Source organism: Pseudophryne corroboree, chromosome 10, assembly GCF_028390025.1.
Source record: "Pseudophryne corroboree isolate aPseCor3 chromosome 10, aPseCor3.hap2, whole genome shotgun sequence".
NCBI lineage: Eukaryota > Metazoa > Chordata > Amphibia > Anura > Myobatrachidae > Pseudophryne > Pseudophryne corroboree.
Window position 1 is genome coordinate 361,081,047 of NC_086453.1, and position 144,179 is coordinate 361,225,225.

At 44.0% G+C, this 144,179-nt stretch overlaps 1 protein-coding gene across 1 annotated transcript; it reads left to right on the top strand.

Annotated features, from left to right (window-relative positions):
• The first annotated feature begins 1,125 nt into the window (after positions 1-1,125).
• LOC134965374 (nicotinamide N-methyltransferase-like) lies at positions 1,126-91,388 on the top strand. The gene is made up of 6 exons (XM_063941840.1): positions 1,126-1,276; positions 33,781-33,988; positions 43,331-43,457; positions 64,666-64,821; positions 89,366-89,436; positions 90,429-91,388. Exons 1-6 carry the CDS (start codon positions 1,126-1,128, stop codon positions 90,847-90,849), a joined length of 1,134 nt encoding a protein of 377 aa, XP_063797910.1. The 3' UTR covers positions 90,850-91,388.
• The last annotated feature ends 52,791 nt before the right edge of the window (positions 91,389-144,179 follow it).

The window sequence follows — 144,179 nt, forward strand, 5'->3', positions numbered from 1 at the left end:
ATTATATGCTGGTTGGCATATACAGATAAAGTCACCTTTATTTTGGCCTTTAATAGGATTAACTGAGCCAGGTCAGTCTGACTTTGGGGATCATTCCAACCTGATCGCACGCTAGGTTTTTTTGCTGCGGTGCGATCAGGATAAAACTCGGCAAAACTGCGCATGCTATGCACTGCAATGTGCAGGCGCGTTGTACGGGTACAAAGCGGATCATTGCTGAGTGATGGATTTAACAAAGAATCCATTCACACAGCCGATCGCAAGGAGATTGACAGGAAGAAGGCATTTGTCGGTATCAACTGGCCATTTTATGGGAGTGTTTGGAAAAATGCAGGCATGTCCAAGCGTTTGCAGGGTGGGTGTCTGATGTCAATTCCGGGCACGAACAGGCTGAAGTGATTGCAGAGGCAGAGAAAATTCTGGGCAACTCAGAAACTGCACAAAACTATTTTGTACCGCTCGACTGCAAAAGCGTTCGCACACCCGCAAAGCTAAAATACACTCCCCCATAGGCGGCGACTATCTGTTCGTTGCGCTACAAAAAAGAACTAGCTAGCAATCAACTCAGAATGACCCCCTTAATCCCCTGCTGTAATGACTTAATCCCCTGATGTATTGTTCTCTCTGTATTGTATTGCAGCTGAGAAATGAAGGGCTTACACTAATAAACCATGGTGTGACTAGGTGCCGCAGAGAAGCCAAGATAGCCGTGGCTCCATCTGTATCTATTATTAGTATTCTACTTTCACTGTTCAAACTTCTTTTCTTTTTTCAAACAAATGACTATGGCTTTGAATTTTAATTCCACAATGACAGGCCCAATATCTGTATACAGTATGTGTTTGCACTAGAAATACGTTAATTAATTTGCTTAAATATTTAACAATATTTTAAATATAAATTGAAAAATAATTAGTATGATAATTTATTCTGCTTTAGGAGATGATGACACTGTCACCTGCATTCCCATGACAGCTCCTGAGGCTGATAAACCATCATGTGATAACACTGACATCCTGGTTACTGATGAGTATACATAACGATCCTGGTGAATATAAACAGAATTCCTCAGACAGTAAATTAATAGACGTGAGCATCAGACAGCCTGTGATACATCAATACAAGATGGATTCCATCACCCATAAATTCTATCCTGTACACGGCATTGATTCTAGAGAACATCTGGAAACATATTTATCTAACAAACCAGACATGGTCTTTGGAGAAGATGCAATTAAATTTCCAATGGAATGTTTACACCGTGCTTTCAGTGAGGGTATGTATATTATACTGACAGTGTGTATACTGTACTGACCAACTTACCTTAGTGTGAGTGATTGCATGTGCACAGGTGTGTGTTGGGGAATTTAGACTGTATTCTCTAATGAGACAGGGACTGATGTGCATGACAAATATATTCTCTGTACAGCGCTGTATAAAATGCTCGGACTATATAAATAAATTGTAATAATTTAACTTTATGATGGATCTAAGATAAGATTATATATTTCTATGCAGTTCTTAAAGTGAAGAATTATTTTTTAATTTGCTAAATGCAATGCCTATGAGTCTTTCTTTGATGACGGAACATGACTGTGTACAGTACATACTGATTGCCATTGAGTGTAAGGAATATGCATTACATCATTATATCTGTCCACTGACATGTCTATGTAACATACAGTACTGTACAGTAAAGTAGTTCTTGTGCTATAGTGTATTTCAATGGAGACCTCTCACATGCACAATGGTGATTCTTGCACTATAGTATTTTATTTGACACCTCATGCATGCGCAACAGTGATTTTTAAAAGCAGAATCTGGTGGATGATCACTAGTATTACACTCACCAGTAATGCCAAACGCCAAATGCCAGAGACGGATAGATGAGCGAGGCTCCATCTGTATGCATTATATCATTAGATCTGCCCACTTACATACTGTAGTTACAGTGTATTGAGTGAGGATTGAAGAACCCTGTGTAATCACACTGTCAGATGACAAGGACTAGAAAGGAAAATTGAGCACTTGAAATGGCCTCAGACAAGACCAACTAAAAAGTAGGTTGGATTGACAACGGCCAAAACTAGGATTTCTGTCACCCAGTGCAAGGCAGAAATTTGGAACCCCCCCCCCCCCCTTCTGACATAAAATTAATATCATTCCCCATCCCTACCACATCCTATAAAGGATAGAGTGCACTGCAAACAGAGTGGTCTTACATTTGGGTGGGAGAATCCCTGGCAGCCATGACAATCCAGGGTCTTACTATAGGGTCACAGGATCCCCGGCTGCACAGCAACAGACCCCAAGACATTATGCAGGATCTGCTCACCTATGTGTAGCCACCAGCCCATGTGCAAGCTACTGTAACTCACCAGCTGGATCCCTTGTTGGATGTAATTTCTGGTCACACCATCTGGGTCCCCCCTCAAAGCTTGAAGTCAGAGCAGTGGCAGAAACAGGGCCACCATGATGCTACCAGAGCAGGATGTGGGACTGTACCATCACTAGGGAGTACGGAGTAGAAGATAGTTTAAGTAAGAAAAGGAAAATCACATGAGGGTAGAGGGCCCTGCTCAAGAGAGCTTACATTCTAAATGAGAGGGGCAGATAGACAAGGGTGACACAGATGGGGTAAACAGTGAGTGTGGGAAAGAAGGTCTAGGAGGAGAGTTTGCTGGGTTTGGTAAATAAGTAAAGAAACGGGTGCAGGGTGTACAGTTTTAGCCCCCCTTAAGCTGCATGGTCCCCATAACAGGATATAAAACAATGCTCAAAAAGCTTCCTACCTAGAGTAGAGCTGAGACGGGAAGAGCTGGGAAGGTTTGGCCGTGCACCTCTAAAAAAAATGAATGAGGAACACTATGCATACACAGTCGATGGGGCATTCATCCCCCTCACCAGCTGACATAGGCCTCTGCCAGTACCCTCGGACAAGCCTGTGTCCTGGTAATTAGTTTCTAAATCTGTTTTTGAAGCGCTACAATGCAGCAGCAGCACTTTGTTTCTATGCCAAGTTCTGTTGTGCTTCACATACAGACTCATTTGCACACAGATATAAAATTGTTGCATATTATATTAATCATCACACTCTCCTGGTATGGGCTTGGTGCATTGCATTGTAATAGACCAGGGGTGGCCAACCAGTCAGAGACAAAGAGACAAAAAATCTTGTTAGGTATGTCAAAGAGCCGACATCAAGCCGAAGGCACGTGTGCAAAAATGGGGTGTGGCCTTGTGCCTGCTAGGCCACACCCCTGGTATAAAATATAATGAAAATGCCAGATCCACATTAAATACATTTTAAAGCCAGATCCAACATAAAATACATTGAAATAGACACTTCCACATAAAATAATAAAAAAATCCAGATCCATATAACATATATTGAAACAGCCATATTCACATAATACACTTCAGCTCCTCCATGTGTTACGCCAGTCAGCACCCTCCTGTGTCACTCCAGCCAGCCCATGTGTGAATGTGTCAATCCTGCTAGTACCCTCCTGTGTCACTCCAGCCAGCTCCCCCATGTGTCACTCCAGCCAGCTCCTCCATGTGTTACGCCAGTCAGCACCCTCCTGTGTCACTCCAGCCAGCCCATGTGTGAATGTGTCACTCCTGCCTCCTGTGTCACTCCAGCCAGCTTTCACATGTGTCACTCCAGCCAGCTCCCCCATGTATCACTAATGCCAGCACCCTCTTTTATCACTCCAGTCAGCTCCGCCATTATGTCTCTCCTGCCAGGATCCTTCTGTGTCCCTCAAGTCAGAACCCCCTTGTGTCACTCCAGCCCACCCTCATATGTCACTACAGCCCAGTATCTGGCTCCCTCAGTTTTCAGTCACCATAGTGCTGCTGTGTGTCTGGCTGGAGTGCACCGGTTTCCAGGATCTGATGTGGTCAGGTGACTTTGAGTGTTGGGAGACACATTTGAATAAAGAAAGAGCCGCATGAGGCTCAAGAGCCACGTGTTGGCCACAGCTGTAATAGACACTAGCAGAGGGAACTGGTAACTCCCACATGCCAGGCATCAGTGATATCTAAGTGTGCATGTTTCCTAAGAGTTTACATTATGGCACATAAGTTGCCCATAACTTTATTGTAATACACTTAAACATATATTATATATATATATATATATATATATTTATTTATACACACACACACACATACAGTATATATATATATATATATATATATATATATATATATAACTATTTATTGGATGATGGCAAAGAAAGGCGCTACCAACTCACCAGCACTAGTCAACTAGAATAAAATCAGGTAACCTAGGAGGGGACTTACTACCACCTCCTAACAACATAAACCGCATTGTGCAGGACTTACCACCCTTTAATCTAGCAAATCAATGGACGAAACTGCACAAGAACTTCCTCAGTCCACCCGCATGGGGAGGACACACTCACTGTCTTCCCAAAAGGGGGTGCCCCACAATCACCACTTATGTAAACTTTGATCGCTGGCTGGTAGCGACTTTCCGCCACAACAAGGTATAACTAAACTGCAGAACGCCATCCAAACAAAGACAACAACACACCGCAATCTAACCAGACAAAAAGCTAAAAATATTCTCCAAAAACACGCTAATGCCTGCAGGGGAAACGTGAACGCTGTCTTCCTTTTAAAAAATGGTTGGATTTATAGGCCACAGTCACACCATCTGGCAAGATAGGAGCTTATACAAAAGTGACGGCCTGCACCCATCTTCAAGGGGAACAAGAATACTAACTGAACAGTTTGGATGCTTCATCAAGAACTATTTAAACTAACAAAGGGGGGCAGTGAACCAAAGAGGAATAAAGAAATCTGCTCCCCCAACACAGAGGTATTGTTTCTGTAGGCAAAGGGAATAGGAAGCATATCCACAGCAACAGAAGATAATTCAGATCAAAACCAAATAAAAATAGGCAGAGAGAAGAACATAGCTAGGAACAGAAAAAGCACAAACAAAACTCTAAAAGCTATGTGTGCAAATGCTAGGAGCTTAGGAAATAAAATCCCAGAACTAACTGCAATAATAATAAGGGATGATCTAGACATTGTGGCAATTACAGAGTCATGGTACAATGAAAATCATGACTGGGACATAGCTATACCGGGATATACTTTATTTAGGAAGGACAGAATTGGAAAAATCGGAGGAGGGGTAGCAATGTATGTAAAAAATGCCATAAATACTACATTAATACAAAGTATTGAAGAAAAAACTGAGGCCCTTTGGGTGACCATAGAAACAGGGGAAAAGTTGATTACTCGTATTGGTGTGATATACAGGCCACCAGGTCAGGAAGAGGAACTTGACAAGAACCTATTGCAGGACATAGCTAAAATGGCATTAAAAGGAGAGGTAATAATCATGGGAAAATTTAATCTTCCTGATGTAAACTGGGAGGTGTCTGTTGCTAGTTCCACTAGAAGTAGGAACATTTTAAATTCCCTTCAGGGAGCATCCCTCCACCAATTGGTGAGGGAGCCCACTCGGAAAGACGCAATATTAGACTTAATACTTACAAATGGAGACAGATTATCGGATGTAAAAGTGGGTGAAAACCTGGGATCCAGTGATCATCAAGCAGTATGGTTCAGCATTAAGACAAAGACTGACTCGTCCCATACAAAAACAAAGGTGTTGGATTTTAGGAAGGCTGATTTTGTAGGGATAGGAAAATGTGTAAGCGATTCTTTGGCAGAGTGGAGGAACTTGGAAACAGTGCAGGAGAGGTGGGAAACATTAAAATGTGCAATATTGAAGGCAACAGACCTTTGTATCAAAACTGTTAGGAAAAACACAAGGAAAAGGAAGCCAGTGTGGTTTGCAAAAGAAGTAGCAAATATTGTGAGAGCTAAAAAGATGGCTTTTAGGAAATATAAGCAGACACAAAATAATGAAGACAAAAAGATATATCTTGTTAGACAGAAGGAGACAAAGAAGATAATCAGATGTGCAAAGGCACAAGCTGAGGAGAAAATGGCCCAGTCAGTGGGTAAAGGAGGCAAAACTTTTTTTTAGGTATATAAGCGAAAGGAGAAAAACAAAAGGCGGAATTATAAAACTAAAGACGGACACTGGGAGTCTTGTTGAAGGAGACAATTTAATAGCAGATCATCTTAATGATTATTTTTGCTCAGTATTTACTACTGAAAGAGAGGGGAAGGGGCCTCAGTTAAGTTGCAGGGATATTCAGGAAAATGAAACAAGTACATTTACAGAGGAGAAGGTCCTAACAGAACTCTCAAAGCTGAAAGTGGACAAATCTATGGGGCCAGATGGGATACATCCAAGGATACTAAAAGAACTTAAAGAGGTGCTGGTAGCACCATTGACAGAATTATTCAACCAGTCATTAGCTACAGGAGTAATTCCAGAGGACTGGAAAAGAGCAAACGTAGTCCCACTGCACAAAAGTGGAAGCAATGAAGAGGCAAACAACTACAGACCAGTGAGTTTTACATCAGTAGTAGGGAAATTGATGGAAACACTCTTAAAAGAAAGAGTTGTAGATTATCTCAAATCCGTCAATTTACTGGATCCCAAACAGCATGGATTCACTGGGGGGAGATCATGTCAAACAAATCTTATTGACTTTTTTGATTGTGTGACTAAAGTGATGGACAAAGGTGGAGCCATGGATATAGCTTATCTAGACTTTAGTAAGGCTTTTGACACAGTTCCACATCGCAGACTGCTAAATAAACTTGAAAGTTTGGGATTGGATATTAGGATTATTGAATGGATAAGATCTTGGTTGAAGGATAGAAAACAGAGAGTTGTGGTAAATGGAGTGCATTCACAGGAGGGAAATGTTACCAGTGGAGTACCCCAGGGATCTGTACTTGGACCAGTGCTTTTTAATATCTTTATTGGTGACATTGCAAATGGCATTAAAGGGAAAGTATGCCTTTTTGCAGATGACACAAAGGTATGCAACAGGGTAGGCACACCAGGTGGGGTAAAACAAATGATTGAGGATCTAGGTAGATTAGAGGAATGGTCAAGAGTCTGGCAATTACAGTTTAATGCCAAAAAATGCAAAATCATGCACTTGGGTCTCAAAAATCCTAAAGCTAAATATAGTATTAATGGCACTATACTGGAAACTACTGAGGAGGAAAGGGATCTAGGAGTCACTATTTCAGATGACTTAAAGGCAGGTAAGCAATGTAACAAGGCAATGAGGAAGGCTAGTCAGATGCTTGGCTGCATTGGGAGAGGAATCAGCAGCAGAAAGAAAGAAGTAATAATGCCACTGTATAGGTCATTGGTACGGCCTCATCTAGAATACTGTATTCAGTTCTGGAGGCCATATCTTCAAAAGGATATTAATACATTAGAAACTGTACAAAGGAGGGCAACTAAAATGGTGCATGGCCTACATCACAAAACATACCCAGAAAGACTAAGAAATCTCAATATGTATAGTTTGGAGCAGAGAAGGGAAAGGGGGGACATGATAGAAACTTTCAAATATATCAAGGGTTTTAACAAAGTCCAGGAGGGAAACATTCTCCAAATGAAGAGAAGCAATAGGACACGAGGACATGCACTGAGACTGGAGGGGGGGAGGTTCAGGGGAAATTTGCGGGAAAATTATTTCACAGAAAGGGTAGTGGACAAGTGGAATTGCCTCCCATCAGAGGTGGTAGAGGCTAAGACAGTAGAGCAATTTAAACATGCATGGGATAGACATAAGGATATCCTTACAAAGAAATAAGGATCAAATAAGGTTAGAGATAAAAATAATATATAAAAAAAAAAGGGGCAGACTAGATGGGCCAAGTGGTTCTTATCTGCCGACAAATTCTATGTTTCTATGTTTCTATGTAAAAAAGTGTGAGTTAGAAGTGCCAGCAGCAGATGCAGAGTGATCACACCTCCCATGACTTACACATGCACCGACACGGCAGAATTCACCCTCATACGAGCTTTTTCTATGGCAGAAAAATGAACAGCACCCCGCAAGTGAAATCAAGGCACGGTTTCTGACCACACCCCTTCACTAGAGGCCAAGAGGCTTGCAAAGCCACTAAATCCATCTTGACACTTAGGATGAGGTCGATGCCCTTAACTCGACCTATGTCATTGCCACCAAGGTGAATGATGATCCAGTCGGGCCGGCTCAACCTACGTTCATGACGGAAAAGAAGCCGAGGCAAATCAACCCAACGTAAACTCCTAACACCTAACCATCTTACTACCCTGTCACCAAAAAAGTCAGCTGTTTGTCCCAGCATAGGATGCCTCTCTGCTCAAAAAATGTAAGAATGGTCAACTAGTCAAATCTGTTCTGAGGTATCCAAAGCAGCTGAAAAAGAAAAAAATAACATCAGCAACAATTCAAACACAGTCAAATACAACCATAACAGTAAGGAAAATCAAGTGAAGGAGAAAACTCCAAAAACCTCCAGTGGACCGTGAGTGTGCCAATTGTAATTCAGCCTCCTTGGAGGATAATATAAAAATTCACTTCACACTCTCAATTCCTGAATGCTAGCCATTCAAAAACCGATGGGTAAACAATTTTTTGGGGTTAGCGCAACAGGCGCAACCAATGTCACCACATAAAGGATCTTGAACCATTGAACCTCCAATGCTAGGCTCTGCACAGCCTCCGCTGTAAGTCTCGAAGCCACAGCCCGAGCAGCTGTCCCTATCCGCAAGGACAGGACCCACTCACCGCAGAACCACCAGACAAAAATGTAGAGTCCCAACCTGGGACATGCTAACATCCTGTAATAAATAATAACAAGATGCAAGGCCCCCCACAGAGGGAGACCGCACACCAAAGTGAAAAGACAGAGAGAGCAAAAGGCCGCTGGCAATGGCAGAGACCATAGCGGTCTGCAGACGTACTTACCAACATGTGCACTATAAGCAACAAAATTGGACCCGCACTTCACCCAGGAAATGACTCAATGAGCCACAGGAAGGGCGGGCACGGCAAACCAAACTTTGCAGCATCAGGAACTAGCTCCCAAAACCACACAAATTCAAAATAGGAAAGCGAGTCCACTATCCTATTATCGACACCTGGGACATGTTTAGCTGTGAAATGAATAGTGTGCTGGAGGCATTTGAGCACCATATGCCACAACAAGTGCAAGGCCTGAGGAGAGGAGGAGCGCTGATTATAGACCACATGCGCTACACCCAAGTTATTACAGCAAAAAAACAATGGACCAGTTGGATAAACTAGAGGACCACAACTTGACCGCCACAATTAACGGGAACAGTTCCAGAAGCAGCAAGTTCTTGGTAAAACTGCGCAAAACCAATGAAACAGGGCAGGGAGCAGAACACCACTCGTTCCTAAAAAAAGGCACCAAAATCCGTACCACCAGCAGCGTCTGTAAAAAGTTTCAGGGAACTATTAAAACAGTATCTGGCGGGCCATAACTCCTCGCGATTAAAAGAAACCAGGAAAGTAGACCAGACCCGCAAATCATCTTTGATCTCGTGAGACAAGTGTACTGCATGATGGGGCAGAGAAACACCAGACCAGACCCACAAATCATCTTTGATCTCGTGAGACAAGTGTACTGCATGATGGGGCATAGAAACACTAGTAGTGGACCTCTCAAGCTTACGGCAAAACCCCCGCCCCATGGGGATGATCCCTTAAGCAAAGTTGAAAGAACCAAGCAACAATTGTACCTGTCTGAGCCTAACCTTACGTTTGCTGAGACATTCGGCTATAAGGCCCAGGAGCTTATGAATCTTACTGGCAGGAAGCCGGCAACATCCAGAAGCTGTGTTGATTTCAATCCCTAAATAACTCAAACAACATGTGGGGTCCTCCATCTTATCGGGTGCCACAGGGACTCCAAGGAGACTGAAGAAACGCTGCGTGAGGCCTAACACATCCCCGCAAACCAAACTATTCCCTGGACCTACAAAGAGAAAATCATCCAAGTAATGAATACACCAATGTAAAAAAGAGCTGAATTTCTCAAAGTAGGCACAAGAAACAGAACACCCCATAGGCAAGCACCGATTGATGGAGAAACTACCCCCTAAACGAAAACCCATTAACGGCAGAAAATTGGGATAGATAGCCATCAGAGCACCAGGGCCTGCCCCTGTAACTAACTGAAGAGCCTTGTCAAAAGAGTGGTACCAAATGTGGCAGGCTTCCGCAGGTATAGCGTTGTTAACTGAACCCCCGTGGAGGTGGGACAAGTGCTGGATGAGGCAGAACTGACCCTGGGCTTCTTGGGAACTACCCCTAAGGGAGAAACACAGAACAGGCAACCGGAAAGGCCACACATGCTCCCCAAATGTACCTCTGACTCAACCTTCCGGGAGACCACCTTGGGTAAATCATGAGCAGACTTCAAATTGCGGCGAGTGAATACAAGGAGGGAATCCAAAATAGGAAGACAAAAACCGTCAAACAAAAACTGACCGGAAAAGGTATACAGGTAAGAACTGTTCATTTCCATTATTTTAAATAAACATTTACATGCAAGCATTAATATATACTGTGGACGCAGGGTGCATCTTATTACCGTATACAATAATAGTGCGCTGAACGTCGCAGCACTATATCCATTAAGAGAAAGCAAGTACTCACACACATGGTATACTGAGGTCCAACACTCAGAGTTATATATATATATATATATATATATATATATATATAATCTATGTATTTGATATTAAAAGGTTATGCATACAAAAAAACATGTACAGTATATCATTCAGTATAACATGTATAAGCCTAGGTAAGTGGTACAGAATTACAGTTACAAAAGAAACAGATACAGCCAGTATACATCACCCTATCCCATAGAACATTCCTCCATGTCTTCCTCACAGCAAGCAACTAACTAACTATGCCTTAGAAACTGCATATATCAAACAGTGGGAGTTAACAGGTTGTTGGTTTCTGTCTCCTTTCCATTGGCCCAGGAGAGGGAGGTTTCTCATTCATTGTGTGTTATTGGTCAATTCATGTGTAAGCAATGTCCAGTTTGAAGATGCAGATACAGGGGTTAACCACTGTGATTCTGCCCACATGCTTTCTCAGGAAGTCCTTTGTTCTCATACATTTGTTCATAACTAATCGTCGCAATGTGTTACAATTTACCCATAGCTATCAAATTAATCCACACATCCTCCTGACTATTTTGACACTAAGCATGATATAATTAGCTTGTTCCATTCCAATAATACATATATATCTGGTTTTACATTTTTTTATATAAATACAATATAATACAAGTCTGGTGCTGTACTTGTTTTGTCTATGTGTAATTTATGTGTTGTATGAATATATGTCTGTGTGCATCTTTATGGCATTTCTCAGTGATTGTGCCTTTTACCGTATATACACCCACCACGCTGCAACACGCATGCTGTGCGACTCTATGCATGATGTACGGTAAAGAAACATGGTGCATTCATATACGCCAATTGGGTCCTTACGCTACCACCGAGAAGCACAAATCTGTGTGTGGTTTGTATTGTCTTCTTTTTCCGACTTGGACAGTCCACCCTTTGATAGTCAACAAAAATATCATAACTGTCACACTAAACATAATTAAAATATTTAAAACAATAATTTGTGACCCAGACACACGTATGTATTCATTTCGCAAATCAGACATGGACTATAGTTGGGGAAGACAGGGAAGAGGACGAGACATTCTCTATATGTACTCAGCGGTCGTGAGACCATTGGTTGGATGTGGGACGACCTTCAACCTATAGAGCATGGGACAGTACTATAGCCCATATCTGATCTGAATGATCGTTGCATACATACATGTACCTACATTTTTGTAGACTGATGTACTGATTCTATAGAGATTTTGCTGGGTAGAGGGAGAAAACACAAACAAGTCGTGAAAGAGACATATAAAAATTTCATGGTATATATTCCTATCACCTCCTGAACATTGTTTCCATTTCTGGATCGTATACCAAATTGGTTTCATCATTGAACAAGGGTTATTTCAGGTAGTATCCTTCATAGATAACATAAACCTTCGGAGTTAGTGGATAGCCACTCATATACTTTTCTTCAACATATAACAAACTTTTGTACAGTCATGGTATTAATTAGCTCTTTATCTGCTATGTGTAAATAGGCCATTGTCTGATTGTTCCTGATTACCTCCCAATTTCCTGGTTTCCTGAAATTGGTGAGATTTAAACATCGCAGGGATTTATCTATGGTACTAGTGGATCTTAAGACTAGGGGGTCTAGTTATATTATATTCCTTGTTCACCGCCACCACCCCCTCTGTGTCATTCAAGTACCTCAGCTAACTCTAAAGAATATGGCATTAATTCTGCATTATTTTGTCTTAGAGGTACCTGTGAGCACATCCTACATTCCATTTAATTTAAAACCTTACCTACTAATAAATGGTAATCACTCAAGGGATGTCTGTCAAATGTTGCGGTATTGCTAGATTGAAATCTTCAGATGCACTCATCTTCAATTATATTGTCTATTCCTCAGACAATAGCCTATAACATTGCCTACGAACTCATTAACTACTAGACCCTTGATTTACTCTGGCTTTAAACAAATTGATGGGCTGATCCTGGGATCCTATAAAGACATCACTCCTTTCTCCAGAACCAGTTCCAGTCCCACACTCGACACCTCAGAAACCCTCACAAAAATAGAATGTACTGAAAAAAATGTTTGTCAACAGAAATAAAAGAAAGAACAAAAACAATCTTGCTTATAGCAAATCCATCTTACAACGACTGGTATTTTTGTAATCCTTTAGTAAGCTCAGGTAGTGTTCAACTGTGCTGCCTCTCAGTCTTCACGGAACAGATTCTCGAGTGATATTTCTGTGATTTCACTCCCTTTACGAGTTCCTTCCGGACTAATGACTTTCTTCCAATGGGAACCGTGGACCCAAGTCTCTTGGCTACTTTCACTGGAATCGTGCTGCCAACAAAACTTGGTACGGTCCTTCCCACCTGTCTGTTAGGCAACCTGAGCATAAGAATAATCATACAGTCTCTTGGTTCACAATCAAGACAGTTAGTAGTTGGCATATCAGGAATCAACAGTTTCAAGTTCTTTTGCTAAGTTCTGAAATGCTGACTCATCTTGGTAAGGTACTGTACCTCATTAATGTATTTCAGATCATGGTGCGGATCGATCATGACATAAGGTTGTCTTCCAAAATAATAAATACATACATTTCAAAGAATGAGATTAGTTAAGTGGAGATCTGGGAGTGGTTCCAATGCTACATAACACTAGTGGCAGTGTCTATGACCACAATAGTACAGTTTCAGCTATCACTTTGTTTCTAATCCTAGGGATACCATATCTACACACAAATTCCTGAACAATTTTCTTTGCGGTAAACACAGCAGTATTTGTAGTAGCAGGGAATGCCTCTACCCAGTTTGAAAAAACATCAGTGCACATCAATACATAGTTCAAATTCCTACAGGGTGTTAACTGTACAAAGTCGATTTGATTTACCTAAAAAAGGTCGGTCTGCAGGATGAATATGGGATGGCTCTGTTGGTACTACCTTACCAAATGTTCTTCCTCATGCAAGTAAGGCAGGACATTGCTTTCCTGTGTGCCTGAGAAGAGAACCCTGGTACACACCAGTAAGCTCTTACCAATTTGCACATACCTTCCTTACCCTAGGTGAGTCAGACCGTGTGCCACCTCAGCTTGGCTTGGGAGATACGCCCTGGGGGCTACTGTCTTACCTTGTCCATCTCTCCAGAGTCCTGTGGACTCCTGACCATATCCCTTCACCTTTCAGACCTCCTTTTCCTGTAGGGAACACAAATTTGCATCTCAATTTAATCGTTGTGTGTTTGCAATGTAGAGTACCATGAGCATCACTCCAAAAACATCTCTAGAGTTGGTATATATATTGGCTGATGTATCTTCTGCCAACTTGCATGTCCTGGTCTACAACAGCATATCCGGTGTATAAGTCTCCTGAGTCTGTCTGTGGTAACTACCGCCAGTCTAGAAAAAAAATCAGGTCTGCGTTCACTAATGGGCTGTCACTTATGTCTGGTCTCGTAGTAAAAGTCTGATGCAGATATTCCATACAATCATGCTCATCGGTGTCCATACAAAATTTTCCTTCACCAGTATTCTCATCCTCCACCCTTTGTGCATTACAAGGCACATGCAGTAATATACTGGTGTCATCAGTGACAGCTCCCTCGTGCTGATGAGACATACCGGGTTTGGGCAGAATTTTGAAAGACCGATACGGCATGTGGTTCATGAACTATCAAATTATGTACCAGTACTATGTCCTAAGTATTTGACCCTTGTCATACACAGCTGCACTTTATCCTTTGAGACCTTGGGGGAGATTCAAATGTTTGAAAAGTTAGTTGGCAGTCTGGTTTTTCCTATCTAATAGACTAGAAAAAACAGACACCAAACTGACTTTTCAAACATATGAATCTCCCCCTTTGTGTCCTGTCTGGAAGAGATGAAACAAAAGTTTTTAGTATCCGCCAGTGAAGACACAAATGTATCAGAGCACAGTAATCAATTCCTATCAATACTGATCTCTTATTGGGCTGAAAGGGTAGTAAGCAGCTATGCAAGGCCTGGGAGAAAATACTAAGGCTGTCAATGAAACCTTGGGAGAGTCGTGTCCATGTATTGTACCCCCTTTGTGAATGCAATGATGAAGAAGAAACAGTGAAGAAAACAGAATAGGGGTTGGTGACAGTAAAGTTTGTAGAGGTGGAGAGGATTTTATTAAAATTACAGCTGAACTGGGCACTACGGGGAATTGATTCTTAACTACTTGGATTTACCCCCCTTTGTGCTTGCTGTGTCACTACTGGGACTACCTCAGCCATCGATCCAGTGTCCTGTCCATCCTAAGTTCATAGGGAACCCGGTATCTGCAAGATAATTTCCTCTACCTGTGATGGACATGAATCTAGAACAGTGGAATGCAACATTAGTCTTTGAGGAGTATCTAACATACCTTGTACTTCCTGAGCGGGATTACAATATATGTATTACACATTTCAATTTACACAACAAAATCTCTGTCGATTAAGTTAGTCAGGGGCCACTGCTGCTAGGAGAATAGAAAAGGGTTTAGCATCATAGAGGCCCAGTCGTAACTTCAGCAGTTTTTATCAAAGGGTAATGTTGCACTTCTCTCGTTACTCCCATTTGCCGAATTATTGTTTACCTGTGATCTTCAATCCTAACAGAGAATTTTCTAGTAGTACAAAAAAATGCTTCTAGATCATGCAAAGTATTCATTTAATCCTTTTCATCCCGTATTAAGGGTCTGTACATGTTCCAACAAACATTTACCAAGCTTATCTAGGAAAGAGCCTTCCTAGCTGCCCTCATCTCGATTACCTATTTCCTAGAAATTAATACTTCTTAGGGGATAGTTAAAAAGAAGTACCGTGGGGGTTACCCCTTCTCTGTCCACTTTCCTACTGGGAAATACTAATGTGCGGACAGGATATTCTCCATTTGTGTTATTACTTTCCTGTTTCTTTTTTTTTTTTTTTGGGGGGGGGTCTTATTATCTATGTACTTGAATGGCACCATACTTACCAGTTCCACTGGTCTCAGCCACTTCTCCTGCAGGCCATAGCTCCTCTTTTGCCTGTTGGATATTACTCCTCTGAGTGCATGAGAAATGGCTGAAACCAGAGTCGGGTCACCGTCTCCTCTTGAATAAAATTTTTGACATTCATTAGTACATATTATAGGTTACATTCATTTCATATTTTTATTTTCTATAATTTGTATACTGGCTGTAACTGCTTCCACATCCACATATGGCGGTGGTGATGTACTTGCTTTCTCTTTTTGCTTACTTCTCCCCATTGTTGCTACTAGTTCAATCAGTTATTATGTTTTCGTTCTTATCTTATATGACTTTGGTTAAACATATTTGTTTCCATACTACCTGCAATACCTCAGCATCAAAACCACCAAACACTGGAAATTGACATTCACCCATTCATAGTCATTTCAACCAATCATTACTAAAAGCCTCCGTGTAAGCAACCATGCTTCCTGTTAATGTTACTTAGGATTTTGTTCCACTAGAATTCCAGGTGAGAAACAATTTATCGATCACCCTATCTAGCAGACTTCCTCCGGAACTTACTTCCTACACATAATATAAACAGCGGACCCTTTCGGCCCATGAACTTAATATAACCAGTGGATCCTTTCAGACCCTGCTCCTCAGCCTGAACCCTGGCTCCTGAGCGCCTCTCGCGTTCACACTTAGCTCCCATTGTGGACTTTTTAAACACAAGCACTAAGTGGCCAACGCAAGACGACGGTGAAAAGTCCTCTGAGCGCTTTTCACCCACTCCATCTCCTCTGGACAGTACCACGGTCCAATCCTGTAGCTCGTACCCAGTGAGGACCCTACCAGACCCCTCAGCACTGGAAGTATGAAGTATAAACAGCAATAAATTAATACCCCATCTTTTTCAGTGGAGGTTAAAAGCCTGATCTTTTTGGCTTCTTTCCACAGGAATTCCACTTGGAAAACATCAGCAAGCCTTCCTATGGATTTTCACTAGGAATATTTCCTGAGAGAGTCAGCACAAATTCCTTCTCTTTACACAAATCATGTCTGCATATGCTAACACAGAGCATATGATGCAGCAATTGCGCAAAATTACGTAAATGGTATCACGTTGCGCCATGTATCACATACCCACACATGCGGCCCAATCGAATGGCTTATAGATACTTGTTGTTATCTATAAGCCCTACTATCAAGGGAGTCGAATTCACTAACTGCGCTCCACAGCTGGAGCGTAACACCAAAAATCACGCTCCTGCGCACGTCTTACCTTTAAACCACACACAATACATGCCTCAATATCAATAAATACGTGAGGTCGCTGACCTCCACACCACCAAGACTCTGCTTACTCAGTGTCCCACCGACGGGATCCCGCTTTTTGGGGTTCAATCCACTCACACTTACTTTCAATCCACACAAATTCACAATATGTTCTGTACAGAAAAAAGAATAATTTACCAGTGAGTAATAATATTCCCCTAGAAGTATTACACTTCAATTCAATATGGTAGTAATAATAATAATAATAATAATAATAATAATAATATTATTATAACATATATATATATATATATATATATATATATATATATACACACACACACACACACACACACACTAATTTATTACTCTATAAAACCCTAACACAGCATATATATTTATACACATATACTGAATGTAGTTTCCGCAGTAGCCTAGTTTGTATCTTAACAGATGTTTACACACTCTACTCCTGTTCCAGAATAGTTGAACAAGCTAATTAACATTTCAAATGTCTAGGTCAAAGGGCTCATCTTACACACTCAGTATCTTCCAGTTCTAAGACAAATCATGCTTACTTTCTCATCTGAATGTATTTTTCTTACATCAAGCTAAATATTAATCTCACTATTAATCTCACTAGGGCTAAATGAAACACTATTTATAATTGACTATGACATGGGTTAGATAAATTCATTGGTAGCTTTTAAATTGATGGACTTGTACATATATATTGTTTACTTGTGACAAAGGCTACAGGTTGTTTAACAGTGCCTTTCAGGAACAGCTGAAAGTCAGCTATTAGCTAGTTGGGTAGGGGGTGACTTTAAATTATGTTGGTTTTGATAAGACCAATGCAGGTTGTGCAGCCGTAACTACATTAGACCTAAAATGGCCACTTCTCCTCCACCCTCCAAGCCATGTGCTTGGACACGAAATGGAGTCCAAGCCATACGGCTAGTTCCACAAACACTAGCTCTATCTTTTGTCACAAGTAAATCCCAAATTATACAAGCACCGGAAGTTGCCCTGATGGACATTTCCCACTGCATGGTAACAAAGTTTCCACACGGTGCATCTTTTGCAGCGCAAAGGAAGCTTTGTTACTTCAGGACTGTGTTAGCACTATGCGAATAAGATGCAGTATGGTAACCAAGCTATATCCGTACAATGTGAATTAGATGCATGCACCAACTTTTAAACGCTCTTTAAATTTCAAAAACAAATAAACAATCCAATCTGAATCAAACACAATATGACTTATTGAACCTCGTTAGCAACAATATAGAGCACACTGTAACATTTCTAGTATTGTGCGTTTTTGTCACACTCACAGGCAATAAAGAAATCTATTGTCCCTTGATTCATATCAGCGCCTTACTGATAGCGCCAAAAACAGATGTGGTTCATCGGCATTAGATGCGACCATCCTTCGCCTGTAGCCCATAACACATCTGTATTGCTCATCATTAAGTACGTGATATCTTGGCTGCGAGCCCCCAACTGTTAATTTCCATTATTTTAAATAAACATTTACATACCAGCATTACTATATACTGCGGACACAAGGTGCATCTTATTACCATATACGATAATAGTGCACTGAACGTCACATCACTATGTCCCTTAAGAGAAAGCAAGTACTCACACACATGGTATACTGAGGTCCAACGCTCAGATATATATATGTATGTATTTTATATTAAAAGGTTTTGCATACAAAATAACATATGTACAGTATATCATTCAGTATAACATGTATAAGCATAGGTAAGTTTTACAGAATTACAGTTACTGGCTGTAAGAAAAAGATACAGCCAGTATACATCACCCTATCCCATAGAACATTCCTCCATGTCTTCCTCACAGCAAGCAACTAACTAACTATGCCTTAGAAACTGCATATATCAAACAGTGGGAGTTAACAGGTTGTTGGTTTTAGTCTCCTTCCATTGGCCCAGGAGAGGGAGGTTTCTCATTCATTGTGTGTTATTGGTCAGTTAATATGTAAGCAATGTCCAGTTTGAAGATGCAGATACAGGGCTTAACCACTGGGATTCTGACCACATGCTTTCTCAGGAAGTCCTTTGTTCTCATACATTTGTTCATAACTAATTGTCGCAATGTGTTACAATTTACCCATAGCTATCAAATTAATCCACACATCCTCCTGACCATTTTGACACTAAGCATGATATAATTAGCTTGTTCCGTCCCAATAATACATATATATCTAGTTTTACATTCTATTGTATAAATACAATATAATACAAGTCTGGTGCTGTACATGTTTTGTCTATGTGTAATTTATGTGTTGTATGAATATATGCACATATAGTGGCAAGCTGCTCAATCAGATTGTGATGTCACTCAGGTGCTAAAAGGGAGGGGTAATTCTGTGTAAGAAAAAACTATTTGTGTTCCCTAATGCACACTGAGTGAAAAATAATACTACATAGTGGGGGTCATTCCGAGTTGTTCACTCGTTGCCAATTTTTCGCAACGGAGCAATTAATGTGAAAATGTGCATGCGCATGGTACGCAGTGCGCATGCACTAAGTATTTTAGCTCAAAACTTAGTAGATTTACGAATCTCCATAGTTGAAGTGATCGGAGTGTGATTGACAGGAAGTGGGTTTTTCTGGGCGGAAACTCTGCATTTTCACGGCATTTGCGGAAAAACGCAGGCGTGCCAGGGAAAAACGCGGGAGTGGCTGGCCGAACTCAGGGCGTATTTGTGACGTCAAACCAGGAACGAAACAGACTGAACTGATCGCTAATCATGAGTAGGTCCGAAGCTACTCAGAAACTGCTAAGAATTATTTATTCACAATTCTGCTAAACTTTCGTTCGCAATTCTGCTAAGCGAAGATACACTCCCAGAGGGCGGCGGCCTAGCGTGTGCAATGCTGCTAAAAGCAGCTAGCGAGCGAACAACTCGGAATCACCTCCAATAATAAGATAATACAGAGATCTTAGTTGCGTAGGTATGGGTCTGGGGTGTAGGACCTGTGTGCTGACCTGGGGTAGTCGATCTGTGCTGACGTGATAGGGTCCTGCACCCCGGACCCATACCTAGTATTAGGGACCCCCAGTGACGGAGACACCTTGCCGATCGGCCTGGGGCTTAACCCTATATCTGCAGATATACGCAACTAAGATCTCTGTATTATCTGATTACTATGTAGTATTATTTTTCACTCAGTGTGCATTAGGGAACACAAATAGTTTTTTTCTTACACAGAATTACCCCTCCCTTTTAGCACCTGAGTTACATCACAATCTGAATGAGCAGCTTGCCACTACAGTGGGGATTGAAAGTTTGGGCACCCCAGACAAAAATTCATTTTAATGTGCAAAAAGAAGCCAAGGAAAGATGGAAAAATCTCCAAAAGGCATCAAATTACAGATTAGACATTCTTATAACATGTCAAAAAAAGTTTGATTTTATTTCCATCATTTACACTTTCAAAAGAACAGAAAACAAAAAATGGCGTCTGCAAAGGTTTGGGCACCCTGTACTGCCCCCTTTGGCAAGTATCACAGCTTGTAAACGCTTTTTGTAGCCAGCCAAGAGTCTTTCAATTCTTGTTTGAGGTATCTTCGCCCATTCTTCCTTACAAAAGTCTTCCAGTTCTTTGAGATTCCTGGGCTGTCTGTGACGCACTGCTCTTTTCAGGTCTATTCATAGATTTTCAATTATGTTGAGGTCAGGAGATTGTGAAGGCCATGGCAAAACATCAGGTTATGCCTCTTGATGTAATCCACCGTGGATTTTGATGTGTGTTTAGGATCATTATCCATTTGTAGAAGCTAGCCTCTCTTTAACTTCAGCTTTTTCACAGATGGCATCAAGGTAGCGTCCAAAATTTGCTGGAATATTATTGAATCCATTTTTCCTTCTACTCGTGAAATGTTCCCTGTGCCACTGGCTGCAATACAAACCCAAGGCATGATTGATCCACCCCCATGCTTAACAGTTGGACAGAGGTTCTTTTCATTAAATTCTGTGCCCTTCCTTCTCCAAACGTACCTTTGCTCATTCCGGCCAAAAAGTTCGATTTTAACCTCATCGGTCCACAGAACTTTATTCCAAAATGCATCAGGCTTGTCTATATGTTCGTGTATGGGGTGAGCAAACAGCGCCAAAAAAATATATGCAGTGGACACAAGTTTTTCACAGTATGTCAGCTTAAAAATAACCCCAAAAAACAGTCTCTACATGCCACTCCCTAAAAACATAAAGGGCGTCTGCTACCTCTTAAATGGGTTCTGCACTAGTACGAGTGCAGGATAAGGATTAAAGTTGGAAGTGATGGATAAGATCTGAGCGACCAATGGTGGCAGAAGAATAAAAAGGACTGCTGATATTAATTAAAAGAAGGGGGTTTATTTATGAACAGAAAGATGTTTTATATATATAAAAAGACTTATAAAAACACATAACTGGGTGAATCATATTTGTACAAGTATCTCTTTATAGTGGAATAGTGTACCACAACTCCAGTGTCTGCCAGATCTTCCTGGTGGGATCGTGCAGTCAAACGTGGATTTTGACTTGCTTTTCCCACAATCCTGCGAGCTGTTCGGTCTGATATTTTTCTTGGTCTTCCAGATCTTGCTTTAACTTCCACTGTTCCTGATGACTGCCATTTCTTAATTACATTCTGAACAGAGGATATGGGCATCTGATAACGCTTTGCTATCTTCTTATAGCCTTTCCCTGCTTTGTGAGCGTCAACTATTCTCAGTTTCAGTGTTCTACACAACTGCTTAGAGGAACCCATGGTGCTGATAGTTGGAGCAAGGTCAGATGAGTCTGGGCTTTTAAAGCCTTTGAGATTGACATCACCTGGTCTTTCCAGACGATGATTGAGAACAATCCATGACACTGCCATGTCTCAGCTGTCCAAAGGGGGCAGTACACGGTATTAACTCTGCAGGGTACCCAAACTTTTGCAGACGCCATTTTTTGTTTTCTATTCTTTTGATAGTGTAAATGATGGAAATAAAATCAAACTTTTTTTGACATGTTATAAGAATGTCTAATCTGTAATTTGATGCCTTTTGGAGATTTTTCCATCTTTCCTTGGCTTCTTTTTGCACATTAAAATGAATTTTTGCTTGGGGTGCCCAAACTTTCGATCCCCACTGTATATGTGTATTGAATTTAGAAAGGCATGGATGGGTCAGCATTAGGGGGGGGGGGTTGTTGACTTCAGAGTGCCATTAAAGAAGTTAGGGGTGTCTCCAGGTAAGCTGGTTCTCAGATGCTGTAGGAGCCAATATCATGTGACCTTACACTGGGAATACAGACCCAGACATATGTGTAATTATTTACGGGGTGGGTGTGGGGTGCGGTGGCCCCTATGTCGGTATGGCTGGGTGGCTTCAGGTCGGCACACTCTAACACTTTATTAACATTTATGATTTTTCCTATCACTTTGCATATGTTTTTGTATTATTTTAAACACACTTCACTTACATAGCACTTATGTGCTTCTTATTAACCCTTATTAATTTTTTACCTGTGTGCTGACCTGGGGTAGCCGACCTGTTGCGATGTGATGGGGTCCTGCACCCCGGACCCATACCTAGTATTATGGACCCCCTAGTGAGGGATACGCCTTGCCGATCAGCCTGGGGGCTTAACCCTGTATCTGCAGATATATGCAACCAAGATCTCCGTATTATCTTATTATTATGTAGTATTATTACTCACTCAGTGTGCATTAGGGAACACAAATTGTTTTTCTTGTATGAATATATGTCTGTGTGCATCTTTATGGCATTTCTCAGTGATTGTGCCTTTTACCATATATACATCCACCACGCTGCAACATGCATGCTGTGCGACTCTATGCATGATGTACGGTAAAGAAACATGGTGCATCCATATACGCCAATTGCATCCTTACACTACCACTGAGAAGTGCCAATCTGTGTGTGGTTTGTATTGTCTTCTTTTTCCGACTTCAACGGAACCCACCCATTTGACAAGTTTGTCAACCTTAACCGGGGAAAATGCCTTACTTACCACCTCCGGGTGTATCGGCAGCCACGGAGACCTGGGCACCGGAAGAGCAGTCTTTGGCCAGATGACTCCCCAACACCCACTTTACAGGAGTGGTGAAAAATACAACTGGTATAGCTGACACACTTGCCCTCATTATAGGCAAAACACTTGCCCTTAGCCACAGCAACCGGACTCAGGCAGATGCCCGGGGGCGGCTTACTGCCCTGAAAGTCAACAGGAGGCTTACTGTGTTGAGTAACCTCTATACAGACCTCCACATCCTTTAAACCCATGGGCAAGGTTGGGTTGCCATCCTGATTACGACTAAACTTCTCATCGTAATCATGCCAAGCGTAACCCTTGAAGTTTAAGTACATTTCGTGGTCTAGGAACAATTATTTGACCACATTAGGATATTCTGTTAGCCTGGTATCAGCGTAGCAAGCTGAAAAGACCAAGAAACCCCGTAGCCACTGATAAAACTTATGAAAAGCATTTTCACCAGTGCCCCCTACCTTCTTTGCCTTATCAAATGCTTTCTGAATGTTGTCTGTAAAAGGTGAACATGTCAACATACTTGCTCCTCCTAATCTTGTCCCTCATATGTATACGCAGACCCCTAGTAACCGCCGTGATCGCACAATGGACCATCTCTGTAAACAAAGGAGGGTCAGCTGCAACGGCAGCATCCTTCCCCTTTACTTTCCTATCCTTCTTGTGAATGCGATGTGCAATGAGCCTAGCCAATTTACACTGGTGCCTAGGGGACCCAGGAGAACCTGTGTCAGAAGAACTCGTAGAAAAACTGGAGGAAGAAGAATTAGTAACAACAAGCTCACTGGTTCCTAACGGATCTTCGGCACCTTCAGCTACAGCGGCAGGGCCTGTCAACTCCTCTTCAGGGACCGTGGATCCCCCAGCTTCATCTGTTCCAGAAGACTCTCTCATCTGCGTAGATGAACTCCCTCTCACGGAAGTGGAAGCAGGATCAGCAGCAGACTCGGAGGACACCACAAGAGGGGAAACGCCAGTCATGTCACCGACACCTAATGGGGAGACAGAAGGAGGGGGCAGGGGGCAAACCCCGTTAATGCCGGCGGGGGCAAGAAGGCAGTGGGGGGAATGGGAAGGGAAAGCAGGGAGGGAGGAGTAGGTGCGGCCACCTGAGCCCTACTTGGTAAGCTAATAGATGAACTGGAGGCGGGCGGCCATGGCAGTTGGGCAACCAAACCCGGAGGCAGTGCATAAGGAGCAGTCGCGAATTGTGAAGTCTAATATGGAGGCTGCTTAAAAGCAGTGTGGGAAAAACCCACAGTGTATTACCCTGGAAAAGGATCGGGGACCGACCCAGGAGCCCCCGTGGCCAACCAGGAACCACATGCAATAGAAAGGGCTGGCCAGCAGGTGGTGCACCAACAACAGGAGACAAGCCCATGGAATGAGGCAGTATTATCTGGGAATCTGAAAGCAACCCCGGAAGAACCCCTAAGAAGTGCTGGTCAGTAAAAACGGATTGCGCCAGTGTGGGAAAACAGTATGCTGGACACACACCTAGTACCAAGTGGCAGCCCAGCAACTGAATCCTGTGCTACACCCTGACCCAGAGAGGGGAATGAAAGAGTCCCACCTAAACCCCAGTCATCCGCAGGGGAGCCCACCAACCTGCACATGGGAGGGACTACATCGCCCGCGGCACCACGCAATGCGTCGGCCAGGCATGCGGTGGGAGATATAGCCAAGGGCAGCGCCAGATCCAGTGGAGCCCCATCCACGGCGTGCGAGGCCGCTCAGCCACGCCCACCACCAGCCGCCACTAGACGAGAGCGGACGCCAGCTGCAGGCCGCGGCCAAGACCCAGCAGGCGCATTAAGCAAGGCAGGAGTGGAGGGGACCACCCAGACATGAGGCCAACAATATCCGGCAGCGATAAGTGTGCAGCCTCAGCCAGGTGGTGGGGGTGCGCAGACATACGAGGACGGGGCATTGTAGGTAGGAGGCAAATGAGGGAAGCACACAATGAAAGGGGAACAAGCAGGAAGAGAGAGTAATGGGAAAAATTATATGCACTAAATATTAGAGACGAGCGCCTGAAATTTTTCGGGTTTTGTGTTTTGGTTTTGGGTTCGGTTCCGCGGCCGTGTTTTGGGTTCGAACGCGTTTTGGCAAAACCTCACCGAATTATTTTTGTCGGATTCGGGTGTGTTTTGGATTCGGGTGTTTTTTTCCAAAAACACTAAAAAACAGCTTAAATCATAGAATTTGGGGGTCATTTTGATCCCAAAGTATTATTAACCTCAAAAACCATAATTTACACTCATTTTCAGTCTATTCTGAATACCTCACACCTCACAATATTATTTTTAGTCCTAAAATTTGCACCGAGGTCGCTGTGTGAGTAAGATAAGCGACCCTAGTGGCCGACACAAACACCGGGCCCATCTAGGAGTGGCACTGCAGTGTCACGCAGGATGTCCCTTCCAAAAAACCCTCCCCAAACAGCACATGACGCAAAGAAAAAAAGAGGCGCAATGAGGTAGCTGTGTGAGTAAGATTAGCGACCCTAGTGGCCGACACAAACACCGGGCCCATCTAGGAGTGGCACTGCAGTGTCACGCAGGATGGCCCTTCCAAAAAACCCTCCCCAAACAGCACATGACGCAAAGAAAAAAAGAGGCGCAATGAGGTAGCTGACTGTGTGAGTAAGATTAGCGACCCTAGTGGCCGACACAAACACCGGGCACATCTAGGAGTGGCACTGCAGTGTCACGCAGGATGTCCCTTCCAAAAAACCCTCCCCAAACAGCACATGACGCAAAGAAAAAAAGAGGCGCAATGAGGTAGCTGTGTGAGTAAGATTAGCGACCCTAGTGGCCGACACAAACACCGGGCCCATCTAGGAGTGGCACTGCAGTGTCACGCAGGATGTCCCTTCCAAAAAACCCTCCCCAATCAGCACATGATGCAAAGAAAAAGAAAAGAAAAAAGAGGTGCAAGATGGAATTATCCTTGGGCCCTCCCACCCACCCTTATGTTGTATAAACAAAACAGGACATGCACACTTTAACCAACCCATCATTTCAGTGACAGGGTCTGCCACACGACTGTGACTGATATGACGGGTTGGTTTGGACCCCCCCCAAAAAAGAAGCAATTAATCTCTCCTTGCACAAACTGGCTCTACAGAGGCAAGATGTCCACCTCATCTTCACCCTCCGATATATCACCGTGTACATCCCCCTCCTCACAGATTATCAATTCGTCCCCACTGGAATCCACCATCTCAGCTCCCTGTGTACTTTGTGGAGGCAATTGCTGCTGGTCAATGTCTCCGCGGAGGAATTGATTATAATTCATTTTAATGAACATCATCTTCTCCACATTTTCTGGATGTAACCTCGTACGCCGATTGCTGACAAGGTGAGCGGCGGCACTAAACACTCTTTCGGAGTACACACTTGTGGGAGGGCAACTTAGGTAGAATAAAGCCAGTTTGTGCAAGGGCCTCCAAATTGCCTCTTTTTCCTGCCAGTATAAGTACGGACTGTGTGACGTGCCTACTTGGATGCGGTCACTCATATAATCCTCCACCATTCTATCAATGTTGAGAGAATCATATGCAGTGACAGTAGACGACATGTCCGTAATCGTTGTCAGGTCCTTCAGTCCGGACCAGATGTCAGCATCAGCAGTCGCTCCAGACTGCCCTGCATCACCGCCAGCGGGTGGGCTCGGAATTCTGAGCCTTTTCCTCGCACCCCCAGTTGCGGGAGAATGTGAAGGAGGAGATGTTGACAGGTCGCGTTCCGCTTGACTTGACAATTTTGTCACCAGCAGGTCTTTCAACCCCAGCAGACCTGTGTCTGCCGGAAAGAGAGATCCAAGGTAGGATTTAAATCTAGGATCGAGCACGGTGGCCAAAATGTAGTGCTCTGATTTCAACAGATTGACCACCCGTGAATCCTTGTTAAGCGAATTAAGGGCTGCATCCACAAGTCCCACATGCCTAGCGGAATCGCTCCGTGTTAGCTCCTTCTTCATTGCCTCCAGCTTCTTCTGCAAAAGCCTGATGAGGGGAATGACCTGACTCAGGCTGGCAGTGTCTGAACTGACTTCACGTGTGGCAAGTTCAAAGGGCATCAGAACCTTGCACAACGTTGAAATCATTCTCCACTGCACTTGAGACAGGTGCATTCCATCTCCTATATCGTGCTCAATTGTATAGGCTTGAATGGCCTTTTGCTGCTCCTCCAACCTCTGAAGCATATAGAGGGTTGAATTCCACCTCGTTACCACTTCTTGCTTCAGATGATGGCAGGGCAGGTTCAGTAGTTTTTGGTGGTGCTCCAGTCTTCTGTACGTGGTGCCTGTACGCCGAAAGTGTCCCGCAATTTTTCTGGCCACCGACAGCATCTCTTGCACGCCCCTGTCGTTTTTTAAAAAATTCTGCACCACCAAATTCAAGGTATGTGCAAAACATGGGACGTGCTGGAATTTGCCCATATTTAATGCACACACAATATTGCTGGCGTTGTCCGATGCCACAAATCCACAGGAGAGTCCAATTGGGGTAAGCCATTCCGCGATGATCTTCCTCAGTTGCCGTAAGAGGTTTTCAGCTGTGTGCGTATTCTGGAAAGCGGTGATACAAAGCGTAGCCTGCCTAGGAAAGAGTTGGCGTTTGCGAGATGCTGCTACTGGTGCCGCCGCTGCTGTTCTTGCGGCGGGAGTCCATACATCTACCCAGTGGGCTGTCACAGTCATATAGTCCTGACCCTGCCCTGCTCCACTTGTCCACATGTCCGTGGTTAAGTGGACATTGGGTACAACTGCATTTTTTAGGACACTGGTGAGTCTTTTTCTGACGTCCGTGTACATTCTCGGTATCGCCTGCCTAGAGAAGTGGAACCTAGATGGTATTTGGTAACGGGGGCACACTGCCTCAATAAATTGTCTAGTTCCCTGTGAACTAACGGCGGATACCGGACGCACGTCTAACACCAACATAGTTGTCAAGGACTCAGTTATCCGCTTTGCAGTAGGATGACTGCTGTGATATTTCATCTTCCTCGCAAAGGACTGTTGAACAGTCAATTGCTTACTGGAAGTAGTACAAGTGGGCTTACGACTTCCCCTCTGGGATGACCATCGACTCCCAGCGGCAACAACAGCAGCGCCAGCAGCAGTAGGCGTTACACGCAAGGATGCATCGGAGGAATCCCAGGCAGGAGAGGACTCGTCAGACTTGCCAGTGACATGGCCTGCAGGACTATTGGCATTCCTGGGGAAGGAGGAAATTGACACTGAGGGAGTTGGTGGGGTGGTTTGCGTGAGCTTGGTTACAAGAGGAAGGGATTTACTGGTCAGTGGACTGCTTCCGCTGTCACCCAAAGTTTTTGAACTTGTCACTGACTTATTATGAATGCGCTGCAGGTGACGTATAAGGGAGGATGTTCCGAGGTGGTTAACGTCCTTACCCCTACTTATTACAGCTTGACAAAGGGAACACACGGCTTGACACCTGTTGTCCGCATTTCTGGTGAAATACCTCCACACCGAAGAGCTGATTTTTTTGGTATTTTCACCTGGCATGTCAACGGCCATATTCCTCCCACGGACAACAGGTGTCTCCCCGGGTGCCTGACTTAAACAAACCACCTCACCATCAGAATCCTTCTGGTCAATTTCCTCCCCAGCGCCAGCAACACCCATATCCTCCTCATCCTGGTGTACTTCAACACTGACATCTTCAATCTGACTATCAGGAACTGGACTGCGGGTGCTCCTTCCAGCACTTGCAGGGGGCATGCAAATAGTGGAAGGCGCATGCTCTTCACGTCCAGTGTTGGGAAGGTCAGGCATCGCAAACGACACAATTGGACTCTCCTTGTGGATTTGGGATTTCAAAGAACGCACAGTTCTTTGCGGTGCTTTTGCCAGCTTGAGTCTTTTCAGTTTTCTAGCGAGAGGCTGAGTGCTTCCATCCTCATGTGAAGCTGAACCACTAGCCATGAACATAGGCCAGGGCCTCAGCCGTTCCTTGCCACTCCGTGTGGTAAATGGCATATTGGCAAGTTTACGCTTCTCCTCCGACAATTTTATTTTAGGTTTTGGAGTCCTTTTTTTTCTGATATTTGGTGTTTTGGATTTGACATGCTCTGTACTATGACATTGGGCATCGGCCTTGGCAGACGACGTTGCTGGCATTTCATCGTCTCGGCCATGACTAGTGGCAGCAGCTTCAGCACGAGGTGGAAGTGGATCTTGATCTTTCCCTAATTTTGGAACCTCAACTTTTTTGTTCTCCATATTTTATAGGCAGAACTAAAAGGCACCTCAGGTAAACAATGGAGATGGATGGATTGGATACTAGTATACAATTATGGACGGACTGCCACGGTTAGGTGGTATAAAAAAACCACGGTTAGGTGGTATATATTGTAATACAATTATGGATGGACGGACTGCCTGCCGAGTGCCGACACAGAGGTAGCCACAGCCGTGAACTACCGCACTGTACACTGGTTGATAAAGAGATAGTAGTATACTCGTAACAACTAGTATGACTGACTATGACGGTATAAAGAATGAAAAAAAAACCACGGTTAGGTGGTATATATTGTAATACAATTATGGATGGACGGACTGCCTGCCGAGTTCCGACACAGAGGTAGCCACAGCCGTGAACTACCGCACTGTACACTGGTTGATAAAGAGATAGTAGTATACTCGTAACAACTAGTATGACTGACTATGACGGTATAAAGAATGAAAAAAAAACCACGGTTAGGTGGTATATATTATAATACAATTATGGATGGACGGACTGCCTGCCGACTGCCGACACAGAGGTAGCCACAGCCGTGAACTACCGCACTGTACACTGGTTGATAAAGAGATAGTAGTATACTCGTAACAACTAGTATGACACTATGACGGTATAAAGAATGAAAAAAAAAACACGGTTAGGTGGTATATATTATAATAATACAATTATGGATGGACGGACTGCCTGCCGAGTTCCGACACAGAGGTAGCCACAGCCGTGAACTACCGCACTGTACACTGGTTGATAAAGAGATAGTAGTATACTCGTAACAACTAGTATGACTGACTATGACGGTATAAAGAATGAAAAAAAAACCACGGTTAGGTGGTATATATTGTAATACAATTATGGATGGACGGACTGCCTGCCGAGTTCCGACACAGAGGTAGCCACAGCTGTGAACTACCGCACTGTACACTGGTTGATAAAGAGATAGTAGTATACTCGTAACAACTAGTATGACTGACTATGACGGTATAAAGAATGAAAAAAAAACCACGGTTAGGTGGTATATATTATAATACAATTATGGATGGACGGACTGCCTGCCGACTGCCGACACAGAGGTAGCCACAGCCGTGAACTACCGCACTGTACACTGGTTGATAAAGAGATAGTAGTATACTCGTAACAACTAGTATGACACTATGACGGTATAAAGAATGAAAAAAAAACCACGGTTAGGTGGTATATATTATAATAATACAATTATGGATGGACGGACTGCCTGCCGAGTTCCGACACAGAGGTAGCCACAGCCGTGAACTACCGCACTGTACACTGGTTGATAAAGAGATAGTAGTATACTCGTAACAACTAGTATGACTGACTATGACGGTATAAAGAATGAAAAAAAAAACACGGTTAGGTGGTATATATTGTAATACAATTATGGATGGACGGACTGCCTGCCGAGTTCCGACACAGAGGTAGCCACAGCCGTGAACTACCGCACTGTACACTGGTTGATAAAGAGATAGTAGTATACTCGTAACAACTAGTATGACTGACTATGACGGTATAAAGAATGAAAAAAAAACCACGGTTAGGTGGTATATATTGTAATACAATTATGGATGGACGGACTGCCTGCCGAGTTCCGACACAGAGGTAGCCACAGCCGTGAACTACCGCACTGTACACTGGTTGATAAAGAGATAGTAGTATACTCGTAACAACTAGTATGACTGACTATGACGGTATAAAGAATGAAAAAAAAACCACGGTTAGGTGGTATATATTATAATACAATTATGGATGGACGGACTGCCTGCCGACTGCCGACACAGAGGTAGCCACAGCCGTGAACTACCGCACTGTACACTGGTTGATAAAGAGATAGTAGTATACTCGTAACAACTAGTATGACACTATGACGGTATAAAGAATGAAAAAAAAACCACGGTTAGGTGGTATATATTATAATACAATTATGGATGGACGGACTGCCTGCCGACTGCCGACACAGAGGTAGCCACAGCCGTGAACTACCGCACTGTACACTGGTTGATAAAGAGATAGTAGTATACTCGTAACAACTAGTATGACACTATGACGGTATAAAGAATGAAAAAAAAACCACGGTTAGGTGGTATATATTATAATACAATTATGGATGGACGGACTGCCTGCCGAGTGCCGACACAGAGGTAGCCACAGCCGTGAACTACCGCACTGTACACTGGTTGATAAAGAGATAGTCGTATACTCGTAACAACTAGTATGACTGACTATGACGGTATAAAGAATGAAAAAAAAACCACGGTTAGGTGGTATATATTATAATACAATTATGGATGGACGGACTGCCTGCCGACTGCCGACACAGAGGTAGCCACAGCCGTGAACTACCGCACTGTACACTGGTTGATAAAGAGATAGTAGTATACTCGTAACAACTAGTATGACACTATGACGGTATAAAGAATGAAAAAAAAACCACGGTTAGGTGGTATATATTATAATACAATTATGGATGGACGGACTGCCTGCCGACTGCCGACACAGAGGTAGCCACAGCCGTGAACTACCGCACTGTACACTGGTTGATAAAGAGATAGTAGTATACTCGTAACAACTAGTATGACACTATGACGGTATAAAGAATGAAAAAAAAAACCATGGTTAGGTGGTATATATTATAATAATACAATTATGGATGGACGGACTGCCTGCCGACTGCCGACACAGAGGTAGCCACAGCCGTGAACTACCGCACTGTACACTGGTTGATAAAGAGATAGTAGTATACTCGTAACAACTAGTATGACTATGACGACGGTATAAAGAAAGAAAAAAAAATACCACGGTTAGGTGGTATATAATTATACAATTATGGATGGACGGACTGCCTGCCGAGTGCCGACTGCCGACACAGAGGTAGCCACAGCCGTGAACTACCGCACTGTACTGTGTCTGCTGCTAATATAGACTGGTTGATAAAGAGATAGTATACAACAATATACTACTATACTGGTGGTCAGGCACTGGTCACCACTAGTCACACTGGCAGTGGCACTCCTGCAGCAAAAGTGTGCACTGTTTAATTTTAAATTAATATAATATTATGTACTCCTGGCTCCTGCTATAACAACCTGCAGTGCTCCCCAGTCTCCCCCACAATTATTATAAGCTTTTATACATTGATGTGCAGCACACTGGGCTGAGCTGAGTGCACACAGACTGAGTCACACTGTGTGACTGCTGTGTATCGTTTTTTTCAGGCAGAGAACGGATATAACAGAGAACGGATATATTAAATAAAAGTTAACTTAACAACAACTGCACTGGTCACTGTGGTAAACTCTGTCTGCACAATCTCTCTCTCTCTCTCTCTCTTCTAATCTATTCTAATGGAGAGGACGCCAGCCACGTCCTCTCCCTATCAATCTCAATGCACGTGTGAAAATGGCGGCGACGCGCGGCTCCTTATATAGAATCCGAGTCTCGCGAGAATCCGACAGCGTCATGATGACGTTCGGGCGCGCTCGGGTTAACCGAGCAAGGCGGGAAGATCCGAGTCGCTCGGACCCGTGAAAAAAAAAGTGAAGTTCGTGCGGGTTCGGATTCAAAGAAACCGAACCCGCTCATCTCTACAATATGCAACACAGTGAAGGCACATATACTCACTGCTTCCAAATGACAGAGAAAGATGGCCCCCAGACCTACCTATAAGTACTAATCTAACAACTCCTCCTACAAGTTCACTAATAGGCAGACAAAGGCACATGACCTAAAAATGACATCACTAATGCTAGCCCTGTCCTGTCCTTAACAATAGTCACAAAAACCAGGGCACTTATGTGGCTTCTAGCTTATGCAGCACTCAGCCTGCTTTATGACACTTCTCAGGTCTGTAATACCCCTTTTACACTCACAGGCTCTGGTCATTCCTGGGAATGTGTCCCAGATATTTCCCGGGAATTACCCTTTTACATTAACGGCCCGACCCGGCATATTACTGGGTCGGTGACGTCACCGGTGACTCTCCCGGAGGCGGTGCTTGGAGATAATCTTCTCCAAGCACCACCTCCTCCTATGCAGAGAATGGGTGCCGGGTCACCTTTTCCCGGTATACCCGTTTACACTGCACAGCTTCCCGGGATGATCCCAGATTCAACCCAGATCGAGACCTGGGTTGAGATCCTGGGATGCTTGTCCCGGGAAATTGAAAGTGTACCCTCTTACACTGACAAAAATGCGCGTTCACGTGCAAAATCCCAGGATAAAATTGTCAGTGTAAAAGAGGTATAAATGTCTGTGTGTTTATGCTGGAAAAGTGGCCCCAGTTACTGGAAATGCTGATCAAAGAAGAACTTACATACCTCATACATTACCCTGAAGGAGCAACGGGTGTGTTGTGAGGAAGTGGCTTACCTGTATCTAGGGATGTGCGGGTTCTCACTTCTTTTGGATAACCAACAAGATAAATCTGGATAAATCCAAACTTGAAATACATTTTGTGAAAAAATAAAAATAAATAGTAAATTCGAATCCGCACATCTTTACCTGGAACAGGACATTACAGAATGATGCATAGTAGAGTACTGTAGATGCTGCATATTATATTTCACTCTGTAATCACTGGGATCTTTCATTGCAGGTCACATTAAGGGAGACATTTTGATTGACATCAGTTTTGGATCCTACATTCATCATCTATATACAGCCAGTGGATATTTCAAACAGATCCTTGTGCTGAAGTGCTCTGAGCCTTGTATTATGGAGCTGAACAAATGGATTAACACACGTACCGGAGCATTTGATTGGTCTCACATAATGCCATATATTAAATGTCTAGAAGGAAACAGGTAAGAAAACATATTTTCCAAAACATCTATCAAGTGTAACCCCAGTGTCAGTACTCAGTAAACTTTTCCAAATGCTTTACACTGGGCCTCATTTAGCCTGGGATGAAAGAAATATCTGTTGTACGGCTCATGCCATTGGGGGTATTTCAGATCTGATCGCTGCTGTGCGTTTTTTGCACAGCGGGCGATCAGATCCTAACTGCAATGCGCATGCACGTCGGACAACAATAACGGGGATCGTCGGACAGAGACAAGAAGTTGCAAAAAATCCATTCACATGGGCGTTCGCAAGGTAATTGACAGGAGAAAACAGTTTGTGGGTGGTAACTGACCGTTTACTCGGAGTGTTCTAGATAACACAGGCATTCCCAATCATTTTCAGTGAGAGTTTCTGACGTCAGCTCTGGCCCCAATCGCACTGGAAGAGTAAGTCCTGGGCTGCGCAGAATCTGCACACACAGAATTTTAGCAGCTCGGCGTACACAAAGGGGTAAATTTACTAAGATGGGAGTTCTATTTAAGATGGGTGTTGCCCATAGCAACCAATCAGATTCTACTTCTCATTTATCGAACACCTTCTAGAATATAATACCTGGAATATGATTGGTTGCTGTGGGCAACATCCCATCTTAAATAGAACTCCCATATTAGTAAATTTACCCCATAGTTTCACACTCTTGCACAGCAAAAATACACTCCCCCTGTAGGTGGCGACAATCTGATCGCAAGACAGCAAAAAACGCAGCCCATCGATCAGATCTGAATGACCTCCATGGTCTCCTGTTATATGTATTTCAACAGACTTAGCCAATATTACTAATCCCATTACGGTTTAACTTTTTCATTTGAAATAAACAACTTGCCCAATTCCCTGGGTTTCAATTTCATTCATCGCCTAAATCCATATGGATTTTTCTTCTCTTCTCTCCTGAAGGAGAGCGATAGGTAAAAATAAAAACCCTTTACTGAGGGACATGAAGTTGCTCTTTGCAGACTATAGACATGAATTAATCAAAAGGAGCCTTATAGCACATACTCGTCATGAGTCTGGCTGCAGTATCGGAAAACATTCTGTTGGGTGTTCGTTATTGACCTCTTGTGGTCAATGAATGAGCATATTATTAAGTCAGATTAATTAAAGTACTGGCATCTACTTTTATAGGTTAAATGCAGCCAGTGGTGGGCTGGCATGGGGGGCATGGTGCCATCTGCTCTGCTTGCACATGACCAGCTGTGTGAGGCAGGAAGGTAGAGCGGATACTCACTGCCTGGCCGCTCTGCACTATAACACAAAAAGAGAAGATAGCTAGGCAGCTCTACTTCCCCTGAGCTCCTCCCTCACTGACAGTCAGCTGTGACTAAGCATGTGCATCGGGCTGCTGCGTGCCACTGCTGGGGAGGTTGCCATCATCAGACAAGAAGAGCTGAGGAGCTACAGGAGACTAGGCAAAGTAGAGCAGGTAAGTTTGTGCTGCTGAGGGGTGGTTATTGGAGGAGCCAGGGAGATTGCTGTGGACTGAGTGGGGGAGAGAGAGAGTGCTGTGGGGTGGACACTTAGGTGTTCTGAGTAGGGGGTTGATATGTGGAGGTTGTTGAAAGGGGAAAGTTCATTGAAGGGAGATGCTGTGATGTGGACATTGGAAGGGTTAGGAAGTGATGTGAGATGGACATTTTAGGGGGGTGCTGTGTTGGGTGGATAGTGAGGGGGGAGTTCTATGATAGCTGGACAGAAAAATGGGGATGGGTACTTTGACATGGGCATGGAAGGAGGGCGAGTGCTTGGTGGTGTGCATTGGAGGGGCAGGGGGGCTGTAATGTAGTTATTAAAAGAGGGGAGTGCTTGGGAAGGAAAGTAAAGGCTTCGGTGGGAGTGCTGTGAGTGGATATTGGGGGTCATTCCGAGTTGTTCGTTATTTTTTTTGTTCGCACAAGGTATACGCAATATTGCGAAAACATTGCACAATAGTGAATATACGCCCCCAACGTATTTTTGCTATTTCGTATGTAGTATTACACAAAGTAGGCGTATGCCAAATGACATCGCAATAATGCAATCCCATCGCATTACCACAAATCTCATCGTATAAATCCAAACTTCTCGTAGATTTACATTCTTCTTAAAATTGCACACGCTTTTGCTAAAAAACGCTCAGCAATGTGTTTTTTTTCAAGTTAAATTACACCTTTCAATTCAAACTCCACAAGCCTTCCTCAATTACGATTCCAATTAGTGTAATGAATGATTATGGTCATGACCAATTAAGTCTTCAAAGAATACCTGCAGAACACTTTGTAGGCATAATTGATCATTACCATGTTGTTGTTTTTTTTAAATAAGTGAAATAGATGTGTAAACTGTGCCTGGCCTAATGTTAATTTGCAGCTTTTTGTGTGGAGGTGTAGTGTGTGAATAAATGTGTTCACATGTTTTACTAAACAATAAGCTCCTAACTGTCATTTTTTTTTTTTTTACATTTTTTTTATAAAATTACTAGTCTTAAGTTTGATGTGTGATTTTTTAAGGTAACCAATTTCTGCTAGGCAATATGCTGTTCATTTATTGCATTAATTAACACAACAACCGCTTAACTGTAAACAAAATTTTTATTGGTGAACATAAAAATTTTTGTTGTTTTTTGTTAACAAACATAAAAAATGTAAACTTAAAAAAAAATTGTTGAAGGCGCTCAACATCGGCCAGCATGGCCTGCAAGTTCCCCTTTAAGCTGGCCAGGATGCCAGGCAGGCTTGTGGGATCTCCAACTGCACCATCTGAAATGAAGAGCAATAAAAAAAAAAAATTACTAACTTACTCACATTACCTATTACACAAGCAAGCCACAAAGCACACTTTATTGGCAAAGTCACTACATCATGGTTCTTGTAATGAAAAAATAGTAGCAGACCAACACACAAGCATGCTCAGCAACGTATTTTTAAATTATAAAACATGCTCAAAGTGTACCACACCATGCTGGGATTCATTCACATCTGGAGTGACCCAGACTTGTATTTTTTGGGGTTGGCCCTGCATCATCACACTGCATATCAACATCTTCAGAAGGACAACATATCCTAGCATGCCCACACTCCCTGAAATCCTGCCAAACAGCTTTGTTGTTTGATTTTTTTGAATAATCAACATTTTTACCATGTCACTTTAACAACACATGTCCCCAGACTTGAACTGTCACACAGGGATACAGGGGAAAGCACCAGTGGATCAAATTTCAAGCATGTGCAGCCTAAGGATCCAGTTACAGACTGTGTTCTTGCCTGTTGCATTTTGCTGGGCCTAAACATTGTTGATCCACACCCCTTACATGTGACACTGTATATTTTATGTTTGCTTTTGCAACACACTATTGTTGGGCAGTCATTTTCTATTTAGCTTTGGCTGGACGTCAGCCTCTGTAGGTGACATGTGCTAATTCCAAATGTCACAAGATCAACATGTTATGTATGGATACATTACATTTTTTTTCCCCTTCATGCGGCACGTGTACTCCAATTGCAATGGGAAATGGTTCCGATGTAAGCGGAAGTGTATCAACTCACTGTGTCCTAAGCCTGGTTGACTGTTCAAATATTGGAATACCCAGGCACAAGTAAAAAAGTCCAAAAACATACCAAACGCCACTCGGGTCTAACTGTTTTGCTGATAAGCTAGTTCATATAAACCCTGTTGTCCAGGCAACCCTGTTGACCTAATGAGTGTCGACCTAGAGTGGGCAGCCTAAACATTGCAGATGTAGACACTGTACATCTAATGATCCTCACACAAATGTAAATGCAACATCCATACCATGATGAAGCTGACAAACATTTGACCTTGGGCCAAGATTGGGACCAGTACAACACTGCATTTATTTGATTATTAATTTAAAGTAGGTAACAAATTATATGTAAATGTGTGTAAACTTACTCTCCTTAGCCACATGTGATCCTCCCTGAAATTACTCCGGGGCCTCTGCTGCCCATTCTGTGGGTGGGGAAGGAGGCTGGATGGGGGAAGGAGGCTGGATGGGGGAAGGAGGCTGGATGGGGGAGCTGCTTCCAGAGGGTAGGTCTGCTTGAGAGGGGGAGGGGGCGGAGATGTGGGTTGGGTCACAGAGGGGGAGGGGGCAGAGAGGTGGGTTGGACCACAGAGGGGGAGGTGGTCAAAAAGGGGGTTTGTGTCAGAGAGGGGGAGGGGGGTGGAGAGGGGGTTTGTGCAACAGAGGGGGAGGGGGGCAGAGAGGTGGGTTGGGCCACAGAGGGGGAGTGGGTCGAAGAGGGGGTTTGTGTCAGAGAGGGGGAGGGGGGTGGAGAGGGGCTTTGTGCCACAGATGGGGAGGGGGGCGAAGGGGGGTTTGTGTCAGAGAGGGTTTCGGAAAGAGAGGGGGAGGGGTTTGGAGAGGGGGAGGTTGTGGTTGAGGAAGGAGATATATTTTGTAGGGGTTCGGGGACTTGAGGGGGGAAGGAGATTGGGCTGGTGGGGGTATTGTTTGGCTTCCAGCCGCAGCTTGCCGTTGTGCTTGCCCTAGAATGACATATGTTAAAATTAGGATTTTTGTCAATAAAATTCCCATCAGCATTTCAAAATTACATTGTTCTGTTCCATTTTTAATACACAGAGCAAGTTATTTATGTGTTCATCCTACAGCCTGTGTAGCGACTCAGTACAACAAAATTATTATTTTTTCACAAGCACTTTGCTACCCAGTCAGTACTGCAAGCCCTAACCACACACAATCTTGAAACTGGTTAAGTGTGGTATGTTGGTGCTACAATAGTTTAATTACACAGTCTGCTAATAATCTCACTGTAGCACTTCTTAGAGAAAATGTGCAGTCTTTACATTTAATGTTTCTGCTACTAATCTCAGCTTAATACACATGTTTACACATTGTAATGCGCTTAACTTACTGCGTCGGCGGCGTCAGCAGATTTGTTGGCGCAGCTCTGCCAACAGCTCCGTCTGGCGACGCACAGGTCACACCACCGCCGCTCCAACTGTGTTATACTGCGCCGTGTCCGGGTCCACGTTCGCAGTATGCGGCGGACCTCTGCGTAGGCCTCGTGCTAACCCGATTGGTGATAAAGGGCCCTGCGCGGCCTACGCAGCAGTCAAACACCGCAATCAGCACGCTCAGCTCCCTATGTGTGAAAGCGGCTGCGCGCATGGTGCCAATGGCGTTTTCCATACATGGGCAGATATTTATAGTGTGTGGTTGCATTTGATTGGTTGTATTCTTATGGTGTCATCTTTATTAAACTTTATTAATAGGTGTACATTATTGTGCAGGACAGTGCGTATTAATTTAGTTCACATCAGCGGATATTCGCACACGCGCACACACACACACACACACACACACACACACACACACGGGTTCACTATGATATGCTGGCGGTCGGGCTCCCGGCGACCAGCATACCGGCGCTGGGAGCCCGACCATCGGCTTACCGACAGTGTGGCGAGTGCCAATGAGCCACTTGTGGGCTCGCTACGCGCGCCACACTATTTTATTCTCCCTCCAGGGGGGTCGTGGACCCCCATGAGGGAGAATAAGTGTCGGTATGCCGGCTGTCGGGCTCCCGGCGCCGGTATGCTGGTCGCCGGGAGCCCGACCGCCGTCATACTGAAGACCACCCCACACACACACACACACACACACTTATTATCCACAGTTTTTTTAAATAAAATCCTGCATCTAAATTAATAGCATTGTAGGTTTGTAGGATAAAAGCAAAATGAACTAAACTTGACAATGTTTATATATATCTCCCTAGATAGTTATATAGATACATTCACACACACATATACCATTAATATATTTCAAAAATGTTTAAACATATAAGTCTACATATATATATATATATATATATAGTTAGATAGATAGATAGATAGATAGATAGACAGAGAGAGAGAGAAAATGAAAGACCGATATATACACACACATATATAGATAGTTTTTTTATGGGATCAGAAAATACACAAATAAGTTATTTCTTCAGTTTACTCACCACATTTTGCTGGAACAATCATCTACACAATGTCACAAAGTTGTTTTTTGTAGGAACAGATGTTGTGGCATTTGTATGGTAAACAGATGCACAAGCCAAACATGCAAAAACAAAAGAAAAAAGGCTGCTGTTATTGTTGTTTAATAACACAATTACACACAAAAAAATAAGAATTAAACAGTAATACCATTGTATAAAACAATATTACACAACAAACGTGATAAGGAGAACATTAAAGATAAATTCTGTACTCAGACACTATAAAATACTCACAAAACACTAGCAATACACTCAGAACTATACCAAGCCAGCTAAATGCCATCAGACCAAAAAAAAAAAAAAACACGTACAGACAGATTGGGGAAAAAAAACATAACATAAACATACCTGAAATAATGCCGCACAATTTGAGCCCTTACGGCATGACCACGCTGGTTAGCACCCCCCCCCCCACACACGGAAGGCCCGTCCAACCCCTGGCTCCTCATTCGGCAATTCCTCTGTGTGGGGAAGCACTACGCGACTTCTTACAGCGATGTTATGGAGAATAGCGCACAGGACCAAAATTTTACTCACCATCTCCGGCGAATACATGATGTCGCCACCAGTGCGGTGGAGCACATGAAAACGCCCTTTAAGAACCCCAATTGAGCGCTCCACCAGCTGCCTAGTGGCAGTACGCACGGAGTTAAATGCCGACTGTGGTCCTGGCCTGTGTTTGCTGTAAGGAGTCATGAGCCAGGGGGTGCAAGGATATCCACGATCTCCTGTTTTCGAATATGAGAAGAGAAAAAGGAGATAAGCACAATTAAAACCTAAAAAAAAAAAAAAACTTGCATGATCAAAAACACCTACAACAACACTGACCCAATAGCCACATGTCTTGGCCTTACATCATTCTAAATATTTGACATATCCCCGATTGTCGAATGACATGTTCATCATGGGAGTTCCTGGGGAACTTAGCATTCAGGGACAGGATCTGGAGGGATGGCCACAAACAAACATCACATTCAGAGAGTGGAACAGTTTCCTGTTCCTATAGATTTCTTCATTATGTCTTGGTGCAACTATGGCAACATGTGTCCCATCCACAACCCCAATAACGTGTGGGAAGCGACTACCCCCTTCCTGAAATTGTCGCTTCACCACAGCCAGGGCACCAGCATCCAAAGGCATTGATATAAATTGCTTTACTCGTCAGATAAATGCTTGGCTGACACGCCACAGGACCTTACTGAACTGGCCCTGCGACATACCAACCAGGTCACCAACTACATGCTGGTATGATCCTGTGGCCAAAAAATGTAACACAGCAAGGAACTGTGTCAATGCTGGTATTGCTGTAGGATACCTAATGGATTGTTCTAGATCACTCTCTATTATGGAGAGTGTGTCTAGGATTAGATGAGGTGGCAGCCTGTATCTGCGCAATACTACATCATCAAGCATCCCAAAAAGGGTGACACGGGTTCTGAAAATTGGTGGCCTTGCACGCCTCCGTTGTCTTGAAGGATGAGGAGCCGGTTGGGGTGGGAGGGCTTCCGCCTGTTGGGGCGGGATTGCTTCCGCACCAACATATACGGACATCACCAACTTCAAATGAAGGTAGGAAACATTAAAACACACCATCCATTAACAGCACACATTGGTAAATAAACAATTATGTACATGGCAGGTCAAACACTTACTGCAGGAGTGTACTCCATATCTTCCTGATGAAAATCCGGAACAAACAAACAAAAAAAAAGCATGAAACCACATTTACCTACGTACCTACAACATTGATGGAAAACAATCTAAAATAAATTAAAGAAAGACAACCAACAAACCCAGAATATTTAAAAGAATAAAAAACAAACAAACAATGGGAACGACATGCAACTTACTGTACAAACAAAAAATAAAAAACCTGCAAAGGAATAACACAACAAACTGTATACTTTGCACACTAACTTTTGACATTAAGAAAAAAAAAAAAAAACTACAAAATAACACTAATAGGAGCAAACACACTGTCACCCCTAGAACACCATCATGCCCACGGACAAACCACTTACCTGCTCTTAAAAGGGAAAAAAAAACTTCAAGAAAGGAAAAATAATGGCAACTTTGCCTCAGAAATCCCAAATAACTAACAAAATCAGAAATTGGCAACCTACAAGAGAGAGGAGAGGACAATGAGAATAGGAGCAAACACACTGTCACCCCTAGAACGGTAACACTGCATATTACATGTTACACAACTATTAGATACTACATATATACACAGAGGATAACTTAAAAAAAAAAAAAAAAACAACAGTACTACCTCCTAGATACCCTTTGCTGATATATACTGACTAACTTACAAAAATTCTTAAAGTTGATTAAAACTTGTCCGCAAAGCAACAAATTAAAATTTGTAAATTAGAAAACGCACATTAGTATGCAATATACTGCTAAATAACTCACTCGTAAATATTCTTTCCAACACGTCCGCCTTGTCTGTATTGTGTCATACCATACACCCACGCACACGGGCTGCCTGCAAGGCCTTTAAATAGTACTGCAATTACTGGAAAAATTAGCATAATTGGCGCACCTGTGCGAATTACCGCACTGGAAAAACACGCAGCTATACATCGCCAGACAGCTGCGCCAACACACATGCCTCCAGCAACATTGCTACACCAGAGGAAATAGCTGTAGAGTTGGAGATGCTGCAGCAGCAGATAACAGCATTGACATCTCGCAGATTAGCGCTACGGAGTCAGATGCTACAAGCTGCCAGTGGTGCTGTTGAAAGAGCAGGACCCAGTACTGGGGCAACCCCATCTTCTGATACACAGGAGTATGCTGTGAGTCCCCTGCCAGACACAGATACTGGGGAAACGGAGGTAGATTCTGGAGTACGATCACAAACCCAAAAGACACTACCAGCAAGTGAAGAGGAAGATGGTGAGGAGGTACAGGACAATACCTCACAGGCTACAGCCAAAAAACGAAAAAGACCGCCCGCATTTTCTAAGAGGGAGGTTAGAGTTCTGGTCACACAAGCCATGGACAAAATACATTGAGGCAGCAAAAACATGGGTGCTGCAACCAAAGATCGCATCTGGAGGGACATTAAAGATTCTGTAAATGAAGTTGGCTCATTTGTCCGCACCCCACAGGAAGTTAGAAGACGGTAAGTGTATATTGGCACACAATTTCATGCCCAATTTCTTAAAAAAAACTTACCTATATGTGTTGTTGCCTATAGCAACCAAATACATAACATGTGTACAAGCAAACAAAACAGGTATTCATAACTTTTATATCCATAACCCCTAATTCTAATCACATATGCAGATGGGCCGACTTCAAGTCCCGCCTCAAGGGCAAGAGGTCTGCGGAGTGGAATGCCTCGAGGGCAACAGGGGGAGATCCCGCTGCCACTGTGGAATACACAGATCTTGAGGAGCTGGTGATATACTGTGTGAGCTACTAGGAGGCGGGTGGGGTGTCTCATATGGACACGGACCTGCCTGAAATTGTTAATCTACATGACTTGCCAGGTAAATTAACACACTTTTTTTTTTACAAAAAAAAATAATAATCAATAAGTTCTGACTTTTTCATGTTATTTGTGTCATTTTTTCTCTCATTCTTCTATTTGCTTTTAACATAACACAGCACAGGAAGGTGAGCAGGTAGAGTCAGAGGAGGGTTATCTGGCTGAGGCTGAGGTGGGGGGACCTAGTGAGTCCACCAGTGTGGGTCACCAGATTCCACCGGTCCAGATTCCAGCTGGCCCCCTCACCCAACCCTCTGCTATCCCGGCCATTCTGTCTGAAATTGCCAGTTATGGTGAGAAACTGACACAATTTCAGGACAGGATGATACGGGAGGTAAGCCAGATACCTGTCCGGCTCACTGAACACACAACCTGTGTTGGGCAAGGTGTAGCTCAACTCTGCCAAAGTCTGGCAGAGCTCAGGCAGGGACAAGCTGAAGTCGCCTCCTCGTTCCAACAACTCGCCAGCTCTGTTGTGCAACCTTGCCCACAGTGGCAGGGAGCAAGCCACATCTGCTTCCTCCCCTCCCCCTGCCCAGGAAGATGATCCCACTGGGCAGAGCCCTCGAAGGTCACTTTGCAGACCTAGCAGTGACCAACAACATCAGGCGGGGCAAAAGAAGAGATAGTAATGTCTCTCCAGATGCCCAGCACCCATGTTTGACATGTTGCCTTTATGTATTTTGTTTTTGGCTTGTGTGGCCAGAATGGACAACTCCCTCATGATGAAAGGGGGTTGTTGTATTGTTTTTTGTTTTGTAGCCTGTGAGATATTTTCCTGTAGACTTGATCCATCTTCCTCTTCCTAGCGTGCTGTGTATGTTTGGGTTTGTGTATTGTGTCCAGAATCTACCTCAGTTTTCAAAAAAGTATCATCTGGCTGGGGGTTCACAACATATTTTTTGTTATGATTACAAATTGAATTTTTTCCAGTAGATGGGGGCACCACAGTACTGGGTTCTGTTATGTAAAAATCACCACTGGCAGCTGTTTGTTGCTATGACTATTTTTTTATGCTAATTTCTAGCCATGTTGGCTTTTTCAATTGCTATAATTTCTTCAGTAAAGCAAAATTTACAAAAAAATGCTTGTGTGTTTTTTTTTTAAGGTTATGCACTATTGAAAAATGTGAACAGTAAATTGCATATTGACATTTGTGGTACAAGGGAACAAACAGAATATTCTTAAAAACATTGTAAACTCAAATTTACTAAATTTAGGCCTTTCACAACACTTAACTGTGCCAAGAAATAAAAACAACATTTGAAATCAACTGGTGTTACTAGGGGCAACATGCCATAGTATTACAAAGGGTCACATGTTCCAAAACTAAAATAAGTGTGTGTTATTAAGTAACATTAAGTGTAGGCTGCATTATGTGGCTTATGTTGTTTGGTATGTACAAAGGAAGATGACAATGCAGAAAACATGGCATGTTGCCATTTAGCTGATGTAGTTTATTAGTTGGTTTATTCACACTTGATGAAGGGTAAAACTTTTAAAAACATGCTGGTAACATCAAAGTATTTGCAACAACAATAAAAAAAGTACATTATTTGCGAGTGTGTCAGATTTAGACTAGTGATGAGCGGGTTCGATTCCTCGGAAACCGAACCCCCCCGAACTTCACCCATTTTACACGGGTCCGAGGCATACTCGGATTCTCCCGTATGGCTCGGATAATCCGAGCGCGCCAGAACGTCATCATCCCGCTGTCGGTTCCTCGCGAGATTCGGATTCTATATAATCAGCCGCGCGTCGCCAACATATTCACTCGTGCATTGGAAATGTTAGGGAGAGGACGTGACTGGCGTCCTCTCCGTTTATTAAGCTTGAATTCTTGATGCAAAAATATTTGTGCTTATTGCTTAATTGTGGGGACTGGGGAGCAGCTGTATTATATAGGAGGAGTACAGTGCAGAGTTTTGCTGACCAATGACCACCAGTATACGTTGTCTGCCTGAAAAACACTCCATATCTGTGCTCAGTGTGCTGCATATATCTGTGCTCACACTGCTTAATTGTGGGGACTGGGGAGCAGCTGTATTATATAGGAGGAGTACAGTGCAGAGTTTTGCTGACCAGTGACCACCAGTATACGTTGTCTGCCTGAAAAACACTCCATATCTGTGCTCAGTGTGCTGCATATATCTGTGCTCACACTGCTTTATTGTGGGGACTGGGGACCACCAGTATATTATATAGGAGGAGTACAGTGCAGAGTTTTGCTGACCAGTGACCACCAGTATATATAGCAGTACGGTACCGAAGGCCACTGCTCTACCTACCTCTGTGTTGTCAAGTATACTATCCATCCATACCTGTGGTGCATTTCAGTTGTGCGCAGTATATATAGTAGTAGGCCATTGCTATTGATACTGGCATATAATTCCACACATTAAAAAATGGAGAACAAAAATGTGGAGGTTAAAATAGGGAAAGATCAAGATCCACTTCCACCTCGTGCTGAAGCTGCTGCCACTAGTCATGGCCGAGACGATAAAATGCCATCAACGTCGTCTGCCAAGGCGAATGGCCAATGTCACAGTAGAGAGCATGTAAAATCCAAAAAACAAAAGTTCAGTAAAATGACCCAAAAATCAAAATTGAAAGCGTCTGATGAGAAGCGTAAACTTGCCAATATGCCATTTACGACACGGAGTGGCAATGAACGGCTGAGGTCCTGGCCTACGTTCATGGCTAGTGGTTCAGCTTCACATGAGGATGGAAGCACTCATCCTCTCGCTAGAAAAATGAAAAGACTTAAGCTGGCAAAAGCATAGCAAAGAACTGTGCGTTCTTCTAAATCACAAATCCCCAAGGAGAGTCCAATTGTGTCGGTTGCGATGCCTGACCTTCCCAACACTGGACGGGAAGAGCTTGCGCCTTCCACCATTTGCACGCCCCCTGCAAGTGCTGGAAGGAGCATCCGCAGTCCAGTTCCTGATAGTCAAATTGAAGATGTCACTGTTGAAGTACACCAGGATGAGGATATGGGTGTTGCTGGCGCTGGGGAGGAAATTGACAAGGAGGATTCTGATGGTGAGGTGGTTTGTTTAAGTCAGGCACCTGGGGAGACACCTTTTGTCCGTGGGACGAATATGGCCATTGACGTGCCTGGTCAAAATACAAAAAAAAATTACCTCTTCGGTGTGGAATTATTTCAACACAAATGCAGACAACAGGTGTCAAGCCGTTTGTTAAACAACAAATAACAAGTGGCGCTTGACAATCAGATAAATTAAAAAAACATTTATTGGTATACAGTGTATAAAAGTTACAACAAACTCCCGGGAGAATAAAATAATGATACAAATTCCACAACAATAAAATTATTCACTGTTTTAGAGCTTAATGATCAACCTGCCTTTCGAAAAAGACGCCCTGCTGGCGTTGAAACGCGTTAAGGACACAGGCTTTTCTCCCTGCAAAGATCCACACTGTCATCAGCTGCTGCTACAACTTCTCATCCGTGCAAAGGAGCCCGTTAATTCAGCACCGCTATCAGGAGCACTTGAATTGCAGCTCCAGTCCCCGTGGCCAGAGCCGACAACGCAATCCGGGGAAGCGTATACAGCGGGTGCCGTTCCCTCTCAGCCCGGCGCAGACCGGTAAACTCCGGAAAACCAGCTCAACAGCCTCCTGTCTGCAAGTGCGGAGGTACCGGAGGCATTATTAACCATCTGGAACGGCTCGTTGGGGCTCCCTGCACGGTGCAGCATCAATCGTACCCGCTGAGGCTCTGGTGTGTGTCTCTGACAAACCAGTGAGACGACACCAGGGAGCAAGGATAGAACAGGCTCCTGCCCAGCGGAGGTAATTCTTCTATTCACCTTTAAACCATTAATCTACTGCAATGGATTTGTGATGTATGCAGTACCTTCTGACATACTAAGCCGTGAGTGACTCATGTTTAAATACCCTATTTATTAGCAACATACATCTTTTCATCATAACTTTGTGTGTATTAAGTTAATTCAATCCGGTTGAAAATCACCCAGGTGCAGCTACTTAATAAGCATATGCATATAAGTTCATCTATTATTAATGGTTTTCTGAGGAATTGATCATTAAGCTCTAAAACAGTGAATAATTTTATTGTTGTGGAATTTGTATCATTATTTTATTCTCCCGGGAGTTTGTTGTAACTTTTATACACTGTATACCAATAAATGTTTTTTTAATTTATCTGATTGTCAAGCGCCACTTGTTATTTGTTGTTTAGTTTCTGTTTCAAGGGACTGGCAATTCCCTTTATCAGGAGGCTGCTGACAATCAAAGTGCAGTGCTTCTCACCTAAGCGCTTAGTTTTTTCCTTTTCTATAATCGTCAAGCCGTTTGTTGCCTTTGTCAAGCTGTAATAAGTAGGGGTAAGGACGTTAACCACCTAGGAACATCCTCCCTTATACGTCACCTGGTCTGCATTCATCAGAAGTCAGTGACAAGTTCAAAAACTTTAGATGACAGTGGAAGCAGTCCACTGACCACTAAATCCTTTCCTCTTGTAACCAAGCTCCTGCAAACCACACCACCAACTCCCTCAGTGTCAATTTCCACCTTACACAGGAAAGCCAATAGTCCTGCAGGTCATGTCGACGAGTCCTCTCCTGCCTGGGATTCCTCCAATGCATCCTTGAGTGTAACGCCTACTGCTGCTGTCGCTGCTGTTGTTGCTGCTGGGAGTCGATCGGCATCCCAGAGGGGAAGTCGGAAGACCACTTGTAGTACTTCCAGTAAGCAATTGACTGTCCAACAGTCCTTTGCTAGGAAGATGAAATATCACAGCAGTCATCCTGCTGCAAAGCGTATAACTCAGGTCTTGTCAGCATGGGTGGTGAGAAACGTGGTTCCGGTATCCACCGTTAATTCAGAGGCAACTAGAGACTTGTTTGAGGTACTGTGTCCCCTGTACCAAATACCATCTAGGTTCCATTTCTCTAGGCAGGCGATACCAAAAATGTACACAGACGTCAGAAAAAGAGTCACCAGTGTCCTAAAAAAAGCAGTTGTACCCAATGTCCACTTAACCACGGACATGTGGACAAGTGGAGCAGGGCAGACTCAGGACTATATGACTGTGACAGCCCACTGGGTAGATGTATTGCCTCCCGCAGCAAGAATAGCAGCGGCGGCACCAGTAGGAGCATCTCGCAAACGCCAACTCGTTCCTAGGCAGGCTACGCTTTGTATCACTGCTTTCCATTAGAGGCACACAGCTGACAACCTCTTACGGAAACTGAGGAACATCATCGCAGAATGGCTTACCCCAATTGGACTCTCCTGGGGATTTGTGACATCAGACAACGCCAGCAATATTGTGCATGCATTACATCTGGGCAAATTCCAGCACGTCCCATGTTTTGCACATACATTGAATTTGGTGGTGCAGAATTATTTAAAAAACGACAGGGGCATGCAAGAGATGCTGTCGGTGGCCCGAAGAATTGCGGGCCACTTTCGGCATTCAGCCACCGCGTGCCGAAGACTGGAGCACCAACAAACAGTCCTGAACCTGCCCTGCCATCATCTGAAGCAAGAGGTGGTAACGAGGTGGAATTCAACCCTCTATATGCTTCAGAGGATGGAGGAGCAGCAAAAGGCCATTCAAGCCTATACATCTGCCCACGATATAGGCAAAAGAGGGGGAATGCACCTGACTCAAGTGCAGTGGAGAATGATTTCAACGTTGTGCAAGGTTCTGCAACCCTTTGAACTTGCCACACGTGAAGTCAGTTCAGACACTGCCAGCCTGAGTCAGGTCATTCCCCTCATCAGGCTTTTGCAGAAGAAGATAGAGACATTGAAGGAGAAGCTAAAACAGAGCGATTCCGCTAGGCATGTGGGACTTGTGGATGGAGCCCTTAATTCGCTTAACCAGGATTCACGGGTGGTCAATCTGTTGAAATCAGAGCACTACATTTTGGCCACCGTGCTCGATCCTAGATTTAAAACCTACGTTGTATCTCTCTTTCCGGCAGACACAAGTCTGCAGAGGTTCAAAGACCTGCTGGTGAGAAAATTGTCAAATCAAGCGGAACGTGACCCGTCAACAGCTCCTCCTTCACATTCTCCCGCAACTGGGGGTGCAAGGAAAAGGCTAAGAATTCGGAGCCCACCCGCTGGCGGTGATGCAGGGCAGTCTGGAGCGAGTGCTGACATCTGGTCCGGACTGAAGGACCTGGCAACGATTACTGACATGTCGTCTACTGTCACTACATATGATTCTGTCACGATTGAAAGAATGGTGGAGGATTATATGGATGACCGCATCCAAGTAGGCACGTCAGACAGTCCGTACGTATACTGGCAGGAAAAAGAGGCAATTTGGAGGCCCTTGCAAAAAACTGACTTTATTCTACCTAAGTTGCCCTCCCTCCAGTGTGTACTCCGAAAGAGTGTTTAGTGCAGCTGCTCACCTTGTCAGCAATCGGCGTACGAGGTTACTTCCAGAAAATGTGGAGAAGATGATGTTCATCAAAATGAATTATAATTAATTCCTCCGTGGAGACATTCACCAGCAATTGCCTCCAGAAAGTACACAGGGATCTGAGATGGTGGATTCTGGTGGGGACGAATTAATAATCTGTGAGGAGGGGGATGTACACAGTGAAAGGGGTGAGAAATCGGAGGATGATGATGAGGTGGACATCTTGCCTCTGTAGAGCCAGTTTGTGCAAGGAGAGATTGATTGCTTTGTTTTTGGTGGGGGCCCAAACCAACCAGTCATTTCAGTCACAGTCGTGTGGCAGACCCTGTCGCTGAAATAATGGGTTCGTTAAAGTGTGCATGTCCTGTTTATACAACATAAGGGTGGGTGGGAGGGCCCAAGGACAATTCCATCTTGCACCTCTTTTTTCTTTCATTTTTCTTTGCATCATGTGCTGTTTGGGGACAATTTTTTTGAAGTGCCATCCTGCCTGACACTGCAGTGCCACTCCTAGATGGGCCAGGTGTTTGTGTCGGCCACTTGTGTCGCTTAGCTTAGTCACACAGCGACCTTGGTGTGCCTCTTGTTTTCTTTGCATCATGTGCTGTTTGGGGACTATTTTTTTGAAGTGCCATCCTGCCTGACACTGCAGTGCCACTCCTAGGTGGGCCAGGTGTTTGTGTCTGCTACTTGTGTCGCTTAGCTTAGCCATCCAGCGACCTCGGTGCAAATTTTAGGACTAAAAATAATATTGTGAGGTGTGAGGTGTTCAGAATAGACTGAAAATGAGTGTAAATTATGGTTATTGAGGTTAATAATACTATGGGATCAAAATGACCCCCAAATTCTATGATTTAAGCTGTTTTTGAGGGTCTTTTGTAAAAAAAAACACCCGAATCCAAAACACACCCGAATCCGACAAAAAATTTTCAGGGAGGTTTTGCCAAAACGCGCCCGAATCCAAAACACGGCCGCGGAACCGAATCCAAAACCAAAACACAAAACCCGAAAAATTTCCGGTGCACATCAGTAATTTAGACATGGTAAATGTTAAATTGGGATGTGTAAAACAATTGCCGACAACAGTCATTTGTAACTGCAGTGTTTGGCAAGTAATTGCTCAACAGGTGACTTAACTTTCCAAATAATTGCTAAATTGGGCAGACACACTTGTAGCTGTAGTTCACAAGGGCTGAGTAGCTGCAGACTTACTCCTCGGCTGCGTTCAACTAGCGAACATTTGTTGTGTACTTATAACCATCTGCTATGCAATTTTGCACAAAACACGCCTACTGCCGTTTGCATACTCCCACACTAGCCGCCTACTTTCACGCCCATTTCGTTAGATTGCGAAGCCAAGCCTCCGCACCACCTCCGTCACACCCTCTTTTCGGTAGAGTAGTACATACTGAAAGTCAGTTTGTATTTTTGCACAAGCGTCATAATGCTGCCTTTGCGCACGCGCAATGTAGAACCCGCGCATGCGCAGTTTGCAAATTTTTGCCAATTGCGATGCAATGAACTGCTGCGAACAACTCGGAATGAGGGCCATTGAGGGGTCGGGGTGCTGTGGGGTGGTTGTTAGAAGGGGCTGGGGAAGGGGGGTGCTGTAAAGTGTATAGCAGAGGAAGGGGGGGGGGCTGTGAGGTGAACTATGAAAGGGACAAGGGTGACACATGGTAGACAGTGAAGGAGAAAGTGAATGCTGTAAGGGGACAGTGAGAGTGTCTCTGAGGTGGACAGTAAGTGCTGTTGTTGGTACAGTGAGGCCAGTGTGTGCTGTGCGGTAAGTGAGTGGACTGTGGGGGAGGGGGTCAGTGGGTGAGCTGTAAGGGCAGTGAGTGCTGCAAGGGGCTCAGTGTTATATGGAAGGAACTGACTGAGAACGAGAGCTATAGAGGGGGGTAATAAGAGGCAGCTTTGGAGGGGAAAATTGAGGATATGTGCAGGGAGGACTAAGGGGCCTATTTATCACCATCTGCATCCTTGGGTGTGGATGTCATGTGATAAAATCACACAAACTCACACTGCAATAACTGATTACATTGCAGAGATCTATCAATTATCGCATGTAGGGACAAAGCTTGCGAGTAAGCTCTGTCCCTGCGCTGACACTCCGCAGCAACATCAGGGACAGAGAAAGCTGGGCAAATTACTGCCTGTCACAGCACCCCACCTTCCCCAGCCCCTTCTAACAACCGCCTCACAGCACCCCGGCCCCTCAATATACAGGAGAGGTGGTACAACAACCACCACACATCACACCTGCACAGCTTAGTGGAGGAGAGAGACAGTGATCTATCACCTATTACGTTATAAAGCTATCTTAGCACTAGTACTATTGCCGACAATATTCTCAGATAATACCTGGGCTGTAGTAATGTGATACACTATCTCCAGTTCACAATAACAGCACAGAGACAGTAACGGCAGTAAGATTACAGAAGAAGTAATTACCAGACTACTGGCTGTAATAGACTTACAGTATTGTCTGCAAATTCCCAAACTATTTCCTCAGCAGCCAGCACTAACAGATGTGATTCTCATCTGTCATTTACCCCCAGCTTCTTCTTCCATCTGCTTATTTATCTAAAGAGTAATTCAGGATTATAAAGTTGCTGATAATAGGCACTGACCTCTTAATAAACCATTCATCTTCAAATACTCCTGTGAGGAGCAGCACTTACCGGTGTTAGTCAGGAGACCGCTACTTTACTGTTCCCTTTTCTACCCTCTCAGTGAACGGGCAGAGATAGAGCAGGGTTATATTGATACATCTGCTATTATTGCTAGAATGTATTAACCCCTTCAATCCCTGTGGATTTATACAAGTAAAGAGAGATTGGGGAAGCCTAGTTAGTGTTGTTTAACCCTCTGGAGCCTTGTAACCGGGAACTGTTTCAGAGGAAAACAAGATTAATTTAATAGAGACATAACCTCCAAAGGATTCTTCACATGTGCACAAACAAGGGAGAAGAGGTTCCCCGATGGACTGTGATATTGGTATTGTACTGTGAACTTGATGAATTATTATATAGTCAGCTAAGTCAGTGTTAACTGTTGTGGTGACCAAAGCAAGCATTGTATGATAAATACGGTTGAGGGTATGGTAATGTGTTAATCTAAAAGATATTGCACAAACCCTTTATGCCTGATATACTCTAGCACTTAGGTCTGTAAACTGGGTCCTCATTACCCCACACAGTGCATGTTTTGCAGGTAACCCAGCAAGTGCACAGGTGTATTCATTATTTACTGACACATTTTAAAAGGTCCACAGGTGGAGCAAATTATTTCACTTGCGATTCTGTGAGGAGACCTGCAAAACATGCACTGTGTGGGGTCCTGAGGACCGAGTTTGAGAACCTGTGCTCTAATGCACAGGTTCTCAAACTCGGTCCTCAGGACCCCACACGGTGCATGTTTTGCAGGTCTCCTCACAGAATCAAAAGTGAAATAATTAGCTCCACCTGTGGACCTTTTAAAATGTGTCAATGAGTAATAAATACACCTGTGCACCTGCTGGGTTACCTGCAAAACATGCACTGTGTGGGGTCCTGAGACAGAGTTTGAGAACCCCTGCTCTAATAGAACCAGGTAAAAGAAGACACAGTGACAAAGAGTTCCGGAACAATAAATCTCATTTATTGATTTTGGGTGTGCAAACTTTACTGCATTGGTGTAATGTAATTCTGTTTAAATGACATATTGCTATTGCAAGTTCTTTAGGTTGTGGAGTCCTTGGTTGAGGATGTCAGTTAATAAATACACTGCGTAGCAAAATCTTCCTAGAAGTCCTTATTGTGGAAACCATCCTTGCCCCTCTGGGAAGAATGGAGTCTTAAAGAGATCTGTAGAGTCAAGAAGAGACAAGGGGCAATATTTACTAATATTCTTGTTTGAGTCGGTTTGTGTAGTGATTAAACTCGTTTTGTATCGGGTGCATTTTCATGCAACTTTTTGAATCCATTTACGCAAAGTTACGAAGCAGTCGACTTTATGGTTGTTGTGTTTTCCGATGTCGATGCCAGTCAGGTTTTTTTGGCACATTTACGGCCGTCATTGTCGTTTGCGTACGTGTTTTTGTTGTATTTGCTGTTTTTTTCCCTAAGTTAAACGCGGCAGGGTTATTTTTTTCCTGCAGCCGCATTTTTACTTTCAGTTTCAATTTTCATCCCCGTTCGTGATTGGTTGTGTTTCAGATGGTAGGAGTGTCTGTGCGCAATCATATAAATACGCCCCAAACCGTCCGCACCTCATGGGTTTAGTTAGTGGTGAGGAGGAGGGAGGTTGTGCTGTGGAGGTAGGTGAATTTGTGGTTTGGTGAGGAGTGTTGGTAGCGATTTCTGAGTGTGGTATTGTGTTTGAAAGTCGTCTTGTCATTCTTGTAGTCTTGTATTTTGTGGGGTTTTTTTTGTATTTTGTATTTTCATTTTTAGTCCAAGTTATTTTTCTTTATAGTCCCTTGTCAGTGTTTGTGTGTGTGTGTGTGTGTGTGTGTGTGTGTGTGTGTGTGTGTGTGTGTGTGTGTGTGTGTGGTGTGTGTGTGTGAGTTGTGTAGTGGTAGTGGAGGAGTGTGTTGTTTGTCTTTTTTTTTTCCTGTGTTAAGTGTTTAGACACACAATTATGTGTGACTCAGAGGTGGTTGAGGTGGAGGGTGTGAGTGAGGGGGAGGAGGTTGGTCAGGTGGAGGAGGTGAGTGTTAATGAGGTTAGTGAGGTGGAGGATGTGGGTGAGGTTGCTGCAGCAGCCTCAAGTGATAGTGACAGTGAGAGTGCTCCGCAGCCACGCACCACTACTAAGACTGGGCGGAATGTAAAGTTTAGTTTTGCTGAAAATGTGGCATTGGTGCGTGAGCTGATGAAGTATCAGAGGCAGCTATTTGGCCCTGAGTCCGCCAAGGTGCCAACACGGAGGAAGACGGTGTTGTGGGCGAAAGTTGTTGCTGCTGTCAATAGTGAGGGGGTGGTCAAGCGGACGGAGGACACGTGCCGCAAACGGTACTATGACATAAAGCGACGTGTCAAGTCCAAAATGGCCAAGGAGGCCAAGTCGGCTCGGAAAACCGGTGGTGGGCAGCCCTATATTGCAAGTTATCTGGAGTATGAGGAGCCCATGCGGAGTGTAATCCCTCCAGAAGTTGTCTCTGCAACCCATGTCCGGGATTCAGATAGGCCCAGGAAGAATGGTGAGCATGTGTATTTGCATTTACATTCTATGTTTTTGTTTTTTTTAAATGTGTGTCATGTGACATTGCATATTACTCCCATCTTCAAGTGTGTGTCAGCAAATACATTGTTTTGGTTAATGTTTTATACAAAAGCCAATGTAACATCTTACTTTATTGTATGTCATGTGTTTTTCAAACAGATATTTTGCATGTGTAGATTGGACTTGGTGTGTCTCTGAATTGTTCTGCAATAATGTTTTCCTTTTGGCTGTTTTTTCATTTAAAATTGTGACTATGTTTTATATTTAAGTGATCCATGTGCAATGTTTAAAAAACAGTGGTTGTCATGTTAGAGGCTGGAGTACTGGAAAGTGGTTTGGAAACCACTTACATGTGTTATGTCATTTTTAGATAATGTTAATTATTTAATTTAAAAAACAATTTATTTATTTTTGCTTGTATTTTTACAATGACACCACACTGCAGTGTAATTTTTATATAAATTGCTGCATTTTGTTTTTGCTCATATAGTGGTAATGTGTCTTTGGAGTGCCACATCACAGAGCAATTTATATATTGCATCTGTAATATTTTTCCTTTCAATACAAAATGAAGTTGTGTGTGTTTTTCTTTTTGTTTTTTTTTCTTTAACTTGTGGCCTATGTCAGTGTCCTGTACATGTTTTCCTGTGTTGATGTTGCCATAGTGCATATGTGTTTTGGTCAATGTTTTTTTTAATTTTTTTTTATTTCTGGTCCTTATGTTTGTTTTAAATAAAAACCAAGCATTTCTGAAAGAATAAATGTTTATAAGCATAATGGGTGGATGTATACACAATAGCATGATTTGTTTTTTGTTTTTTATTTTATACAGTGTTAGAAAAAAGCAGTACTACTCGTCGGCCAGTAACTCCTATCACATCTGATGATGATGACGCTGCAGAAGCAGGTAAAGTGTCCATTGGAGTTTAGGATATGCTTGTAAAGGCATGGCCATAACAAAATTGCACTTTCATTAAAAGGTCCATCAAAAGATGTATGGAGCAGCAGAAGTGGCACTTCTGTAAGACATCACCACAAAAAACCTGTGGCCGAAAAGAAAGCAAGGTCGTATATCCCGGCACAAACACAGCAGGCTACCCCACCACGAAGATTATCGTCCGTATGTTCTGTACCCCCACTCCAAATTTTGGACACACCTCCAAGACGTCATCCACACTCCCCTCATCTTGATTGTGAGTATCAAACTGAAAAAAATGTGTAAAATGTCAGACCGTAATCAAAATCTTTCATAACCGCATTAAGTCAAAACACATCAAAAACTGAAATACTTACCGCAGTAAATAAAAGCTGAAATGGAATCCAAGCTAATGGCCTTGTCCTCTTCAAGTATAGATATGTATGTCCACTTGAGCCATACAGTATGACATTGTGTGTAAGATGCTGCAACAAAAAAGCATGTTGTTTTTTTTGCAAAAAGTAAGGTTGTTTTTCCAAATTTCACATGTGTGCTTGAGGTAACATTGCAAAATACATATAAAAACATTACTATGTTTGTTTGAACAAAGCTACAAGGTAACACATTATGTATTCCAATGTGTTTTTATGGGGGAGTATGTGTGAGTTACAATAAAACTAAAGTGTTTGCTTTCACAATTAAGTAACCAGACACATTTGCCACAAACAGGCATATGTATGTATTTAAGCTATGAGTGATGATGTTGCTAGCCAGAAAAGTTGAAAGCAACAGTGAATGACATGTGTTCCATGTGTAGTGATTTGTTTACATTTCTCAAACATATGGATAGCTAACGGAGATTTGTTTAACATTTCAGCTTCGAGTCCTGGGAACAGCATCCCTCCGCAACAACAGCAACACAGTGACATGGAGGAGACAGACATCTTAGAAATGTAGCCATTAATGCAAGGAATGAGCCCCCCAGCACCGGTGAGTACATCACCACAGCAAAGCACACCACCACCACAACACAGCCCAACAACACCAGGAACACAAGGCCCTGTTCAGGTGTTTTGGACTATTTGGGCTAGACAGCAGGCCACTAATGAAGATTGCCTGCGTAAGCAGACACAAATGTTTGCAAGCCTACCATCTCACCTCAGAAGAATATCAAGAAATCTAAGTAAACAAAATGAACAAACAACCAGAATAGGCAATACCATGGAACTCATGCGTACAGACATTACACAGGTCATGGGCAACTTACAGCGCATAATGGAAGAACAGCACAGACAACAGGAAAGTTATATGAGCATTTTTCAAAACAATCAAAAGATTAATGAAAGTTTATTCCGAATAGTAGACAATCAAAATGCTGCTACACGTGAACTCAATGCCACCCTCACTAACCTGAATGAAACACTCAGATGCATGCACCAACAGCAAACAAGCAGCAGTTCTGGTACGACTACTCCACATATCACGCCAGTCTCATCACCACCAAGACGCTCCACCAGAGCATGACAACATGACAGTGCTAAAGGCAGGACAAGCAGCCACCCAAAAAAACGTGAAAAAAATACAAGTTAGACATTTGTGATAAGTAACTCAAAATAGTTAGCAAGTGTATTTTTTGCAAAAAAAATATAACACTTAGCTCCTTAACACTTTTTTCTACATCATTAATTATAAGTGGTACAAACAAAAACATAAAATTTGTACGCACATTTATTCTTTACCATATTTTTTTTTGTATTGGAGAAGGGAAATGTTGATGGAGCCACACATACATGTTAGCAGGAAGTAAACTGACCACTTGATTTTTTTCTAATCATTACTCTTTCTAGATTCCAATCATTCTCTTTTCCTGCAGATACAATAATTGCCAGCCAGGCAGAATGTCTTTAGCAGGAAGTAAACTGACCACTTGATATTTTTCTAATCATTACTCTTTCTAGATTCCAATCATTCTCTTTTCCTGCAGACAATCCAAATTACAATGTTATTGATACATATTTTAGCTTTCTTATCTATGCAACATTACAAGAAGAACACAATTGAGTTGCGTAAAAAGCTTGTAATATGTTGGCTTTGTTTTGTTTTAAAAACATTGTCAAAATGAATGTCAGTATTGTTGGGACATGTTTGTGTGTGTTAAAAATTAGTAAGAATGTTTTTACACATGATGCTGAAACAAACAAATATGTACTTTTACAACAAAAATAAAAAAAATGTGTATAATAATGTACTGTATATGTGTGGCAAACTGTGTATTTACTTACACATCATCAAGTTTACAGCATCAAACATTAGGAAATAAATTATTCGTGATTACAGTAAGTTTGTGTGTCTTAAATATGATGGTGCATCACACATAGGGACACATGTATTCCTCAAGGCTAACATATTATATGTTGAGGAGTGTATTTTGGGAACCCACACAGTGCATGTTTTGCAGGTCTCCTCACAAAATCACAAGTGACATAATTAGCTCCACCTGTGAACCTTTTAACATATATCTGTGAGCAATTCATACACCTGTGCTTCTACTGGGTTACGTGAAAAACATGCACTGTGTGTGGTCCTGAGGGCCGAGTTTGTGAACTTGTGCATTAGGACATTACACACAATGATAAAGTGAAATACTAAATGGATGATGTGGGCTTGTAAGAAATTAGCACTGCAAGTTTACGATCACTTAGCCAGACTTAATGCATGCCACTCATAATCTATTGTTTTGAGAATAAAAATACACACAATACACATGCGACATTTGTTTTTCATATAGCGAGGGTATGTTTGTATGTGTCAAGGAGACAGACACATTCTGAGTAATGGTTTGGGAAAAAAAGGCAAAACATCTATTTATGATTACACAACAAATGAAATAAGCAAACCAAACTTACCTTAGAAATAGCGATTGATGATCTCTTGCCTAACCTGCCTCCCTACATCAGTACTCCAAGTATCACCAGATGTCTCTAATTCCTCTGCTTGCTGGCTGCTTTCTTCCTCCTCCTCCTCCTCAACATGTGGCAGATGTTGTTGCAAACACATGTTATGAAGAAAGCAGCAGCAGAACACAATTTGAGTCACCTTGGAGGGACTATACAACAAAAGGCCACCAGACTTATCCAGACACCGAAACCTAGATTTCAGCACACCAAAACATCTTTCTATCACATTCCGCGTGGACTTGTGTGCATGATTGTAATTGTGTTCAGCAGGGGTATCAGGTCGGGACAATGGAGTTAGAAGCCAAGAGAAACAGCCATATCCTCCATCACCTAAAAGACAGATATAGTAACGTGATTCATGTTAAGATACAGAAACACATAAGTAACACACTGTGGGGCAGATGTATTAACCTGTAGAAGGCATAAGGAAGTGAAAAACCAGTGATATGTGCAAGGTAATAAAGGCAGCAGACAATCTGTTCCTAAATGTTCATTTACATATTGGAGCTGATTGGCTGGTGCCTTTATCACCTTGCACAGATCACTGGTTTCTCACTTCCTTATGCCTTCTACAGGTTAATACATCTCCCCCTGTATTTGGACAAAGTATACGCAGGCCTACACATATCAAATTACATACCCAGCAGTCATCCATCTGGCATTTGTCCGTCCTCAAACTTATCAAAATGGGATGACTGACTGAGGATGAAGGAGTCATGGCAGCCCCCAGAGTAACCAGCAACAACACTCATTATTTTGAGATTTGCATCACAAACCACCTGCACATTTGTGAAGTGTTCAAAATGGCGGTTTGTATATATGTGCTGCCTGCCCCTAGGTGGTCTCAGCTGAATGTGTGTGCAATATATGGCTCCAAGCACATTGGGCATGCCAGCCAGCTCATAGAAATCTACCCTGATGGCATGCCACTGAGACTCCTGGGTAGGGAAGCAGATTGAGGCCTCGATGTGGGGCTGCAAAACAGCCAACACCTGTGTGTATGTTTTAAAGAACAATAAACATGAGATTTTAGGACAGAACTAGCCACCGAGAAATTAAAACAAACACAAAACAGAAGAGGTAGTAAGCTATACATCACCTGTGTTAATATTCTGGAAAATGAGGGCTGTGAGATTCCTATGACATCCCCAGACACAGCCTGAAAGCTGCCAGTAGCCATAAAGTGCTACACAGCCAGGAGTTTGTGCAGGCCTGAGACAGAGCGAGAGCATGCTGTCTCATGGTCTAGGCCCAGTTTGACAAGGTCATACAGACGAAAAATGTTGTTACGATTTAGACGGAACATCTGTATGACCTTATCATCGGACAATGCGTTCAAGTTAAACGCCCCCTAAAAAAACGAGGTCTGCGCAGCCTCCGCGGAACCTGTACAACCTGCTGACCATGTTCAGTTTCTTGGCCCTGGTTTCTTACAGGCTGATGTCTGAGTCTGAGGAATCCCACAGCACACAAAAGATCACTGGCCCACAGTCCTGCTGCCATTTCTGAGTGTAGGTGTATTGAAATGGGCCTAACATCCTTTTATAGGCATCCTAATTCAGGTGTGAGTGATTTTTTATTTGCAACACATGTAAACACGACTGAAAAAAGCAGGTCTATTTTTTTGCCGCTTTTTTTTACGAATCGCAAAAAAATACGACCGCATTTGAGCACTCAGAGACTAACACCCAAATACGAATGAATAGTGAATTCCCGTATTATATGTAATAACAGCCGCTTTTGACTGATTGTCTATTCATTCGTATTTGTGAACGTTGTCATTCAAACCATTACGAATAGTCAAAACACTGCCGAGATTTGTGTTTAGTGAATTCCCGGATTGGGACTTAGAAAAAAACACACAAATCGGACAAACTCGGAATCTTAGTTAATACTGGCCAAGGTACTTCTATAGAGACTGAGTACTTACCTGCAACTTATAAAAGCATACTTACCTTCCAACAGCTACCTCTAGTACCTACCTGAGTGTGATAATTCAAATTTGGCGTCACAAGCAACAGGATCCAGTAACTAGTGTTAAGAACATTTAATATCAGACATGTCACAGGACCAGCAGCTGGCAGGAGGTGCATCTAACCTTAGTTCTACCTCTGGGGATTCAGCTAACAGTTAAAGACAAGACATTCCCTTGATGCCTCAACTGAATCCTATAATGCTACTCTATTACTTTGGGGCCCTATGGCTCCCAATCTACACAGGAGATGATCTAGATTCTGACGGCAACTCTCTGAGTTCAAGAACAAGTTGAAAAGTATTGTCACAACTTAGGGCCTGTGATGGTATCTGGAAGCCTCAGTTGTAGGGGCTGATGGATACCGGAATTTGGGAGGTGTGAGTAAACTCCTAGACATGCACTAGACAGTAGCAATGAATGCCCGAAGGTGTGACCATGACAACTGGAAATGTCTTTCACGGGTTTTATTAAATAAAAAGTCATATAAGGTGCAAAGCAACAAAAAAATCACATGAGGTAATATAGAGAACGACTGGTTAAGTGGCTGCTGAGAAGCCGGAGCATGTAATTTAGTTAATGCTGGGTGCAGGAACAATGGAGGCAGGTTGCACCGAAGGACATAAACACAGGAGACTGGAATAGCACCACAGAGGGAAACCACCAGGGAGTCAGGCTAATGCAGAAAGAGTCCACAAGACAATCCACAGAGGACTGCACAATGGAAATGCTGGAGACAATTGAAGCACTGACAACCCCCTAGGTGCTGAGACAGGATATTTATACCTGCGGGTGAGTAGGGATTGGTGGACAATTAGGCTCTGATTCTGTCAGCACTGTGAATAGGTGAAATGATAACATGTGTTCCAAATCTATCATGGCTGCGCCCATAGACTAAATGCAGAAGTGGAAATAGGAACTTTGGGGGTCATTCCGAGTTGTTCGCTCAGTATTTTTCTTTGCATCGCAACGATTTTCCGCTAACTGCGCATGCGCAATGTTCGCACTGCGACTGCGCCAAGTAAATTTGCTATGCAGTTAGGTATTTTACTCACGGCATTACAAGGTTTTTTCTTCGTTCTGGTGATCGTAGTGTGATTGACAGGAAGTGGGTGTTTCTGGGCGGAAACAGGCCGTTTTATGGGAGTGGAGGACTGCACAATGGAAATGCTGGAGACAATTGAAGCACTGACAACCCCCTAGGTGCTGAGACAGGATATTTATACCTGCGGGTGAGTAGGGATTGGTGGACAATTAGGCTCTGGTTCTGTCAGCACTGTGAATAGGTGAAATGATAACATGTGTTCCAAATCTATCATGGCTGCGCCCATAGATGAAATGCAGAAGGGGAAATAGGAACTTAGAACCCATGTGTGAGACAATAATGGCGGCGGAGGCCCCAACAGCAGAAGTCCACGCGCCCAGCAGCCACAGGGATGGAAGCGATGGCCGGAGCACACGGAGGACGCACATCCAGCCAGAGACCACAGGCGCGGCAGTGACAGCCACGACAGGACTGAGAGCGCCGCACAACCGCAAGTGCAAACACTGAGGAGGCCTGCTAAAACCAGCGCTGCAGGCAAAACATAACTACAGCCTGGCTCCGGCTCACTGAGCCAACCTCAGGAGGCACCTAACCGGTAAGAAATGGCATCTAGTTACCCGGATCGTGACATCACCCCCCTTTAAGAGCGGCCCCTGGACACTTCTTTGTTTTTCGTGGGAATCTGGAATGGAATTCCTGGATCAATTTGGGAGCATGGACATCAGAAGATTTGGTCCAGGAACCCTTTTCAGGATCATAGCCCTTCCAATATATTAGATACTGGAGATGGCCATATCCACTACAGGAATCCAGGATCTTGGCGACTTCATACTCAACTCCGCGTTGAGTCTGGACTTTGGGAGCAGAGAAAAGCGCTAAATGAAAGCAACTCAGAATTACTGGCTTGAGAAGGTAAACATGGAATGTCTTAGGAACTTTCAAGAACGGAGGTAACTGCAGTTTGTAGACCACTGGGTTGACGACTTGCTCAATCAGGAAAGTTCCGATATAACGGGGAGTGAATTTCATACTTGGAACCCTCAGTCATAGATTTTTCGTAGACAGCCAGACACGGTCACCAACTTTAAGGGCAAGGATCGCCCTACGCTTCCTATCCACGAATCTCTTGTACCTGGATGACGATTTTTAAAGGGCTGCACAAACATTCTTCCAGTTATTTGAAAACTGATTGTGATGTCAGCTGCAGGCACCGATGTTGCTGGAACTCAGGTACTTACGGGTGGAACCCATCATTGGTGAAGAATGGCGTGGATGAATATGAAGAATGATACTGATTATTATGGCAGAATTCGGCCCATGGAAGGAGTTGAGCCCAATCGTCCTGGGAAGAGGATACATAAAGACGGAGGAAGGCCTCCAAGTCCTGATTCACCCTCTCAGTTTGCCCATTGGTCTGAGGGTGATAGGCTGTAGAGAATTTCAGCTTGACTTGGAGTGCTTGACAAAGACTTCGCCAGAACTTGGCCACAAACTGAACACCTCTATCAGAGATTATCTCCACAGGGAGACCATGTAACCTGAATATCTCTTGAATGAAAACTTGTGCCAACTTGGGAGCTGACGGAAGACCGGTGAGAGGAATGAAATGAGCCATCTTGGTAAACCGGTCAACTACCACCAAGATGGTGTTAAATTTGTTACTCACAGGAAGATCCATGATGAAATCCATCGAGAGATGAGTCCACGGACGACGAGGAACAGACAAAGGAACCAGTTGCCCAGCGGGTGACTGGCGGGGTACTTTGTGCTGGGCACATTTTGGGCAGGAGGCCACAAATTCAGCAATGTCCTTTTTTAGGGACGGCCACCAGTATGATCTGGAAATTAATTCTAAGGTCTTGCGTATGCCAGTGTGTCTGGCAAAGCGAGAGGAATGTGCCCAATGCAAGAGCTTCCTTCTGAGGACCGATTTCACTAAACTTTTCCCTGGCGGGGGCATAGAGTCCATCCTCACGGCGGAGAAAGCCACTGGATTAATAATATAATTCTTGTCAGTAGACTCAGATTCATTTTCTTGCTCCCAGGAGCGGTAAAGGGCATCAGCCTTGAAATTCTGTGACCCTGGACAAAACTGCAACTTGAAGTCAAATCTAGAAAAGAAAAGTTCCCACCTGGCTTGGCAGTGGTTAAGTCACTGAGCGCCATTAAGATATAGGAGGTTCTTGTGATCCGTCATAATGGTGATGGTATGAGAAGCTCCCTCTAATAAGTACCTCTATTCTTCCAAAGCGAGCTTGATCGCCAAAAGTTCTTGGTCGCCAATGGCGTAGTTACGCTCAGAAGGAGAGAACTTTCGTGAAAAGAAGAAACAAGGGTGTAGATGACTATCGTTAGCTCTTTGAGACAATACTGCGCCCACTCCAACAGAAGAGTCGTCCACCTCAAGGATGAAGGGCAAGCTGGTATCAGGCTGTTTCAAAACCAGAGCAGAGATTAATCTTCTTTTCAACAAAAGAAAGGCTTGGACGGCTTCTTCTGGCCATTTGGAAGGATTGACACCTTTTTTGGTTAGAGCTGTAATAGGCGCTACAACGGTGGAAAAGTCTTGAATACATTTCCTGTAGTAATTGGCAACCCCTAGGAATCTCTGGATGCCCTTGAGAGTTACAGGAATCGGCAACTCTTGGATCGCTTGAAGCTTCTCGGGGTCCATCTCCAGGCCGGAACCAGATACGATATACCCCAAGAACGGACTGGATTTAACTTCAAAGATGCACTTTTCCAGTTTGCAATACAGGTAATTGGTTCGGAGACGGGACAAGACCTCTTTCACCCAGAACCGATGTTCCTCTAAATCATTTGCAAAGATAAGGATATCATCGAGATAAACCACAACATGACGATAAAGGATGTCTCTGAAGATTTCATTCACAAAGTGTTGAAATACTGCTGGAGCATTGCTGAGTCTGAAAGGCATGATGAGGTACTCATAATGTCCGTCACGGGTGTTAAAAGCGGTCTTCCACTCGTCACCCTTTCGGATTCAGATGAGATTATAAGCACCCCTCAGATCTAACTTAGTGAAGATAGTGGCTCCACTAACACGGTCAAACAGGTCAGTGATGAGTGGCAGAGGGTACCGATTTTTCACTGTGATGTCATTCAGACCCCGGTAGTCAATACAAGACCACAGGCTGCCATCGTTCTTCTTTACGAAGAAGAAGCCTGCACTGGCTGGAGAGGATGAGGGCCGAATGAATCCTTTAGCCAGATTTCCCTTGATATACTCCTCCATGGAGTGGGTCTCAGGCAACGACAAAGGATATGTGCATCCACGAGGAGGAGTTTTCCCTGGAATGAGATCGATAGGACAGTCCCATTCTCTATGAGGAGGAAAGATATCCACTGAAGATTTGCTAAAAACATCGGTAAAGTCCTGATATGGAGAAGGTGGAACATCAGGAGACTTAGAGGAGGACTTGCAAACTGGAAGCACTTTTTGTTGACATGTCTTGGAACAGGAAGGACCCTATGCTAGAATATGGGTCGTCTTCCAATCGACTTGAGGATTATGCAGGTGAAGCCATGGGAGGCCTAGAACCACAGGATGAGTGGCCCTTGGGATTACCAAGAGGGAAATCAACTCTGTGTGCAGAACCCTTACCTTCAGACAGATAGGTGTGGTCTTGGAGGTAATCACCGCATCAGGAATCCTACTGCAATCCACGGCAGTTAAAGAGATAGTAGATAATAGTCCAACAGTGGGTACAGACCTCTGCCTAATGAACTTCTCAGTAATAAAGTTTCCGGCTGCTCCAGAATCCAATAAGGCAATGAGATTCTTTGTACACTGAGCCAGCTGAAGAGAAACTGAGAGGTTGCAGTCACTAGAAGACAGAGAGGAATACATTAATCCTAGCCAGCCCTCTCCCTGGCGGGCAAGAATTTGGAGTTTCCTGAACGCTCAGGACAGGCGTTAATGAGATGGAAAGGTGCAACACAGTATAAGCAAAGGCGGTTGGATAAACGTCTTCTGTGCTCTGCTGGAGACAGTCGTGAATGACCTATCTGCATAGGTTCGTCACTAGACAGAGATGGCTGACGAGGAGGAGGAGCAGAACGAGTCTTATTAACTGTTGACCTGCCTTGCTCCATCGCCCTTTCATTGAACCGTAGGTCATCTTTAGTGCAGAGCGATATGAGCTCATTTAATTTTGAGGGTAAGTCTCTTGTGGTGAGCTCATCTTTGATACGTTCGGACAGGCCTTGGCAGAACACTGCATAGAGGGCTTCCTCATTCCAGGAGACTTCAGACGCCAACGCCTGGAATTGTACTAAATATTGGCCGACAGTTCGTGTCCCCTGACGCAGCCGAAGGATCTCAGAAGAAGCTGAAGACACTCGACCTGGCTCTTCAAACATTTGTCTAAAAGTTGCCACGAAGTCAGAGTAGGATGACAGCAGGGTATCTGATCTTTCCCATAGGGGTGATGCCCAGTCGAGAGTGGGGCCACTGAGTAGGGAAATGATGTATGCAACTTTAGTGCGGTCTGTAGGAAAACTGCTGGGTTGCAACTCAAAGTGGATCTCGCACTGGTTTAGGAAACCCCTGCAGGCTTTTGGGGATCCATCATATTTGGCAGGTGTTGGCAAGTGGAGACGTGGAGGAGAAATGGGTATGGTGGGTGGGGATACCACCGGAGGTACTACTGTCAGCATACTGGATGCCCCTGACCCAAGGAGGGTAGCTTGAATCTCATCCAGTCGGGAGGAGAGATCCTGGAGACATCGGATCACATGGTCTTCTGAAGCCTCCTGATGTTCGAGACGGGCTGCCAGTTCTTGCATCGGCCTAGTCCCTTGGACTTGATCTCCGACCGGATCCATTAGGTCAGTGCTTACTGTCACAACTGAGGGCCTGTGACGGTATCTGGAAGCCTCAATTGTAGGGGCTGACGGATACTGGAATTTGGGAGGTGTGAGTAAACTCCTAGACATGCACTAGTCAGTAGCAATGAATGCCCAAAGGTGTGACCACGACAACTGGAAATGTCTTTCATGGGTTTTACTAAATAAAAAGTCATATAAGGTGCATATCAACAAAAAGTCACAAAACTAATATAGAGAACGACTGGTAAAAACCAGAATCCAGACTGTAAATAAAAAGTACAGTATAATGCCTGGGAGCCCAAGTGAGGTATAATGTGCTGTTGGGAATAATGAGTGAAGTTGTAAGTGAAGCTGGGGATCGCAGGTGAAACTGAAAATTATAATAAGGGTCGGGGATAACTGTAGATGAAGCTGGGGTTCGCTGGAAAACGGTAGATGAAGCTGGGGTTCGCTGGAAACTGTAGGTGAAGCTGGGGTTCGTAGGAACACTGTAAACTACTGGGAAGTGGCTGCTGGGAAGCCGGAGCATGTAATTTAGTTAATGCTGGGTGCAGGAACAATGGAGGCAGGTTGCACCGAAGGACATAAACACAGGAGACTGGAATAGCACCGCAGAGGGAAACCACCAGAGAGTCAGGCTAATGCAGAAAGAGTCTACAAGAGAATCCACAGAGGACTGCACAATGGAAACGCTGGAGACAATTGAAGCACTGACAACCCTCTAGGTGCTGAGACAGGATATTTATACCTGCAGGTGAGTAGGGATTGGTGGACAATTAGGCTCTGGGTCTGTCAGCACTGTGAATAGGTGAAATGATAACATGTGTTCCAAATCTATCATGGCTGCGCCCATAGACTAAATGCAGAAGGGGAAATAGGAACTTTAGGGGTCATTCCGAGTTGTTCGCTCAGTATTTTTCTTTGCATCGCAACGATTTTCCGCTAACTGCGCATGCGCAATGTTCGCACTGCGACTGCGCCAAGTAAATTTGCTATGCAGTTAGGTATTTTACTCACGGCATTACGAGGTTTTTTCTTCGTTCTGGTGATCGTAGTGTGATTGACAGGAAGTGGGTGTTTCTGGGCGGAAACTGGCCGTTTTATGGGAGTGTGTGAAAAAACGCCTCCGTTTCTGGGAAAAACGCGGGAGTGGCTGGAGAAACGGAGGAGTGTCTGGGCGAACGCTGGGTGTGTTTATGACATCAAACCAGGAACGACAAGCACTGAACTGATCGCAGATGCCGAGTAAGTTTGAAGATACTCAGAAACTGCTAAGAAGTGTCTTTTCGCAATTTTGCTAATCTTTCGTTCGCAATTTTGATAAGCTAAGATTCACTCCCAGTAGGCGGCGGCTTAGCGTGTGCAAAGCTGCTAAAAGCAGCTTGCGAGCGAACAACTCGGAATGACCACCTTAGAACTCATGTGTGAGACAATAATGGCGGCGGAGGCTGCAACAGCAGAAGTCCACGCGCCCAGCAGCCACAGGGATGGAAGCGGTGGCCGGAGCACACGGAGGACACACATCCAGCCAGAGAACACAGGCGCGGCAGTGACAGCCGCGACAGGACTGAGGGCGCCGCACCACCACAAGTGCAAACACTGAGGAAGCCCGCTAAAACCAGCGCTGCAGGCAAAACATAACTACAGCCCGGCCCTGGCTAAATGAGCCAACCTCAGAAGGCACCTAACCGGTAAGAAACGGCGTCTAGTTACCCGGATCGTGACAAGTATGTTTCATCTCTACCCCTTAATGGGTGGTCAGCAAGTGATGATTCTAATTGGACAACTAAAGGGATCTGCATTACGAGAAGTTAATTCATGGCCACAAGAAGAACAATAGATTATCGATCAAATTCTGCAGAGATTAGCAGATACCTTCGATAGTAGTACAATTTCTGTTGTAAAAATGAAATTTGATGTGAGGAAACAACAAGCAGGGGAATCTCTACATGGCTATGCTCAGGTCTACAAGATACATTATGGAAGATACAAGTGGTGGAAAATCCCGAAGTAAAAAATGTTGATGAAACCTTGATTAATAAAGTCATAGAAGTTGCGGATAGTGAACATTTTTAAACTCAGTTATGTTTGTTAAGACTAGGAATGAGCGGGTTCGGCTCTCCGAGATCCAAACCCCCCAGACTTCTGGATCAGAGCCCGGATCTGAGTCCAGCTTGGGACTTCCCGCTACACTTGGATACCAGAACAAGGCAAAATGTCATCATCCCTCTTTTGGATTCTCATGGGTTTTGGATTCCATATAAGGAGCCGCATGTCGCTGCTATTTTTACTTTGGACTTGGAGAGTGAGGGAGGCAGACGTCTGTCTGTGGGTGGTGGTGTACAGAGGTCCTGCTGTCCTGTGCTCTTCTGGGGTGGTGTCCTGTGCTGGTGTACTGTGTTGTTAGAGGTGCTGCTGTCCTGTGCTGTTCTGGTGTGGTGTTCTGTGCTGCTATACTGTGCTGTTAGTTTTGCTGCTGTCCTGTGCTGTACAGGGTTGCTGTTCTGGTGTGTCCTGTGCTGTTTGGGATGCTGTAAAGGGGTGTTGCAGTCCTGTGCTCTACAGGGAATATGTTCTGTGTGCTGTAAAAATAAAGGGGCATTGTGGCCCTGTCGAGTACCATAAATATACAGGGGTGCTGTGTCCCTGTTCTGTATGCTGTAAAAATATAGGGGTGCTGTGGCCCTGTCTTGTATGCTGTAACAATACAGGGGTGCTGTAAAAATACAGGGGTTCTGTGGCCCTGTCCTATATGCTGTAAAAATACAGGAGTGCTGCAAAAATTCTGGGGTGCTCAGGCTCTTTCCTGTATGATGTAAAAATACAGGGGTGCTGTAAAAATAAAGGAACACTGCGGCCCTGTCCTGTATGCTGTAAAAATATAGGGGTGCTATAGATATAAAGGAACACCATGGCCCTGTCCTGTATTCTGTAAAAATATAGCGGTGCAGTAAAAATAAAGGAATGCTGTCTCCCTGTTGAGTGCTGTAAAAATAAAGGAATGCTGTGTTCCTGTCGTGCACTGTAAACATAAAGTAACGCTGTGTCCCTGTCCTGTATGTTGTAAAAATATAGGGGGGCTGCAAAAATAATAGATTACCGTAGCCCAGTCCTGTATGCTGTAAAAATATAGGTGTGCTGGCTATCTGCTGTATAAGTCCTGAGGCACTGCCGAATAATTCCAGGGGTTCTGCTGTACTTGATCCTAGGTTTAAAGTTTAAATAAAAGCCTAGTACAGAATATGAAACAAGCTTCAACATCACAACCAGATTTGTGAAAATATATAGCCGCAAAGGTAGAAATGGAAATTCCAAGTTTGACAAAGTGTTTTCCAATAAAGTGGGAAGAGACCACATTTGTGGCCAAAGTCAGCCAGACTCAAGACTCAGAAGAGACAGAATCATAATCCAGTGGAACGTGACATGGCAACATATCCTACAACTGCCAGAGAAAATTAGATTTTCCAAACACATCTATGTATATATGTCTGCCATATAATTCCAGGGGTGCCCTGTCTGAACCTGCTCATCTCTAGTAGATATATATTCTAGTGTGCACTGTGTACCCAGCATTAGAGAGAGGTTCTTCTCAATTATTTCATATTATGGACTCAAATTAAAGGCTCCAATTAGTCAACCTTAATTTTGATCTATTAATTTTCCACATTTTGGGATTATTTACAAGATGCACATTTGTTGTACAGATTTATTTTCCTTTATTTTGTAAATGTTGTCTCCTTAATTATTGTATAATGTAAGGGCTGAGTAGGATTATCACAAGACCTTGCAGTGTTAGAAGAACAGAATTTCAATGATCTTGCATTGCATCAGCTTTCCATTGCACTGAAGCACCAGATGGGCCAGGAGCTCCTGTGAGGCGCAAAAAGTTACTGAATAAGGGTGTGTCTGTGAGTTGTGTGTGTTGGGGGGGATGAAGTGTGTGTATGGGGGTGTGGGGTGTGTGTTTGTATGGGGGTGTGAGGTGTATGTTTGTATGAGGGTGTGAGGTGTATGGGGTGAATGTGATAATGGGAATTGGGATGTAGAAATTGTTGGGTTACTGAGTGCTAGGTGGGGGGAAGTTAATGGGGACTGTGAGCATAGTATGGGTGCTGTGTAGTATGGGTGCTCTGTAGTATGGGAGCCACTGTGTGTGCATAGTTTGGGTGCTGTGTAGTATGTGTGCCGCTGTGTGAGCATAGTGTGGGTGCCGATATGCGAGTGTAGTAGGGGTGCCACTGTGCGAGAGTAGTATGGGTGCTGCTGTGTGAGAGTAGTATGTGTGCCACTGTGCGAGAGTAGTATGGGTGCTGCTGTGTGAGAGTAGTATGTGTGCCACTGTGTGAGAGTAGTATGGGTGCTGCTGTGTAAGCGTAGTATGGGTGCTGTGTAAGAGTAGTATGGGTGCTGTGTAAGAGTAGTATGGGTGCCGCTGTGTGAGCATAGTATGGGAGCGTAGTATGGGTGCTGTGTAAGTGTAGTATGGGTGCCGCTGTGTGAGCGTAGTATGGGTGCCACTGTGTAAGAGTAGTATGGGTGCCGCTGGGTAAGAGAAGTATGGGTGCTGCAGTGTAAAAGTAGTATGGTTGCTGCTGTGTGAGAGTAGTATGGGTGCAGCCATGTGAGCATAGTATGGGTGCCGCTGTGTGAGTGTAGTATTGGTGCTGTGTAAGAGTAGTATAGGTACCGCTGTGTTAGCATAGAATGGGTGCTGCCGTGTGAGAGGAGTATGGGTGCTGCTGTGTAAGAGTAGTATGGGTGCCGCTGTGTGAGCATAGTATGGGTTGCCGATATGCGAGTGTAGTAGGGTTGCCACTGTGCGAGAGTAGTATGGGTGCTGCTGTGTGAGAGTAGTATGTGTGCCACTGTGTGAGAGTAGTATGGGTGCTGCTGTGTAAGCGTAGTATGGGTGCTGTGTAAGAGTAGTATGGGTGCCGCTGTGTGAGCATAGTATGGGAGCGTAGTATGGGTGCTGTGTAAGTGTAGTATGGGTGCCGCTGTGTGAGCGTAGTATGGGTGCCACTGTGTGAGAGTAGTATGGGTGCCGCTGGGTAAGAGAAGTATGGGTGCTGCAGTGTAAAAGTAGTATGGTTGCTGCTGTGTGAGAGTAGTATGGGTGCAGCCATGTGAGCATAGTATGGGTGCCGCTGTGTGAGTGTAGTATGGGTGCTGTGTAAGAGTAGTATAGGTACCGCTGTGTTAGCATAGAATGGGTGCTGCCGTGTGAGAGGAGTATGGGTGCTGCTGTGTAAGAGTAGTATGGGTGCCGCTGTGTGAGCAAAGTATGGGTGCCGCTGTGTGACCATAGGATGATTGCTGCTGTGTGACTTAGTATGGGTGCCACTGTGTGAGAGTAGTATGGGTGCTGCTGTGTGAGCACAGTATGGGTGCCACTGTATGAGAGTAGTATGGGTGCTGCTGTGTGAGTGTAGTATTGGTGCTGCTCTGTGAGCATAGTATGGGTGCCACTGTATGAGAGTAGTATGGGTGCTGCTGTGTAAGAGTAGTATAGGTGCCGGTATGTGAGCATATTATGGGTGCTGCTGTGTGGACATAGTATGGGTGCTGCTGTGTGAGTGTAGTATAGGTGCCGGTATGTGAGCATATTATGGGTGCTGCTGTGTGGACATAGTATGGGTGCTGCTGTGAGAGAGTAGGATGGGTGCCGCTGTGTGATGTTTTATGGGTGCCGCTGTGTGAGCACAGTATGTGTGCCACTGTGTGAGTGTAGTATTAGTGCCACCGTGTGAGAGTAGTATGGGTGCCACTGTGTGAGCCTAGTGTGGGTGCCGCTGTGTGAGCGTAGTGTGGGTGCCACTGTGTGGGCGTAGTGTGGGTGCAACTTGGTGAGAGTAGTATGGGTGCTGCTGTGCGAGTGTAGTATGGGTGCCACTGTGTTAAGTAGTATGGGTGCTGCTGTGTGAGCGTAGTGTGGGTACCGCTGTGTGAGCATAGTATGGGTGCTGCTGTGTGAGTGTAGTATGGGTGCCACTGTGTGAAGTAGTATGGGTGCCTCTGTGTAAGAGTAGTATGGGTGCTGTGTGATGTAGTATGGGTGCTGCTGTGTGAGAGCAGTATGGGTGCAGCCATGTGAGCATAGTATGGGTGCTGCTGTGTGAGTGTAGTATGGGTGCTGTGTAAGAGTAGTATAGATACCGCTGTGTAAGCATAGTATGGGTGCTGCCGTGTGAGAGGAGTATGGGTGCTGCTGTGTAAGAGTAGTATGGGTGCCGCTGTGTGAGCAAAGTATGGGTGGCGCTGTGTGACCATAGTATGGTTGCTGCTGTGTGACTTAGGGCCATATTCAATTAGCAGTGATAACGGACTTTTCACGTGAAAAGTCCGGTTTTCGGGTGAAAAAACGGACTTTTCACGTGAAATGCAATTACAGCCTATTCAATTATCCTGGAAAATTTATCGGGGATCATGTTTTCACTAATTTCACTTCACCTTCTCTGAAGCAGGTGAAAAGATGGGAAAAGTCACTATTTTAAGGTAAAAATGTTTGGATTTGGTACAGAACTCCTGGGACACCCCCCTTTATGACTAATTAGGCACGTTGAAGTTTTTAATTATTTTTAATTGGCCAATAATGACATGTCATTTTTGGGGTGAAAAATTAAAAAGTGATGGAAATTGGGGTTCAAGGTATGGGACAGGTATATTGGGGTGCTTTATGAGTGGGACAGGTGTTTTTTAGGCTTGCAGATGGGAGTAATCGGTCTGTTTCCACTTTTTTTTAAAGTACCCTAAAATGACCCAAATATATACTTATACCCATTTTCATGTACCCCAAATTTAATGAGAGCATTTATTTTGCTCAAAAAAGCTTGCTTTCTATCATTTTTTTGCATTTTTAAAAAAATGCATATAACCGCCATTTCACACAATTTAAGTCCCCAAAAACTCTCTAATGTGATCTCTAACACACTTCTCTTCTGTTTTCCTATGTTAGTTAAGCATTTTTTGGGGTACAGGCTGATTTCCCCATTTTCACCTGCACTTTTCACTGCAAGAATTTTCACGTGAAACCCGGTCGGAATTGAATAGGTCGAAAAATGGAGCGTTTTCGCGGCAATTTTCGGCCGATTGCCGCAAAAAAATTTCGGGCTAAAAATTGCCGCGAATTTGCGGAAAATTGAAAAACGGAGCGTTTTCGCGGGCAATTTTCGGCCGATTGCCGCGAAAAATTTTCGGCCGAAAAATTGCAGCGAATTTGCGGATAATTGAATACCCTAGTTAGTATGGGTGCCACTGTGTAAGAGTAGTATGGGTGCTGCTGTGTGAGCATATTATGGGTGCCACTGTATGAGAGTAGTATGGGTGCTGCTGTGTGAGCATATTATGGGTGCCACTGTATGAGAGTAGTATGGGTGCTGCTGTGTGAGTGTAGTATAGGTGCCGGTATGTGAGCATATTATGGGTGCTGCTGTGTGGATATAGTATGGTTGCTGCTGTGTGAGCATAGTATGGGTGCTGCTGTGAGAGAGTAGGATGGGTGCCGCTGTGTGATGTTTTATGGGTGCCACTGTGTGAGCAAAGTATGAATGCCGCTGTGTCAGCGTAGTATTAGTGCCACTGTCTGAGAGTAGTATGGGTGTCGCTATGTGATGTTGTATGGATGCTGCTGCTTGAGAATAGTATGGGTGCAGCTGTGTGAGCGTAGTATGGGTGCAGCTGTGTGAGCATAGTGTGGGTGCTGCTGTGTGGGCGTAGTGTGGGTGCAACTGTGTGAGAGTAGTATGCGTTCAGCTGTGTGAGAATAGTATGGGTGCCACTGTGTGAAGTAGTATGGATGCCGCTCTGTGAGTGTAGTATGGGTGGTGTGTGACATAGTATGGGTGCTGCTGTGTGAGTGTAGTATGGGTGCCACTGTGTTAAGTAGTATTGGTGCTGCTGTGTGAGAATAGTATGGGTGCCACTGTGTGAAATAGTATGGGTGCCTCTGTGTAAGCATAATGTGGGTGCTGCTGTGTGAGTGTAGTATGGGTTCTGCTGTGTGAAATAGTATGGGTGCTGCTGTGTGCGAGTAGTATGGGTGCCACTATGTGAGTGTATTATGGGTGCTGCTGTGTGAGTGTAGTATGGGTGCCAATGTGTGAAGTAGTATGGGTGCCGCTGTGTGAGAGTAGTATGGGTGCTGCTGTGTGAGTGAATTATGGGTGCTGCTGTGTGAAGTAGTATAGGTGCTGCTGTGTGAGAGTATTATGGGTGCTGCTGTGTGAGTGTAGTATGGGTGACGCTATGTGAGCATAGTATGGGTGCCGTTGTGTGAGCGTAGTATGGGTGCCGCTGTGTGATGTAGTATGAGTGCTGCTGTTTGAGAGTTTTATGGGTGCTACTGTGTGAATGTAGTATGGGTGCCACTGTGTTAAGTAGTATTGGTGCAGCTGTGTGAGAATAGTATGGGTGCCACTGTGTGAAGTAGTATGGGTGCCACTGTGTGAGCGTAGTATGGGTGGTGTGTGATGTAGTATGGGTGCCTGTGTGTGATCGTAGTATGGGTGCTGCTGTGTGAAGTGCTATGGGTGCTGCTGTGTGAGAGTAGTATGGGTGCTGCTGTGTGAAGTAGTATGGGTGCTGCTGTGTGAAGTAGTATGGGTGCTGCTGTGTGAGAGTAGTATGGGTGCTGCTGTGTGAGCATAGTATGGGTGCAGCTGTGTGAGCGTAGTATGGGTGTTGCTGTGTGAGTATTGTATGGGTGCTGCTGTGTGAGTGTAGTGTGGGTGCCGCTGTGTGAGCGTAGTATGGGTGCCGCTGTGTGAGCATAGTATGGGTGCCACCGTGTGATGTAGTATGGGTGCTGCTGTTTGAGAGTTTTATGGGTGCTGCTGTGTGAGCATAGTATGGGTGCCGCTGTGTGAGCATAGTATGGGTGCCGATGTGTAAGAGTATTATGGGTGCTGTGTGAGTGTAGTATGGGTGCTGCTGTGTGAGAGTAGTATGGGTACTGCAGTTTTAGAGTGTTATGGGTGCTGCTGTGTGAAAGTAGTATGGGTACCACTGTGAGGTTAGCTTGGGTGCCACTGTGTGAGCATAATATGGGTGCTGCTGTGTGAGCGTAGTACGTGTCTCGCTGTGTGATCCTATTATGGGTGCTGTGTGACGTAGTATGGGTACTGCTGTTTGATAGTATTAGGGGTGCTGCTTTGAGGGTAGCTTGGGAACCACTGTGTGAGCGTAGTATGGGTGCTGCTGTGTGAGCATAGTATGGGTGCCGCTGTGTGACATAGTATTGGTGCTGCTGTGTGAGAGTAGTATGGGTGCTGCTGTGAGAGTAGTATGGGTGCTTCTGTGTGAGTGTAGTATGGGTGCTTCTGTGTGAGTGTAGTATAGGTGATGCTCTGTGAGCGTAGTGTGGTTGCCGCTTTGTGAGCGTAGTGTGGGTGCCAGTGTGTGAGAGTAGTATGGGTGCTGCTATGTGCGCTTAGTGTGAGTGCCACTTTGTGAAATAGTATGGGTGCCGCTGTGTGAGTGTAGTATGGGTGCCGCTGTGTGACATAGTATTGGTGCTGCTGTGTGAGAGTTGTATGGGTGCTGCTGTGAGAGTAGTATGGGTGCTTCTGTGTGAGTGTGGTATGGGTGCTTCTGTGTAAGTGTAGTTTAGATGATGCTCTGTGAGCGTAGTGTGGATGCCGCTGTGTGAGTGTAGTGTGGTTGCCGCTTTGTGAGTGTAGTGTGGGTGCCACTGTGTGAAATAGTATGGGTGCCGCTGTGTGAGTGTAGTATGGGTGGTGTGTGACAAAGTATGGGTGCTGCTGTGTAAGTGTAGTATGGGTGGTGTGTGACATAGTATGGGTACTGCTGTGTGAGTGTAGTATGGGTGCACTGTGTTAAGTAGTATGGGTTCCGATGTGTGACTGCAGTATGGGTGCCACTGTGTTAAGTAGTATGGGTTCCAATGTGTAAGCGTAATATGGGTGCTATGAGACGTAGTATAGGCGCCACTGTGTGAGCGTAGTATGTGTTCTGCTTTGTGAGCATAGCATAGGCGCCGCTGTGTGACATATTATTGGTGCTGCTGTTTGAGAGTAGTACGGGTGCTTCTGTGTGAGTGCAGTATGCGCGCCGCTGTTTGAGAGTAGTATGGGTGATGCTCTGTGAGCGTTGTGTGATTGCCGCTGTGTGAGCATAGCGTGGCATAGCGTGGGTGCCACTGTGTGAGCGTAGTGTGGGTGCCACTCTGTGAGAGTAGTATGGGTGCCTCTGTGTGAGCGTAGTGTGGGTGCCACTCTGTGAGAGTAGTATGGGTGCCGCTGTGTGAGTGTAGTATGGGTGCCGCTGTGTGACATAGTATTGGTGCTGCTGTGTGAGAGTAGTATGGGTGCTGCTGTGAGAGTAGTATGGGTGCTTCTGTGTGAGTGTAGTATGGGTGCTTCTGTGTGAGTGTAGTATAGGTGATGCCCTGTGAGCGTAGTGTGGACGCCGCTGTGTGAGCGTAGTGTGGTTGCCGCTTTGTGAGCGTAGTGTGGGTGCCAGTGTGTGATAGTAGTATGGGTGCTGCTTTGTGCGCTTAGTGTGAGTGCCACTGTGTGAAATAGTATGGGTGCCGCTGTGTGAGTGTAGTATGGGTGCCGCTGTGTGACATAGTATTGGTGCTGCTGTGTGAGAGTAGTATGGGTGCTGCTTTGAGAGTAGTATGGGTGCTTCTGTGTGAGTGTGGTATGGGTGCTTCTGTGTGAGTGTAGTATAGATGATGCTCTTTGAGTGTAGTGTGGATGCCGCTGTGTGAGTGTAGTGTGGTTGCCGCTTTGTGAGTGTAGTGTGGGTGCCACTGTGTGAAATAGTATGGGTGCCGCTGTGTGAGTGTAGTATGGGTGGTGTGTGACAAAGTTTGGGTGCTGCTGTGTAAGTGTAGTATGGGTGGTGTGTGACATAGTATGGGTACTGCTGTGTGAGTGTAGTATGGGTGCACTGTGTTAAGTAGTATGGGTTCCGATGTGTGACTGCAGTATGGGTGCCACTGTGTTAAGTAGTATGGGTTCCAATGTGTAAGCGTAATATGGGTGCTATAAGACGTAGTATAGGCGCCACTGTGTGAGCGTAGTATGTGTTCTGCTTTGTGAGCATAGTATAGGCGCCGCTGTGTGACATATTATTGGTGCTGCTGTTTGAGAGTAGTACGGGTGCTTCTGTGTGAGTGTAGTATGCGCGCCGCTGTTTGAGAGTAGTATGGGTGATGCTCTGTGAGCGTAGTGTGATTGCCGCTGTGTGAGCATAGCGTGGCATAGCGTGGGTGCCGCTGTGTGAACGTAGTGTGGGTGCCACTCTGTGAGAGTAGTATGGGTGCCGCTGTGTGAGCGTAGTGTGGGTGCCACTCTGTGAGAGTAGTATGGGTGCTGCTGTGTGAGCGTAGTATGGGTGCTGATGTGTGAGTGTAGTATGGTTGCCACTGTGTTAAGTAGTATGGGTGCCGATGTGTGAGTGCAGTATGGGTGGTGTGTGACGTAGTATGGGTGCTGCTGTGTAAATGTTTTATGGGTGCTATATGAGCAGAGTATGGGTGCTGTGAGAGTAGTATGAGTGCTGCTGTATGAGTGTAGTATGGTTGATGTGTGACATAGTATGGGTGCAGCTGTTTGAGAGTAGTATGGGTGATGCTGTGTGAGCATAGTGTGGGTGCTGTGTGACATAGTAAGGGTTCCGCTGTGTGAGTGTAGTATGGGTGATGCTGTGTGAGTGTAGTATAGGTGATGCTCTGTGAGCGTAGTGTGGTTGCCGCTTTGTGAGCGTAGTGTGGGTGCCAGTGTGTGATAGTAGTATGGGTGCTGCTTTGTGCGCTTAGTGTGAGTGCCACTGTGTGAAATAGTATGGGTGCCGCTGTGTGAGTGTAGTATGGGTGCCGCTGTGTGACATAGTATTGGTGCTGCTGTGTGAGAGTAGTATGGGTGCTGCTTTAAAAGTAGTATGGGTGCTTCTGTGTGAGTGTGGTATGGGTGCTTCTGTGTGAGTGTAGTATAGATGATGCTCTTTGAGTGTAGTGTGGATGCCGCTGTGTGAGTGTAGTGTGGTTGCCGCTTTGTGAGTGTAGTGTGGGTGCCACTGTGTGAAATAGTATGGGTGCCGCTGTGTGAGTGTAGTATGGGTGGTGTGTTTTATGGGTGCTATATGAGCAGAGTATGGGTGCTGTGAGAGTAGTATGAGTGCTGCTGTATGAGTGTAGTATGGTTGATGTGTGACATAGTATGGGTGCAGCTGTTTGAGAGTTGTAAGGGTGAAGCTGTGTGAGAGTAGTATGGGTGATGCTGTGTGAGCATAGTGTGGGTGCTGTGTGACATAGTAAGGGTTCCGCTGTGTGAGTGTAGTATGGGTGATGCTGTGTGAGAGTAGTATGAGTGATGCTGTGTGAGAGTAGTATGGGTGAAGCTGTGTGAGAGTAGTATGGGTGAAGCTGTGTGAGTGTAGTATGGGTGCCGCTGTGTGAGTGTAGTATGGGTGATGCTGTGTGAGCATAGTGTGGGTGCTGTGTGACATAGTAAGGGTTCCGCTGTGTGAGAGTAGTATGGGTGCAGTTTGAATGTAGTTTGGGTAGTACTGTGTGAGGGGAGCTTTGTGGGAGCTTATATGGTGGGTGGATGAATGTGCTAATGGGTGTTTGATTATGAATTGAGGAAAGATGGGGTAATGGATTCATGTTACCAGATGACACCACCAAGATACCACATGACAAAGTGGTGACATGTAGTTTTGTACATAGTGGCTTTAAAAAAAAAAAAAAAATTCTCACTATCGGTTCTAGCTCTAGTATCGTCTTTGTGTAGCTATTAATAAGGTTAGGGCTCTCTTTTTTATATACAGTGCTGTATATAGAGATGTCACATTCATGATATTGCTTCTACCCCTTTCAGACCACCAGCTATGAACACGGTTATTGGCACATCAGCGCGCGTAACCCGTGTTCATGTGTGGTCTGAAAGGGAAAAATACAGATGGTATTGCCGGTACTGGTAGTGAGCAGGGTTGACCTCATGTTCAACCCGGCTCACTGTGCGGTGTGAATGGGAGCCGGGTTGATGCGACCCGGTTTCCCATTTAATGTGTGTGTTTGTACGGGAGGTGCTTGGAAATCATGTGATCTCCATGTGCCTCCCCCACCGCGTCACCGCTGACATCACAAACCCAGCAATATGCCGGATGGCAAACAGCAGCAGCGGGGTGCCTGAGGCAGGGCATAACCTGGGAGCTCCCATGTCAGGATCATAGGTGCGACCCATCTCAAGTGGTGTGAAAGGGGTATTAGTGACCCATATGATCTTTAGTAGAGAGGTTTCAAATTCATATAATCACTAAGCACCATTTTTACTTTTTTTGTCAGGTTAACAAGTATGTTTGTTTGTTTGTAGACTTTCATATTACACTGTTGATACAGATGTAGCCACGCTCATCCATCCTGCAGCTCGGCCACATGGGCACACATGCCATGCTGAGCTGCGGCTTAGTACACTGTTCATGTATTCCTATGGGTGCTTGTACTTAGAAGCTCACATGCGTCCTAGTCGTGGGAACACTTGATTGCTGCAAATATGCTGAGCTGCAGGATGGATGACGATGGCTACATCTGTATAAGTAAAGTGTGTAGGGGGTGGGGCAATTGAAGGTAGGGTCTAGATACAAACCATGAAGCAGGCCACACCCCCACACCACTGGTCATGCCCCCACATCACTAGCCACATCCGCTGCGGCAGCACACATTAGGCCTGTCATAAATTTCAGCTGCAGGCCCATGTGAACCTTAATCTGGCATTGACTGTCCACTAGCATTTAAGCAGAATTTATCTAAACAATAGAGACAGGCACTAAGTGAAAGGAAAAATATAAATTCGCTGGTCATCAAACCAGCTGATAAGGGAGTGGGGGGAATCATTATACAAGATCGCATGAACTATATTGTAGTAGTAGAAAGGCAGCTACATAACAGTGCTCACTATGTACAGTTATCCAGTGATCCTACCTTCCCTTATCAAATTGAATATAATGGCTTACTATTTTAGCCCAGAGCAGAGGATGCAATAGCAGAGGAAGAAGTACATTTTTTAGTGTGTCCCCATCCTATCACTCCCATTTTATTATCATTTGTCTAAAATTCACAAATAACTTAGTGCACCGCCTGGGCATCCAATTATTTCTGGAATTGGGTTCCTCACTTCTAAATTATCACAATTTGTAGATGCCCACTTGCAGAGCCACATCACCAATCTAAAGTCTCACATTAAAAACACCAAGCATATTCTGCAGAAAGTCTCTGAAATTTGTTTGATGGAGGGTTGGGCATATTTTACACTCGACATCCAAGCCCTATCTACAAATATTCCACATGAAGTAGGAATTAAGATGATAAAATATTATTTAAATGGTGCATGAATATAACAAGAGAGAGACGTGACATTGTAAATGATGCAATATTATGTATATTAACACATAATTATTTTTTGTTTAATGACACATTATTTACAGACACTGGGGACGGCCATGGGAACCAGATTTGCACCAAGTTTTGCAAATCTCTGTATGGGCCACTTCGAGGAACAATTTATATGGAGTGGTCCATATAGAGATGATCTGTCCCTCTATGGCCATTTTATAGATGGTTTCTTTATAATTTGGAATGGGGGTCAACACAGGGCACTGGAATTTGTTAATTATTTAAACACTAATGATTTTAATTTGCAATTTACTCACACATTTTGTTTTGACACTGTAGTCTTTCTGGATGTTGCTTTCTCTGCCAGGGATGGTATAAATTTTCTATAGATTATATGATGCCCATGTGTGCCTCTACCTATCTACATTATACTAGCAGTCATCATAGACCATGGATAAGGAATATTCCAAAAAATAAATAGTGCACCTAAGGCGAAATTGTGCTTATGATGAGGACTTTTTTCCCAAATAGGGATAATGCTGGTACATTTCGAGGGTAGAGGATATCTGGATAAACTCCTTAATAATGTGAGAGATTATGCTAGGAAATTATGTAGAAATAACAGCTAATACTACAGTGGAAGGAGAGAGCTTGAGAAACATGAAGACGGGGAATTTATCTGTTGACATGAAGTAGCCAATAATAAATAGGTTGGTATCTGAAAATATTATATTTTCATCTAAATATAACATCAAATTATGGAAAATCAGAAAGATTGTTGGTGATAACTTCACATTATTGGATTAGGATCCTATATTGAAGAATGTTATTTTAGACCCAAGTATGTTGAAAACTCAGATTGGTATAGAGGAAGGAGGTCCAGGTAATTTGCTAGCACATAAATTTTTATGTAGCTATCAATGCAATAATTCTGCTTAACCTACGAATTTATGGTAAATAAATCAACTAGTATAAATCCAGTGTGACTGGGGAAACATTTAAATTTAAACAATTTATGAAATGTGAATATAGTTACTGTGTGTATGTTCTCCAGGGTCCCTGCTCCTACAATATGTAGGGAAAACCACTGGAACTATTAAGAGCAGGTTCAGAGAATTCTGGCAGTAGAAAAATATAACACAAAAAGGAGAGGTAATAAGTTTAGACAGCTCTGTATAGGTGAATCATCTTAGATTTTTAAACTAGAGACTCTCACTCCTAAAGGCCTCAATGAGGCATTGGATTATACATGGTTAGATGGTTAATTAAGGGGGTCATTCCGAGTTGTTCGCTCTGTAATTTTCTTCGCATTGCAGCGTTTTTCCGCTAACTGCGCATGCGCAATGTTCGCACTGCGACTGCGCCAAGTAAATTTGCTATGCAGTTAGGTATTTTACTCACGGCATTACAAGGTTTTTTCTTGGTTCTGGTGATCGTAATGTGATTGACAGGAAGTGGGTGTTTCTGGGCGGAAACTGGCCGTTTTATGGGAGTGTGTGAAAAAACGCTACCGTTTCTGGGAAAAACGCAGGAGTGGCTGGAGAAACGGAGGAGTGTCTGGCCGAACGCTGGGTGTATTTGTGACGTCAAACCAGGAACGACAAGCACTGAACTGATCGCACTGGCAGAGTAAGTCTCGAGCTACTCAGAAACTGCACAGAGAAGTCTTTTCGCAATATTGCGAATCTTTCGTTCGCAATTTTGAGAAGCTAAGATTCACACCCAGTAGGCGGTGGCTTAGCGTGTGCAAAGCTGCTAAAAGCAGCTTGAAAGCGAAAAACTTGGAATGACCCCCTAAGTACGTGCCATCTCCTATGAGACCCAATGTAACTTATTATGTTTGATATGGATATAGGATGAAGACGATATTGGAAAAGGTACAGGTTGTTCTATACTTTTATCCCACTAAACCATAATAATAGGTTAAATATACAAACTGGGGATTTATTTGAGGGTGGGGAAAACTAAGGAGGGGGAAAATCATGTGAAATAGTTGAAAATATCCTTTGAAAAAACTAGTAGTTTTTTCTGTGGATGTAAAACCCAATCTGGCAGATTGTTACTTACAAGGGTTATTTATGTGGAAAATTATCATTCTAAATGGAGGACTTTAATTATTACACATATATGTAGGTATGTGTTCTTATATTTATAATGTTAAATTCCAAAGAGATTTTTCATATATGTGTGTTAATATAGGATGTATATAGACTAGCATATATTATATTGGGACCTTGAATAAAGAGCTCTTGGAAATCACAGAGGAAATAACACTGTTTGTGAATATAAATTGAAAGGTGCTAGCAAGCAATTAATGAGGTCATTTGTTATAGTTGGGAGACTTTTACTTAAGTAGATATATTTTTTTATTATATTGGTATAGTATTTCCATGAGTATTTTATATGAATGTTTTATTAGTCTTATTAGTTTTGAAATCCATTAATGTGGATAACATACGTATGGAGACTCATCAGTTGATACTGCTGGAATTAAGTAATGAGGAACCACAGGTTTAGAAGAGTAAAGGTCCAAGGAGTCTGCAGTCTTGAGACAGTACCAGTGCATTGTGCGATGAAACACGTTGACACTATCACTCACTGGCTTACCTCTACTGCATCACCAGCACAGGGAGATACGCTGCTGTAAGTGACTGAAACTAACCCAGCACTGTGGTCTGCACTGGCAGCGACAAACATCCTGCAGCTAAACAAATAGAACTAAATGCTTACCAGTACTGTTACCTGCCTGGGGCGGTGATAGCCTCACCACCGGGAGAAGAGAAACGGGGACTTGATCACAGTGGAAGGATCACTACAAGTGTGCAGGGATAACTATTAAAGCATCCATGCTACGGTAATCAGTGTTCTGTGTCTGAACTTAGCCGGGACGCCGGCATCCACCATTGACTAAGCGGAACATTGTCACCATTAAAAGCCTGTGAGTTCAGTGAGGTAATTAATTTATTTGTAAATTCTAGTGCAACAAAAATGTAACTTAGTTGCAAAAGGAGATTTATGGTAGACTTACCATTGTTAATTTCTTTCTGCAAGGTACACTGGTTTCCACAAGGAATAACATTGGGGTGTAGAGTTGGATCTTTATCCGAGGCACAAACAGGCTAAAGCTTTGACTGTTCCCAGGATGCATTGCACCACCTTCTCTATAGCCCCGCCTTCAGGCATTGGATCTTAGTTTCGTTAACCAGTCCAATGTAGTAGCAGGTAAGAAAGATGGTAGATGTTAGTTACATAGAACCACATTCTCATGACAGGAGAAGGGACTAGTTGCTAATGCCAAACAAACCCAAAGAAGCTAAGTGCATCTGGGTGGGCTCCCTGTGGAAACCAGTGTAACTCGCAGAAAGAGATTTAACAATGGTAAGTCTACCATAAATCTCATTTTCTGCAGCGGGGTACACTGGTATTCCACAGGAAATTACATCGGGGATGTCCTAAAGCAGTTCCTCATGGGAGGGGATGCACTGTAGCGGGTACATGAACCCAACGTCCAAAGGAAGCATCATGGGAGGTGGAAGTATCAAAGGCATAATACCTGAGGAATATGTAGCCACCTTGCACAATTGTTCATCGGACGCACCATGGCGGGCCACCCAAGAGGGTCCAACAGACCGAGTAGAGTGAGTTTTGATAGCAGCAGGAACTGGATGACCAGTCTGCGCACAGGCTTGTGCAATCACCATTCTAATCCATCTGGCCAATGTTTGCTTATCCGCAGGCCAACCACGTTTGTGGAAACCAAACAATACAAACAGGGTATCTGACCTCCTGATAGAGGCAGTCCTGTCCATGTATGTAAGAAAGCCCGTACCACATCCAAAGATTTTTCCTTGGATAACATTCCAGAAGAGTTGAAGGCCGGAACCACAATCTCTTGATTAAGGTGAAAAGAAGACACCACCTTAGGTGAATAACTTGGGCAAATCCTCAGAACTGCATGGTCACAATGAAATATCATGAAGGATGACAGGACAAAGCTCCTAAGTCTGACACCCATCTAGCAGAGGCAATAGCCAACAAAAACAGGACCTTAGCAGTTAGCCATTTAAGGTCCACCGACTCAAGAAGCTCAAATGGAGGCTCTTGTAGGGCGTTAAGGACCACAGATTAATCCCATGGAGCCATCGGATGGACAAGGGAGGCTGAATCCTTAAGACACCCTGAGTGAATGTATGAAGGTCAGGTAGGGATGTAATTTTTCTCTGAAACTATACCGACATGGCAGATATGTGAACCTTGAGGGAGGACAGACGAACTCCAAGATCCAGAGCTTGATGTAAAAAAGCCAGAAGCCTAGAAGTACTAAACTTATAAGCATCATAATTCTTAGCAGCACACCAGATGAAGTAAGAATTCCAGACCCTATAATAAATCCTTGCAGAAGCCGGTTTACGGTCCTTTAGCATAGTTTGGATAACCGCCTCATAAAATTGTTTGGCTTTCAGGGGGGAAGCTTCAAGAGCCTTGCCGTCAAAGCCATTCTGGTCAGGTGTGGGTAGACACAAGGGCCCTGAATGAGGAGGTCTGGGCATTGAGAAAGTAAAAGAGGACACTCTATCGATAGACCTTGCAGGTCTGAGAACCAATGCTCTCTGGGCCACTCAGGTGCTACTAGAAGAAGCATTCCTCCTTCTTGTTTGAACTTCCGTAGTACCCTGGGCAGGAGTGACTCTGGAGGGAACACGTAGGACAGCCTAAAGTTCCATGAAATTGCCAGTGCGTGCATGAACGCTGCTTGAGGATCCCTTGTCCTTGATCCGAAGACCCGAACCTTGTGATTGTGTCGAGACGCCATGAGGACTACATCTGGTAGACTCCACTTGTCCACTAGGAGTTGAAAGACTTCCTGATGAAGACTCCACTCTCCGGCGTGTATGTCCTGACAACTGAGGAAATCCACTTCCCAGTTGAGGAATCCCAGAATAAACACTGCCGATATTGCTTGCAGATGGCGTTCTGCCCATTTAAGTATTTTTGACACTTCCATCATTGCCATGCGACTACGAGTTCTGCCTTGATGATTTATGTATGCCACGGTGGTGGCATTGTTTGATAATACTTGAACAGGCCAGTTCTGAATCAGAGGCAGGGCAAGTTTCAACGTATTGTACACTGCCCGCAATTCCAGAATGTTTATCTGGAGGAGAGATTCCTCCCTGGTCCACAGATCCTGTAGAGAATTTGGCTCCAACATCGCACCCCAACCTCTCAGTCTGGCGTCTGTTGTCAGGAGGACCCAGTTGGAGATCCAGAAAGGACGGCCCCTGCTCAACTGTTGGTCCTGTAGCCACCAGCTCATTGACCGATGAACTTCTGGAGTTAAGGAGATCATGTGAGACCTGATCCAGTGAGGCAGGCCATCTCACTTGCAAAGAGTTAACATCTGCAGAGGGTGGGAATGAAATTGAGCGTACTCCACCATGTCGAAAGCCGACACCATGAGGCCTAGTACTTGCATCCCAGAGTGTATCGACACCCTTTGGCAAGATAGGAAGTATCTGATCCTGTCATTAAGTTTCAGGACTTTTTCTGTAGACAGAAACCGTCTCTGACTGTGTTTGTCCAACAGTGCCCCCAGGTGCACCATGCTCCGAGCAGGTAACAGTGAGGACTTCTTCCAGTTGATGGGCCACCTGTGAGCTTGTTGGAATTTGACCGTCAGATCCAGATGGCCGAGGAGGACATCTTGGGAGTTCGCCAGGATCAACAAGTCATCCAGATACGGCAGTATACTGATTCCCTGACAGCAGAGAAGGGCCATCATTACGGCCATAACCTTGGTGAGAATCCGAGGGGCTGAAGCCAGTCAAAATGGCAGGGCCTGGAATTGATAATGTAGGTTGCCAATAGCAAACCGCAGATACTGCTGATGCAATATGGGAATAGGAATGTGCAGATAAGCATCCTGTATGTCCAGGGATACAATACAATCCTCGGGTTCCATGGCCAGTATTATGGAGCTCAGAGTTTTCATACAGAATTTGGACAGTCTCACAAACTTGTTCTTAAATTTGAGGTTGAGTACAGGCCAGAAAGACCCATTTGGTTTCGAAACTAGAAACAGGGTTGAATAGTATCCCCTGCCTTTCTGTGGCAGGGGTACCGGCACCACCACTCCTGTGTCCAGGAGGGATTGCACAACCAAGTGTAGAGTTTGTGCTTTTAATGGGTCTGAAGGAATAACCATTGAGCTTAACTGGCAAGGGAGACTATTCTTGAAAGAAACTGTGTAACCGTGAGAGACCACTTCCTGCACCCAAGTAGTCTTTAACTAGGCTTGAGTGAACTGTAGAAAACAGCCTCCCATGCGGGGTTCCCCAGGGAGAGGCCCATCCCATCATGCAGCAGGCTTGTCTTGTTTGGAAGCAGGCTGACAGGCGGCCCAGGATTATTTACGTTTGTGCTTAGTGGTTTTGGCAGCACAAGCCTGTTTGGGGTACACCTGACCTTTGCTTTTCCTGGAGGTGTAAAGGAATGAAAAGTGGTACAGAAGGGTTAGTACTTTGGGAGGAAAGCAGTTTTAGCTGAATCTTGTTCAAATCCTCCCCAAAAAGGATATCACCCTTAAAAGGGAGCACCTCCTGGGTCTTCTTTGAGTCCAGGTCCACCTTTCAGGACCTTAACCACAAGATTTGGCGTGCCAGTATAGACGTAGTAGATGCTTTGGCCGCCATTACACCTGCCTCAGAGGCCACCTCCTGTATATAGTGTGAGGCTGAGATGACATAAGTCAGATATTGTCTATCAGTATCAGGAAAATTTTGAGGAAGCTTATCCTCAATTGCCTGCATCCATGCTTCAATTCCTTTTGCAGCCCATGACATTGCTATAGTGGGTCTATGTATAGCACCTGTAAGGGAGTAAATAGACTTCAGGCATACCTCCACACACTTATCTGTTGGTTCCTTCAGTGAGGTGACAGTAGTGACTGGCAGAGTAGATGACACCACAAGGCGGGTGACATGAGAGTCCACCGGCAGTTGAGTTTACCACTTGTTATTAAACTCCGAAAGGGATAGGATAAACAGCTAACATCTTTTTGGATAGGGAAAATGTATTTCCTGGTGATGTCCACGATTCCTGACGTATTTCAACTAAATGGTCAGAATCTGGGAATACTACTTTAGCAACCTTCTGACATTGGACTTATCAGGTTCTTAGATGTAGTAGTGGGTTCAATCTCATCATCCATTTGGAGGATCAGCTTAATAGCTTCCACTAAGCTTAATAGCTTCCACTAGGTCAGGAACATCAACCTGGGTTGTAAATTCCTCAGAAGCAACTTTATCAGTGTCTGACAGATCAGTATATTCCCCAACCTCTTCGAAAGAATCATCTGTAATATTAGAAGATTGCGAGGAGAAAATTGCCCACTTATTAGATGACCCCTTATTATTAGAGGCTCGTGGGGTAGACTTCTGTGTAACCAGTGCATGATTTGATAGCTGTAACTGGGTAGAATGAGTATCCGCCCTAGGCGGATTAACTACAGGGACAATTTGTGGCTGTAATGGCACAGGAGGTCCCACAGGGACCTAAGCTGCGTCAGCAGGAGGCTTTGAGTATTTCTACTAACAAGCAGATATTGCAATCACTCACAATTTCTGCTTGTTGAAGGAGGCGGGGAGGGGAGGGGAGGGGGGGGGGGCGGCTCCGGTCAGAATGCTAGGAAAAGGATAGCAAATTCTGCTGATTATTAGAATTTGCTATCCTTACTGAATTAGGCTCTATATCATGTATTTTATGATATTCTAGTTATTCTCCATTCACTAGGACAGTATCCAGAAATGATATTCTTCCTGAATCAAATCTATAACACAGAATGAAATAAATAGGATTTATGCATTTCCCAAGTAGATATTAGGCAGAATTAGTAACCCCCCATTATGTGGGAAATGCCGCCTGGAGCTGTTACGGTTACCTCAAAAAGAGAGGCAATTGCAAAACCACCTGTCAGGATCCCAGTGATTACAATGCCGACACCGGAATCCCAACAGGCAGTGAATTGATGGTGCCGGAATACCAGAGCAACAGGCTTTTTTCCCCTTTCCTCCCCTTCCCTCTGGCACAGCCAATTATGCAAACTCTGCCCCACAGGAAATACAAGAATGAGGAGCTGAATGAGCAGCAAGAACCAGGCAAGTAAGGGAACCTTTAATGGGTGCTTGGTGTGTTATTGAGGTTAATGGGTGCTGTGAGAAGGGGAGTTGATGAGTGCTGGGGGTGAATGGATTAATAAGTGCTAGGTGACAGGGTTAATGGGTGTTGAGCGTGAAAGGATAAATAGGTGACGGGAAGGGTAGGGGGTAATTTTTGCTGTGAGGGGGGTTAATGAGTGCTTGGAGTGTAATGATTAATATGTGCTGGGAGGGTGTGGGGTAAGAGGTAATTTGTGCTGTGAAAGGGCTTAATGAGTTCTCAGGGAGATTGGATAAGTGGGTACTGGGTAGCAGAGGATATGGGGTGCTGACAGTGTGGACAAATGTTTTAATGGGTACTGTGAGGGTGAGTTGATAAATGGAAGTGCAAAATGACTGTGTCCAAATTGTCATAGACCAAGTGTGGTTTTATGGAAATGTTTTGAAGGGGTGTATTGGGAAATTAGGGCAGTGATTAAAATTTTTGCCTAGGGTGCCTAGAACCCCCACACCAGCCCACATGCCAATCATAATTGTACATGTCACTAAATGCTTCCACTAACCCAAAAGTGGCACAAATGCTCTAAGATCGACATACCCTAATTATATTGTATGAGGATAAGCAAAAAAGAAATCTGATAATCTGATCATCTTCAGTCTTATTCTCTGCTTTATGATTTATTTTAGCTGTGTTTTAAGCAGAGAATAAAGCAGGTAGGAGCTGTGTGTTCCGGATAGAGGTATCCAATGGCCACCTGTTTCCCACCACTACCATATAAAATGTTACTGAAAGATTAAAGGGGTGTCTGATTGAAAATGTAGAATAATGACCAATCTCTACCATTTTCGAGGAAAACTTCTAGAAAACAAACAATGCCTTCCAAAATTCTACCTTCCCACCCATTGAGTCTCCATATAAAACTATATCCTATTTCTCATGTGGTGGCATGGCTAGTCCTAGATCCCAGTGAACTTTATTGTGTTTGTATATTTCAGTGACCAGTGTCAGGACAAAGATATGACATTGAAGACAGCAATAACAAAGATCATGAAATGTGACATTGACAATGAGAATCTCACAGACCCGGAGGTGCTCCCACCAGCAGACTCTGTCTTCAGTGCAGCTTTCTTGGATTTCATCAGCAAAGACCAAGATGATTATATAAATAATTTCAGAAAAGTTGTGAAGCTACTAAAACCTGAAGGACACCTGATATTGTTTGGGATTTTAAATACAACTTATATGATGGTTGGGCAGGACAAGATACATGTGTTCAGATATGATGAGAAATTTGCAAGAAAAGTTCTCACTGATGAAGGATTTGTTATTGATCATTGTGCAGTCCATAAAAAAACAGCAGATAGTGACCTTATGGACTATGAGGCATTTATGTTTATTACAGCTCATAGAGAGTAATAAGGGCCTGATTCTGAGTCACATGCTGTGTTGGGTGCAGTTGAGCATTTTCTTTATACTGCGCATGTGTCTAAATTGCACTGTGCATACATCCTGATTGTGTTTGCACACAGATGAAGTAGCTTTGAAACACGCATGTAGAAGTGTAATGAAAATGTATTAGGTGTTACCATGTGTGGTTTCAGAGAGGAGGGGGCCCATATACAGGTTCTGTATGGGCCAACGCCTCTCCGGTGGTGCAGTAGACTCTGGCTTCGTGCCACAGTTTACTCTGCATGCACAGGTCTCTGAGAACTTGGCACCTGCACCTTGTTCCAGGGAAATCTCTACTGCAGATGCGTAAATCACAAGGATAATGGCCACGGAGGACACTTTCCCTGTGACTTTTTGCAGCTCTGCAGCCAATGCAGGGACAGCGGAGTGATAAGTATAATTATATGGGTGCAGGGTGTGTGGTGTGTGGGTTTGAAAACAGGGGGCATGGTTCACAATCATACCTGTGAAGCCATGCCCCCTTTTGCCAAGTCCATGTCCCCTTTTTGGGCGCAGGAGTCCCTACTTCACCATGGAGAATATTGGTTGGTATGTATGTGAGTGTCATGGAAGTGCTGCAGGTACAGATGTGTCCACTTACACCTTTTCTGTACATACCACGGCTAAACTTTTTCTAAGTGCAGCGAGTGGATGGATTTAATAAAAATTGTTTCCCATAATAGAATATGTATAAAGTAGCATAATAAAGCATGGCTAAATCTCTGACTCTATGGCATGCAAACCGTGCCATACATGGCAGGATATAGGAAAGGTGTATGAGGACAAATCTGTATGTCATGAAGTGGCTGTGTATAGAGATGTTTAGATGCTCACGCCTAGCATGGGGCTGGGGTAAGTGCCTATGATGTGACTGATGGTGACATGTAATGATGTACTGAGCGGTGTTACTGTGTCTACAGATGCTGGAGGTCAGCGTCTCAGTCCTGGCACAGTCAGACGCAGTTTGTACACCAGGGGAATGGCTTCTACCCGCATTAGCATATAGTCACAGACACAACTACACCAACAGAAGCGGCCGCAGCGTGTGACTCAGATCAGCCCCTACTGTAAGTCTGAGATACAAATAGACATAAATACACCAGATCTTCCTGTCAATGTGCAAATTATAAACCTTAATAATAAATAATCACATATATTACTGTACATTTATATTGAGCTGATGTTAAAACCTGATCAACAGATAAAGTAATTGATTATCTCTTGCTGTTTACTGTGTTATTAAAGCGTCTGAGATTTATGTATGATCATTGAGTGGTTCTGTCACCCACCAGGGATCATTGTTGTCATAAGCTCAGCAAACTCGTAGTTACTACAATAACCCACATATCATAAACTCCTTAACAGCTGAGGGCCGTACAGTTAAACTTAACAGTGACAACAATTATACTTAACATCTAAAATAAAGACTCAGGGGGTCATTCTGAGTTGATCTCTCGCTAGCTACTTTTTGCAGCGCTGCGATCAGATAGTCGCCGCCTATGGGGGAGTGTATTTTAGCTTTCCAAGTGTGTGAACGCTTGTGCAGCCGAGCACTACAAAAAAGTTTTGTGCAGTTTCTGAGTAGGTTTGAACTTACTCAGCCGCTGCGATTACTTCAGCCTGTTCGTGTCCGGAATTGACGTCAGATACCCACCCTGTAAACGCTTGGACAAGCCTGCGTTTTTCCAAACACTACCAGAAAATGGTCAGTTGACACCCACAAATGCCCTCTTCCTGTCAATCTCTTTGCGATCGGCTTTGCAAATGGATTTTTTGTTAAAACCATCGCTCAGCAATGACCAGCTTTGTACCCGTACGATGCACCTTGCCGAGTTTTGACCTGATCGCTCCACAGCAAAAAATCCTAGCATGCGATCAGGTTGGAATGACCCCTCCAGAGACTTGAATTTGGCATAAAAACTTGACGGCTATTTATTTATAAGTATTAAACTAAATATATCTAATAAAGGAGGGTAAAGAAATTAAGAGTATGGTGGCAAGAAAGAATAGCAGTAACAGTCCACACCAAATGCTCATTACAAACCCAGCCAAGTAACAACACTAAAACACCAAACAAAGGTATCCACTCATCCTTCACTTGACTACCCACCCGTGTGGGTGGTGAGGCTTCCCCCCTTAAGGTGATCCAGCAGATGTTATAACAGTCATCGAAGGTGAGTGCACCCAAAATAATTATCAAACTCAACCAACAACAGGTAATAATCCATTCTTTCCCAACAACAATCGAGGTTCTGACAACAGAAACCACGCACCGCCACCATACCCCTAAACCAAACCGACAACCATCAAAAAGAGATCCTCAACGAAGATAAACAAGCCTACCTCAGTAAGATGCACCCCATCCCTCCTAAACAGGTAAAAATACCTAAACCTGATCCTGGAATGCCTAGCCACAAACCCACCATTGGCTGTCACCACCTTGGACACTGCTGAATTCAGCTTCTTTCTAGCCTCATCTAAAGCCCTGCAATCTACCACTCCACATCAAAACAATCGTGGCACGATCTCAGTCCAAATCACCGTACAGGATGGCCAAACCTTCATAATGTGCAGTATGTCATGTATGATGTCAAAGCACAGCTATAAAAAGGACACCTTCCCTAAATCATTACCACCAAGATGAATCCCCAAAGTCCTAGGTAACCCAAAAAGCCAGACCTGATTAAGCAGCTTGGGCTTCAAATCCTGCCACAGCATACCCCGCACACCAATCCAATGGACACCTGCATGACCAACCAAAGACGGAGCCCTGTCTGAAAGCATAAATTCAGCTGCCCAATACACAAAGGAGTGTCCAACCACCCAGACCTCCAAAACATCAATTACCACACCTATAATTGAGGGGGAAAAAAAAATTGTGCTACAAATAGAAGTCAGAGCTTAGGCGATGGAAAGGCATGCAAAAACATTAATAGAGGATCTGCCAAAAGATAAATAGTGAGATGGAAATTTCCATAAAAAACAAGCTTCAGACCAATAGAAGCGACAAAAAGAAACAGGAGGAAGAGCAATGACAAAATAAAAAATAGGGGGGGGGGGATGGGAAGACACAGGAGAACTCAGCTGTAGGTGAAACTTTTAAACCTGCTGAGGAACTTATAATTAAAAAGCCAATTAGCTGAAATAAAATTGAGTAGACCAGATTCAGTCCGTCAGAACAAGTAAAAAATTGTTAAAGAACTACAGACCCCCACTGCCAACAGTGGCGAGTAGCTAATCCCCGAATAGGGAGGACAGGGGGAGACTAACAAGACGTAAACACCACAGATGAAAAAGGGTAAAAAAAAGTAACAGAACATTAACCAGAATGAACATAAAACAGCACAACTACTGAGGGAGTGGCTGAATGTAATGCTTATAACTAGTGATGTGCACCGGAAATTTTTCGGGTTTTGTGTTTTGGTTTTGGATTCGGTTCCGCGGCCGTGTTTTGGATTCGGACGCGTTTTGGTAAAATCTCCCTGAAATGTTTTTGTCGGATTCGGGTGTGTTTTGGATTTGGGTGTTTTTTTACAAAAACCCCTCAAAAACAGCTTAAATCATAGAATTTGGGGGTCATTTTGATCCCATAGTATTATTAACCTCAATAACCATAATTTACACCCATTTCCAGTCTATTATGAACACCTCACACCTCATAATATTATTTTTAGTCCTAAAATTTGCACCGAGGTCGCTGGATGACTAAGCTAAGTGACCCAAGTGGCCGACACAAACACCTGGCCCATCTAGGAGTGGCACTGCAGTGTCAGACAGGATGGCAGATTTAAAAAATAGTCCCCAAACAGCACATGATGCAAAGAAAAAAAAAGGTGCACCAAGGTCGCTGGATGGCTAAGATAAGCGACCCAAGTGGCCGACACAAACACCTGGCACATCTAGGAGTGGAACTGCAGTGTCAGACAGGATGGCACTTAAAAAAATAGTCCCCAAACAGCACATGATGCAAAGAAAAAAAGAGGTGCACCAAGGTCGCTGGATGGCTAAGCTAAGTGACCCAAGTGGCCGACACAAACACCTGGCCCATCTAGGAGTGGCACTGCAGTGTCAGACAGGATGGTACTTCAAAAAATAGTCCCCAAACAGCACATTATGCAAAGATAAGAAAAAAGAGGTGCCAGATGGAATTGTCCTTGGGCCCTTCCACCCACCCTTATGTTGTATAAACAGGCCATGCACACTTTAACAAACCCATAATTTCAGCGACAGGGTCTGCCACACGACTGTGGCTGAAATGACTGGTTGGTTTGGGCCCCCACCAAAAAAGAAGCAATCAATCTCTCCTTGCGCAAACTGTCTCTACAGAGGCAAGATGTCCACCTCCTCCTCATCGTCCGATTCCTCACCCCTTTCACTGTGTACAACCCATTCCTCACACATTATTAATTCGTCCCCACTGGAATCCACCATCTCAGGTCCCTGTGTACTTTCTGGAGGCAATTGCTGTCTCCACGGAGGAATTGATTATAATTAATTTTGATGAACATCATCTTCTCCACATTTTCTGGAAGTAACCTCGTACGCCAATTGCTGACAAGGTGAGCGGCTGCACTAAACACTCTTTCGGAGTACACACTGGAGTGGGGGCAACTTAGGTAAAATAAAGCCAGTTTGTGCAAGGGCCTCCAAATTGCCTCTTTTTCCAGCCAGTATACGTACGGATTGTCTGACGTGCCTACTTGGATGCGGTCACTCATATAATCCTCCACCATTCTTTCAATGGTGACAGAATAATATGCAGTGACAGTAGACTACATGTCAGTAATCGTTGGCAGGTCCTTCAGTCCGGACCAGATGTCAGCACTCGCTCCAGACTGCCCTGCATCACCGCCAGTGGGTGGGCTCGGAATTATTAGCCTTTTCCTCGCAGCCCCAGTTGCGGGAGAATGTGAAGGAGAAGCTGTTGACGGGTCGCGTTCCACTTGACTTGACAATTTTCTCAGCAGCAGGTCTTTGAACCTCTGCAGACTTGTGTCTGCCAGAAAGAGAGATACAACGTAGGTTTTAAATCTAGGATCGAGCACGGTGGCCAAAATGTAGTGCTCTGATTTCAACAGATTGACCACCCGTGAATCCTGGTTAAGCGAATTAAGGGCTCCATCCACAAGTCCCACATGCCCAGAGGAATCGCTCTGTTTTAGCTCCTCCTTCAATGTCTCCAGCTTCTTCTGCAAAAGCCTGATAAAGGGAATGACCTGACTCAGGCTGGCAGTGTCTGAACTGACTTCATGTGTGGCAAGTTCAAAGGGTTGCAGAACCTTGCACAATGTTGAAATCATTCTCCACTGCGCTTGAGTCAGGTGCATTCCCCCTCCTTTGCCTATATCGTAGGTAGCTGTATAGGCTTGAATGGCCTTTTGCTGCTCCTACATCCTCTGAAGCATATAGAGGGTTGAATTCCACCTCATTACCACCTCTTGCTTCAGATGATGGCGGGGCAGGTTCAGGAGTGTTTGCTGGTGCTCCAGTCTTCGGCACGTGGTGGCTGAATGCCGAAAGTAGCCCGCAATTCTTCGGGACACCGACAGCATCTCTTGCACGCCCCTGTCGTTTTTTTAATAATTCTGCACCACCAAATTCAATGTATGTGCAAAACATGGGACGTGCTGGAATTTGCCCACATGTAATGCACGCACAATATTGGTGGCGTTGTATGATGTCACAAATCCCCAGGAGAGTCCAATTGGGGTAAGCCATTCTGCGATGATGTTCCTCAGTTTCCGTAAGAGGTTGTCAGCTGTGTGTCTCTTATGGAAAGTGGTGATACAAAGCGTAGCCTGCCTAGGAACGAGTTGGCGTTTGTGAGATGCTGCTACTGGTGCTGCCGCTGCTGTTCTTGCTGCGGGAGGCAATACATCTACCCAGTGGGATGTCACAGTCATATAGTCCTGATTCTGCCCTGCTCCACTTGTTCACATGTCCGTGGTTAAGTGGACATTGGGTACAACTGCATTTTTTAGGACACTGGTGACTCTTTTTCTGAGGTCTGTGTACATTCTCGGTATCGCCTGCCTAGAGAATTGGAACCTAGATAGTATTTGGTACCGGGGACACACTAACTCAATAAATTCTCTAATTCCCTGTGAATTAACGGTGGATACCGGACACACATTTAACACCACCACAGCTGCCAAGTCCCGAGTTATCTGCTTTGCAGCAGGATGACTGCTTTAATATTTCATCTTCCTCGCAAAGGACTGTTGGACAGTCAATTGCTTACTGGAAGTAGTACAAGTGGTCTTCCGACTTCCCCTCTGGGATGACGATCGACTCCCAGCAGCAACAACAGCAGCGCCAGCAGCAGTAGGAGTTACACTCAAGGATGCATCAGAGGAATCCCAGGCAGGAGAGGACTCGACAGACTTGCCAGTGACATGGCCTGCAGGACTATTGGATTTCCTGTCTAAGGAGGAAATTGACACTGAGGGAGTTGGTGGTGTGGTTTGCAGGAGCTTGGTTACAAGAGGAAGGGATTTAGTTGTCAGTGGACTGCTTCCACTGTCACCCAAAGTTTTTGAACTTGTCAATGACTTCTGATGAATGCGCTCCAGGTGACGTATAAGGGAGGATGTTCCGAGGTGGTTAACGTCCTTACCCCTACTTATTACAGATTGACAAAGGCAACACACGGCTTGACACCTATTTTCCGCATTTCTTTTAAAATAATTCCACACCGAAGAGGTGATTTTTTTTGTAATTTGACCAGGCATGTCAATGGCCATATTCGTCCCACGGACAACAGGTGTCTCCCCGGGTGCATGACTTAAACAAACCACCTCACCATCAGAATCCTCCTTGTCAATTTCCTCCTCAGCGCCAGCAACACCCATATCCTCATCCTGGTATACTTCAACAGTGACATCTTAAATTTGACTATCAGGAACTGGACTGAGGGTGCTCCTTCCAGCACTTGTAGGGGGCGTGCAAATGGTGGAAGGCACCACCTCTTCCCGTCCAGTGTTGGGAAGGTCAGGCATCGCAACCGACACTATTGGACTCTCCTTGGGGATTTGTGATTTAGAAGAACGCACAGTGCTTTGCTGTGCTTTTGCCAGCTTAAGTCTTTTCATTTTTCTAGCGAGAGGATGAGTGCTTCCATCCTCATGTGAATCTGAACCACTAGCCATGAACATAGGACAGGGCCTCAGCTGTTCCTTGCCAATCCGTGTCGTAAATGGCATATTGGCAAGTTTACGCTTCTCATCAGACGCTTTTAATTTTGATTTTTGGGTCATTTTACTGAACTTTTGTTTTTTGAATTTTACATACTCTCTACTATGACATTGTGCATCGGCCTTGGCAGACAACGTTGATGGCATTTCATCGTCTCGGCCATGACTAGTGGCAGCAGCTTCAGCACGAGGTGGAAGTGGATTTTGATCTTTCCCTATTTTACCCTCCACATTTTTGTTCTCCATTTTTTAATGTGTGGAATTATATGCCAGTAATATATATCAATAGCAATGGCCTACTGTACCGTACTGCTATATATATACTGGTGGTCAGCAAAATTCTGCACTGTCCTCCTACTATATATATACTGTGCACAACTAAAATGCAGCACAGCACAGGTATGGATGGATAGTATACTTGACAACACAGAGGTAGGTAGAGCAGTGGAATACTGTACCATACTGCTATATATATACTGGTGGTCAGCAAAATTCTGCACTGTCCTCCTACTATATATATACTGCGCACAACTAAAATGCAGCACAGGTATGGATGGATAGTATACTTGACGACACAGAGGTAGGAAGAGCAGTGGACTACTGTACCGTACTGCTATATATATACTGGTGGTCAGCAAAATTCTGCACTGTCCTCCTACTATATATATACTGCACACAACTAAAATGCAGCACAGGTATGGATGGATAGTATACTTGACGACACAGAGGTAGGTAGAGCAGTGGACTACTGTACCGTACTGCTATATATATATATATATATATATATATATATATATACTGGTGGTCAGCAAAATTCTGCACTGTCCTCCTACTATATACTACAATGCAGCACAGATATGGAGCGTTTTTCAGGCAGAGAACGTAGATATTTTCAGCACACTGAGCACAGATATTTGCAGCACACTGAATACAGAAACTGAGAGAACGCTGCACGTCCTCTCACTATCATCTCCAATGCACGAGTGAAAATGGTGGCGATGCGCGGCTCCTTATATAGAATATGAATCTCGCGAGAATCCGACAGCGGGATGATGACGTTCGGGGGCGTTCTGGTTAACCGAGCAAGGCGGGAAGATCCGAGGCTGCCTCGGAACCGTGCAAAATGGGTGATGTTCGGGGGGGTTCGGATCCCGAGGAACCGAACCCGCTCATCACTACATATAACTGGCCGCCATCATCCCAAAGCCTTAATTTTATCCACAGAGTGGCCCGCAAACGCAGCAGAGGTGTCAGCCCCAATACTAAAACGAGTATGTGCTGTAGTCCCTGGGAGAAAACCCCAAACGAGCCAGACAGCGCCGGAGCATCCAGCCAAACTGATATTTGGTCAGTGGCAAAACATTCACATGTAGAAGCCATGACCCCCATAGGATGGCTGCACTTCCACATACATGTTGGCCAAAGCTACCAGACATACCTGGTCATTACCTGAGGGCACCATTGTAGCCCAACGACCCTGACCCAATTGGTCCATATTGGACCGGTGCAGTCTGCATAGCAAGGGCCTCTTCCTTGTGACAGCATCCACATGCAACATGGTCGCATTAGTTCATTTGGATGAAGCCACCAATTCCAAAACCCGAAACGTTCCATGATATGCCATGGAAAAAGCCAATCAATATAAAAGGGCCTCAAAGCTGGACACTGCCATATCCGCAACCGCTCCCAATATGGAAGATAGCAAGGAGCTATCAATTGGAGGCCTTTTATCAGGAGGAACGGGTGCCAGCCGCTCCCAACCCCGAATGCCTTAGTTAAAAGGAAACCCTTAGTGTAGTCCGGAATACCTCACAATTTGGAGAAAAATTAAATCCTGCAAGGTAATGACAAACCTTTGCTCTTGATCGACCCTCTACAAAGAGTTTCCAAACAAATGACAGCAAAAGCAAAACAACCGGTCTTACCTCAAGGCCCTTGTCACGGGAAAACTCTTCCCACTCTGCCCAGGCCCGTTGGTACTTCTGTAAAGTGGCCGTGGCAAGCGAATTTTCAGCTAAACCTTCTAATCCAGCATGATAACCTGCCAAACAGAAGAGGGGCAGGGCAAACCAAAAGGATCAGCCTCCAGAGCCAACCTATGAAACTGATCCCATTGACCCCTAGATAAGGCGTCGGCAATTGCGTTATCTACACAGGGAAAATGCCGGGCCTGAAACAACACATTGCGCTACATGCAAATCAGCACCACTTGCGCAAGTTCCTGCAGCACTGGCAATGCCTTAGCTCGCTGATTATTAATGGCATGCACCACTCCCAGTTTGTCACTAATACAGGGAACAACTCAAGCAGCAAGAGGACCTTCGTGAGACCTCTCCACTGCCACCTTGTAGGCCAAGGTGCAGCACACAAGGAACTGTTCAGGCAACATACAAAACCCGAAGATCCTGTGGCATTGGTGAAAAGCTGCAGCTCGTAGTTGTCGACGGACCGGACCAACCAAATCCTAACACTATTAAAATCCGCTAAAAATGAAACCCAAACAGACAGGTCTCTCCGTATCTCAGAAGAAAGGTGGACAAAATGATGCTCCATGGAAACCCCGGCAGTGGCTCGCTCCAGCTTGTGACAAAATACCCTTCCCATGGGAATAACGTGACAGGCAAAATTCAACAGGCCCAACAGGGATTGGGCCTGCCGAAGGTGCACCTGCAACCTACCGAAGCACAGAGCAATCACCTCGCAAATCTTCACCACATTGACAAGCCACAAATGACAAGCTCCTGCAACAGTATCGATTTCGATACCAAAAAATGACAGGCACATATGCGGCCCTTCAGTCTTGTCATCCGCCACTGGTACCTCGAAATGACAGAAGAGAGCACGCAAGGAAAACAACAGTCTGCAGACACGTATAGAACCTGCGGGTCCCACACAAAGAAAATCATTGAGATAGTGAACTAACCCCGATACCCACAGGAAAACTCTACACACCAGTGCAAAAAAGTGCTGAAATTCTCAAAAAACCTGCAGGAAACTGAGCATCCCATTGGCAGGCTTTGTCCACAAAATACTCCCGGACCACTCAGAAACCAAGGTACTGAAATTAATCCAGGTGTAAACAGAGCAAGCGGAAAGCAGACTCCACATCTTTCTTAGCCATGAAGGCTTTGAGGCCAAGCTCCCGTACCAAGCAAAGTGCCTCATCAAATGACTGATACCCCACCGAGCATTGCTTGGGAGGTATTGCATCATTAACAGAGGACCCGAACGGGTAAGACAGTTGCTGAATCAGCCTAAACTTGCCTGGAGCTTTCTTGGGAACAACCCCCATGGGGGAGACAATCAAGTTCTCCAAAGGAGCTCATGAAAAAGGAGCACGCCATCCTCCCTAGCATAACCTCCCGCTCAACTTTATCCTAAAGAACCTTAGGAAAAACTTGAGCCGACAGCAAATTTTTGGGGCAACTAACAACTACCTTCCTTTCAACTGGCAGGCGAAAACAAAAACAAAAACCTTAAAACAAGAAATCGGCATCAACCCAGTTCGGATACCACTCCAACCATTTGGCCATGGCTGCCAAACGGACAGGGTTGGGAGCCCTATTTAGGGACAATGCTGCCTGCCTGCTTGGGCATTGCGCTACTACTGGGCTTGGAACCCCACTTACCCGAGCGGAAGCAATTGGAAGCGGGATGTACCCTGTTACAATGCAAGCAGAGCTGTCGAAAATGACACCCCTATCCCAGGGTGCAAGAGGCGCCACGCTGGCAGATTGTCTGATAACAAGCGCGATGCGCCCGAGGATGCCGCTTGCACTTCAGATTCCACTGACGGCGCCTCCTGACTTCCCTGCACCGACCTTGTAATATGTAACCAGAATTCAACATCCTTGCAGCCGAAGTCCATCACCTTCAAGCAATCCTGCTTATGCCTGAACTCCTCGTCATAGACCCTCCATTCAGTACCTTTGTACTTGTGCTGCATCTCATGTACTAAATGAATATATCTAATGATATTCAAATATTCGTCTGGCCGATCCTCCAAATAGCAAGGTGCAAACACGCAGAAACCTGCTAGCCAATTATCATACGACCGGTAGGCTTCAACCCCAATACCACCCTTCGCCTTAGCCGCGCGAAAAGCCTTCTTAGCCTCATCGGTGAGGGTGAACATGTCTACATACTCACTCCTGCGTTTCCACTTCCAACAGCTATCATAAAGTAATACCAATATATATACCTGGCGCTGTCACTTACAAAGTGATCTCAGCGATCATAAAGACCCTGCAGCACCTTCGTGTAATTGCAACGTATGACATCTGGCAAGTTGCGCCACTTGCTAGCCTGACACGCTACAGGACAAACATTGCCTCTTGCCATATCTCCTGTTGGCTTCACGCCATGTGTAGTGCACTGCCCGCTACTTGGGCCTAGTCATGGTACTGCCGGATGCTAGCGACAAAGATGACAACACCATAGACGAAGATCCACTGGAAGAACGACTGGACATTGATGAACCCCACGACTAGTCACAGAAACTGCACCAGACTAACCATCTGACCGGGGGTATCACCCTGCGTCGATCCAGACTCTGACAAAGGAGCTCATCTTCCTCAGTGCCCCTGCTGGCATTGCTCGAACCACCTGCAACAAAGAAGAAAAACACCAGAGCTGAAGCACCGCTCGCAGAAAATAAGGGATTAGATAAAGCAGCAGGACCCGCAACAACTGGAACAGCCGAGTATGCCCCAGAGCCAATCATCATCGCAGAAGCACCAGGCCGAGAGGTCAATCTATTGGAGTTGGTTGAAGCAGATGGACCAACCTGAGCCATGGCCTCCGCTAATGGTGACAGAGCAGAGGCCATTGCCTGCCATGGCTGATGCCAACACTGAGGGGGTCAACGTCAGGGACCGGCGGAACCGCAGTGGCTCCCAGCACAACGCTCTCAGAGTCGGCAGCCACATCAGCCCTGTAGCTTCCATGTCTGCATCGCCCACCTACGAGCCCAGCAGCAGCCCGGCCGCTAGGGTGACTCTCAGCAGGCCTGCGTCTAGCATCTCCCCTCACCACTAAGGAGCAGGAGGGCCCAGTCTTCTCAGCCCCAGCAGCCTGGACAGAGCAAGTAGCAGGACCTCTCCCTGCTAAATGCCGCCTGCACCCCCATGGGACCCCCTTGTGGTTACCATGCAGTCACCGGAACCCTCCTCCTGTGCTCCCACCGCCGAAAGTTGAGTGCCGCTACCTGCAACAATGGCAGCAGCACATGCTACCTGGTTACCACTGCCAGAATGCTCCAGCCGGCCAGGAGCTGCATCCTGCACTGGCTGGTGTGCTGTCGGAAGCCTCAAGCGAGCGGCCGTCTGGCCGCACGCTCCCACCGCTGGAGAGGACTGAGAATGAACGGGCAGTGCATCTGCTGCACCAGACCCATGCTGACCACCCTTGCCACCGTGCAATGTCCAAACGGGGAGCGGGGCCGCCCGCAGCAGCAAAGGAGAAGAAGCGGTGGTAAGACGCTGAGGAGCGCGTCCCTGCCGCTGCCATCAGTAGGAGGGCCGCTGAATAAATTTATAAATAATTGTAACAGCTGCAGGCACCAAAGCTCTGGCCTCCTCAGTGAGGTAACAGGCTGGGGTCCTGGGGGAATGCAGCGGGCAGGGCATGCTAGGTAATGTAGGAGGGACTGAATGTATTGAATGTGTAGTAAGTGTATGTATATGCCTAATATAAACTGAAACAATGAACCAAGAGCTCAATTACAAACAGCCCTAAGTAACTGCACAGAGTACAGCTCCTACCTGACCAAAAGCTTCTAGAAAATAGGCTGACCTAACTGCCCGCACCCATAGGCCATTAAAACCTGATGTTTTCCCTGGTCCGCCCCCAGCCTAAGGGGTTTAACCCTCTCCTGTCCTATTTCGTCCTTTTGCTCTCCTTTATTACCCCACTGATATCTGACATAGAGATAAGGAATAGATAAGGATTCATGTTATAGAGAAAAAGAGACTTCGATTTACTTTAATGTAACCTTATAACATTTTCGATTGAAATATACTATTCAATTACTGTAGAACTTTGATTCTTCTAAGTAACTCCCCAATTCTTCCAGCCAACATACATTTACAGCAAGACCCCTCGTCTTTCTAATAGGACCCGCCCTGCTAGGCAGCTGGAATTAGAACTGTCCCAAGTGACATGGAACTGTAATTTACCACATGTATGTCAGCCATCAGCAAATTTACTGGCACAGTTTAAGTGGAGAATTCAATTGTGTCCATTAATTATCGACACAAAAAAAAATGGGCTTTAACCACAATTTTTGCCCATTGGTCTGTATTGGGCAACTCAATTTAAGAACTGTTTTTATCATATGAAAACTGACACATTTTCTTACAAAAACAAATGTATCAGGGATAAGTTGCTAAATCTATATGTATTTTCATGGGGTCGATTGGGAAAATGGGTCAGTTCTCAAGGTTTTTCTCAGGTCATTTCTCAGGGTTTTTCCAGTCAGATGAAAAAAATCCTCGATAGCGCTGGCTTTAGGGGCTACTTGGATAACCCTCGAGGGATGCATTAGCCATGGTAAGTTACCGCAGTTAATTGAATTTTCCTGTCATTTTTTTTTAAACTAAGCTCCTTGGGCCTAATTCAGCAAGGATCGCAAAGCAGCAAAAATCACAGAAAATGAGGAAAATCGCAAAATCTACACCATATACCACAAAAACTGTGAAAAAAATGCAACTTCTGAGACGAAGCAAAAACTGCATATGCACTACGAAACGTAGGCGTGTAGGGGGCGTACTAAAGGTCTGGACTCGCAAAAACTACGATCAGGGGCATGTTGTAGGGCGTGTTGTGGGCGTATGCTGATGATCGGTGGGCGGTGCATTCGCAATTTTTTTACAACTAATCGCACATGTATGGTGTGCAGTTTCTGAGTGACTACAGGTCTACCTTAAAAACTGCACAAGCTGACCACAGTTGTAGAATGTTCGATGTACAGTATACTGCAATCATTGCTTCATTACAACAAGCTGAAGAAGCTCACATCTCAGACCACAGCACACTTCATTCAGCTGTATTGCAACTTCTAAACATGTAAGGGAGCTTTAAACTCTGTAACATAAGTTTCTTTATAAAATATAGGTTAGTAACCTAATTGTTTTTACACTTACTAACAATCGAGGTTTGGCAACCACGCAATTTTTTAAAAGCAAACGTTAATTAACATTTCCAAGCATTTTGTTTTGTAGGATCTGCTTAATGTCTTTTAGCTTCATAACAGTTTTTATTTTAATGCTTTTTAAGCAACCAACAGTTTTTTTGTTTACAAAACATACCAACATACATTTGGTTATTTTTTATTTTTTTTATATCGCTACACACACACAAACATATGTTCAAAAACAGAATCACCATTTTTATTTTTTTGGGGCCGGAAAGTAGGCAGTGCAATATTTGAGGTTAAAACACATTTGTTTGCAAAAATTGCAACATCAGAAACATGGAAGCAAAAAATGCGTAAAATTGTAAATTTATACGCAAATAATGCATATTTATTTTAGGTCTTCGCAATATTTGCACATTTCACAAGCCCGCCTTCTTTTTGTAACATTAACTTAGTGTTGCAGTTTTTCTGTTTGGGTGTGCTTTCGCAATTTTATGATTGCTCGCAATTCTTGCAAATTTGTAATTTTTACAATCCTTACTGAATTGGCCCCCTAATCATTTACATGGTCTGTACCATGTTACTGATGGTGATATAGAATCCCTAGGAATGGTGAAGTGAGTGCATTCAGGTTACACAGGGAGAAATAACCACCCTTTATTCCAAGACAGTGTATAAAAATCTATGGTAGCCTGTCTGAGCGAGGTCATCTGGTCACACCTTCCAAGAAAGAAAGAACCTATGTTTTTCACTGAAATCAAGCAGTGAATGCAATCCCTAGGCCGCAGTGCAGAATACCTTGTGCAGGGTTCAAACAATGGGGGTCATTCCGAGTTGTTCGCTCGTTAGTTTTTTTCGCTACGGAGCAATCAGTCGCAAACTGCGCATGCGCAATGTTCGCAGTGTGCCTGCGCCAAGTAAATTAGCACAAAAGTTTGGTATTTTACTCACGGCCTAACGAAGATTTTTCATCGTTCTGGTGATCGGAGTGTGATTGACAGGAAGTGGGTGTTTCTGGGCGGAAACTTGCCATTTTATGGGAGTGTGCGGAAAAACTTTGGCGTTTCTGGGAAAAACGCGGGAGTGTCTGAAGAAACGGGGAAGTGTCTGGGCGAACGCTGGGAGTGTTTGTGACGTCAAACTAGGAACGAAACTGACTGAACTGATCGCAGTGTAGGAGTAAGTCTGGAGCTACTCAGAAACTGCTAAGAAATTTCTATTCGCAATTCTGCTAATCTTTCGTTCGCAATTCTGCTAAGCTAAGATATACTCCCAGAGGGCGGTGGCTTAGCGTGTGCAATGCTGCTAAAAGCAGCTAGCGAGCGAACAACTCGGAATGAGGGCCCATATGCACATATAAACATACATGTGTAGTTGTATATAATATATGTGCTGGCATATGTCCGGGATTGGCAAGTGGCGCTGTATACCACAGCCACCAAGCAGAAGCCTAGGACTCGCAATTAGGCTTTCCTTTCTTAAGCCAGCCCACAGACTCTCATTAGCTAGATCGGTTCCGGTATGAATGGTCGACCATGTTATGGTCGACAGTCATTAGGTCGACCACTATTGGTCGACATTGACATGGACACCTGGTCGACACATGAAAATGGTCGACACATGAAATGTCGACATATGAAAAGGTCGACATGAGTTTTTTTACTTTTTTTTGGTGTTGTTTTTTGCGTAAAGTGACTGGGAACCCCAATTAGTGCACCGCGTCCCCTCGCATGTCTCGCTTCGCTCACCATGCTTCGGGCATGGTGCTTTCGCTCCGCTACCGCTTCGCTCGGCACACTTTACCGTTCCAAACGTAGTCCATGTGGATCGTAAAGTATGGAAAAGTTCCCCAAAAGAAAAAAAAGTTAAAAAACTCATGTCGACCTTTTCATGTGTTGACCTTCCATGTGTCGACCATTTTCATGTGTCGACCATGTGTCCATGTCGACCATGTCAATGTCGACCAATAGTGGTCGACCTAATGACTGTCGACCATAACATGGTCGACCATGTGAACGGATACCAGCTAGATCACAGGAGTCTGGAGGCAGGCCACTCCCCCAGCAAACCTCATCTAGTGGTGAATAGTTTGGGGGGTAATGCTATGGCCGCAGGGACCAACATAAATGTGTTCCCCAGCTGTGGCATTATGTCCCTGCTAGTGGTGTGTGGTGCTGGTTTCAAAACTATGGGGGATCCCTACTTCTTTTGTCCCCATATTTTTGGAATAAGGACTGGCCCAAGACCCCTGTGCCTCTTGTATAAATACTGGGGAACCGTACGCAAGTTTTTCCAGGTACTTTAACAACCAGTACCGGCTCAAGGAGCCCGAGGTTGGTTATGCTTAGGAGGGTGGACCCTATTGCAATTTGATTTTTGTTTTATAACTCTTTCAGACACTTTTACACAGAGAAGCATGAACATATCTCACTGATACGTGCATTACTATCAGAACACGCCAGCAAAAAGCAGTTCTATTTGAAAGCAAATTTTCTGTATGAATTCAATGCTTTCCCGGCAGTGTTTGGCTATAGTCGGCATTGATTGAGAATATGAATTCTTAGTAAATTCCCATGTTGTATAAAATGTTTGACCAATGATTTGTATTTGTATGGTTGGCAGTGTATCTCAATATGAATAACCCCAACACTGCTGAGATTTGTGTTTAGTAAATTCCCGAGATGACACTTAAAAAAAAAAGCAAACTCGAATGGATTGGTGACCTTAGTAAATTTTCACCTTTGTAGGTAAGTGTTCTATCCCTAATCTATAACCTCCCTAACACTTCTTTTCAGCAGCCTGACCCTAACCCTGCCCTGCAGACTAATATTGACCATCCCCGGTGGTGTGTAACCACAATCCCCCACCCCAAAGCCTAACACTAACACTCCACCCTGCAGACTAACACTAACCCTCTGCTACATCCTAAACCTAAACCTCATCCCCTGCGGCTCACCTGTCCACAGTCATGACAGACATTCTTTTGGTGCCAGGATTGTATTCCATGTCAGGATTCCGGCATCAGTATTTTGACTGCCGGGATCCCATGTGCCGGGATACTGACCGTACCGTGAGTTATCATATCTTTCCTGCAATAAACACATTCTTATAATTGCTATCAGATGGCTTCAGTCTTAGTAGTGAACTCATTAGCAAAGGTCACACCACAGGAGAACCTGACAGCATTTTTCATGACCTAACATACCTAACATCAGCTGGGAGAGTGAGTTCAACTCAAATTGAATTTACAAAATACCGCAAGAGTCAGGACCGAACCTAAGATTTTTGTCACCTGAGGCAAGGCTGTAATTCAGTGCCCTTACCACGATGTCTCTGCAGTAGCCTGTGCCCTCTGTTGTATCTACAGCAGTCTATGTTCCCCCTTCCCATATCACTGCAGCAGCCTGTGTCTCTCCCCCCATATCTCTGCAGCAGCCTGTGTCTCCCCCCCCATATCTCTGCAGCAGCAGCCTGTGTCTCTCCCCCCATATCTCTGCAGCAGCCTGTGTTTCTCCCTCCCTATCTCTGCAGCAGCCTGTATCTCTCCCCCCATATCTCTGCAGCAGCCTGTGTTTCTCCCTCCATATCTCTGCAGCAGCCTGTGTCTCTCCCCCATATCTCTGCAGCAGTCTGTGTTTCTCCCCCCATATCACTGCAGCAGCCTGTGTCTCTCCCCCCATATCTCTGCAGCAGCCTGTGTTTCTCCCTCCATATCTCTGCAGCAGCCTGTGTCTCTCCCCCATATCTCTGCAGCAGCCTGTGTTTCTCCCTCCATATCTCTGTAGCAGCCTGTGTCTCTCCCCCCATATCTCTGCAGCAGCAGCCTGTGTCTCTCCCCCATATCACTGCAGCAGCCTGTGTTTCTCCCCCATATCTCTGCAGCAGCAGCCTGTGTTTGTGCTACCCCTCCTCCAACCACCACTTACTGTACCTGGATCTTCTCAATGCTCCTCTTTGAGGCAGTGACAGCAGCATACTCCTTACACACTGTTCTTCAGTGCATGTGACATAATGACACCATGTGCATAGCGCAGATAAAAATCATTTTTTTTTATTGTGCCAGGTGATCCCAGTCCCTTTATGCCTGCGCTCTGATGAATAGTCCAGAGGTGAAGGTATGGAGCCTGGTCACAACAGACATCAGACCATACATTAGCTGTAAATAGGTCGGGGGTGCTCCAGTAAGTGGGCCCCCAGACAGGGCCGTAACTACGTGTGTGCCAAGGGGGCTTGGCACACAGCGCAGTTGCCCTGGGGGCGCAACGGCCAGCGGAATGTAATGAGTCAAATTGACTCATTACATGCCGCCTCTGAACTGCGCCGTGCGCCGCGCTGGAGGAGAGAAGACAGTCACAGGAGCGCCGGGCAGCGGAGGAGGAGGGAGGGGGAGCAGAGAGCCGCAGCAGCGCTATTTGATTGGTAGTAAGCGCTGCTGCAGCATCCCCCTCTCCTTCTGTATTGGCTGCCTGGCGCTGCTGTGGATGCATCCCAGCATCCACAGCAGCGCCGGGCAGCCAATACAGAAGGAGAGGGGGATGCTGCAGCAGCGCTTACTACCAATCAAATAGCGCTGCTGCGGCTCTCTGCTCCCCCTCCCTCCTCCTCCTTCTCAACTAACTTCACACTGCACCGAGAGGGAGATGCAGGAGGAGCCTGTCAGCGGGGAGAAGGTAAGTATGTCTCTCTCTCTCTCTCTCTCTCTCTCTCTCTCTCCTGCAATGTGTAAAAAGGGGTCCCTTCTGCTGCAATGTGTAAAAAGGGGTCCCATCTGCCGCAATGTGTAAAAAGGGGTCCCATCTGCCGCAATGTGTAAAAAGGGGTCCCATCTGCCGCAATGTGTAAAAAGGGGTCCCATCTGCCGCAATGTGTAAAAAGGGGGACTGGCTGCCGCAATGCGTAAAAAGGGGTCCCGGCTGCCGCAATGCGTAAAAAGGGGTCCCATCTGCCGCAATGTGTAAAAAGGGGTCCCGTCTGCCGCAATGTGTAAAAAGGGGTCCCTTCTGCTGCAATGTGTAAAAAGGGGGACTGGCTGCCGCAATGTGTAAAAAGGGGGACTGGCTGCCGCAATGTGTAAAAAGGGGGCCTGGCTGCCGCAATGTGTAAAAAGGGGGACTGGCTGCCGCAATGTGTAAAAAGGGGGACTGGCTGCCGCAATGTGTAAAGAGGGGGACTGGCTGCCGCAATGTGTAAAAAGGGGGACACTGTCTGCTGTAATGTATAAAAGGGGCTCTACCTGGTGTAGTGGCGCTACTGTGCAGCGTAATTTGAATAATGGAGACTACTGTGCACCGTAGTATGAATTGCTATTATTTTGTTGCCACGCCCCTTCCCGTGAAGCCACGCCCCTATATATTTTTCACGCGCCTACGGCGCCTATCTTGTACGGGGGGGGGCGCCAATGTCAGTTCTTGCACACAGCGCTAAAATGCCTAGTTACGGCACTGCCCCCAGAGATAGGGAGGCCTGGGAGCACTGATCTCCAGTGTACCCACTTAATCCAGCCCTGTCCTATCCTTTAAAGCATACCCTCACCACCATGGCATTTTTATGACTGAAGGTTTTCCACCTTTTTTCTCCGACCATCTCAGCAGCCCCCAACCCCAATTACAGCCCTGCAAGGATAGTGTTTGTTTTGGGTTTAAAATCTGCATAGTAATGGACTAATAATAATGCACACCCCCCAACATCCAAAGGTCTGCAGGAGGAATACCTCACGTGGTGAATCCATACTCTGCTGAAAATGGGGTGTAGCCTGTTAGAAAGGGGACATGGCTTTGTGAGAATGACACACTCACAAGCCACACCTCACATTTATGTCTCAGTGGGGGCACAGCCAGTGCTCTTTGAGCTGCTGTCCATGCTCCCAGAACCTCTGGCTCACTGGAATAAATGTTGTGCGCATGCACACAGCGTCTATTCAGCACTGCTCTGCTCTGAACTTAGCAAGAGCAGCAAATGATAGGGAACCTCCCAAACTGCCCTTCTCCCCACCCACTGTGGGACACTGTGACCCATGGGAAGAACAGCAGGACAGATCCAAAAAAGGGACTGTCCTGAAAAAATCTGTACAGTTGGTTGGTATAATTATGTAACTATGTATGTTCAAATGTATAGAGATACCCTGAAGAGAACACTGGTATTTAATGACAATTGAGAGCTATTTTAAACAAGAAAATTGATTTAGGGATCTGAGATATCAAGTTTTTCCTGTTTTCCAATTAGTCAGAACCAGTTTACAAACAGAATGAGGAACATGTTCACAAGACATAAAGTCAGTGTTGGTGAAACACATTCTATTGGTCCAAGATGAATGTAAAAAGTAGAGATGTGCACCGGAAATTTTTCGGGTTTTGTGTTTTGGTTTTGGATTCGGTTCCGCGGCAGTGTTTTGGATTCGGACGCGTTTTGCCAAAACCTCCCTGAAATTTTTTTGTCGGATTCGGGTGTGTTTTGGATTCGGGTGCTTTTTTTACAAAAAACCCTCAAAAACAGCTTAAATCATAGAATTTGGGGGTCATTTTGATCCCATAGTATTATTAACCTCAATAACCATAATTTACACTCATTTTCAGTCTATTCTGAACACCTCACACCTCACAATATTATTTTTAGTCCTAAAATTTGCACCGAGGTCGCTGGATGGCTAAGCTAAGCAACACAAGTGGCCGACACAAACACCTGGCCCATCTAGGAGTGGCACTGCAGTGTCAGACAGGATGGCCCTTCAAAAAAATAGTCCCCAAACAGCACATGATGCAAAGAAAAAAAGAGGTGCACCAAGGTCACTGGATGGCTAAGCTAAGCGACACAAGTCACTGCAGTGTCAGGCAGGATGGCACTTCAAAAAAATAGTCCCCAAACAGCACACGATGCAAAGAAAAAAAGAGGCGCAATGAGGTAGCTGTGTGACTAAGCTAAGCGACCCAAGTGGCCGACACAAACACCTGGCCCATCTAGGAGTGGCACTGTAGTATCAGGCAGAATGGCACTTCAAAAAAATAGTCCCCAAACAGCACATGATGCAAAGAAAAAAAGAGGCGCAATGAGGTAGCTGTGTGACTAAGCTAAGCGACCCAAGTGGCCGACACAAACACCTGGCCCATCTAGGAGTGGCACTGCAATGTCAGACAGGATGGCACTTCAAAAAAATAGTCCCCAAACAGCACATGATGCAAAAAAAAAAGAGGTACACCAAGGTCGCTGGATGGCTAAGCTAAGCGACACAAGTCACTGCAGTGTCAGGCAGGATAGCACTTCAAAAAAATAGTCCCCAAACAGCACATGATGCAAAGAAAAAAAGAGGTGCAATGAGGTAGCTGTGTGACTAAGCTAAGTGACCCAAGTGGCCGACACAAACACCTGGCCCATCTAGGAGTGGCACTGCAGTGTCAGGCAGGATGGCACTTCAAATAAATAGTCCCCAAACAGCACATGATGCAAAGAAAAAAAGAGGCGCAATGAGGTAGCTGTGTGACTAAGCTAAGCGACCCAAGTGGCCGACACAATCACCTGGCCCATCTAGGAGTGGCACTGCAGTGTCAGACAGGATGGCACTTCAAAAAAATAGTCCCCAAACAGCACATGATGCAAAGAAAAAAAGAGGTGCACTAAGGTCGCTGGATGGCTAAGCTAAGCGACACAAGTCACTGCAGTGTCAGGCAGGATGGCACTTCAAAAAAATAGTCCCCAAATTGCACATGATGCAAAGAAAAAAAGAGGCACAATGAGGTAGCTGTGTGGCTAAGCTAAGCAACCCAAGTGGCCGACACAAACACCTGGCCCATCTAGGAGTGGCACTGCAGTGTCAGGCAGGATGGCACTTCAAATAAATAGTCCCCAAACAGCACATGATGCAAAGAAAAAAAGAGGCGCAATGAGGTAGCTGTGTGACTAAGCTAAGCGACCAAAGTGGCCGACACAAACACGGCCCATCTAGGAGTGGCACTGCAGTGTCAGACAGGATGGCAATTAAAAAAAATAGTCCCCAAACAGCACATGACGCAAAGAAAAAAAGAGGTGCACCAAGGTCGCTGGATGGCTAAGCTAAGCGACACAAGTCACTGCAGTGTCAGGCAGGATGGCACTTCAAAAAAATAGTCCCCAAAAAGCACATGATGCAAAGAAAAAAAGAGGCGCAATGAGGTAGCTGTGTGACTAAGCTAAGCGACCCAAGTGGCCGACACAAACAACTGTCCCATCTAGGAGTGGCACTGCAGTGTCAGGCAGGATGGCACTTCAAATAAATAGTCCCCAAACAGCACATGATGCAAAGAAAAAAAGAGGCGCAATGAGGTAGCTGTGTGACTAAGCTAAGCGACCCAAGTGGCCGACACAAACACCTGGCCCATCTAGGAGTGGCACTGCAGTGTCAGACAGGATGGCACTTCAAAAAAATAGTCCCCAAACAGCACATGATGCAAAGAAAAAAAGAGGTGCACCAAGGTCGCTGGATGGCTAAGCTAAGCGACACAAGTCACTGCAGTGTCAGGCAGGATGGCACTTCAAATACATAGTCCCCAAACAGCACATGATGCAAAGAAAAAAAGAGGCGCAATGAGGTAGCTGTGTGACTAAGCTAAGCGACCCAAGTGGCCGACACAAACACCTGGCCCTTCTAGGAGTGGCACTGCAGTGTCAGACAGGATGGCACTTCAAAAAAATAGTCCCCAAACAGCACATGATGCAAAGAAAAAAAGAGGTGCACCAAGGTCGCTGGATGGCTAAGCTAAGCGACACAAGTGGCCGACACAAACACCTGGCCCATCTAGGAGTGGCACTGCAGTGTCAGGCAGGATGGCACTTCAAAAAAATAGTCCCCAAACAGCACATGATGCAAAGAAAAAAAGAGGCGCAATGAGGTAGCTGTGTGGCTAAGCTAAGCAACCCAAGTGGCCGACACAAACACCTGGCCCATCTAGGAGTGGCACTGCAGTGTCAGGCAGGATGGCACTTCAAAAAAATAGTCGCCACACAGCACATGATGCAAAGAAAAAAAGAGGCGCAATGAGGTAGCTGTGTGACTAAGCTAAGCGACCCAAGTGGCCGACACAAACACCTGGCCCATCTAGGAGTGGCACTGCAGTGTCAGACAGGATGGCAATTAAAAAAAATAGTCCCCAAACAGCACATGATGCAAAGAAAAAAAGAGGTGCACCACCTTCGCTGGATGGCTAATCTAAGCGACACAAGTCACTGCAGTGTCAGGCAGGATGGCACTTCAAAAAAATAGTCCCCAAACAGCTCATGATGCAAAGAAAAAAAGAGGCGCAATGAGGTAGCTGTGTGACTAAGCTAAGCGACCCAAGTGGCCGACACAAACACCTGGTCCATCTAGGAGTGGCACTGCAGTGTCAGACAGGATGGCACTTCAAAAAAATAGTCCCCAAACAGCACATGATGCAAAGAAAAAAAGAGGCGCAATGAGGTCGCTGGATGGCTAAGCTAAGCGACACAAGTGGCTGACACAAACACCTGGCCCATCTAGGAGTGTCACTGCAGTGTCAGACAGGATGGCACTTCAAAAAAATAGTCCCCAAACAGCACATTATGCAAAGAAAAAAAAGAGGTGCACCAAGGTCGCTGGATGGCTAAGCTAAGCGACACAAGTGGCTGACACAAACACCTGGCCCATCTAGGAGTGTCACTGCAGTGTCAGACAGGATGGCACTTCAAAAAAATAGTCCCCAAACAGCACATTATGCAAAGAAAAAAAAGAGGTGCACCAAGGTCGCTGGATGGCTAAGCTAAGCGACACAAGTGGCCGGCACAAACACCTGGCCCATCTAGGAGTGACACTGCAGTTTTCTAGCGAAAGGATGAGTGCTTCCATCCTCATGTGAAGCTAAACCACTAGCCATGAACATAGGCCAGGGCCTCAGCCATTCCTTGCCACTCCGTGTCGTAAATGGCATATTGGCAAGTTTACGCTTCTCCTCAGACGCTTTTAATTTTGATTTTTGGGTCATTTTACTGAACTTTTGTGTTTTGGATTTTACATGCTCTCTACTATGACATTGGGCCTTGGCAGACGACGATGATGGCATTTCATCGTCTCGGCCATGACTAGTGGCAGCAGCTTCAGCACGAGGTGGAAGTGGATCTTGATCTTTCCCTATTTTACCCTCCACATTTTTGTTCTCCATTTTTTAATGTGTGGAATTATATGCCAGTATCAATAGCAATGGCCTACTACTATATATACTGCACACATCTGAAATGCACCACAGGTATGGATGTATAGTATACTTGACGACACAGAGGTAGGTAGAGCAGTGGCCTACTGTATCGTACTGCTATATATTATATACTGGTGGTCAGCAAACTATGCAAAACTGAAATGCACCACAGATATGGATGGATAGTATACTTGACGACACAGAGGTAGGTAGAGCAGTGGCCTTCCGTACCGTACTGCTATATATACTGGTGGTCACTGTCAGCAAACTGCAAAACTGAAATGCACCACAGGTATATAATCTAGATGGATAGTTTACTTGACGACACAGAGGTAGGTAGAGCAGTGGCCTTTCCGTACCGTACTGCTATATATACTGGTGGTCACTCTCAGCAAAACTCTGCACTGTACTCCTCCTATATAATACTGCTGGTCCCCAGTCCCCACAATAAAGCAGTGTGAGCACAAATATATGCAGCACACTGAGCACAGATATGGAGCGTTTTTCAGGCAGACAATGTATAATACTGGTGGTCACTGGTCAGCAAAACTCTGCACTGTACTCCTCCTATATAATACAGCTGCTCCCCAGTCCCCACAATTAAGCAGTGTGAGCACAGATATATGCAGCACATTGAGCACAGATATGGAGCGTTTTTCAGGCAGACAACGTATAGTACTGGTGGTCACTGATCAGCAAAACTCTGCACTGTACTCCTCCTATATTATACAGCTGCTCCCTAGTCCCCACAATTAAGCAATAAGCACAAATATTTGCAGCAACATTAATAAACGGAGAGGACGCCAGCCACGTCCTCTCCCTAACATCTCCAATGCACGAGCGAAAATGGCGGCGGCCCACGGCTCCTTATATAGAATCCGAATCTCGCGAGAATCCGACAGCGGGATGATGACGTTCGGGCGCGCTCGGATTAACCGAGCCATACGGGAGAATCCGAGTATGCCTCGGACCCGTGTAAAATGGGTGAAGTTCGGGGGGGTTCGGTTTCCGAGGAACCGAACCCGCTCATCACTAGTAAAAAGGAGATTGAATTACTGGGCAAATAAATAGAAGTATTGCAGAAAGACCAAGGTTTTCAGAAGTGTTTTGCAAAAGCTAATTCAGGTTTACAAGAATATTAACAGATGATCATTTAGAGGAAAAGGCAGAAATTTGCTAGAAACAAATGAAACTTCATGAGTAGAAAGATTTTCAGATAGAGTTACAAATTCAACAGTGAAGCCCCAATACCCTGCAACAGTCAGTACTTGTCTAATCTAATGCAGAGGAAACAACAAAATCCACCTCTATCACCTCAGGTCTATCTTCTTTAGAGATTCCCCAGGGATCCAAAGGAAGGTATCTAATATTCAGAGGCTGTGCATTAGGGGATCCAGTCAGGATTCTGACGATCGGGATCCCTGCCATCAGAATACTGATGCCGGAATCCCGACATTACTTGGAATACCAAAACCGGAATCCTGAATAGATTCACCAGCCCGCCAGCAGAATCTCAACTGCTGGGATCCCGAATGAGCATCCACTGATCGCTGGAGAGGTAAGCCATGGGGGGGAAAGTGTGGGAGGGGCAGAGTTAGGTTTAGGAAGTGGGGGGGTGTTAGGGTTAGTTTGTGGCCCAGTAAGGCTAGGTTTAGGCTGTGAAGATGAGTGTTTAGGTTTAGGCACTCCCAGGGAGGGTTAGGCTGTGGCTTCAGGGGGAGGATTAGGTTTAGGCTACAGGGAGGGGGATTAGGTTTAGGCACCACCAGGGAGGGTTAGGGTTAGACTGCTGTGGTGGGAGGGTTTAGTTTATGCTGCTGGAAGGGTGGGTTAGGTTCAGTGCGTCAGAGGGGGAAGGTAAGTATACACACCTTCCGCTGTCAGGAATCTGATCATCGGGATGCAGTGTTCAGTATTATGACCACTGGTATCCCAACCGCTGGCATTTCAATCCCAACCCATGCATGGTATCCGTTCACATGGTCGACCATGTTATGGTCGACAGTCATTAGGTCGACCACTATTGGTCGACATTGACATGGTCGACATGGACACATGGTCGACACATGAAAATGGTCGACACATAAAAGGTCGACATATGAAAAGGTCGACATGAGTTTTTTAACTTTTTTTCTTTTGGGGAACTTTTCCATACTTTACGATCCACATGGGCTACGATTGGAACGGTAAAGTGTGCCGAGCAAAGCGGTAGCGGAGCGAAGGCACCATGCCCGAAGTATAGCGAGCGAAGCGAGCCATGCGAGGGGACGCGGTGCACTAATTGGGGTTCCCAGTCACTTTACGCAAAAAACTACACAAAAAAAGTAAAAAAACTCATGTCGACCTTTTCATATGTTGACCTTTCATGTGTCGACCATTTCATGTGTCGACCATGTGTCCATGTCGACCATGTCAATGTCGACAAATAGTGGTCGACCTAATGACTGTCGACCATAACATGGTCGACCATTCATACCGGAACCCCCATGCATAAGGAGGGGATGGAAGAACAAGTGAAGAAAGGCTATGGGACACACCAATTCCCCAGCACCAATCACAAGGGACCAACAGAGGACCAACAGGAGAAAATAGGTGACAAATATTATTTACAGGTGACCAATCTTACTAGGATTGTGTTTACTCCTGACCACATATCAGTCTTCCAAAAGGGACAAAATTTTTATGCCACTAATATATTTCATAATTTTAAAAGGGAAAAGGACCTACACCTGTTTGGAAGGAAATGCCTGCTTACTAAATTCTTTGTGAATCATAAGAATTAATTTACAACCTCAGCACCTATGAACACTGACCCTCTCAAGGAGGCAGACAGATCTGTGAAGCATCTGGGGACTATGGGGCAGATGTATTAAACCTGGAGAAATGATAAAGCAGTGATAAAGAAGTGATACGTGGAAGGTTATAACGCACCAGCCAATCATTATGGGTTTGAAAAATGACAGTTAAAAGCTGATTGGCTGTTGCATTCTCACCTTCAACTTATTATTATTATTATTATTATTATTATTATTAGTAGTAGTAGTAGTAGTAGTAGTAGTAGTAGCAGTAGTAGTAGTAGTAGTAGTAGTAGTAGTAGGAGTAGTATTAGTAGTATTAGTACAGGTTGAGTATCCCTTATCAAAAATTCTAAATCACACATTTTTGGTTCCCCACCTGAGATAATGACACATATATATGTATATTATATTATATTATAAATCTATATAATATATTTATATATACACATAAAATATAATATATTTGTCATTATCTCAGTAGGAAACCCAAAAATTTGGGATTTTGAATTTTGGATAAGGGATACTCAACCTTTTGTAGTATTATCCTTTATTTATATGGCACCACATGGGATTCACAGTGCAAAGTTACACAGTACAAAAACAAATAGGCAAAACAAGAAAACAGTGACTTACAGTTCAAGACAATATCGGACAAATAGAGGGTATATAAACATAGCTGCATCAACAGACTACACTGAAATAAATATCAGGGCGTCATAAAACTAGGGGATGTGGTGCCATCCAAGGGAGTATTGAAAAGAAGATAGGTTAAGTCAAAGATGGAAAAGCTGTAAGGAAAGAGTGCCATGCTCATGAAAGCTTACATTCTACCAGGGAGCAGCAGACATATAGAGGTGCCACAGATTGGTACGAAAGAGAATGTGGGACAGAGGGCTTAGGATGAGAGACAGCTGGGTTTAGTGATGAAGTACTGTAGGTTTTGAGAGACTGTTGGAAGTTTTGTAGAGAGGTGGAGAGTCTGAGGGGGAGAGGTAGAGAATGCCAGAAAAAGCGAGCAGCACATGAAAAATTTTGGCGCTAGTGGTGCATTAACAGAATGAAGAGGATGGGCAGAAGTATAAAGGGAGATAAAGTAAGAGATGTATATGAGGGAGTCAGTGAGGGCTTTGTAGGTGAATGCAAAAAAGCTTGAAATGGAATCTGAAGGGGAAGGGAAGCAAGTGAAGGGCTTGAAAGACAGGTAAGGTGCATACAGTATGTTTGGTGAGGAAGATGAGCCAGGCAGCAGCATTGAGGATAGATTGAATGGAGAGAGGTATTTGTCAGGGATGCCAGATATGAGAAGATTACAGTAGTCCAGTATGAAGATGAACAGTGAGTGTATAAGGGTTTTAGAGGTATCCTGGGTGAGAAATGGTCTGATCCTAGAAATATTTTTGAGATAAAAATGACAGGTTTGAGAGAGGTGCTAAATGTGTGGTTGGAAGGAGAGTGAAGAGTGAAGGAGGAGTCAAGGATCACTTCAAAAAACATTCTTAGGTGCAAGAGAAGATGTTGTGCCATCAATAGATAATGAAATTGTGGGAGGCGAGACAGTGTGAGAGGGTGGAAAGATGATCAGCTCAGTCTTAGATATGTTAAGTTTTAGAAAGTGCTGGGGCATCCAGATAGAGATATCAGAGAGACAATTGGATACGTGAGTGATAAGAGCAGGGTAGAGGTCATGGGAGTTAAGTTAGATTTCAGTATTATCAGCATAGAGATGATATGGGATGTCAAAAGAGGTAATGAGCTCACCTAAAGAGTACATACAGAAAAAGAAAAGGTGCATGTCAAGAATAGATCCATGAGGTACTCCTTCAGATAGTGGAAGTGGTGGGAAGGTGAAGTCATGAGAGGAGACATAGAGAGAGTACGGTCAGAGAGGAAGGAAGACAGCCAGGAGAGGCCACTATAATGCTAAACAAGAGAGTGAAGGACTTGCAGAAGGAGCGGGTGGCCCACAGTGTCAAAAGCAGAGGAGGTCAAGGAGAATAAGCAGAGAGTAGTAACCCTTGGATTTACAGTAGCAGAAAGAAGGACATTTCAGACTTTCATGAGGGCAGTTTCAGTGGAGTGGAAAGGATGGAAGCCAAACTGGAATGGGTCAAGCAATGAGTGGGTAGAAAGAAAGGCAGTAAGGCGGTTGTAGACAATATGTTCAAGGAGTTTGGAGGCCAAGGACTTGGCTAATATATTATGCAAGAGGGAGTACCGTAATATACTAATAAAAAAAGAAAAAAAATACATGGTTGCCAAAACAGCAAGGAACTCACTTATTTTAACTCATATAAAAGACTGGTGAGAAACAAAGTTAAGGTTTATTGGTAACTACTGTAACAAGTTGCAAGATTTGAAGGACTATAATTATCATCACTGTGATCTATTATGTTTTATTTTTATTATGTTATTTGAATATGCACTTACTCTGTTTTCTTTCTTTTCTATTTCTTCTTTCTTTTTTTCATCTTACTTCTCTTTTTCCCTTTTTCTTCTTCTTGTATTCCCCACCTGCTTCCACTCTCTCACAATGATATTCTACTTTCACTATTCACACTTTAATTATTTTTCAAACAAATGACTATGGCTTTGAATTTTGAGTCCACAATGACAGGCCCAATATATGTATACATTATGTGTTTGCACTAGAAATATTTAAATTAAATTGCTTAAATATTTTACAATATTTAAATATAAATCAGAAAAATAATTAGTATGATGATTTATTTATTTAGATAGGTGACCTGGAAAACATGAACTGTTGGGGTACTTGAGGACAGAGGTTGAGAACCACTGATCTAAAGCATAATTAAGCCATGTCTGTTTGAGGTGAAGAAGAAAATCAGTGGCTTGTCGTAGATATGCGGGGAAGCACCAACATGTAGAAAAACTTGTGGGGCAGTGCTTGCTGAATATGTAGAGATATGGGGGCATGTAAGTGATCTTAGAAGCATGAAGTATAGAAGTAAAGAGATAGTCAATACGGCAGTGAGACGATTGAGGGTGAGAGTAGTAAGACTAGTCTTTTTGAGTAGGGTTTAATATGTGACAAGGGTCAAGCAAATCAAGTTGTGAGCCAAAAGAGAACAAAAGGTGACAGAGAGGAGCAGCAGTGCAAGTACTCACCTGAGATCTATCCATGGATGGGTGAACCACAAAGTTAAAGTCTCTGTGAACAATCAGGTTCTGACCTCCTCAAGAGGGAAGTATCATCAAAACAGCTGCAAAAAAAGAGTCAGAAGAAATGTTGGGAGTGTACAGGTTAAGAAGGGTATAAACAGTAATGTCAATAAATACAGTACTTCAAGTAAAATAAATCTGCCATCAGGATCTAAAAGCTTACTGCGAATATAAAATTGTTAATTGGTGTGAAAGAGAATAGCCACCCCTCTAGATTTAGTGTGGTGTGGTTCTGAGATACACTCACCAATGGGATACGGTTGTTAGGTCGACAGTCATTAGGTCGACAGTCATTAGGTTGACCACTATTGGTCGATATGCAGTAGGTTGACAGAGTTTCTAGGTTGACATGGTCTATAGGTCGAAATGTGCTAGGTTGACATAAAAAAAAGGTTGACATGACATTTTCACAATTTGTTAAAAAATGTCCAACTTTTTCATACTTTATGATCTACGTGGACTACAATTGGGAATGGTAACCTGTGTTGAGCACAGCGGTAGTGATGCGAGGCTCTTTACCCAAAGCATGGCGAGTGAAGCAAGTCATGTGAGGGGACACAGTACACTAATTGGGGTTTCGGTCACTCTTTGAAGAAATCGACACCAATTTTTTTTTAAAAAGAAACCTCATGTTGACCTATTTTAATGTCGACCTAGCACATTGAACTATAGACCATGTCGACCTAACAACCCTTTAGACCTACTGCATGTTGACTAATAGTGATTGACCTAATGACTGTTGACCTATGTGTGGTTGACCCAATGACCCATACCCCTCACCAATCCAGGGGGTATGTAGTGTATGTATTGGGTCATCCAACCAATGTGTTTCTTGAAGAAATTTAATATGGGGGGGCAAACGTTTTAAATGAGAAACCACATTCCTACACTTAACCAAGTGGTTAAGCCCTTTCACATTCCAGGATACAATTCTTAATAGACTATCATGAGAATCTCCATCTATATGAGATTGTGGGGAGGTATGATATGTTATACTAACCTACTCCCACAACAGGAAAAAGTGGTGAGAGTGAAATTAGGATGAAATATGGTAATTCCCCGTACTAGCAAGCTTGAAGAAGTCAACCCAAGTGAAGTAGGGGGCTCCATCCTAGGCAGACATAATATGAAACATTTTAAAACAGCAACAAGAACATCAAATAAGTCAAACATACAGAAACCAAACTAGAAGTGTACATATATCATATACACAATACTTTAAAGGTGAAACCCAAACTCAGAAATTAGATAATAATAACGAGCAAGCTTTAAGAGACATGTTACAGTCAAGTATCAGGTCGGGAGAAGTGCAACTTTACTGCATCAGGGTTATCATAGAAGAGTGGCTTTCCATCTGCAAAGACACATAGGCGAGCTGGGTAGAGTAATGAAAACTTAACATTGGTATCAAAAAGATGCTTGCAGATGTGGGCAAACTATTTGTGTTTAGTAGCCATGAGAGTGAAGAAGTCCTGAAAGATGAGAAGGCGATCTCCTTTAGGCTGGCGGTTTTGCAATAATGATCAAGGAGTTTTATTTTATCTGCATAGTTCAGGATTCTCATGATGACAGGGCTGGGGTGACCAGTAGAGCTTTTTCAGTCCGGACCAATTCTATGTGCACTCTCAAAGATAAGTGGAGCTCCTTTTAAATCCATGGCTAACTGTTCTGGGATTACTGTTGAAAGAAGATCCATAGGCTGATATCCCTTGACAGACTTTGGTATGCCTATGACTCACAGATTGTTAAAATTGCTATGATTCTCCAAATTATCGATTTTGTCAGATACAGTATTCTTGAGATCTCTAGTTGCTTAGCCTGTATGGTTTGCTGAGATGTAAACAGGTCACTGTCACAAACCGATCACTCACCTCTGCGGGTTCTGGGGTCCATCTGTTGCCGGCGCGGTTGCTCGCAGTGCTGTGCGGCTTTGTGAGGATGCAGCGTGGTCAGCAGCAGAGGTGATGCAGGTTCTGGGAGCCGGGAGTGTAGGGACCAAATGACCAAAGGCACCGCTGTGTGTCTGCAGTATAGGAGGCGGCCATGTTGGAGACCAAATGAGCACCTGAGAGCACTTGTGTAACACCTGTGGGTACGTGTTAGCCAATCCCGTGCTTGTGCTGCCTTTAAATAGGCTGGGATTATGTTTCTCTGTGCCAGTGCTTTGTTGTATCTACTCTATGCCCTAGCTCTGTGCTCTCTCTGTGGATTTCCGTGTGATTCCAGTGGTCAGGATATCACCTCCACTTCCAGAGGTCTGCCTCCAGCCTTCACTGCAAAAGATCCACCAGCTCTCTGCTGTGTTGTCAGTCAATCGCTCTCCCAGTGGCAACAAGTTAATTTCCAGAGTCTTGTGAGAGGCTACCCTGTCTGCCTGCTTCAATCACATAGCCTTTGGAAGATTCTACTAAACTCAGGTGCTCGTTTAATCAGCTCTCAGCTTAACTCATTCATTATCATTATCATCTGCTGCAGTTTCACAGTGCTGTGTTATCTTCACAACTCGCAAGTATTCCATTTAGTATTGTATTTTCATTGTTGCTGCAATCAAGGGCAATTCTTCACAGCCCTCCAGTTTAATCTTTAAGCTTCAGTACAAGTCTCTACAGTTATTCATTTATGTCTGCAATATTCAGTTAACACTCCTTACAGTTTGGCACCAATCATTGCTTCATTTGAACAATTCGTCATTCATTCACATGCCTGTTTAAAAACTCAGTTATATAAACATTTCTTCAATGCATCTTTAAGACTGTTCCTGCTTATCATTATACCATTCATTGCAATACGTCAGTATATATATGATGATTAATCATTTGTCATTTAACTCCTTACTGGAATTGTTGCCTTTAATAAATATATGAAACGGAACTTTCTTCGTCCTCCCTGCTTTCATCATACCCCAGCACCTACACCTTTGGTTGGTCCAGGGTTAACAGATTCACAAAAACACTCTGCCCTGACAGTAAGCACTGGCCACATGGATTTAGCAGAAATGAGGACATTGCAGACTTTCATGAGGGCAGTTTCAGTGGAGTGGAGAGGATGGAAGCCAGACTGGAATGGGTCAAGCAGTGAGTGGGTAGAAAGAAAGGCAGTAAGGCGGTTATGGACACTACGTTCAAGTAGTTTGGAGGCCAAGGACTTGGCTAATATATTATGCAAGAGGGGGTACCGTAATAAACTAATCAAAAAAGCCCAATATATGGTTGCCTAAAAAGAAAGGGACTCACTTATCTTCACTCATAAAAAAGATTGCTGAGGAACAAAATTAAGGTTTATTGATAACTACTGTAACAAGTGGCAAGATTTGAAGGACTATAATTATCATCACTGTGATCTATTATGTTTTATTTTTATTATGTTATTTGAATATGCACTTACCCTTTTTTTCTATCTATTCGATTTCTACTTTCTTTTTTCATCTTCCTTCTCTTTCCCATTTTCTTCTTCTTGTATTCCCCACCTGCTTCCACTCTCTCTCACAATTATATCCTGGTTGGCATATATCTATTATTAGTATTCTACTTTCACTGTTCAAACTTCAATAATATTTCAAACAAATGACTATGGCTTAGAATATTGATTCCACAATGACAGGCCCTATACCTGTATACAGTGTGTGTTTGCACTAGAAAAATTTAAATTAAATTGCTTAAATATTTTACAATATTTAAATATAAATCAGAAAAATAATTAGTATGATGATTTATTTATTTAGATAGGTGACCTGGAAAACATGAACTGTTGGGGTACTTGAGGACAGAGGTTGAGAACCACTGATCTAAAGCATAATTAAGCCAGGTCTGTTTGAGGTGAAGAAGAAAATCAGTGGCTTGTCGTAGATATGCGGGGAAGCACCAACATGTAGAAAAACTTGTGGGGCAGTGCTTGCTGAATATGTAGAGATATGGGGGCATGTAAGTGATCTTAGAAGCATGAAGTATAGAAGTAAAGAGATAGTCAATACGGCAGTGAGACGATTGAGGGTGAGAGTAGTAAGACTAGTCTTTTTGAGTAGGGTTTAATATGTGACAAGGGTCAAGCAAATCAAGTTGTGAGCCAAAAGAGAACAAAAGGTGGCAGAGAGGAGCAGCAGTGCAAGTACTCACCTGAGATCTATCCATGGATGGGTGAACCACAAAGTTAAAGTCTCTGTGAACAATCAGGTTCTGACCTCCTCTAGAGGGAAGTATCATCAAAACAGCTGCAAAAAAAGAGTCAGAAGAAATGTTGGGAGTGTACAGGTTAAGAAGGGTATAAACAGTAATGTCAATAAATACAGTACTTCAAGTAAAATAAATCTGCCATCAGGATCTAAAAGCTTACTGCGAATATAAAATTGTAAATTGGTGTGAAAGAGAATAGCCACCCCTCTAGATTTAGTGTGGTGTGGTTCTGAGATACACTCACCAATGGGATACGGTTGTTAGGTCGACAGTCATTAGGTCGACAGTCATTAGGTTGACCACTATTGGTCGATATGCAGTAGGTTGACAGAGTTTCTAGGTTGACATGGTCTATAGGTCGAAATGTGCTAGGTTGACATAAAAAAAAGGTTGACATGACTTTTTCACAATTTGTTAAAAAATGTCCAACTTTTTCATACTTTATGATCTACGTGGACTACAATTGGGAATGGTAACCTGTGTTGAGCACAGCGGTAGTGATGCGAGGCTCCTTACCCAAAGCATGGCGAGTGAAGCAAGCCATGTGAGGGGACACAGTACACTAATTGGGGTTTCGGTCACTCTTCGAAGAAATCGACACCAATTTTTTTTAAAAAAGAAACCTCATGTTGACCTATTTTAATGTCGACCTAGCACATTGAACTATAGACCATGTCGTCCTAACAACCCTTTAGACCTACTGCATGTTGACTAATAGTGATTGACCTAATGACTGTTGACCTATGTGTGGTGACAAAGCTGAATATATTTGTCCTATTAAAAACACGTTAAAGGTTAAAGAACACAGTACGCAATTGGCGCAAAAGGTACCGCAAGGGTATGCCCTTAGCGTAGCAGACGCTGTGCACAGGGTGTGAACTCAGGCGTTGCAGATACTTACAGAATTAAGCTAGAATAACTATACCTTAAGGAATGTACTTATACTGTAAACATTTGTGCAGTGACAATGTGTAGATGTAATGCAGTGTAACCCTGTTAGCTTAAAAGCTGTATGAGCGACTATGATGCTCTGAGAACCTTTATGCATTTATAATAATCAATCAAATACCGGTCTAAGGTTCCAACACCTTTAGTGAGAGAATGAACGTTCAAAAAGAATAATACAATACAAGCTATACACTACCAAAATAACATAGAATATCTAACCAAGTTACTACACATAAAATACAATAAAGACACAATTACTTTTAAAAGGGGAAGGAGAGAGAGAATGGCTTATAACATTAAATAAGAGACAATATGGTTGCAGATAAACCCACACATGTGAGAGACAATCGCTGTGCAGTTAGTCAATGCTGAATACCGCATGGGATAGAAGCTAGACTCCATTTTGGGAATAACCTCCCATGATTCCAAAGACTGTAACACATGGTTGAAAGGGGGAGGGGAAAACACCCAGCAGCAGCTATTTTACTCAAACCAACTAATCTTATTCCACATTCCAATCCAACTTCCTAGTACCATCTTATTCAATTTCACATTCCAAACAAACTCAGTATCTCAATAACCAGAGCATATGGTATGCTGGCTATGCGATATGAATCACCACAAGACCAGATCACAATGTAACCACACATATCAGCCTGCCATTGCTACAAGCACATGACTACAGTAACAAAGGAAGTATGCTTTGACTTCAAACCTTCAGCAAGATGCATCATGTAAACCTACTATAATCTGTTATAAATCACCAACCATAAATGTATACCAGGAATGCTATGTTACAGATTGTCTACTGTTCCAATTCATTACAGATTTCATAGAGTATTCAGCACAAACACCCAACAATCACACAGCTGCGCAAGCCTCATTAACCTTAAGCCATTTGTATCTCCAAAACCAACCACTCTATAACAATCACTTCACAACAACCTCAAACACATATTTAAACTATTCTATGCCAATCAGCCATGTGATATTGAGATTATGATACTTAGCCTTTGGTGCCTGGTGATGATCCAGCCATGCTTCTGAGAGCTTTGTTCTGAGTGTAGCTACATTACATCTGTTCTCTGAGTTCACAAGCAACTGCACACCTCTCTCTTTGGCCAGGCACTACCTTCCTGTGACTAGTTCCTGGGGGAGGGGTCTCTCTTCCTTTGTATATGCTGATCAGGTTCAGCCCTGAACTGTATCATTCATTGTTCTAACAAAGTGATTTTCAGCTTTTATACATATAATCATATCTATCCGCTGCAATGTCCCACAACTTCACAACAAGCATCAAATTAATCTACACATCAATCTGCTTGTTTCAATATCAAACATGACGGGCGTATCTGGTTCTGTTCAAATAATACACATTCATGACATTAATTCATTAGCTAATTTTAAATCTCCATGATGTCTGGTGCTTGATATTATTATAATTATGTACTGTATGAAATAAGTGTCGAATCCATCTCTGTGCCATGTCCGTGTAAATGCGTGTGTTACTATATATTGCTGTGCTCGCTGCGCATATTTGCAAGTATAGCGACTTAAATGTGTGTAGTTTGTATGTTCTCTCTATGTAATATTTTTGACTTTGACAGTCCACCCTTTGGCAGTCACCAATAACTGCCACTTCCTAAAACATTTCAAAAAGAGAAAAATATATGTCATATGTAAATACATTTCTATGATTGGGTAAGGGAGGAGAGAAGAAGGTGGGAAAAGGGTATGACCTAGTGAGATAGCAGAAGCATGTGTGTATGAATCCATGTTTGGGGGGTCATGTATCATCGTGCCGTACGTGTTTTAAATCAAGCTTCGAGGTATTGCGAAGTATACATTTGAATTCCTTCTTATCCCGTGGTACGGGTCTGTGGATGGGCTGTCAAACTTTACCGAGCTCTTTTCGGATTTTGGTTGCAACAAAATGGGGGCGCACATTTTAGTTGATGATACATGAATGGGGGAATATGTGATTGCTGGTATCTGTGCCTGTATTCCCTATCGACTATGTGTGTCATTACCTGAAGGTTGTAGAAATGAAGATAAAGAACAATTATGGTAAATGCAGTGGTATTCTATGTCAGGTTAATGAACATTTGTCGGTTGAAGTCTTGTCTGGTTTCTGTTGAATGCAGTCTTCTTTGTGCTTTTGCCCAAAAGGTGCGAGCAAAAGCTTTGTCAATGTCCATAGACTTACAAAAGTGTTGGGCTAGCGTAAATTTAAAATTTCTAGGGAAACTGGGGGTCTATGGCATAGTTCATCAAATATCTGTGTATAAGGTTGTCAAAACTTCTTCTTTAATCCATCAGTTGTCTGTATACTGGATCATCAAATTCCTCGTCCAAGTGGGTCTTTTTACCTTGGAGAAAACGGAAAAACAGGTGAAAGAAACGGACCGTGGAATCACATTTTCATCACAACAGTGTCTCTATCGTTGGGTCATAAATCAAATAAATTTTGTTATGCGATACAGTCATTACCTCAGGCAGTACTTTTCCAATATAACATAATCCTTCTGAGTTTGGGGCAAGCCGCTCATACGCCTTTCTCCCGCATATGAAATATGCATCATCGGGGAGAACATATGGGACTGAATATGTCATTACCATGTTACACATTTTCCATGTGAACTCTCCTAACCCTAATTCTCCCATCTGTTTAGTACACCTATCAGTTTGTACGATTTGTGCACTGTATCCTGGTGATACCTCTCCAACTCTCATGATCCTACTTCCTAGGGTATACCTATATCGGAAAGATTTTCCACTACCGGCTATGTGGCGTATAAGCTCTGTATCTGTTGGCATTCTATCTGCTCTATATGAAAAGGTCATGGTTTGGTTACTCCATGACACTTCCCAATTTCCCGGCTTTCAGGGATTGGTAATGTTAAAACATACTAGGGGTCTATCCACATGATATTGGTGGAGCTTCAAACTAGGAGGACTAGAGATATTAAACCTCCTGTCCACCGGCCTCCCACCACTTAGCTCAAGTACCTCCCCTATCGTTAAAAGGAAATGGTACTAGTCCTGGCTTGCTGTGGCCTTGAGGTACTTGAGAGCATACCCAACAATCTGTCTGATTTAACACATTACCCACTAAGGAGTGATAGTCACTCAATGGATGCCGGTTCATGTTAATGTTAAAACTGGACTGACATTTCTTGATGCACCCATCCTCTACTACACTGTCACAGAGTCTACAGATACAGTTCTCTTTTCAGCTAACAATGTTTCACAATGTTTACAAATAACATGGCTGCTAGATCGTTTCCGGTACTCGCCTTTGCTTGGTGATTGTGTTGCTATTGGAAATTTACACCTCCGTCTCAGTCATCAGAAACCCATTCTGGATCCTTTCTCGACCTCACTGGTACTCTCACCGAAACAGACTGCTCTGTTCAACATCAGGGTCAACATGAAAACACGGATCACAGTCTCTTGAGGCGAGTCCATCTTACAGGAGGAGAAAAGGAGAAATTTGTAATGGGGGTATAGGAAAACAGTTTGAGGGGGAGAGAAACTTGTTACGATAATTAGTTCTCTAGTCTTGTTGTTCTTCTCGTTCTGCTGTCATCTCAAAGGTGCTGTCTCTCAGTCTTCCAAACGAACATTCCGGTGATGCAATATTCCTTCCAAACCAGCAATCTTTCTGTAAGGAGCAAAAATCTTGCATTACCATTTGTCTAACTGATGTGTGACATACCATCTTTAAAACATGAAAACATGAGTGAGAAGAGAGAAACCAAAAAAAAAAAGAGAGAGAACAATTCATATATATATATATATATATATATATATATAACATAACACATCAATAAACAACAACAGGAAAAAAAAAACATTTTTCAGACATTTTAAAACATTGTCAGATCATCAGGCTGTCATATCTACATGTCCAATGGTTTCCTTGCGCAGTCCCTCCCACCAGCACCTCCATACTCCACCCTCTGTATCTGGCCAGGATACATTGATGCGGATAGGTCATGCTGGGGTTTGGTAGACTTCTGCAAAGACCAAGCAGATATGCAATGTTTGAGTCATACCAATAATCGTCAGAGATGGGGAGAGAAAAGAAACATTTCACAGATACATTTACAACGTTTCACCCGGTCATTCCTGTGTCTTCAGGGAATGACCTCCCAATTTATTAACTGTTACCTCAGGCTTACCATCAGTCCTAATGATCACCTTTTATAATTTGGTGTGTCATATTCATGCTCATATTCATGTCTAGGGGGTCTGACTTTATGTGGGCTGTTGCAGTTACTGGCATAATGCCCTTCTCTTTTGCACAGATCACAAACCCTGGGCTTCCTCCAAGTGTCAGTGAAATGGGGTCTTGGTTGATTTGATGCCTCCTCAAACGCTTGGATGCTCATCACCATCAACCGCTTTCCCTGTACCTCCCTGATTCCTTGGATACCATGATTATGTCGTTGTCTAGGGCGTTGATATACCTTCTGTGAATCTTTGATCATACACTTAGATCTTTCCTAGGATCTGGGAAATCAGACATGATTGATCTTAATTCTGTCCGGGACCAGGGATGGCGCATTGCACTGTTCTTGACGGGAATGATTCCCTGATCGTCAGTCTTCCCATTGGGGACTGTGATCACCCTGACAGGACTAAATTCAATTACATCACCTTGTTTTGGTCTTACAATATGGGGTACATTTGTTTGTGCGTGATATAAAACATAAAACATTGTACGTACCTGTGGACACGACCTCACCTGACCCTCCGTTAGGGGGTTTGATTATTGCCTTTACCGATTTGGTCGCGTCCACCTGGATGTCTCGTGTGATGGCTGCTGGAAGGGGTGCCGACATCGGGCTGGGCTCACTTTCTTGCTTGTATTCCTGAGGGAAGTTTAACATGGGGTGCGACTTGCACAGGTTAACATTTGTGATTTTTACACTTTCCTTTTCATAAACATTATTACAATTGTTACTTTTGTTCTTAATACAGTTACTAAGTGCATTTTTATCGTACAACATTGTGCCATTTCTCTACAACCATAATCCTCTCCATTGCCATGTCTCTCTTCCCAAGATGATGGTCAGATATGTAAGTTAAATTTCTTTGCATTTCACTTTCCTGTTGCCATAACTGTAAACAATCATAATGTCTGATCTGTTGCTTCCCGGATTTTATGAGACAGATCCTTCGCCTTAAATTATGCAGTACCTCTGAGTCAAAACTACCTATCCCAGGAAATGGTGCTTTATCCCCCACAGTCATTCGTGTCCATTCATCACAAAAGGTCTCAGTGTGGGGACCATATCTTCCCCACATTACTAACCGGGCCGACCCCCGGGGCTTGAAAATCTCTGCAGCCTGAACTCTGACTGCTAAACGTCCCTGTGTTGTGCACTTGGCTTCCATTGTGGACCTTTTTTAACACAGAAAAACTTCCTAAAATGCACCAAACACAGAAGTCTACGGTGGAAGTTACCCAAGCTCTTCCACCAGCTTCTTCTGCTCCGAGTACAACGAATCCGCCCCTTTTAGCAGACACGTGTAACCGTTACAGGCCCTATCTCTAGAGATTTTCCTGAGAGACCAGTGAAAATTCCCTTCTTTACACAAATCACGCTTGCATGTGCTCCCTACAACACGTATGAGGGCAAGATTTACGCATGGATATACTACCTCATATCACGTTGCGTTATTGGTCACACATACAACCGTGCGGTCCAATCGTACCACTTATAGACACTTGTTGCCCATAAATGGTAGGATCATTGGAGTCTCCCTACTGTGCTCCAAAACAGCCAGAGCGTAATACAACGAAAACTTTATCACACTCCGTCGCACGTTTTCACTTAGACCGTGCTCATCACGTATTCACCTTGACCGTGATTCACCAAGACTTACTTCACCAAGATTTACTTCACCAAGATTTACTTCACCAAGATTTCACCAAGAGGAGTTCAATACACTCATACCGTTTTCAACCCACTATCATTCTATAGTTTTCTGATCAGAAAAATAATTTCCCGTAATCTGATAGCTCTCCCCAGAGGCATTACAGTAAAGTAAGGTATTTAAACTAAATTTTGGAAACTGAACAAATGTGTGCTATTGTCTTGTGGCTTCTGTATCGCCTTACTATAAATGTGAGCAATATTTCACTATATAAACGCTTACCAAACCCCACACAGTATCTTCTATGCTGTGTGCTTGTTTTTACAATTACTCTTTTAAGTATTACTCCTTAATGTATCATTTTTACTCTTTAGCTACCAATAGCAACAAATCTTTCTCAGCACGTTATCAATTATGAAATGGCAACCAGGAAGGTGAGATGTGAAAATTACACAAACGAACATGCAATTCTAAATTAATCTAATAACATATATTGATGTAAGCACATGCATATAGATATTACATATAAGTACCAATCACTATTACTTATGATTGACTATGATATAGATTAAATAAATGCATAAAAAAAACTCATTAAATGATGATTTCTTTTTGACAATGGATGGCTGATTATTTCCTGAGTCAACTGAAAATCAGCCGCTTAGGGGAGAAAAAAAATTGACCTTCCCAAAATGGCCGCTGCTCCTCCCCCTTTCACCTCCATGAGGGTCACACAAAATGGTGGACAGACCATGCTGCTTCTGGTCACAAAGAAAGTCATCATTCAAACTCCTAAAGTTATTCTAGGCCTGAGTTTTTAAAAAAAAAAACTATATCAAGGCTATGCAGCAACTTTTAAATGTAATTTTAAACCTACTTAAACAGATAAACCATCCAATCTGCGTGTGTAGTTAGGCACAAAATAGAAATAAAAAAAAAACAGATTTCCAAAGACAATAACGTACTGTTCTTACCTTCCAGTTCCCGAATTCCCTCAGCACTCCTTACCAAGTGAAGCAGGCGCTTATCTGGTCAGCACTGCGAGGGATAGCACCTTCCCGCCTTTTGCTGATCGATAATGTCTGCTAAAGTTACCTAGTGCAGATATGTGAAGACCGGAGGAGAGCCCCCACTTGACAAAGCTGAATATATTTGTCCTATTAAAAACACGTTAAAGGTTAAAGAACACAGTACGCAATTGGCGCAAAAGGTACCGCAAGGGTATGCCCTTAGCGTAGCAGACGCTGTGCACAGGGTGTGAACTCAGGCGTTGCAGATACTTACAGAATTAAGCTAGAATAACTATACCTTAAGGAATGTACTTATACTGTAAACATTTGTGCAGTGACAATGTGTAGATGTAATGCAGTGTAACCCTGTTAGCTTAAAAGCTGTATGAGCGACTATGATGCTCTGAGAACCTTTATGCATTTATAATAATCAATCAAATACCGGTCTAAGGTTCCAACACCTTTAGTGAGAGAATGAACGTTCAAAAAGAATAATACAATACAAGCTATACACTACCAAAATAACATAGAATATCTAACCAAGTTACTACACATAAAATACAATAAAGACACAATTACTTTTAAAAGGGGAAGGAGAGAGAGAATGGCTTATAACATTAAATAAGAGACAATATGGTTGCAGATAAACCCACACATGTGAGAGACAATCGCTGTGCAGTTAGTCAATGCTGAATACCGCATGGGATAGAAGCTAGACTCCATTTTGGGAATAACCTCCCATGATTCCAAAGACTGTAACACATGGTTGAAAGGGGGAGGGGAAAACACCCAGCAGCAGCTATTTTACTCAAACCAACTAATCTTATTCCACATTCCAATCCAACTTCCTAGTACCATCTTATTCAATTTCACATTCCAAACAAACTCAGTATCTCAATAACCAGAGCATATGGTATGCTGGCTATGCGATATGAATCACCACAAGACCAGATCACAATGTAACCACACATATCAGCCTGCCATTGCTACAAGCACATGACTACAGTAACAAAGGAAGTATGCTTTGACTTCAAACCTTCAGCAAGATGCATCATGTAAACCTACTATAATCTGTTATAAATCACCAACCATAAATGTATACCAGGAATGCTATGTTACAGATTGTCTACTGTTCCAATTCATTACAGATTTCATAGAGTATTCAGCACAAACACCCAACAATCACACAGCTGCGCAAGCCTCATTAACCTTAAGCCATTTGTATCTCCAAACTAACCACTCTATAACAATCACTTCACAACAACCTCAAACACATATTTAAACTATTCTATGCCAATCAGCCATGTGATTTTGAGATTATGATACTTAGCCTTTGGTGCCTGGTGATGATCCAGCCATGCTTCTGAGAGCTTTGTTCTGAGTGTAGCTACATTACATCTGTTCTCTGAGTTCACAAGCAACTGCACACCTCTCTCTTTGGCCAGGCACTACCTTCCTGTGACTAGTTCCTGGGGGAGGGGTCTCTCTTCCTTTGTATATGCTGATCAGGTTCAGCCCTGAACTGTATCATTCATTGTTCTAACAAAGTGATTTTCAGCTTTTATACATATAATCATATCTATCCGCTGCAATGTCCCAAAACTTCACAACAAGCATCAAATTAATCTACACATCAATCTGCTTGTTTCATTATCAAACATGACGGGCGTATCTGGTTCTGTTCAAATAATACACATTCATGACATTAATTCATTAGCTAATTTTAAATCTCCATGATGTCTGGTGCTTGATATTATTATAATTATGTACTGTATGAAATAAGTGTCGAATCCATCTCTGTGCCATGTCCGTGTAAATGCGTGTGTTACTATATATTGCTGTACTCGCTGCGCATATTTGCAAGTATAGCGACTTAAATGTGTGTAGTTTGTATGTTCTCTCTATGTAATATTTTTGACTTTGACAGTGGTTGACCCAATGACCCATACCCCTCACCAATCCAGGGGGTATGTAGTGTATGTATTGGGTCATCCAACCAATGTGTTTCTTGAAGAAATTTAATATGGGGGGGCAAACGTTTTAAATGAGAAACCACATTCCTACACTTAACCAAGTGGTTAAGCCCTTTCACATTCCATGATACAATTCTTAATAGACTATCACGAGAATCTCCATCTATATGAGATTGTGGGGAGGTATGATATGTTATACTAACCTACTCCCACAACAGGAAAAAGTGGTGAGAGTGAAATTAGGATGAAATATGGTAATTGCCCGTACTAGCAAGCTTGAAGAAGTCAACCCAAGTGAAGTAGGGGGCTCCATCCTAGGCAGACATAATATGAAACATTTTAAAACAGCAACAAGAACATCAAATAGGTCAAACATACAGAAACCAAACTAGAAGTGTACATATATCATATACACAATACTTTAAAGGTGAAACCCAAACTCAGAAATTAGATAATAATAACGAGCAAGCTTTAAGAGACATGTTACAGTCAAGTATCAGGTCGGGAGAAGTGCAACTTTACTGCATCAGGGTTATCATAGAAGAGTGGCTTTCCATCTGCAAAGACACATAGGCGAGCTGGGTAGAGTAATGAAAACTTAACCTTGGTATCAAAAAGATGCTTGCAGATGGGGGCAAACTCTTTGTGTTTAGTAGCCATGAGAGTGAAGAAGTCCTGAAAGATGAGAAGGCGATCTCCTTTAGGCTGGCGGTTTTGCAATAATGATCAAGGAGTTTTATTTTATCTGCATAGTTCAGGATTCTCATGATGACAGGGCTGGGGTGACCAGTAGAGCTTTTTCAGTCCGGACCAATTCTATGTGCACTCTCAATGATAAGTGGAGCTCCTTTTAAATTCATGGCTAACTGTTCTGGGATTACTGTTGAAAGAAGATCCATAGGCTGATATCCCTTGACAGACTTTGGTATGCCTATGACTCACAGATTGTTAAAATTGCTATGATTCTCCAAATTGTCGATTTTGTCAGATACAGTATTCTTGAGATCTCTAGTTGCTTAGCCTGTATGGTTTGCTGAGATGTAAACAGGTCACTGTCACAAACCGATCACTCACCTCTGCGGGTTCTGGGGTCCATCTGTTGCCGGCGCGGTTGCTCGCAGTGCTGTGCGGCTTTGTGAGGATGCAGCGTGGTCAGCAGCAGAGGTGATGCAGGTTCTGGGAGCCGGGAGTGTAGGGACCAAATGACCAAAGGCACTGCTGTGTGTCTGCAGTATAGGAGGTGGCCATGTTGGAGACCAAATGAGCACCTGAGAGCACTTGTGTAACACCTGTGGGTACGTGTTAGCCAATCCCGTGCTTGTGCTGCCTTTAAATAGGCTGGGATTATGTTTCTCTGAGCCAGTGCTTTGTTGTATCTACTCTATGCCCTAGCTCTGTGCTCTCTCTGTGGATTTCCGTGTGATTCCAGTGGTCAGGATATCACTTCCACTTCCAGAGGTCTGCCTCCAGCCTTCACTGCAAAAGATCCACCAGCTCTCTGCTGTGCTGTCAGTCAATCGCTCTCCCAGTGGCAACAAGTTAATTTCCAGAGTCTTGTGAGAGGCTACCCTGTCTGCCTGCTTCAATCACATAGCCTTTGGAAGATTCTACTAAACTCAGGTGCTCGTTTAATCAGCTCTCAGCTTAACTCATTCATTATCATTATCATCTGCTGCAGTTTCACAGTGCTGTGTTATCTTCACAACTCGCAAGTATTCCATTTAGTATTGTATTTTCATTGTTGCTGCAATCAAGGGCAATTCTTCACAGCCCTCCAGTTTAATCTTTAAGCTTCAGTACAAGTCTCTACAGTTATTCATTTATGTCTGCAATATTCAGTTAACACTCCTTACAGTTTGGCACCAATCATTGCTTCATTTGAACAATTCGTCATTCATTCACATGCCTGTTTAAAAACTCAGTTATATAAACATTTCTTCAATGCATCTTTAAGACTGTTCCTGCTTATCATTATACCATTAATTGCAATACGTCAGTATATATATGATGATTAATCATTTGTCATTTAACTCCTTACTGGAATTGTTGCCTTTAATAAATATATGAAACGGAACTTTCTTCGTCCTCCCTGCTTTCATCATACCCCAGCACCCACACCTTTGGTTGGTCCAGGGTTAACAGATTCACAAAAACACTCTGCCCTGACAGTAAGCACTGGCCACATGGATTTAGCAGAAAGGAGGACATTGCAGACTTTCATGAGGGCAGTTTCAGTGGAGTGGAGAGGATGGAAGCCAGACTGGAATGGGTCAAGCAGTGAGTGGGTAGAAAGAAAGGCAGTAAGGCGGTTATGGACACTACGTTCAAGTAGTTTGGAGACCAAGGACTTGGCTAATATATTATGCAAGAGGGGGTACCGTAATAAACTAATCAAAAAAGCCCAATATATGGTTGCCAAAAAAGAAAGGGACTCACTTATCTTCACTCATAAAAAAGATTGCTGAGGAACAAAATTAAGGTTTATTGATAACTACTGTAACAAGTGGCAAGATTTGAAGGACTATAATTATCATCACTGTGATCTATTATGTTTTATTTTTATTATGTTATTTGAATATGCACTTACCCTTTTTTTCTATCTATTCGATTTCTACTTTCTTTTTTCATCTTCCTTCTCTTTCCCATTTTCTTCTTTTTGTATTCCCCACCTGTTTCCACTCTCTCTCACAATTATATCCTGGTTGGCATACATCTATTATTAGTATTCTACTTTCACTGTTCAAACTTCAATAATATTTCAAACAAATGACTATGGCTTAGAATTTTGATTCCACAATGACAGGCCCAATATCTGTATACAGTGTGTGTTTGCACTAGAAATATTTAAATTAAATTGCTTACATATTTTTACATTAAATAATTATGATGATTTATTCTACTTTAGAATATGATCACTGTCACCTGCATTCCCATGACAGCTCCTGAGGCTGATAATCCATCATGTGGTAACACTGGTATCCTGGTTACTGATAAATATATATAACTGGATCCTGGTGAATATAAACATAATTATTTGCAGCCATCAACTAAATTTGACTCCTAAGGGGGTGAAAAAGGATTAAATGTTTTGCACAGCAAACTTTTGCCCAGTTGAAACCGGGTAAATCAGCCAGTAGTAATATAAATATACACGGTCAAGTCACATTATTATGGCCACTTCCTACTTGTAATGTTGGCAGTGCGTAGTCCATGAAGTATGTGATGTGTTGTATGCTGGCTTGGTGAGTATATAAAGTGTGTGAAAGGCCATCTGCACATATTACTCATTGCTTTCCTGGGTAAAATGGGCAATTTATCCAAGTTGCAAATAGGAATGTTTATCAGCTTTCAGGCAGTATTTTTGAAACAGCGCAGTTTGTGAAATGTTCACATGCACCTATGGTGGAGGTGTATTATGATGGGACAAATGGCACCATTGTGAATAACCAACATGGAAACTGTAGAGCACCACGTGCCATTGATTTGAGAGGTGAACATCAGCTATGAAGGTGCATGAGGGCCGAGCAACACACTACAGTGGAGCATCTCACCATCAAAATTGACCTGGGGGGGTTTGATACATGTCTAAAATGACAGTTTTATGACTCCTAACCCTACTGCATGTGTGGCTCCAAAGCAGACATGAGAAGATTACAGTAATCCAGTATGGAGAGGACCAGTGAGTGGATAAATGTCTTAGTGTTATCCTGGGTGAGAAAGGGTCTGGTCCTTTTTGAGATGAAAATGACAGTTTTGAGATATGTGCTGAATGTTTGGTTTGAAGGAGAGGGAGGAGTCAATGATTACTCAAAGAAAACATACTTAGGGGCAGGGCCAGTTCTAGGGTGTTTGGCGCCCCCCTGCAAACTATAAATTTGTGCCCTCCCATACTTTACAAAGGGACAGCGCACATAATATTTTTACACATAATGCTCCCTGTAGTAGTGCCACTTACACGCGTAACGCCTTCTGTGGTAGTGCAGCTTATACACAACACCCCCTGTAGTAGTTACACTTACACACCTAATGCCCCCTGCAGTAGTGATGCTTATACATGTAATGCCCCCTGTAGTAGTGATGCTTATACAGGATGCAGTGACACTTACACACGTAATGCCCCCTGCAGTAGTGATGCTTATACAGGATGCAGTGACACTTACACATGTAACGGCCCCTGCAGCAGTGACACTTACACATAATGCTCCCTGTAGTAGTGCCACTTACACACGTAATGCCCCCTGCAGTAGTGATGCTTATACAGGATGCAGTGACACTTACACACGTAATGCCCCCTGCAGTAGTGATGCTTATACAGGATGCAGTGACACTTACACATGTAACGGCCCCTGCAGCAGTGACACTTACACATAATGCTCCCTGTAGTAGTGCCACTTACACACGTAATGCCCCCTGCAGTAGTGATGCTTATACAGGATGCAGTGACACTTACACACGTAATGCCCCCTGCAGTAGTGATGCTTATACAGGATGCAGTGACACTTACACATGTAATGGTCCCTGCAGCAGTGACACTTACACATAATGCTCCCTGTAGTAGTGCCACTTACACACGTAATGCCCCCTGCAGTAGTGATGCTTATACAGGATGCAGTGACACTTACACATGTAATGCCCCCTGCAGCAGTGACACTTACACATGTAACGAACCATGGGGATCATTCCTAGTTAATCGCTAGCTGCCGTTGTTCGCAGCACAGCGATCAGTGAAAAAAATGGCTATTCTGTGCATGTACATCGCTCAAAGAGCATTGTGGTTTTGCACAGGTTCTAGTGAAGCTTTCAGTCTTACGGCTGAATGCAGGAAGATTGACATGCAGTGGGCGTTTCTGGCAACCGACCTTTTTTAGGGAGTGCTTTGAAAAACGCAGGCGTGTCGGGAAAAATGCAGGCGTGGCTGGGTGGGTGTGTGATGTCAAAATCCGTTCCTCCGTTGTTAGAATCAACGCACACTAAAAGTAACTACAGGGCTGGTATTGTTTTGCACAAAAAGATATTGCAGGTGCTCTGCTGCACAAGCGTTTGCACTTCTGCAAAGCAAAAATACACTCAACAGTGGGCGGTGACAATGCGTTTGCATGGCTGCTAAAAACTGCTAGCGAGCGAACAACTCGGAATGACCCCCCCATGTACCAGTGACGCTTACATACACAACGTCCCCTTTTCCAGTGACGCTTACACATGCAATGCACCCTGTAATAGAGATGCTTACACACTTAACGCCCCCTGCAGCAGTGACCATTACAAACGTAATGCACCTTGTAGCTGTGACGCTTACACACGCAATGTCCCCTGTACCAGTGACGTATATACAAGATGCATTGATGCTTACACACGTAACGCCCCCTGTACCAGTATTGCTTGCACACGTAACGCCCCCTGTACCAGTGATGCTTACACTTACATTCCTCCTGTATAAGTGATACTTACACACGTAACGCCCCCTGTACCAGTATTGCTTGCACACGTAACGCCCCCTGTACCAGTGATGCTGGTACATGTAATGCCCCCTGTAGGAGTGACATTTGTACACGTAACACCCCCTGTAGCAGTGACACTTACACACATTATGCTGCACAGTCACACATACACCACATACACATATACATTACACACATACAGTACAATCACACATATACACACGTACATATGAACTGACACTGGATACATATACACACACACACAGATACTGTATATATATACACTTGCACACACTTTCACTCACTCTTTCCAGCCACTTACATAAAGAAGTCTGGAAACTCGTCCTTCTGTGTTGCAGGCAGCAGCCTGGCCCCGTGTAGCTCCACCCCTTATTCCCATGTAGCTCCGCCCCTTTTTAAATCCACCCAGCACACTGCACTGTGAAGTGAGTCTGTCACAAGGGATGGGAAGAGGAGGCTTCATGATGTCAGCGCCGCTGCCCATCATAGAGTGTGACATACACAGCAGCCGGCATCATCAGTGGAACTCAGCAGCAGGGATGCAGAGCAGGCAGAGCGCCTCTCCTGCCTGGCGCCTATCTGCATTGCATCCCTTTGCTGAGCGGTAAGCACCAGGCCTGCTTAGGGGCTAGAGGAGATTGTAGTGCCATCAATAGATAATGAAAGTGTTGGAGGTGAGATAGTGTGAGAGGGTGGGAAGATGATCAGCTTAGTCTTATGGTGCCCATACACTTGTGCGATTACATTTGACGCGATATCAGGCCTGATTTCCCTTGAAGCTCTCCTTGAGATAAATCGCATCTATAGCGCTTTTTTTGTGCATTCGATGCGCATACAATCTTGCAAATTATCACATGCCCCTTACGACCAGAAATGGGATAGCATCAGATGATTGAATGCGAGCGCATCACATACTGACCAAAGCACATCAGATTTATCTGCAAGATCTTTAAAAATGTAAATAGAGGTCTGGCCTATCTGGGGGATATATAAACAGGCAGCCATTTTAGCTCTGTGCACTTCTGTTTGCTTTGTGACTAGAGAAGTTTGGTTTATACCTGCTGCTCGTTCCACATTGCTAGCTACCGTGCACTGCTTTGTTCTGCTTGCATTACAAAGTGTTTCTATACTGCTGTGTGTGTGTAGAGATGGATTCTACTCTCTATCAGGCTCTCATGTGCTACTCTGTGCTGAAGATGTGGGGAGACAGGGTGAGGGCCCAGCAAAGGTGGAGAGAGAGGGCTTGTTGGATGAAGGAGTGGCTGCTTCAGTGGCCTACTCGCTCCTACATCCCCCTCCTGGATGAGATCAGGGACAACAACCTGGATGACTGCTGCAACTTCCTGCGCATGGATGATGACACCTTCCAGGAGTTGCTGCGTCTGGTGACCCCCCACATACAGAAGTGGGGTTCCAAATGGCGGGTTCCTATCCCTGCTGAGGAGAGGCTTGTGGCTACCCTGTGGTTCCTTGATACTGGACAGTCATTTGAGGAGCTGAAGTTTGGGACCCCTATCTTGTAGGCTTTGGGACAAATCCTACCTGAAACCTGCAAGGCTATTATCAAGGTGCTTCAGTACACGTACTGCAAGGTATGAAAATTACACCACACATTGCTTGTCGTGTAGCAAAATGTTTATTTCAAGACATAACTTTTATATTAAATATGTGGCCAACATGGCTGAACTTTAGCAAACAGTATAGGTTTTCATGATGCAGCACATCTGCATCATTACATTTATGAAATGAAAATAAATTGCTATATATAGCAGCAGATGTGGTGTATTTTGATACTGTGGAGTTGAGTAGCACCGCAGCCAAGGGCACAATGCACACATACACCTTGGGGTAGGAAGGTGGATCCCCGGTTCCATCAAAATGCAGCAAGTTGCATGTGTGCATTGTGCCCCTGGCTGTGGTGCCACTCAATGCTGTAGTATCAGAATACACCACATATGTTGCTATATATAAGTGCATGAATACATTTGTGAACCAAAAAAAAATGTATACATAAATAAACATATGTATTTTTAGTAATATGCAGCCAACGTGGCTGAACTTTTTCAAACACTAGAACTTTATATTAATGTTTGAATATAAATATGGTGCAGTATGATATACAGTGTTTTGTTTTAGTGGCAGCGCTTTCAGGGACACAATGCACACATTTAGGCCTGGATTCATGCGCCCTGGCATATTTCCCTATAGATTGTAAGCTTGCGAGCAGGGCCTTCCTACCTCTATGACTGTTATCACCCAGTTTGTTATTGTTATTTCAAATTGTAAAGCGCAACGGAATTTGCTGCGCTATATAAGAAACTGTTAATAAATAAATAAATAAAATTAACCTGACACAAGCTGCAATTGTGCATTGTCCACCTGAAAGTGGCACCACTAAAATGCTGTATATCATAGTGCACCAGGTCTATCTCAATAATAACCAGGGCAGCAGGAATTTTATATATTCCACCAGATGTGGTGCATTCTGATACTACAGTGTTGAGTATCACTGGTGCCAGGGGCACAATGCACACATCCAGATAGGGGCAGGAAGATGGGTCCCCGGTACCATCAACCTGTCACTAGCAGCATGTGTGCATTTTCCGCCTGAAAGCGTTGACACTCATCGTAGTATCAGAATGCACCACGTCTGTTGGTTTGTATAACAAGGGTAGCAGTTAATGAGAATCACCCTACATTTAAAAGAGACTTGTCTCCTTCACCTCCTCTTGTTCCTCCTGTGACATTAAGGAGGTCAAAATTGCGGAGGAGACGGTGGATGTGTGGCTGGCTTGGGAAGGGTAGCTGGGTTGAGGAGGAGATTGGATAGTGGGGGAAGGATGGGTGGGTGAATGGGGGTGGGGGTTGACGATTATGGGAAGAGTGGATGGTTTGAGGAGAGGGGTTTGAGGAGGATGGAAAGTGGAGGAAGGGTAGGTGTATGGGGTCTGCATTTGCAGATAACCGGAATGGTAGCTGGGATGAAGAGGAGGATGCATACTGGAGGAAGAGTAGTTGGGTGGTGAACTAAAGGTAAAAGGGAGATGAGGAGCAGGTGCTTGAGGTTCTGGCACATGAACGTTCCACTCTGGTGTCAGTTGTCCTGTGAGTGTTTTGTACAAAACCTGTGACACCAGGCACTGGCACTCTACTTGTTGCTGCTTGGAAACCTTACACATGCTTTTGCTAACATATGATGAAAAGTCATCAAATTCATCAGGTTTCTGTAGCAGCTGTGAACCGGCCTCCAATAGTAGCGGGTCTTCAACAGATTTGTTTTTTTCGTGGCTTCCTCCTGGCACCCTGTTGCTGTGGAGATTTTGGTTCCTCTGATGATGTGTTGTTGATATCAGGGGTACGGTTGAGGTCTT

Coding starts and splice junctions, on each gene's coding strand:
- LOC134965374 (XM_063941840.1), top strand. CDS start 1,126: ATGGATTCCATCACCCATAAATTCTATCCTGTACACGGCATTGATTCT. Junction 33,989..43,330: donor AAATGTCTAGAAGGAAACAG/GTAAGAAAACAT, acceptor TCACATATGCAG/ATGGGCCGACTTCAAGTCCC. Junction 64,822..89,365: donor TTTTCCAGTTTGCAATACAG/GTAATTGGTTCG, acceptor CCTCTGGCACAG/CCAATTATGCAAACTCTGCC.